This window comes from Lepisma saccharinum, chromosome 3 (genome assembly GCF_977018435.1).
Source record: "Lepisma saccharinum chromosome 3, izLepSacc3.1, whole genome shotgun sequence".
Classification (NCBI taxonomy): Eukaryota; Metazoa; Arthropoda; class Insecta; order Zygentoma; family Lepismatidae; genus Lepisma; species Lepisma saccharinum.
The window spans coordinates 132,770,484-132,914,662 of NC_139231.1; the positions used below are offsets into that span (position 1 = coordinate 132,770,484).

Sequence of the window (144,179 nt, forward strand, 5' to 3'; positions counted from 1 at the left end):
GATGAATTGTGATATGATGGAGTAGATAAGACAAACACACAAGTACCATAGAGGGTTATACTGGCTATTGGTCCAGACGCCAGAGCCTCGCTAGTCTGCAAAATGCAGTCCAGTGTGTACTACGTGAAAGTGAGGTTCAGTCATGTATAGGAAGCATGCAAAGCACACCCATAACGGCGGCTCCTGTGCTTGTGACATTCTGAAACTGACTTTTTTTGCTCCATTTTATAGGTGTAATTTTGTTCTTTTCTACTTACTCTTTCTGGCAACAATGTTTCACAAAATTAACAGCAGTGCAGAGCATGACAAGGTGGAGGGTGCTGAACAAGTAAAGAGTACTTAGAAGGGGTGGGAAACTGGAAATAAACTGTATTTTGTTGCAAATTGAAGAGTCGTATCCGAATCAGTAAACGCACTGTTGTGTTATTTTCCGTCGCTTTCCTGCGACGTGCAAGTCGTCTGAATCGAGATGCTGCCTTGCAGCGCAGTTGCTACTTTTCTTGCCAGGTGTCAGTTCCAACGTCCCCTACATAGCCCTGGCTCAGCACGTTTCTAACTTCAGAGGCGTGCTCAGAATTTTCGAAAGGAGGGGTTACATGAGCCCCCCCCCCCCCCCCCCGGACATGCCACTGTCTTATCTTTCTTTGTTCTCTCTTTCTTCCCACGATTGTTTCTTGTGCTCTCTTTCCACGTTTCTGTATTTCTTACTCTCTCCTCCTTTCCGCGTTTCTTTTTCTTCCTCTCTCTCTCCCTCACTTTCTTCTGTCTTGCTATACTTATTTTCCATCTTTCGCTGCTTTTATCTTGTAGCTCTCTGTATCCATCTCTCTCTCTCTCTCTCTCCCTCTCTCTCTCTCTCTCTCTCTCTCTCTCTCTCTCTCTCTCTCTCCTCCTATTTATGCAGCCGCGGTAGCTCAGTCGTTAGTCGGCCTCCGTGGCGGAGTGGTTAGCTCAGTGCGCTACGACGCCAGGCGTCCCGGGCCCTGGTTAGGGCATAGATGTTTGTGTTTGTCGGGGGATACTTCCGCATAGGGGTATTCCTTTTTTTTAAAAAAAAAAAGTCGTCAGGGCGTCTGACTACCATACGAGGGACCAGGGTTCGATCCCCGGCCGGAGAGAACCTGGATTTTTTTCCACCTGTTCAAGCGGTTCCGGCGCCCACCCAGCGTAGTATAAAGTGGGTTCCTGGGGGGAACTCTGTGGGGTAAAGGCGACCAGGGGCGTGGTGCTGATCACATAAACCCCCGCCTTCGGCCGTGCTCAAGAAAGTGTGGGGCCCAAACTCCACACCCCCTATATGCGGCGTGGCCAGGGGAGCACTTTACTTTCTTTTACTTTTAATTATTTCTCTCCTTGCCTCTTTATCCCTCGAAGACTTATATGTTATACTATAATTAATTGTGAAAATTATTTCCCATTCATCGTATTTGGATGAGCAAAGACTATTTCATGGTGGGTCAGAACCTCCCCCCTCCCTCTTAGCACACGTCGCTGCCTATTCGAAGTGCCTGAAACTCTCTCCTGGTGGGATGGGGCACGAAGTAACGTGGCGTTTCAGAATGTGGGTCTCCCTTATCGCCCTTTCCCCTCCAGCGACACCGCCCTGATGCTGGAAAAGTAGGGTGTTAAAAGGCTCGGGTAATGCATAACCATACAGCACTGTTTTCTCAGCTGGGTACGAGCCATGTGTGCTGGCCGTACTTGTACGTGCCAAGTGACGTCGATGTATGAGTTCCTGTCTCCACCTCGATCCCGAGAAACTGAACACTCAGCCAAAACAATGGCAAGAGGGAAACATTCCTTTGCATTAAATCGTTTTCTGTCCAGAGGAAATGAGTAAAAAAGGAGTGAGCAGGCGTCGGTATAAAAGACGGCATGTAATCAGTTTTACCTCCGAATGTAATTATAGCAACTTGTACCGTATGAATGTAGCATGGCCTTAGGCAGGAAAAAAATTCGGAGGGGGGGGGTCACTTATAATTGTTCCCATGGGCGTCGCAAGAAATTTGAATAATAGAAATAATAACAATAATGATTATTAATTAATAATAATAATTAAAATTTCATAATAAATAACTGATTCCAAAAGTATTATTATTATTATTGCTGTCATATCCTTGAGCAGATTTTTCTACTCTATCCATAAGAAATGTGAGTATGCAGCACTACTTACTTTTTTTCATGCAGTGTGTACTGAAATGCACAGCTATTATATTTTGTTATTAAATTTTAGATACCTCAAGAAAAAGCTTTAAAAGAAAGAGAGATACATTTTAGTCATAAAGTTTATGTTGTTTGACCATTCACATAAAACTTATTTTTTTGGAATTTTGAAAACTGTGGAAACCAGTTATTTTTTGGATTAAATGATAAAACATAACATGGTGCCTGTATTGTAACCTCAATTTTTCGATCTAACTCTGTTTTTCTTTGGTTACTCTGTTCGAATACTAACTAACTGGACTTTATTTCCGTTATTAACAATAAAACTAACAAACGTTCTGCTATTTTGTAACTTGCAATAAACTATGTCAATTCGGGGTGGTTTCTACAGACCAGTTCGATCGCAAGGTAACTTAATATACACTCATGCTCATAAATTAAGGATAATAGAGGTTTTGGTGCCCCACGATACAGCACTGAAACAAACTAGTTGTGGTAGCACAGACACATGTTGAACACACAAGAAAGACATCCACATACCCTCTTTAACCATGTTTATTGCAGAAAACTTGAGAAAAACTAAAGAGCGCACATATGATACAAAGCAAGGAAGATTGTAAAATGTTGTTTCACAGTTCTTTGAGCATGTGCACAGGTTTCAGTATGGAATGTGATGCCCATGCACATTGACACATGCAGTACAATGGCTTGGCATACTCTGGAGGGGGTTGTCGAGCAGCTGTTGGGGTATGGCCTCCCATTCTTGCACCAGTAACTGTCGGAGCTCCTGAAGAGTACGAGGAGGTGGAAGACGTGCGGTGACACGTCTGACTAGAGCATCCCAAGCATGTTCGATTGGGTTGAGGTCAGGGGAATAGGCAGGCCACTCCATTCGTATGATGTCTTCTGTTTGAAGGTACTCCTTTACAATAGCAGCTCGGTGTGGCCTGGCATTGTCATTCATCAGGAGGAACGTACGACCGATTGCACCTCTGAAGAGACGAACGTAGTCTTGCAGAATAACATCCCTGTACACCTGACCTGTTACAGTACCTCTGTCGAAGATATGCAAGGGTGTACGTGAACCCAGGATAATGCCACCCCACACCATGACACCACCTCCTCCATACTGGTCCCTTTCGACGATGGTACCGGGTCTGTATCTGGTTCCTGGTTCACGCCAGATGGTTACACGACGAGAATCAGTGTTGAGACTATACCTGGACTCGTCAGTGAAGAGTACCTGAGACCATTCTTCCATTGTCCATGTCCTGTGTTCTCTTCACCAGTGTTACGGGCTACTCTGTGACCATGTGACAGTGGAATGCAAATTGCAGGCCTCCGGGCGAATAAACCGTGCTTGTTGAGTCGTCAGTACACAGTGTGTCTGGAAAGAACTGTTCCAGTGGCATCTGCAAGGTCTCGAGCAAGGCCCACGACAGTACTCCGTCAGTGTCTCCGGGCACTTACGGTGAGATACCTGTCTTCTCGTGGTGTTGTACACTGTGGACGTCCACTGCTGTAGCGCCGAGACAAGTTTCCAGTCTGTTGGAATCGTTGGCATAATCGTGAGATGACACTTTGTGGCACCTGGAGCACCTGTGACACGACCTGCTGTCTTTGGCCCGCCTCTAGCCGCCCAAGTATCCTTCCCCTCATTACATCATCAACATGTGTTCGTTGAGCCATTTCACACACACACTCACCATTCGCACAACCGAACACAACCTCACACTTCCTATAGGCACTGTACTCTGGTCAGCACTTTTGCTCCTGTGAGTCATTTGTCTGCTTACAGCGCCACCACACACTGGATCAAGGTCATAGTCAACACAGGTTCTTTGATACAGTGCCCAGACATCATTTCAAGCTGCAACGTGCACATCAAATATTTCTTTGTACAAGATTCAGCATTATCCTTAATTTATGAGCATGAGTGTATATTTGATCCCACTCACCGATGCTCATATTGTTCCTATGAGTAAATGCATCACAAAACATTATTATATTGGGGTTATTCCTGAGTAAACAAAATGTGATCGATCAGACAATTCGATTATTGATGGCGATGAAAGAACATCCGGTTTGGCGAATTTTCCAATGTAAACAAGTGGAATACAGATCGTCACCTAGCTTATTTTCTTATAAAAGATCGGAAACAAAATGGATCACTTGAAATGTGTGAGTAATATAGAGAAAGGTACCTAGAAAAGATTGGCAAATTCCCGGATCCTTTGGATGCAGATATAATGGACAATACTAATATTTTCCAAGGCAATGTTAATCTTCAACCAACAGTTCCGTTTTTGAAAAGACTTATCCAGGTTGAAATGAAGCTTACATTAATTATAAACATTGACATACTTCGATCACAACAGTAAAATAAACATCTTAGATTTTTTCAGACTTCTGAAAATATTTTGTTACAGGCTCTGAGTATATTGTATGGCCCCCACCTAGGGCCAGCCAGGGGAGTGGGGGTAATATTTTCTTTGTCTGCCTTTCCAAGAATCATTTCGCTATTTTAAATTCTGAAAACAAAAATTGTTCTAAGGAGCATTAAGAATATTTTTAATGGCTTGTATGATATTTTAACTTTTTTTTTTGCTATCATTTAGTTACGATTCCGAGAATAACAACATTACAAAAACTGGCTGTTCACCTATGATAGCTTAGTGACTAATGCAGTCGTCTTATCATAAAAGGCGGCCCCCGTGGCGGAGTGGTTAGCACATCGCGCTACGACGCCAGGGTTCACGGGTTCGAATCCCGGCCTGGCCATGGATGTTTGTGATTGTCCATTCATCAATTTTCATCATATCATCCCTCATCCCCATCTTTGCAAATTAGCCAAAAGTGACACAAAAGGCGAAGTAAAATAAAGCAAATCAAATAAAAATAAATAAATTATCATTAAAGGGACAGGGTTCGATTCCTAGGGGGAGGGGACAATTTCAGTGCTTCGGACCTATGTATCGAAATAGCATATAAAGTTGATTATAATTGACAATAGTAAGTGACATTCTTGAAAATTCATGACAGTTTTGAAAAGTTATCCCTTACGTCACATCTTTATAAACGATGATTGGAAAGGAATAACTCCCCATTACGAGTGAGGAGGTGATAGGAGACGAGCGAGACTATTTTGAGGGTGGAGATTCCAATTTTACGTAGCCCATATTCAGTGGCGAAGCCTGGCATTTTTACGTAGTCATCGCAAGACTTGCGAAACGTCAGGGTCAATCTTTCAACCCGGGAAGGGGGAGGGGTAGGGGGCATTCCTACATTGATAATGATGATAACAGTGTTCGTACATGACGTGTGAAGTAGAGATGGCTAAATCTATTCTTAAAAAAAATGAAAAAAATTGTTAAACTTCTCTCCGAAATTCGGATTGCTTCCGAAATCCGGGTAGTAGAATTTTTGAATCAAGATTTTTAGGTTTTCCGGAATCCTGATATTTTTGGCCATCCCTGATGTGAAAGTAAGATATGTTAGAGGAAAGGTTCTGTTTGAGTAAGTATGTCTATCACCTCGAGAACAAAAATCTTGATCAATCTTGTCATTTGTAAGCATAGTAAACACAAAACAGCAGGAAGTACTTCGTGTTTTGTAAACCAAGAATATTTTTTTCCAGAAATCAATATTTTGAAGCGCAGTATCCAAAAAAAATTAAAAGAAGAAATACTATGAAGAAAATAGAATGGATTCAGAACTGCTTTTTTTTCTTCAGTTCTTTCAAGCAATAACCGTGGGGAAATTTATGCTTTTGCTTACTTATATTTTTTTTCTATGCATCATTACTTTCATGTATTCTGTATTCTGTGTAAGTTGCGTTACGATGCTCTTCAATATGTTTGTTTTTTTTTCTCTCAAGAAACAAGAGCGTTGTATGCTTTACAGTGCTGGACATTCTGAGAAGTTTCATCTTCATGTCACAGAAACCCTGCCGTGTTTGTAAACAAGGAGGCTGGAAAAAAAAAGTCTCCGACCTTCAAAAGCGGTCGAAGGACCTTGGATTCGCAGACCTGCTGCGATGAGCTGACCCTCCTGACACCATTGCACTCAACGGAAACGCAGTGGGAATGTTGGGCACGGGGGGAGGGGGTGTATAACTGGGCTCTCCTTTCGATGCGCTAAACTTAGCGAATCTCTTGCGTATTTCTAGCTGTTTAATGGTGTTACTTGACTAAGATTCATTTTTTCTTCTTCTCTAATTTAAAAAGCAATATTTTTATTATTTTGCTTTGTCATCACCGCATCTTCCGATGACCGGACGCCTCGCCTCTGCCCTTATTCCTACATATAATATGCAAATTTATCTTTTACAGACAAAAGTTCACTACCAGGTTATTTACTACTGGAGTTTTCACTGTTGAAAAACCGACAATAAAACGGGAGAGAAATGTTCCTGTCTATTACGGTACATACAACATCAGCACTAACCTTACAGAAATGAGAACTGTAGAAAATGTGATAGGATGGCTGGTTACTAGATTTGAATGTACGACCCCGAGATTTTTTGTTCCCCGTTTCCCCGTTGCACATATATTAGTGTTACAACATGAAATGTTTACGAGATACAATGTCCCTTACATTGTTTTAATTAATTAGTTCACGGCCACCCAAACTACTGCCCGCGTTCCACATCTGGTTTGTCTTTGTTCATAATAAAAATTAATTAGTACATTATGCAATATATTTAGGGTAAGTATGGTGCAATATCCTATAATCAATCGGTCAAATAGAGCCATAAAAAGTTTGGGAGACGGTGGATAGGCTACATATAGTGTTGCCCACGAGGCGGGACAACCGTTTCAAAAATTCGAGACGAGACGAGAGACACCACCTGTCTCGTCTCGTTTTCGAGACGAGACACGGGACGGGACGAGACGGCTCGTAAAAAGTCTCGTCTCGTCTCGAAAGTCTCGAAAAAAATACAAACAAAATAATTAATCAGTTGCGAATATTTATTTACTCGGAGTAAAGGTTATTCTTTGGAAACCCAAATCAGCGTCTATTACATAAAGAAGGCTATCTTATTTAGTTTTCATACTCTTCCGAAATCCAGTATTACTTCCATTTTTCAATGTATTCAAGCTTAGTAATTTTAAGCTGTAATAGTGCTCCAGATAGAAGTACTTTGCTAAAATACCGATTCAGATATCTATCTGTATAAAAATATTGTGTGAGAGAAGTATTCACGTTAATTTCTTTGAATGGAAAATTTATGAAAAATATTGTAAACCTTACGAAAATTGCGGGCTTTGTTTGCTTTTCCATAGTATAACGAAATTTATTACTTGTTAATCCTTAAAACAACTTAAATATATTTAACGCCTTTAAAGTAAAAACTACTGCTATAACGCGCAGGGTAGTATTTGTAGGGGGAAGGGGGAATTTCCCCCCTCTGGGTACTTGTATCCCCCCTGCTTGATAAATTTTATCCATGGGGGAAAATGTTATATGGCATAAAGTCATTATCTCATGCTGTCCCTAGACAGTCAGTAGAATGTCCCTCTACTGGAAATTTCTTAAATACCACACTGAACAGTAAAGTGAGACATACAATAGTTGTTATCTTCACAACACGATTTTTCCCGCACAAGGAATAAGGAATATTCCACATAAAATCGTGCCATCTAAGGAACGGACCTAAAGCAATTTTTGTAGTCTTCTCATGTAATTTTTGACATGTAACCTCCCTTGATAATTGTAATATTTCCCCATCCAAACCCCCTCGCGGTCAGTAATCAGTATTTTTATTAAGCATTCTGTCTGTTTAAACATGAAATTTCCCAGCGGAAGGAGAATTCCCTCTCTTCAAAATAATCGGCGAAACGGGAATTCCCCTCTCGCCGAAATTTTTACTTGGAAGGGAAATATGATATAATGCGCCTCTGGGTAATTGGGCGAAACGGGATTCGGCAAACAGGGAAGACATGAAAACTAAAATTGGAGCAAGAAAACACATGAATTCTGTGAGGAAATGTAATCAATTTGTGGCATAACTTCCCTGGGTGATCGTTATCCTCTCCTGCTTGTCGCGGCGCTTTGGCACGAAAGATTGCATTTATTACTGTTGGTTCTTTCGCAAGCAACACTTCTCGCATTTCGCCTGTCCTGTGTTGTTTGTCGCATAGGTCAGACCGATGTAAGAAGTGACCAGACCAAAGTAACAACCTATGTCAATTTCCGAACCTAAGTAGCATTACCAGCTGCACGTGACGCTGGGAAAGGTATTTTTTTTATCACTGCCCATATCAACATCTCATTTCTAATGAATTTCTTGCGTCGGTTAAGCATTCTCTTATTTCTCCATATTTCTGGATGTTCCAACATTTCTTCGATTCTTTAGCAAGCTCTTTCGAGTTATTTCTGTAAGATCCCCCCTCGCAAAACGTAACGAATTTGCCCAGACTATACCCTCATGTTGCAGGTATCTTTACTTGAAAAAATCCTGAAATTTCTTCAACAACTGCTACCCCAAAAGCTTCCTTCCATTCATCCTTGCGCCAAACGATGTGGAGGTAGCCACTGCCATTGTTTACTTTAGGCCCTCTTCCAGCCTTATTGGGGCAATCGTCATAAAATTCTCGCCAGCACAAACAGTTCATTCATTGCGACCCCCTCTTTTCAAAATCAACATCCCCATGCTCAGTACTGGTTGCAAACTCCAGAGATTTCGCACCAAAAACCTGCTAATAGGCCAATATTATTTAGTCGCTCGTCGCTTTCGTGTCGCTAAGACTTGACCGTTTTCTAATAAGTGCATCGTGTCACCTCTGTCCGTTGGTAGCGCATGCATGGGGAAAGCCTGCTTAGAGACTAAAGTAGCTTGTGTCGCTTGTTGCTTGTCACTTCGGTGCGAAACCCTTGTGTCGCTTGGGGATTCCACCGATCGAACGCAGGCTTGCACGCCGTCTCATGCCGCCACGGTGTGCAATACTGCTGTTAATGGGCTACTTTCTAAGCAGCATGTGTCGCGTGTCGCATCGGTTTGAACTCTCCCTTATATGAAACCTTGCAACCTAATCGACGCAACAAACTGTTCGGGGTCGATTGTCGCTTGCGTGTTGAACGGATTAGACCGTTTTCTGAATACCGTGCGTCATGTTGCCTCGGACTGTGAATGCTTGCTAATAAACTGAAGTTGCCTGTGTCACGTGTGAACTACCATGTCGCTTGTCACTTCGTTCTGAACGCTCCCTCAAGGGAGCTTGCAGACCAAAGCGACACGCAACAGGCGAGAAGCGACAAGCAACCGCATGGAAACGAACCCTCAGTAAATGTGACCTCCCGAACCGAAGTAACACGACAAGGTGTTCGTGTTCTTTATCGCTGAAACTTAATATCGTGCATAGTGTAGCCTCGGTCTGTTAGTTGGTAGTGCATACTAGGGATGGCCAGATCCGGATCCGGATTCTAAATTTTTTTGGATCCGGATCCGCGGATCCGGAATTTTCGGATCCGGATCCGGAATTTTTGGATCCGGATCCGGAATTTTTGGATCCGGATCCGTTTTGCCATCCCACATGCGCTTCTTTGGAAAGTAAGAATGTGTTTATAACACATTGTTACCTGCTAATATACACACACATATATATAATATACATACATACACACATATATAGTGTGTGCGCGCGCGTGCGCGATTTGTAATTAATGAATACACTTACAAGGGAGGTTATCTAAGTGTCCCCCTCCGATTTCCATGAAACTTGGCAGGTGTATGGAGGGGCCCAAAGGAAGAAATACGTGTTTTTGTGTTTCAGCTAAAAAAAAAAACTGTTTTAGGGTGCAAAACCCCCTTCAAAAGTCAAAATGAAGACAAATTGACGCGGGGGTCTGACCCCTGTGTGCCACTCCGATTCCCATGAAATTTGGCAGGTGTATGGAGGGGCCCAAAGGAAGAAGTACGTGTTTTTGTGTTTCAGCCAAAAAAAACGTTTTAGGGAGAACCCCCCCCCTCTCAAATGTCAAGATGAGGAGAAATTGAAGTGGGGATCCGACCCCGAAACCACGTAAATATGGCATAGGAAGAAACAGGGAGCATAGGACCTCTCTATACACTTGCCAAATTTCATGGAAATCGGAGGGGGACACAGGGGTCAGATGATCCCCACTTCAATTTGTCCTCATATTGACATTTGAGGCGGATTTTGCCCCCTAAAACATTTTTTTAGCCGAAACAAAAAAAAACACGTATTTCTTCCATTGGGGCCGTCTATATACCTGCGAAGTTTCATGAAAATCGGAGGGGGATCCTTACTTCAATTTGACCTCATCTTGACATTTGAGGGGAGGTTGCAAACTAGAACAGATTTTTAGCCGAAACAAAAAAACACATATTTCTCCCTTTAGGCCTTTCTGCCAAGTTTCATGGAAATCGGAGGGGAACACAGGGGTGAAATGCCCACTTAAATTTGTCCTCATCTTGACATTTGAGGGGGGTTGCCCCCTAAAACAGTTTTCTAGCCGAAGCAAAAAAAACGTATTTCTTCCTTTGGGCCCGTTTATACACACATCTGCCAAGTTTTATGGAAATCTAAGGGGAACACAGAGGTCAGATCCCCACTTCAATTTGTCCTCATCTTGACATTTGAGTGGGTTTTGCCGCGTAAAACCGTTTTTTTAGCTGAAACAAAAAAAAACACGTATTTCTTCCTTTGGGCCCCACTATACACCTGCCAAGCTTCATGGAAATCGGAGGGGGACACAGGGGTCAAGTGCCCACTTAAATTTGTCCTCATATTGACATTTGAGGGGGGTTGCCCCCTAAAACAGTTTTTTAGCTGAAACAAAAAACAGTTATTTCTTCCATTGGGCCCCACTATACACCTGCCAAGTTTCATGGAAATCGGAGGGGGACACTTAGATAACCTCCCTTGTTAGTCTTACACTTTGTAATTATATAACACTGCATATATTATAATATATTATTTTAATTTGTAAAACTGTAACTGCAGAAAAATTGTATAATTTTTGTATAACATTTCTATCTTGTTCTATGTGTTAAAGGTTTCATATTGGAATGGAATGTCTCACATTTATGTGTGTTTCCATTTCCAATGCATTCGAATGATTACATATTTGTTTCAATGGCATTTACAAAATCACCTCTGACATTTTATGTTAAACAAGTAAGACTATTTTTGTGCACGAGTGTGTTAGCCGATGCGTAGCAAGTATTTTAGGAACAACACTTGAAAAAAAATATTGTAGGACTAACTAATGAGAAATTTCTTTGTAATCGAAGATCATACCTTTTAAGGTGTGGTAATATTATAATGGGATTGAGATACGAAACTCTCGGATCCGGATTTTCGGATCCGGAACTTTCGGATCCGGATCCAGATCCGAAACTCTCGGATCCGAATCCGGAATTTTTGGATCCGGATTTTTCGGATCCGGATCCGTTTGGCCATCCCTAGTGCATACTATGGGGTGAATATTTGTCTATATACGGAAGGGGCTCACGTTGATCGTTACTTCGGTGCAAACTCCCCATGCGGCTTGTCGCCTGTCGCTTGTTGCTTCGGTCTGAGATACAAGAGTTGATTAAAGGCAGAAAAAGAACAAAGCAGATTTCATTCTCTACCTATTGGTAATTAACAAACATTATATTAAATACTAGCTGATTGCCCGTCGTTGCTCGGGTATTATTTATCCCAATCTTCTATTAAACAGGAAAACATTGAATTGTAACTATAGTGTAAAATTAACTTGGAGTTGAACGGCTTTGGGAGTGTCACTATTCATCTTAGCGACCCCGAAAACTATGGATTCCACACTAATAGCGGTCGTTTTACATGTCACCCCCTTCCCATCCCCACCCCTAGGGGTGCCAGAGGTGTCTTGGAGTTGAACGGCATAGGGAGTGTCACTATTCATCTTAGCGACCCCGAAAACTATGGATTCCACACTAATATCGGTCGTTTCACATTTCACCCCCTTCCCACCCCCACCCCTAGGGGTACCAGAGGTGTCTTGGAGTTGAACGGCATAGGGAGTGTCACTATTCATCTTAGCGACCCCGAAAACTATGGATTCCACACTAATATCGGTCGTTTTACATTTCACCCCCTTCGCACCCCCACCACTAGGGGTGCCAAAGGTGTGTTGGAGTTGAACGACATTGGGAGTGTCACTATTCATCTTAGCGACCCCGAAAACTATGAATTCCACACTAATATCGGTCGTTTTACATGTTATTTCCTTCGCACACCCACCCCTAGGGTGCCAGGGGTGTCTTGGAGTTGAACGGCATTGGGAGTGTTCCTGTTCATCTTATCGACCCCGGAAACTATGAATTCCACACTAATATCGGTCGGTTTCGATTATTTTTAAAAGTCACCCCCTTCCCATCCCCGACCCCGACACACACACACATATATATATACATCCATTTTTATATATTATAATGTCCTTATGGTTAACGAACCTTATTTAATCTCACTATACAGTGAACAAAATATGTTAAGGTTTTACCCACTTTCGGGAATAATATTTTGTGATGTCTTCCAGCTTTAACTTTTGTTGGCATAATATCCTGCATTACTTTTACGAGACAAAACGAGACGGGACGAGAGGAGATGGGACAGAACCCTTCGAGACGAGACACGGGGCGAGACGAGACGGCATTTTCACGAGATGGGACGAGACAGACAAAGTCTCGTCTCGTCTCGTCTCGTGGGCAACACTAGCTACATAGTATACATGTGGCGTGAGGGGACACTCAACCCCTAACCCCTATCCAGGTTGTGGGTCCAGGGTTCGGAACCCCCCCCCCCCCAATTTCTTAATTTTTTTTGTGGATTCTGAAAATAACATCCACTAAGTTAGTTTTTTTTTTTAGAAAAACAACTGTTTGGTACAGTAAGTGAAGTTGATGTGTTATTTTTTAATAATACGAGTATATATGCAGAGGTGAAATACTAAAAAGAAATACATTGCATTATGTACCAGACAATTAAAGAAAAACTATTGTCAATGTATAAAACTCGATTTTTAGAAAAACATGATTCACTTCATGTTATTGTTAAATTTATTCAACCTTGTCAGTTAAGCAGAGCTGTCCAAGTGAACCATCCCAAGCAAGTGATCTTCTAGCCGCAGTTGAAAAGAGGACTTTCTTAATTTGTACTCTCTATCTGAGAAATTTTTTTCAGTTTTACTGATGAGTTGTCAAAGCATGCTTCACTCTGCCTCTCCCCTCCACGCGGGAGTACGATGCAAGGACTCGCGGGTATACGTTGTCTTTGGTTCTACTGTACTTTTCCCATCAGGGCTCTGGCGCCTGGACCCGCAGCCAGTATCATCCTCTGTGGGGTTATGTGTTGTTCTTACGTGTGTGCTGAGTGTCTCCTTAGCTTCAGCTTTAAGCAATGGTATGGAGATTCTAAGAAAGTTTTATGGGTCTTAGTCTTGGTATGGAACTCACTTCCGATGAACGTTGTGAAATCAGAACAGTATATTTTATAAGGACCCCGCAAACCTGCGATGCAAAGGCTTCTCAAAAGGTTTCTTTCTATTCTCAGTCATTACGTTCTACTAAATTGGTTCTAGCCATTGGTAATTTTCTATATTTAAATGATATGATTAAAAAAAAAGGCTTGAACAATTTAGAACTTTTATATATTAAGGAGCACCTCTTCTAGATCGTGACTTGACCTCAATGAAGCTGGTATTGCCCCAATGTATACATACCATCACAGTTTAGTAAGAATAAATGGAATTGAATACGTCAACAGAGCATCGATTGGCTGGTTAATGTATTTGTCACCGTTTGTTTGTGCAATTATAGTACCTAGGTCGAAGAGAACGATGGGAGTAGCATCTATAATATAATCTAAAATGTAATATAAATTACATGAATATATAAAAATAAAATATATAATTATTAATATAATTTATATTAATTATATATATATATATATATATATATATATATATATATATATATATATATATATATATATATATATATACAGTGTGTCATTTTAATGGCGCCCACGGACCACAGATTCGTATAGAGGACATCAAAACAAACAACTTTTCTCAGTAACATTTTTCTCGTTGGTGCGTCGATTCGACGCTACAGCCGTTCGAAAAAGACCGTTTTGCCGCCTGGATGCTGGCAACCCAACACAACATTTGATCGTACCTCTGACGTCATATCCTAGGGCGAAACAGCGCATGGCAGGGTTGCAAGGAACAAACAAATTTTGGTAAAAATGACAAACTACCAACCACATTATTTGCTGTAAAACGAAGCGAGAAACGCGTCCAGCAGACCGAACATCATAGCCTACCAGCTAGAAGATCAGCAGTCATCTCAGGGGCAGGGGGAAGTGAACTAACGATATGAGAAATGGTAAAAAAGTATTCAAAATGAAATGTCAATGTCGGATTTTGTCTCAGCCTACATCTAAAATATCAACAACAATAAATTTTATTGCACTTACAGCTTACACGTGGCTGTTTACGCCCAACTACATGTCAAATATTTGCAAATCTCGTTGCAAGGTTGATATCTACAGGTTTGTGTCCAGATGCCATGCGGTACTTTTGTGCCGATAACGGAAGTATCCGAGGTTCACGTTGTTACATTACGGCTAAAACAAGTACAACCACAGTAACAATCTAATGATGAATACACTGCCCTCTTCACATTTGCAAACTATTACATGTGTATCCGGTGCATAGGTAAAAACACTTAGCCGTCTTAGAGCTTGTATTACTACTACTTATATCATTTTTGCCACTTGCCTCATAATGCTCTAAATATACATTATATTATGTGTTGCTTACCTTTGAAATTCTGAGTTCTTTCATTTCTATTTTGTCATCTCTTCAGTGTGTCACAGACAACTAGCATCAGAAGGACGAAGTGGATAGACTAAATTGTAGATGCCAACTTGGTAACTAGATTTGCAAATATTTGTCAAGTAATCTGAGACAAAATTCGATATGACCACTTCCACTTGAATTCTATTTTCTTTCTACCATTTTTTGTATCGTTTGTTTACTTCCTGTTAGGTTACAGAACGTGTTTCTCTCGTTTTGTGTTACGGTACATAATGTGGCTGATTGTAGCTATGTCATTTTTCACAGAGTATGTGTGTTCCTGGCAACCCTGGAACGCATCGCTTCACGACGGGATATGACGTCACAAATGCAATCAAATGTTGTGTTGGGTTGCCAGCATTCAGGCGGCAAAACGGGCTTTTTTGAACGGCTGTAGCGCCGAAACGATGCACCAACGAGAAAAATGTTACTGAGAAAAGTTGTTTGTTTTGATGTCCTCTATACGTTTCCGTGGTCCGTGGGCGCCATTAAAATGACACCCTGTATATATATATATATATATATATATATATGAATAGAGATTTAGAAAGAAATGTTGGTGGATTTAAGAACTTGCCCCCCCCCCACTCCGAAATAAGTTCCGACGTCCCTTTATACGGAACGGAACGGAGAACGTTCATCTTTATAGAGACTGCCGGCCGCCAGTACAGTAAATGCTGCTTCTCTTTCACTCACTTCAATACCTAACATTCGACGCTCGATAGGACGACGTCATAATATGGACTGTACGTTTTAGTGTTTTCAGTTGAACCAGTTTCTTTGAAGAAAAGGTGCTGAAGCCTGAAGGGGGTGTGGAAGAAATTAAGGGGTGCGCAGCTGGAGGGTTTTTTAGAGCAACACTATTTGTATGTTTTGCTAAAATCAAGGAAAAATAAAGCAAGCAAAGAAGTAGATAGTATTTCTCAGATTCATTGATATATTATCATACATGCCTACTAAAATTTGATTGGTACTTTATTTAGGATGCATGTTTCATGTTTCTTTATTTTCAATATAGTGCCCCCTACATTTCATTCCTGGCGCTGCCGCTGGACGTACTACAAGCATCCATGTGATTAATGCGTTATTTTTTGTTATATACAGATGAACTACTGCTAGTGTGCTACTGCTGTTGCTACTACTACTTGTGTTTTTTTATTGATTTCTTCAGATTGGGGGGAAAATGTGGTAATAAGGGAAATTTTCCCCTTGGAAAGGGAAATTTTTCAATCACATTATGGAAACACTGGTATTGTGTAGAGAAAAGTAAGCAAGTACGTAACTAAAGAATTGCCATTGCCATACGCAAAAAAGACCCCGACTCATAAGAGGAAAATGTGCCAGGCCAGTACCAGATGATTGCGTGACGTGTTCAAACATGTTGAGAAATGTGCGGGCCCCTATGGGGTATAATGTTAAAAATTAACTTATAAAGATAGTGTTGAAGTCGGCATTAAAGTGTTTTTCACAATGTTTGGAGAAAGCATCGAAGGAGAACCCTCTGAAGACCAAAGGGGAATGTTCAGTTCAATAAAGTCTGAACATCGAACGCAAGGTTTGTAAACAAAATTAGTTGAAATTCAACTGAGTGCACAGGTGGAAAGAAAGGAGAAGTTCTCGGAAATCGAATAACCATATTTGTTAACATGTACGAATTTAACTTAGGAGATTAGGAACACATCAAAGTGCTTTCCATGGGTGCTCTTACAATGTATACGGAGAATTGTAGGGACACTTCAAAGTGCCTTCCATGGGTGCTATTATACTATGTATATAACGCAATTCCCCCCCCCCCCACACACACGCCTAATATCCAAAATAAATAATACGTCCGGAATTGCACAATGACAATTGAAAATTCTAAACTGTTTCATGTAAATGTGATAAGGTAAGGTGATGTAACGAAATTTATATCTACCCGTGTGTACTGTAAAAAAAGTATAGATTAGCATTTGTGTGAAGAGAATCAGCTATTCTAGAATAGAAATGAAAAGTATTTCTTGCATTAAATTACGATTAAATCACCGCAAGGTTAGTTGTACTAGAAATAGGCTGTCGGCGTAGTAAAGATAATTGTCGAGATAGAAGTTTCATCTTGTGTACATACTGTAATTAGTATATGGATTCAGAACGAGATAGATTCTACTGCTTTTTGAACTCAGGTAACCTTTAGTACAAGACCAAGATATTTTGAAGCCTGCGGGGAAGTCAGAAGTTTCTGATGTTACAGAATTAGTGGAAATGTTTGGGTAAATGGTAGTTTGTATAGTTAGTGCTCCATTATTAATTTACAATTTGTTACATTCAAATTATTCTTTCTATTTTGTGTAAGCAAAGTATTACGTTTTTATCACACTGATAGTAAAGATTCTTTACGTATTTAACTTACGTACGTGGAGTGGTTAATAATTATGGTTCTACTTCGATCTCGTGAAAACACCTATAACATATTTATTTCGTCCTTTTTAACATTCCTACTTACGTATTCTGTTTGCGGACTAGAAAAAAACATGAATTCGAACTAAAAAAGATTACACGATGAAAGAAAATACATTGACGAACTTCGATAATGCTATAGAAACTGATTTCCGTAAGTAGTTTCTTCTGTAAAAATGAAGATATCAGTTTTCACAAGATCGAAGTGTTACCATAAGTAGAACATTCCTCTGCAAACATTTACTCGTAATACTACATATTTCAATAAATAAATCTGCTTGCAATTGTGTTTTTGGGTTTAGAAATGTTTCGTATGTGTATCTTATTTCTTGATGTAAACCCATCCAACAAATTATTATGCATTACACAGAATTATTTGTAGTTGTTTACATGAATTACATGTCAAAAAATGTAAAATTAATTTCTACAAATTTCAAACTTACTTTTTTTCTTGTATGTACGCATTGTAGAACTATTTATCTTGTAGTCTACAGTTGTTAGAAGCATAAAAACAGTTTTTTTTTTGTTGTAGTGTTTTTATGCTTGTAACAACCGTAGACTATAAGAGAAATAATTCAAACTTACCACACAAATTCAATATCTTAATCTTCCAGTTTAAAGAACATTACACACAGGCCTGTACTCAGGGGGTGAGCTCAGGGGACTGAAGTGGATTTAAAACCCAAAGAAGTAAACACATATACATACATACCTTGAAAATATTCATTTTCTGCAAGGTGAAATGTGTCAAGTGGCACATGAATGATGTACTATTTCACTAGTTTTTATTTGTAAAAAACAGTTGTATGCACACTCAAAAAGGGGAAAAAAATTAGAAAGTGGGTACTAGTTTACTATCCTTCGGAAACATTTATTTATTTTTACAGAAGAAACTACTTATCGTAATAAGTTCCTGTAGCATTGTCGAACATCGGGAAAGTGTTTTGTGTGATGTGGGAATGTTTCATAGCTGAAATTCATGTTCGTTGAAAATTAATTCTCCGACGGAGAAAAGCTAGCCCCACGAACCATTGGCACGTGGATAGGTTAGTTCTGTTAGGTTAGGAAACATAGTTAAAATTTGGTGTCATGTTAGTATCAGTATCTAGAAATTGGAAATAATTGCGAACCATTGGTGCTAGCCCCACAAAACATTGGCGCTAGCCCCACGAACCATTGGCGTGTGGTTAGGTTAGTTCTGTTAGGTTAGGAAACATAGTTCAAATTTTATCAAAACAACGTTGATACACCTTCAGGAATGTTCCGCGAAGCAGATACGTAAGTACGAATGTCAAAAATTGACGAAACGAAAAAATTAGAGGTGTCCGAAGGATAGTAAATTTTTACCGATTTGATTCCAATGGTATAAAAAAAAAAAACATACATTTCCATGAGCTGAAAATAAAGAACATTCATATACCACTTAATCTTCATAAACCATGCAACATTTTCCTCTTTCTATAGTTAAAGGGGGGGGGGGGTCCCGATCGCCATGGTGCCTGAATTTTCAAATTCAGATGTAAAGAATATAAACATATATATTATTTGAAGTTTGCTTATGGTAATTTCTATTGCTTTTTTTAATAATGAGTACAGTATGTCTGTACCATGTGCATCATTAAATCAGAATAATAAACTTGCCATTATAAATTTTAGCCGAATTTCAAAATCTGCGCCAATATGGTAGAGTCAGCCCTATATTAGAATGTGTAGTTATTCATGTTATTACCTGTAGAACCTTATCTAGCAAGACCACTCCAGTGTAAAAATTAATCACTTTTAATCCAATCATAATCATGTAATTAATTAATTAATAGTTTTAAGATCATATTTTAAAATTGGTAAGTAGGATTAAGTAATTATGTTAGTTGGATTCATGGCTTTCTTAGACCATATTTGCTAAAAAAGGAAGGCTGGCTCCTGAGAAAGAGGGGAAGGTGCAAGAATTATTATTTTTTTTCTATCCCTGGTGAAGAGTACACAGTGGCACATCCACACCAGAAAGTCTGGCACTGCCACTGGTGCACATGCATTTTTCCCATGGTTTGATTTCTCTTTGACTGTTAATGAGTACTTCAGATTGTTAGTGATTAGTTACTGTGTGTATTCTGGAGAAGATTTTTCCCCTTCCATATACTCTTATATGATTCTTTGCTCATCTTAAATACAAACTGCTGCTGCTATCTATTTCACGTGCATGTATGAAGGAGTGTTATGTCCATAAATGCTTTCGTTGTTAGGTTGGGTGGGTCAGGTTTAGAACTCTTAGGATTAAAGTAATGTCTATAAATGTCCAACATCTGATCATGTAATACGACTCACATCCAAAAATTAGTACATGTTTAGTAAAAAGATAGAACAAGTTAGTTGAACAAAAGCTTTTACTCTGAAATTACATGCCTTGAGCTATTATTCTACATAGAAGCCCAGGTATTGTACAGTCACGGACACTTCCGGATTGTAATAATACCATTGACTAAATGGAATAGTTACAACCCAGAAGTGTCTGTTACAACCCAGAAGTGTCTGTGACTAAACCAGAAGACAAGTTTCTGGCTGCCTGTGTAGAAAAATAGCTAAGGTATGTACTTTCAGAGTAAAAGGCTTTTGTTCAATTAACTACTTTCTTTTTTTAAATATAATTACCAAATGAGAACTACTTTCTGGACATGCCTCATATCTGGTCTCAAGCATGAAATCCCCTTCAAGCCTTGGATGAAAATCTGCTGGAAATCATAATTTTCCGGTTAAATAATATATAGTGAAGATTTTAACTATGCTGATTACTGTATTTCACTGCATAATCATAGTAAATTTTATGCTAAATTTTTCTGCAAATAAGTGGTGTGTGAATCATTATGTGAAGGTTTTTTTTTTCTTAACGTATTTGTATTACCGGTACTTTACTAAACTGTCTTTGGTGCATGATTAGTATGCATGGAATACTGATGAATAGGGCTCGGGACTTCGTCCTCTCATATGAAACTGTAAAATATGTATGTAATTATGTCATAAAAATGGAAAAATGTCAAAAAATATTTCAGAAATATTCCCAGTAAAGTCAAAAATATATACAACTGTACTTTCAAATTTCTCATTATATGGGAAGTCAGTATCTTCAAGGAAAGATCGACTAGGGTGGAGGTGGGATATTAAATTAAGTCAGAATCCCTTTAACCGAAGAATGTAGTGGGAAAATATTGTGAGGTTCACTGCAATCATCCTATGTTTCATTTATTATTATGTCAGATGTACACCTTTGTGGAAAGTAAAGCATAATTGGCAGCTCGCTACAGTTCTGGTAAATCTAGGCAATCTACACAAACACAACTTTTTTAGGTAGATCTTAACTATAAGAATCTGAAAAGCAGCCTTGAAATTTTTTGTCAGAACATGTTACACTCAATATTATTTCCGTTCCATAATGCACATGTCATCTTGTGGCAGCAATCAATAAACAAACAACATTTTAGGGAGATTTTAAGTATATAGACTTTGAAAAACAGCCTACAAAATTTTTGTCAGAACAAGTTACACTAAATTTTTTTGTCCGCAATTTCCTTATCATGTTGTGCTAAAAATACGAAGAATAAATTAAAAAAGAAAAACAATTATATGCAAGACAATTATGAAATTATACAGAGATATGTCTTATTATGAGAAAATTGAAGAAATATGTTGTTAAAATGCGAATTTGGTAGAATATGTAAGAGAACATGCCTTATCAAGTTAGTCTATTTTGGCTGATTTTCATCAGATACGTAAAGATTTCACCCCAGTATTCGATCCAATGCCAAATAAAAAATATGTTGTAACTTAATGTCCGGGGCCCTACTCATGAATATGTGTTAAATTTATTAAAGTCCAAATTTACGTACATAATTTATTTGTGATAGTTTAGCAAACATTTGTTTTCTGTCTGAAAGAGTTAACACATTAGTTGTTATTGATTTCTGCATTACAGACGAAATATTACACTTGAGGCAATTTATAGTGTTGTGAAGTACAGACCTAAAAAATGTAATCTTCTTTGTCCGAAGATTCTGTGTCGCTATCGTTGGTTTCATTACCTGACATGCCAATATGACTATTACGTGATGAAAGGTTATGAACCAACTTTTGAATAAAAACAGAGTGTGATGATTATGCGGTGAAATACAGTAGTTTATCCATGCTTCGAAATTCCTTCCACAATCATTCCCAGCATTCTAAAGCACGTCCTCCCCTATAAAACTTGCAAAAAATCATTCAGTCTTCATTAGCATTACCCACACTTATTTTCAGTGTGATCTGCTTGAAAGAAAACATAATGTATCCTTGTTATGAAAACTACATACAATTTTAATGGGCACTTTAAATGTATTCTCTTAACCATTGAAAAGTGACGTCAATGGTCGCGCATGGTATCAAGAGACCGGGTTCAACTAATAGTCTAAAATGCAAAACCCTCAATTATTATGATTATATCTTGAAACGATTGAGATTCTATAATAATTAAAATTCTATGAAACTAAAAAGGCACTCTTCGTTAGTTGGGCACAGAACGGCAGATCAGATTTTCAGTGAAAACTAGGTATGTCTGTAGTCATGCATGCATGGACTCATACAGCAAGGGGCTATAACAACAACCCCCCCCCCCCCCTCTAGCGGCTCGAAGATCTGACTAAAACTGAAAACAAAATGTAGTGTAAAAGAAGGAGGTTAGAAACTCAGCTAGACACTGGGAGGGTGTCTACAGAACAATCATTGATAAATTACTACGTTAAAACCACACACCAGGAACTAGAGACCATATGTGACCAACCTATGGTTAATGGGCTTTAAAAGTTTATTTAAAGAATACAATATTTTAAAGTACTTTCTCCTAACTATATCTGATATTGTCCTGTGTTCAATTACAGATTCCTACTGTGCTGAAAATAACACTGAAGGAGATTTGAAAATGTTGACTCCAGAGGATTTACTTGGTATGAATGGAGATTTCGACTGGAGAGAAGCACAAAGCACAAGTAATGGAGGCTACTCACAATTCCACAAATCTATTGCAGATTCGTTATTTATATCACTTAACGGAAGACCACTGCAATCATCGCGATCACAGATATTCGCAAACAGAAACCTTGATGATTCAGTTGATTCTTCCTCAGTAACATTAAAGAAGGAGAAAAGAAGAGATGCACCACCACTCCCACCAACAGTGTTGATTTCTTCTCCCACTTCAGGGGTTCCAGCAAGTAGTTACGCTACATCCACAAGTGGCATATGTGATGAAATTAGTGCCCAAAGGAATTATGGTGAAGAGACCAATCGAAGAAAACAGCACTGGGGAGATTTTGAACCTTTTACTAGTGTCCCATGTAACAATAGCAGCAATACTGTTGTACAAGACAGTGCTTCAATTAGTGGAATCAGGTGTTCACCTACCCGTGAGCTCCCATCACAACTCCGAGTTGAGTCATTTGAGGACTTTGATAATTATATTCCATCTCCTCCGATGGTAACAAGGGATGACCGAAGACCCACATTTATAATGAATGGAAATCATCCTCATCTACCTTTGAGTGTCAGCACACATAATTCTAGCAATCATTATGCCCCACCAACATATTCAAAACTGCAGCAGGGCGTTAACATAATTCAAAGACCATTGTTCAACGTGATTCCTCATGAACCCTCTGTGTCTGGGTCCTCGGGAAATACACCCAGTCAATCGCAAGGTACGTTTGTACCATTCCTTCTTTCGCAGAGCAATGGTACAGATGCTGCCCAAGTAATGAATTCACAAATGCCGAACCATGCCAGTGGATTTGTAATAAGACCCGCAGTTCTTAGTGGTAAATACGTGACACAAAAAACTTCCATAATCAATAATCTGGTACCAATTAGGCAGGCGGCTGTGCATAAGGAAGTTTCCTGTTCTCAAAATCCTGAACTTTACAGTCAGGCTGTTACACAAAATCCCGATTATTCATCAAATTTTGGAATGGATTTGACAGTGCATGGTGTCGATCTGACTGTTCCAAGAGGCGCAAGTCAGCAAAGTGCCGAAGCACCTATCCAGGTATGTATGTAGAATTTCTAGTTTCAACCAAATGTGTAGTTTTTTGACTGTCATTGCTGTATATGACGGACAGGCAAGCAACTCATTACGATTTCACTACAAAGAAATATGTAATGATAATAATTATAGCTCCCCCCATGCATATAGCACAATGCCATGAAGGCACCTGTGGGGGTAGGTCCATCACATTCTTGATCTCGGCCATTTTGGAGGTGTGATCAGCACCATGCTCTGGCCAGCTTTACTCCCCAGGGTTGCCTCCAGGTACCCATTGATTTGAAGCAGGGTCAACCCCGGAGCTGCTTTATGTGGGGACAAGGCTGGAAAATTTCCGACCTTAGATCATACATCCCAGGAATCGAACCTGGGTCTGCCATGTGGTAGATACATGCATCTCTTTAATGATAATTATAGCCAGGTGCAGAAAAATACAGGGTGCCTGGTCATTATGGTACATGAAAATTTTCACTGGATGCCTGAATTATTAAATTCAGTTCTTCTCTTTTATTTTTTAATATTTCCTGTTCACGTACAGACATTTGCATTACCTTTTTTATATTAATGATCACAGTATGTTTTTTATTGTTTTTGTGTTTTCTGCATCATGTGTATAATAAAATCAGAATAATACAACGTACAACAATAAAGTTTTGCACTTTTACTACCTAAATTTAAAATCTGCAGTGATAGGGGAGAGTCTGCGATATGTTAGAATGTATTGCCGTGCTGTCACCAGTTGAGCCACCTTTAGGAAGACCACTCCAGTGCAAGTATTAATTACTTTTTATCCAATCTTGTATTAAAAAATAAATTAAATCTTTTAAGATAATGTTTCAAAACTTATCTTAGTTTTAATAATGGCTTTCGTAGCCTGTATTTGAAATAAATAAAAAAATAGCTAGCTCCTGAGAATAAGGGCGGGGCATGTGAATTATTTTTAGTTTTGTCTACTGCTGATTATAGCCACTATTACAATAAATATGCTAATTTGAATTTGAACCTGCAATACTGTTTGAAAGAATCAAGAACCGTTATGATGTGCAGTGATTATTCCTGTTGGATTATGTAATAATTGGTCTCTTTAAGATTAAATATTTCCTTTTAAAAATTGTAGGTACCGGCCGATTTAAATATACACTTTGTAGTATTCAAAGTGGATGGCATCATCCCATTGGCCAGGATAAGTGACGTAATCCCGAGGCAGGAAAATTCTCCACTTACGAATTTCCACTTCAAGCATGAAAACTATTAAGAAATCCTGAAATATGTAAATGTATGTACAAATTGTTCTATTGAATCTGGAACTTTATAGTTACATTTACATGGAAAATTTCAGTCATCTGCCTGAGCTTCAATCATAGGCAACGCGAGTTCCTTTTTTTTTTTTTTATTGTATTCATTTAATCTTCTTTTTGCACTGCAAATAGTGGTGCTTCATGTGTTGTAAGGTTGAAGCATAATAGAATGAAAAATTGAAATGAAAATAATTCCAAGTTTTTTCCCTCGTGGTCTTCACTGCCCTATGACAGTGTTGCCGTGATCTTTACTTCCCTATGACAGTGTTGCATACTCTGAGCCCCTGTCACTAGAACTAAACAGCCCATATTCATCAGGCCGTATTTATGAATACCTACATAACTTTGTTTCTTTCCCAAAACGAAATAGCAAAATCTCTTAACTTCGATGTCACAATGTGAAATGTAACAGATTAAAAAAAGGTGAAATGTGGAAAATCAACATCAGTCCATGATGGATAGGCTGGGGCAAATGCGAGCAAAGTATTGCTCCTACCCCTTTTGGCATGGAACCAAGCAGGGACGAGAGAGGGCTGAGCCCCCCCTTGGAACTACCGTAAGCTCCCGTGACATTAGGAAAACTATTTTGTATAATTTGTCGCAGTGAGGAGTGAAAATGTAGACAGCACAACTTTAAGGATAAATTCTCAGAACATGAACAACAGCTATTACATTTGTTCATCTTGTTTATGAGCTGAAGTCTAAGTAGCTGCAAGTATTTAGAAGATTCTCTAGACTTTGTAAGTTCTTCCATAAGTGAGCTTCCTTATCTGTACCTTCTGTCCCTGTTACGATCTCCATTTAAACAGAAATCTGTGACTGTTATCATACAAATTTCCTTCGCATCTGCATCAAAGGTCTACTGCACTCAATTTTTGGGAAGGAAGGTGAGTTGCATTGCTTCAGCTGGGGGTGGAAGGTATTCTAGGCACTGTGATTGAATATTGTGCGTTTTTTTTGTGTGATATAAATATCTGAATCATGTAAAGTAGTATGGAGCATGTAAGGGATAATTTCAGTAGCAGTCAATTAACACTTGAAGAGATGTTTTAAAAGATGTAGAAAAATGTAGTATTTGTATATTTATATTTTTTGTTATACACATACACACACATAATTTACCTTCATTTAATACTGTTAATGTTTTAAAAATTGGACTTGGTTTACAAAGCCTCCCTGATAACCTGTGAGCCCCCCCCCCCCCCCAGATAAATTCTAGCTACGGGCCTGCATGGAACCAGCACAGGAAAAGGAAGCATGAAGAAATTCTAAAGTTATCATCATCATGATTTTTACATATATTTATTTGTCTATGATTTTAGATATAGTATTGAATGAGCATTTTGTACTGAAACAGTAAAGGTACCCATGAGCATGTACACTCATGCCATGAAGCCGTATGGGGTGATGTGAAGGTAGAAGTCCACATATTTTTGATCTTGGGATGATGTGATCAGCATCATGCCCGACCATCTTTAACCCCCCAGGTACCCATCGATATGAGGCTGGGTGGTGGCAAGACAGGGAAATGACTGAAAAAAATCCTGGTCCAGATCTCCTGCCTCGGGATTTGAACCCGAGCTTCTGGTAGCCAGATGCTCTTCCAACTGTGCTACCGCGGCCCATATACTGAAACTGTAACAGCAGGAAAACAACAATACAATATGACACAGAAAAAAATGAAAAGTTACACATACATTATTAACAATTGTTGGAAACTGTGCTGTGGCAACATTTGGAGGCAGGTTATATAAGTGAGGAACCCTGAAAAGACCGTTGTATGTAGAAGGGAGGGTCTTGAGGTTGGATCGTGAGCTTTACATTGTGGGTTCACCGTGTGGGTACTTTACTGATTAGAAATTCAGATTTAATTTTGTTTCACACATGCACAAAGGTTTAAGTTCAGAAAATGTATGTATTTACTTTTCTAGTGTATTCATTATTTGGATATATTTTCAGGAGAGACCAAGCACATCAGGGGTGATCAAGAATTTTCAGGGCAATGAGACATCTGCAAGTAGCTTTAGGCCTATAAAATGTGATGAAGATGAAGCCATAAATTGTTTGGATTGGGATGCATCAACAGATAGTGAAGACAAGATATATTCTCACTCGCCACCATATGCTGGATCGCAACCATCAGTGCTGCAGAACAACAAGAAGGGGAACCTGATTCGAGACCAACTGCTTCTCTATTTGCACACATCGTCATGCCGTAGAAGATCAGGCACGGATGCTGATAGAGAGGTACAGTTTAGGTGTAAATCATTGGATTTATCTTTGCAGTAGTCACTAATGAAAATGCATATGGCAAATTCCACAGAACGGGTTCCTACTCCATGGAAATAAGTTAATTTGAAAAATATTGTTTTCTAATACATAAAGGCATACGTGTCTGCAAATGCATTCAATTTGTGTTAACCCATTAAAGGCCAACGATGCGTTAATGAAAATTGTTTAATTTTTTTTATTTCAGGCAAACTATTTGTTGGAATTCTATCAGTTTGTTCTCATTCGTAAATTGATGTACTAATTCGTCAAATGTATTTTTTATTTTTAAATATATCAAATGTAAAGATATAATATATACACATATATCGTTAAATCTTTTCTTTTTGATCATATCAAAATCAGTCATTTGCTTTTATTATAAAAATACTTTTCATAGCCTTGAAGTGATTAAAATTTGTGATGTACTACTTCAGTTGATAACATTTAATATATTTTATTTCAAAAATGTACAATTGTATTATTCACTGCCTAAAGTAGTCACTATTATAATCAAACAAAGGCAAACTCTGAGGAAAATATATCAATACTTGAGGGGAGATCATTGTATTGAGCTGCAAGTCTATAAAAGAGAGATCTTTTTTGAATTTCTAGTCTCGGTTTTTTTGTATAAAATAACCTTGTATTGCAAGTTGTGTGCATAGGTACTCTAAAGTGGAATTCCTCAAGGAGTGTGTTGCAGCGGATTTTGCCATTCACAATTTTGTATAAGTAACTGAAATCATTCTGCAAACGTCGCTGATAAGCAGTTTGTAAGTTTAGAAAAGACAAGAGATGCAGAGATGAAACATTGCATAATGAAGGAACCCTGTGACGGACTATAGCTAGGAAGAAGTGAAAGACTGAATCGATTCTGGAGAGGTGAGTGGGACATGCCATGGACCAGACGGGAGAGCAGTATTCTATTATTGGGGAGATGAATGATTTGAAGTACAAAGTGAGGGCTGAGATGTCACTAATTTCAGTGAAACGGTAGAGTAAACCTAAGAGACGCATGGCCTTTTTTGTGGTGCATAAAATATGTTCCTCGAATGTGAGCTTTTGGTCGAAAACAATGCCTAGGTCTTTGTGAGAGGATGCTGCTTTGATGTTATTGCCAGAGATGGAGTAAGATGACTTTAACAGATTCTTCTTGAGAGAGATAGTGAGAGTAGTACACTTGTCAGGATGTAATGTAAGGTCCCATGTCAGGAACCAGGAAGTAAATGTTGCTATGTCATTCTGAAGAAGATGAGTATTGTCGGAAGTGGAGATTTCTCTGAAAATTTTACAGTCATCTGCGAAAAGAAGGTAATTGCTAGAGGGAGCTGCGAGATGGTTGGCAAGGTCATCGACGAATAATATGAACAAGAGAGGTCCTAGAACACTACCCCGTGGAACTCCAGAGAGGACAGGAAGAAAGTTAGAAACAGTTCCTGGAAGAACAACACGTTGTTGGCGATCGCTGAGGTAATCTGTGAGAAGGGTGAGAAATTTGCCATGAATGTTGAATTTATTGCATAATTTGTGAATCAGAAGACGATGACTAATTAGGTACTAACATTATTCTTAAACTTTAATCAAGAGAACCACCATTCTTAATACATCATACACATGTGTGTTCATTAGCGTTTTTCATGACCTTCGTATTAGTTTTTAAAATTTCTTAGATTTTTTGGTCTTATTTTTTGTAGTATAATTAAGCCTTGTTTCCATATTGAAAAACACTAAGTTGCTGACCAAGACAGTAAACACTTAACATGTAACGTTTCAACCCTGCATCAGGCTCTTCCTCAGACAAAGAACTAAACTAAAATGAAGAAATACAAACACATAAAGATATATACACATAGCAGGGTGACTTAGCCACACAAAAAAAATATGTATTTCTTCATTTTAGTTTAGTTTGTCTGAGGAAGACCCTGATACAGATGTGAAACTTTACATGTTAAGTGTTTTTATATCTTAATAAATTGCCTTGGTCAGCAACTTAGTGTTGTTTTTTTTTGGCAAAATTTGTCATTTTTCTCAATTTGTGTTTTTATTTTAGCACATTTTTCTGTGAAATATGCCTAAAATTTTATTTTTGTTCTTTTAAATTTATATTTCAACACATACTGATGTTATTGCTCCCATGTGACAGTATATGTGAACTCGATATCTACCACGACCATGCCGCTTCACTTGGTAATGCAAATGGCTCTCGTGCAACAAATACAGATGTTATGGCTCCCGTGTGAGGGTAGATGCAGCTCGGTAGCTCGGTAATGCAAAATGTTCTGACAGAAGCGATCCTCTATTTACACCTAGTTGTCAAAATTGTTCCATGTATGAAATACACCGTAGTTTTTTGAGGGGAATAAAAGTTTTTGAAAAGTGCACATTATACGCAAGTAAATATAATATACTTTTTTTTTTGTAAGGACGAAAAGTGTCGAAATTCACGAAAAAAGGACATAATTTGCATTTTGGGTCAAATTACTCATCAAGTCGCTATTTTAAATGCATGATAAATGTGTGTAGAACATGTCGCTGCACATACATTAACACTTTTTTTTGCAACAATTAACGTTTTTTGGTGTTATTACATTTGCGAAAAATCAAGGTCCATACTTATCAGACACCCCCCAAGAATACTTTATAATTCTATCGACATTGGTGCATTACACAGATCTGCAAAAAGAATTTTGTGAGATACCCCTCCATATTTTTGATTATACTTATTGTTCTTGAGTAACAGCCTCAACAGGCCCATAGCCAGAATTTTATTTTTTTCCCCCTTATCAACAGTCACTATATAAAGGCGATAAAGTTGGGGGGGGGGGGTGTAGATGCCCTGAAGGTGAATTTCTCAGTACATAACAATTTATTATAGCCTGCTAAGGAAGTAAAATTAATTACAACTATACACTACTTAAATTAGATATTTGTAGTATTTCCGGGGAGGCTTCATGAGCCGCCCTCCCGCTGGCTATGTGCCTGAGGCTCAATTAACGTGCATTACATCAGGATTTCAGGTCAATCAATGAAAAATGCAAGGTGAACATGTTACTGCCCCTGAGGCCTGTAACATGTGGGTAAGGAGGAATTTGCTGAAAACATTGTCCTGGATTTTGTGAGTTAAGATGTCAGCTTTAGCCAGATGAAACTGGGGAAAAGTCTGTGAAGATTGCTGGCCCAGGTATGCAACTCATCATCTTGATAGTTCTACGCATAGATCATAGTCCATAGGTTGAGTGATGATTTAATGAAAGGAGACTCACAAGTACATTCATGCCCTTGCTGGGACTTGAACTAAGGGACTTTGGTGGCATGATTGAAAGTTGACTACTTACCAACTTGAAAGCGAACCAAAGGCTTCTGGTACAGCAGTCAGCTCACGAGAAGATCCCCAAACGAATGGAGACAGGGGCAAAGGAAGGACCGGTTCATTTGCAGATTTTAGGGGTAGTAGAAAGTCTTCTGCTGTGGTCAGTGTCCCTTTAGACACTTTGGAGTTGATTTGCATCAATGAAACAGCATGTGTCTGCGGCAACAGGTTGCTGCTTTTCTTTCTGTGTCCAGAATACTTTTGTTTTTCCTGTGCATTATTTAGACTGAGTCATTCCATATGGAATCAACACAGCTCCCAACCTGACCATCTCCTATTTTTATGAAATTTGGGGATTTGAAAGTATACATGGAACTTGGTATTTATGAAAATTTTGAGTCTCGTTTGCCTTGTAATTGTAAAATTATTCAAGATCAAAGTTCGCAGAAATTGCCCTTTCGGAGCTTGTTTAGCTATACTAAATGTGCTGTAACTCTGCTTCTATTTAACATAAGAAGCTGAAATAAAGTTCATGGTGCCAGGAATGGAACAGGCTTTCCAATGATATGTAACAAGCAGTGGCTTGCGCTGACATTTTTTGTTGGGGAAGCAGATCCCGAAAAATTAAGATTGATTGATTTGCTTTATTTTACTTTGCCTTTTGTGCCAGTTTTGGCTAATTTTCGAAGATGGGGATGAGTGAGGACATGATGAAATTGATGAATAGACACTCACAAACATCCACATCCATGCACATGCCAGGATTCGAACCTGGGACTCCTGGCATCGTAGGGCGATGTGCTAACCACTTCACCATGAGTGCCGGAGAAAAGTTAAGAAAACCAAGAATCCATTGCTTCTACATGATATGTTATACTGAAATATGAGCACTCTACCTGATTGTTTCCTTATCGTCTCTGTTACTTCAAGATGGTCTTCAATCACAGAGTATTTGAAAGGGAAAGGTGAATATCCTGGTGCAGTTGTTCATTTATTCGAACCTCATTTGGCCTGTTGTCAAACATATTTAATGCAACGGACGAACGCAGATGATTGAATCAGTTTTCACATATTGCAATATTCACAAATCCATTTTGCGACCACGTAGTTCTTTCCGTAGAAAATAGTAAACAATGGCAATACTAAAGTTTTTTAAGCTTTCTTTTTCCACATAACCACTCTAACTTCCCACAAAACAGGGGTGCCCATCCCCCCAAGGCCAATGGCATAATCCCCCTGAAATGCATCCCCCCCAAATCATGTGGTAATCCACATGAAGTATTTAATTACGATAGCGTGTCTACTGAAAATAACATTTTTTAAGCTTTACTGAACACGATGCTTGATCTGCCAGTCGTCCTTAAACAGAGGTTTCATTTTATTTGAATACAATAGCCTGTTAAACTGTCCATATTTTTTAATTGTTTGAATTTTCGAAATAATGGAAAGCTGGCAATCTCAAGTGTCATAATTATATAAATATGTATTTAAACAGTGTTTGTGGTTGTACAACAAGATTTTAATAACCCACAATTTGGGTATTTAACACAAAGTCTTGCACAACTTATGATCGAGAATTACAGAACCCTAGCTAGAAATTCCTAAGGCCAGGATGAGAATATAATAAGGTGCCTCCTTCAAAGAACTCACCCCCTCTGCTTGAGGTAACTACAATTTTTTTAGTAATCCATAGTAATAATTACATGAATTTCATCTTCAGTGCAAATTTCACTTGCTAAAGCAAAATTAACTGCAACAATAACTTAGAAATGCAAATTTGGCACTATTTATTTTCCTGTTTCATCGAGTAATGTGCAAGGCATGAAGTACACAGTACAACTATTGCAGCATAGCCTACAGGGAATCAATAATGCAATAATATTGCTAATAGAACCATATCATCAAAATGACTCACCTGCTTTAAATTAAGCAGTATACTGACACTAAACATTATATTTTAAGAAATTATATTATTAATAATTATCGAGAATATTGTTTGTGTTGTAATGCAGGTACAGTATAATTCTTCACATTTGTCTCATGAAAATGCCAGACACACATTTTTGTAATGCAGTATTGCAAGCGAAGCGAGCAAGAAAATTTTTATATCAATTTCTTTGCAGGCTTGCAAGAATATTATTTTAATGGGACGTCAATACTTTCATAGGATCCCTCGATATTTACTCTTTTATCATGTTCGGGGCCGAAACGTGCACATACCATATCGCTAAATATAGTTCCCAAATATAATGTTCAAAAATCTAAAGACTTCCCTTGACAATCTTGAGATTTTACACTTTATTAAGAGCTCCATATCTCCACCCCTCAAATGAAGTATTCAGATTTCAATCTTCCAACCAAAATTTTGGACTTACTGTTTATGTTGAAGAATACCTGGATATTGTCCCCTCCAAAAGAAAAAAAATCTCCGTCCACAAACCACATTTTCCGCTGCAATATCAGACTTAATATTAATACACAAGAGTTGGATATCTCCCCCAAAAATTTAATGCTCAGCCCCCCTAACTAAAATTCCCAGGGTAATCTAAGATTTAAGACTGATATTCAATAGTCTGATATTGCCCCCCTCCCCCAACGTTTAATCCTCAATCCCCCACCAGAATCCACATGTTGATTTAACCCCTTAAGTGGGTGTTTCGATTTTATAAATTGAGTTACAAGCAGGTTACCCAAGCTGTGTTCGGGGTTGCAATGTGTAACGTTAAGCAGGTTGCCCAAGCTAGGTTCGGGCAGGAAAGTTTATTCCAACTTCAGATCGGGTAACGTGAATTGTTCTTGGATATTGTTGTGTACACTATGCAGAATCTGGTGCGCAGTTTTTTTGTAGATGGCAGCACAGTATTATTAACTGAGCAGGAATAGCTTGCGTTTCTTGAAGTTTTTCGGATTTTTTGTAAATGATGAACTGCTGTCTATAATAGAATGTGAGACAAATAGATATGCAGAAAAGTTCATTGCAGTGAATAAAGAAAAGTTGAAAAAACGCTCTCGTGTGAACATGTGAAAACCAACAAACAAAGAGGAACTTATGGTTTTGTTTGGATTGTTGTGTGCTCAGGGGTTGGTAGTGAAGCCAGATTAGAAAATGTATTTTGCAAGACATGACATAGTAGATACACCGTTTTTCTATAAGACAATGAGTGAATATAGATTTTCTTGGTTGTTAAAATTTTTACACTTTACCAACAATATTCCAATATGTAATATGAAAACTTTGAAGAATATTCAATGGAAGTTCTGTTATGTCAATTTGTCAAATAATAAGTTAAAAGAATATATATACACATATATTCGTAAATGAAAATTTATTTTCCATGGTATTATTCAAAACATTGAACAATATTTGAAGTTTTTTCTCTTTTGTGTGTGTGCTAATTTCTGTCAAGGAGGAGGGGGGAGAGAGAGAGAGAGAGAGTGAGTGAGAGTGTGAGTGAGTGAAAGAGAGTGTGAGAGTGTGTAACTTAAACCTAAATGGAAATTGAAACTACTGCACACATAATTTAAAGTAAATCGTAGGTTGAATCTTTTACCCCAGTTCAACCAGCACCCAGTCTGCCCTTGTCCCAGAGGGCACATGGCTCTGGACAACATTATAACATTACATGTCTTGTAAATGAGAGAAAGGTGAATGAACACACAAACATTCAAGCAAACTGTACAAAACGAAATGTATCTATGTATGTACTACTGTATATCCATATAAAGAAAATAATTCCTCGCTACGGGAACATTGACTGGATCTGAAATGCTCAAAAAGCTGCCAAATTTAATTCCGGAGTACAACTCGGGCTCCCCGCTTAAGAAATCGTCCCCCCCAAAAAAAATAAGTTGCTTGGACATAATGAGAGTCCACAAACCCACCTGTGGGCATCGCTACATCAAAATACTTCATTTTCTTTATCTAATGGATTAAATATGGTGTACCTAAGGTGTTTACATTTATTTTGGATAAATATATAAATGTTGAATTTTATATTTCAATAAGGAAAAAATCCCCCCCTGTGGGCACTCCTGCTGCAAAAACAAACAAAACAAATAGAAATTCGCACGCGCGAGAAACTTTTAACCTTGCAAAGTGCTTGGAAAAAAACGTGAACGCAGGCAGCGAGTGTTACGAACTCTATTTGGCGGATGTGTCTATGGACGTGATGTCTTAATAAGACTGAATGGTCTGAAATGTTTATATTCACATAGAATAGGTCATATGCATGTCAGCAATTATATTTTTGTGTTTCTTGTGTGCTGTGAAACTTTATGGTTTATTTAAAAATATTAAAATTGTAACTTGCTGGGTTGATATGCTACAATGCTGACGTGAACACTTAATCATGCAGTTCGCAACAGTGGGGACATCAGTTTACTTTACCGATGGCATCCCCGACTTGCTTCCATCCCTTGCCAATTGGAATACAAAGTTTTCCTCCACAATAGAAAGTCTTCCATTGGCTGATTCAAGGTCGCCTCGTTCTCTTGGGGAATCCTGCTAGTGTTGGCTATTAAAAGCAGGCCAGGGTGATGTGTCGCCATCACCGTGCAGTTGTTTTGTCAACAAGCCACGAGAGGGTGTGGATGGTCCCATATCGGAAAAGGATGAACATTTCAGGTCTACGGCAGCTTGGTGCTGTTGAGGTAACAGGGAAGAAATAATGTGAACAACTAAAAGTTAAAGAAGTAATTTTGCAACCGTAATGCTGTGGGCCAGCACTGCTGGCCTTGCTGTACTGGAGTGCATGCGCATGGTAACAAGCCTTCCTTCAGTTAAAAAGAAAATTTTGTCACGTAACCTTGACTTTTGACTTTGAATATCTCGAAACATGTCATCGCCAAAATTCATGAAAAACATATATTTGGTGCACCACGCTATACTCTAAAACATATGAAAAATCAAACTGGGACTGAAATGGCATCAGAAGATAAAAAATAATATGTGTAGCTATGTGACTGATAAAGGCCTCATTACAATGTACTAAGGTGAATCAAAAGTCCCTTTACACCACCTATTAAATGTAAGGGAGTTATGCTGGGTACATTTGGTCATGATAGAACCATGTTAGGCCCAAGTGGGAACCATTGAGGTACGCCATGTTGTTGGCAGTCGTATTGAATTCAACTCAAACATTTTCAATGGGAAGGGGTTGATGTGATATATAAAATCAGGCTAGAATTTCACAAGAAATGCAGTGGCGAAGCCTTTTTGCAACGTATGTTTAACCAGTATTATTGAATACTTTGCTACCTCTATTTGTGCAAGGTACATAAATCTTAATATTATACCACGGCTAATGTATCTTCAGGGTAGGGTTCTTTTTTAAAACTAAACCAGACAGGATGCCTTCTAATGGAGACGTTTAAACGATTATATTATCTCAACAAGGATACATGGATTTATCTATTTACATAATGAGATTCCTCAGATTTTGATTCAATTTGTATGCTTTTAAGAATTTATTTCTTCTTTCTAATTTGTATAATCTTCTTTAGTAGATGCTTTCTTTGGTACTTCTTTCTGGACTTGCTTCTTTGTGGGAAATGTGGATCTGGACTTCCTTCTTTGTGGGAAATCTGGATCTGGACTCTTATGTAATCCCTGGAACGTGTATCCTTTATGCCAATTCCTCTGGTATTTTCATATGTATGTTTTCCCTCTTCACTAAGTCCTTTTTTCACAAGCTGGTAACACCTCACTCTTTCTTCATTTACACCAAGTCCTAGAGGGTTACGATTTCGAGGGTGAGGGTTGATATCTACGCTGCCTATTTCTACTCTCCTCCCTTGAGGCAACGACTGGAACGCACCAACACTAAATAAGTCCAACAAAGTGTATACTTGGTGCCAGATGATTCTAATGCGCATCCAAGTAGGTGCAACGGCTGGGATGCGCAACCAAAGGTAATTGTGGTTCGTGACTGGTATAAATCAAAATTTCCACAAAGGTAATGGTAAATCAAGCTAACAGATTCGAGATCTGTTAAAAGACACAAATTTGTATCAGTGGTTTCACTTCTTTAGTTTTCTGGTATATTTACATATGAGCATCAATTTAATTTAAGTATTTACATTAATTTATTGTTTTTATATTTTTTTCCTTATCCTCTTATATAATGGATTATATTGTTGTTCATCTTTCCAAATTACTCTGCGCTTATTTACACAGCCATTCGTGTATCACGTGCTAATCTTCAATCTTGCACATCTAGTGCTGCCATCTCTATTCCACCTTGGCAAACCATTTACATGAGTTGGTCCCATTGGGTACATAACAACTTTAAACATTTTCTCCTTTTTGAGGTGTTAGAAAAAGCATTAGAATGCCTCTAATGTATTAGGAACTCTGCGAGATCACACTGACTCTTTCGAATAGTTGCATATTGTGAATGGTTATAAGGGGGGAAGTTTTTTGTACTTTACTTTAACTTTGAGTTCTTTTCTCGTTTACTTTATACTATATTAATGATGGTTCAGTTGGTTTTGCTTAGTTGAAAGAGATTCCTCTAAAACTAACCAAAAACAACACTTAGTCTGAAAGAGAAGAGAAAGAGAGAGCCATGCTGTACGCGGCCACATGCAGACCCTATTCCACGTGTGGTGTTCTGTATAATAACCGGTATCCCTTGAGAGACCTGTTAAGCAACAGACTAACTTTAGCCGAAATTTCAGAAACTATAGCTAGAGGAGTCTTTGGTAGTCTTATGATTCACTGCAATGATAACAGGTCAGGCATCTTTGAACGACACATTTATTCACAAAGAACACCGCTTGTGGCATAGCCACCACCATACATGAACGTTTCACTTTACACAAAACACACACAAGAGATATACAAAAGGAATCTGTACTTACATATCAGCCTATTGGACATTATATCTTTCATACCTGGGGCCACACACACTATTTCACACTCAATAGCCACATCCCGACACCTGGCCATTTTTGAGGTATACACCATTAAACTTCCATACTTCCTTGAAGTGATAAAGACAGTTAAGTGATGGGTGAGCTTTCCTGGCTTTTCTTGTATGGGTGGCTGAAAACAACATGGATATTGACTGATGTTCCATGGATGCTGTTATGGCGTCAGTTTTGCCAACCATGCGGTCTGGACTTTCACTTTGATGAGTGACACAGAACTTGGTACATTGCCGAAATTTGCACTGGGATCCTTAGATGCTGTCTTGGACACAATATTTCACTTGGTCACACACACTTAGGTCCATATTTACTATATCTGGACCGTAGATCCCTGTTTCCCTTGTGAATCCTTTGTTAATGGCGCACGCAGCCATTAACACACTGAATTTTGCCAGCAACTTCACCTTTGACCTGCTCTCAGATGGGTCTGGAATACAAGTGAGCTTGAACGGCAAGCTCAAATCATAATAGGCCATCTGTTTGCCTCTTGTGTGATGTCACAGCCTTGAAAGCTTCTCATTGGCTTGCTGTGGTCACTTGAGACTTTTCCTTGTCTGTGGAGGTTCCAATTCCTACCAGCAGATGGCAGAGTTATCAATTGATTGAAAGGTGTTTTTTCACCTTTTCTGGCTTAATTATGCCAGATAACTGCAAATGAGTTTACTTTTCATAAAATAGGTATTATTTTACCTATGGATAAATGTTATCTTTGGTTTTTAATAAGAGATAAGGGAATTAGCAAATATGTGATTTGGAGCACATGGTTTTTGGTATTCAAGATCGCTACTGTCAGCCTAAAAAATGTTGTTTCTTAATAAATAAGGCAATTCTATACCTCCCATGAGTGTAACAAGTGGTTTGTAAACATTACCCATGATGATAATTGGGGAGAAGTATAAGCTTTTGGGAAAATAGCTCTCACAAGCTTTTTCTGATACTAACCTAATGGCCCTTGAACTTAGGTTAGATGTGTGGTTATTTGTGTGTGGGCATGTATGCCCAATCTTGATTGGTCATATGGTGTCTCAAACAATTAGTGTAGTGTGATGCTTCCTTTGGAATGAAAAGTGCTTCACAGTGTTAAGGGGTAATTTTATGTTCACGGTGAAATTAATAAAGATAATATGCAATACCTGTGATATGCATTAGACAGATTCCAGCCGAATTGCTGGTGCTGGTAGACTATTGGTTAGGTATGGTGCATGGAGATTGGGGGTGGTTCATGGTAAATTTCCCAGTACATGGATTGGCAGCCGGGGACCTGCTGAAAGGCCGTACATTCTCCAGATCTAACACCTTAGGACTTTTAGCTTCAGGAACATTTGAGATCAATGGTATATCCACTAAAAATCCGTGATATTGACCATCTGATAGAAAGCATAGGTATTTGCTGCTTGCAATGATGTCGCACCTGTTACAGTGCAAGATGTTCTTCTATGTGCTTTTGAGAGACGTCAACGGGTGTGCATACAGGAACATGGACAACGTAATGACCAGATGTCGTAAGTTGCTAGTTAAAGATACGTTGGAAAAGCCTTCGCCACTGCATTTCTCGTGAAATTCTAGCCTGATTTGATATATCACATCAATCCCTTCCCATTGAAAATGTTTAAATTGAATTTCCTGCCATAAGCTGAGTCCTGCGCATATCACGTTCACATCGGTTAGTGTGGGAAGAATGTGGTCCACTTCATTCAGTCGAGAGAGTGAAACCATGGCGGATACAAGTGCTTTCACTGTTGAGGAGCGTTTGGTAGCTTCTGTGTGGGTTTATGAACGTCAGAACACAAAGAAGTCAGTGACAGACATTTTGAGGAACTTCGCTGTGCGGTTTGGAAAACCACCTCCATCACGACCAACGTTATTCACGTGGGAGAAGAAAACCTTTGCGATGGGAAGTGCACTCGATGCACCACATAGCGGAAGGCCTACGACTCGCACCGACACTTGTGCTGCTGTGGTGGAATCAATTGAACGATCGCCGGATGAAGTCAACCCGTAAGCGGTCTGCAGAATTAGGCATCCCGCGATTGACTATGCGAGACCACATGCGGAAAGACTTGAACATTTCATGTTTTCGGCCATCCTCAGTGAATGAGTTGAGTGCTCGTGACTTGGAGCAACGTGTGCATGAATGTGAAATGCTTCCCGCATGCAAATGATCAAAAAACGTTATGTTCTCTGACGAGTGTGCGATTTATCGTAGCTCACGAAATCGTAACGTCTCTTTTTGGGCAAAAGACAATCTGCACTTTTATGAGGAATTAGAGTGCAATCCACCGCATATTATGATTTGGGCAGGGATAATGGCAGACCATCTGCTTGAACCATATTTCTTTGATGGTCCTGTGAATCAGCACAGCTATCTTCACATGATTAACACGTGGTTGCTTCCAGAATTAACGGCAAGAGGAATAGCTGACATCGTCACACTTCAACAAGACGGCGCTCCACCACATTTTGCTGTGAGTGTCCGCAAATGGGTAAATGAACTGTTTCCAAAACGCTGGATTGGACGTGGATCACGAGACCTTTCAGCACCGTTGCCATGGCCTCTACAAAGCCCAGACCTCACCACACCGGACAATGCACTATGGGGCATAATAAAAGAAGACGTTCGTAAACGATGATCAACTGAAAGACTGAGTTCGCATGACATTTGAAAGGATCACCCCTGATATGCTGGAGGGGATGCACACAAGAACATGGCGACGCATCAACCTTTGCATCGAACGTGGAGGAGTGCACACTGACATTGTTGATCAATGAACCTTGAACCTTTGTAACAATGTTAATATGTTATTCACAATAAATGTTAATGTTACCCAGACATTGTTTATTCAAAATAAATGTTGAAATTTCAAAAAAAATATTATGTTTTGTATTCATAACAACGTTTATCTACATGTCTAACTGTACTATGCTATTAACATGTAAAGGGACTTTTCGCCCACCCTGTACATTGTAATGAGGCCTTTATCAGTCTCATTGCTACACATATTATTTTTTACCTTCTGATCCCATTGCAGTCCCAGTTTGATTTTTCACATGTTTTAGAGTATAGCATGGTGCGCCAAATATATGTTTTTCACGAATGTTGGCGATGACATGTTTTGAGATATTCAAAGTCAAGGTCACGTGACAAAATGTTCTTTTTATCCGAAGGTAGGCTTGTGACATATCATTGGAAAGCTTGTTCCATTCCTTGCACAATGGACTTTATTTCGGCTTCCTATGTCAAATACAAGCAGATTTACAGCACATTTAGTATAGCTAAATGAGCTCAGAAAGGGCAATTCCTGTGAACTTTGACCTTGAATAATTTTGCAATTACAAGACAAACGAGACTCAAAATTTCTAGAGTTACTAAGTTTCATGCATACTTTCAACTCCCAAAATTTCATGGAAATCGGAGATTGTCAGGTTGAAAATTGCACGTATCTGTGTTGATTTGGCATGGAATGACTCGCATTTCAAAGAATTTCAAAAATAATATATGGAAACAACTTTAGGGTTACCAGATAACAAAGTTTATAAAAAAGGACGTTTTAGATTGCAAAAAGTTCTTAACTTTTGACGAAAATGCATGATTTTGAACACACGTTTTGTGCTTACTGGTGTTTTGGTGGGCTTATAGATCACACACACACATACACACCCCTGTAAAAAAATTATACACCATTTCCATGTAACTAATAGAATGCCTCATTATAGGCAATTGTCTGAATATTCTATTTATTCACTACGTTCGTAATATTATATGGTTGTGAAACTTGGTCTCTTACTTTAAAAGAATATCATAAATTGACATTCTGCCTCAGAGTTCTCTCTTCCAGGCCTAAAGTCAGCCAGTTTTTGTAAGTCGTCGCTAAAAACATACATGCGTTTCGGCATGGTTCAGATCGTTGATCGACAGATCTTCACTTCTACACTGCCATATAAGAACTAAGAGTACGACGGTTAAAAATTACTGTTTATTTTTGAATTCTAATGTCATGAAACTCAAATCAAAGTAAGCTGTGACAAATTGCATATTCGCACCTATTGTTAGAAACTTGCTGCTCATCATGAGCCACGCTAGATGTCACAAATGCTTTGAAATCAAACTTGACGTGGCAGTGACAACAGAAGAGACACAAAGGTCCAACAATTTTTCTTTGTTGGAAGAAAAGTTTCTTGTATTTGCGCTTGCAACTGAGTGTGTTGTATTTCTTTACTTCGAAATTGAATATGGGAACATTTTGTAACTAATCTTGAAATTAAGCAGACCCCAAAAAAGAGGATATTTCCAAATGTTCCTAAAAACTCGTCTGGAGCATTTTTAGGATCCGAAAAACAGGATTTGTCCAGGTAAAAGAAGATGTCTGGTAACCCTAAACAACTTGCACGAGTTACAGCAAGCCCACATGTGTTTCTCACTCAGGGTGCACTCTCCCAACCATAACAGTGGAGTCGTCTGTCGCTACGTCACTTCACAAACATCGGGGATCTTCTCCCGATCAGCTGTATTGCTCTGGTATTTAAAAATCATTGACTTACACAAAACCTGCAAAATGTGTATTGTCCCCAAATTTTTGGCTCATTTGCATTATCTTATCCTGAATGCACCTTTTGTAAAGATCAATATGTAATACATTTTTGTTTTACTTCCAGTGTTCTATTTCGCAATGTAATTCGATGAGGAAACTCCTTACTCATTTGGAGACCTGTGGTGAAGGTGACTCCTGCTTGTATATGCATTGTTCATCAACGAGAACAATCAGACGTCACTGGGAGAAATGTTCGGACGCTGGGTGCTCTCTGTGTCAGTCCATGGGAAAACAAGGTATGTAGCTGCATATTTTATTTTCGTTTTGGTTTACCAAGAGTAGCCTAATATGGATATTTGCTTATCTCTGTAACAGGGTTTTTAACTGTCATATTTTTCACAGTTCATTTGTTTCAATTAAAAAATGTAAGAAGTGTTTCTTAACATGTGGAAGCTTTATTCAGAAGAAAAGCAAGTTTAGGTTTGGAGGGACATGAAATCATTGTGCAGCGTTAGCTTTCACCAGTAAATGCCAATTTGGCACAAGTTTCATTTGTTTAATTCCCATTTCATCATGTTACACTATTTTTTCCACGGTTGGATTTTTATTTATGTCTGTTAACACATACTTTGGAGTTTTAGTGATTACTTACTGCATGTTTGCTTGAGAATGTTTTTTTTAGTTCTGTATACTCCTATATGATTCTTCTCTTGCAACCAGCCGATCGTTTACTGTCATCTTGGTTACGGACTGCTGCTGCCATCTGTCATATGTATGTGGTGCGAAGGGGTTTCTTATATATGTCAGGATAGTCACATTTAGGACTCTTAGTATTCAACTAACGTCTCTAAATGCTTTTGTGGCTAGGTTGGTTGGGCCAGGTTTAGGGTTCTTAGTATTACAATAATATCCCCAAATGCTTTCGACATCTCATGTTGATGCTGGTGTCAAGCACGACACTCCTTCAAGCCTAGAAAATACCTCTTATTAAAAGTAATAATGTGTTTCCATATGTGATTTAGGTAACAGTTTGATTGAACTTCTGCTTCAGTTGTATTTACACACTGTCAAAATACTGACTAGTTGAGAGTAAGAAATTAACAAGCCAACCACATGGAAGTTTCACTAACATGTCATTTATTTGGCATATTGCCTTATGTGAAATTGAAGTATATTTTGTAAGAATATAGTTTTGCTGTTTTGATTTGTGGTCACTTTTTTTTGTAATGTGAGTAAGCTGGATTTTGTATTTAATGTTAGTGAAAGTTTGCTTCATTATTTCAGAGGTACTTGCATCAACAAAATATAGAGTAAAAAAAGAGAATGTGTCATCAAGCTCTTTGGACAAAGCAATGAGAATCGAACAAATTAAAGCATCGTTAATGGAGAGTGCTGAAGTTATTCAGTCTAATGCTTCTTCTTCAGATCCTGTAAGTATCACTACAGTGGAACCCTGATTTTTCATTTTCCCGCATTATACATCCAATCTTAGTCACCCCAACATGGCAAATGTTAGAAATTTTTCCTTCATTTTACATTTTCCCACATTGTAAGTTTTTTTTTTACCTTATTCCTGTGAAAAATGTATTATCCAGGATCCAAGGATGTATTTAGAGGGATTCAGGGAGTCTGAACCCTGTCCCCCAAGTACTAAAATTAAATAATGAAGACAATGAAATATAACAAATTAAATATTGAAAATATACTTGTTTTTTAATCTAGTGTCATTTATTTCTGCTGAACTTATTGGAAGGCAAGGATTTTATTGTGATCATAAGACTTTAATGACAATACCAAAGAAGTTTTATGCAAAATATATTACTACTTATAATAATATTCATAAAATATTACTAGGAACTTTACTTTTCGTCAACTGGATATAACATTTTTTTTCAACAACTATTCATTATTCATTTGACATTAATTTCTTTGCCATGTCAGTTTTTTCTTTTTTCTTACAAATTTTGCTGACCTTAACTATAGTTAAGCTAGAATACATGCTGTTATATCACTTATTCATATACAGTCTTTTTACATATTCATTTAATAAAATATACTAATTAATTTTAATACTTTAATACTATTTTAATTAACTTAGTATAATTATTATTATTATTATTATTGTGACACAGTTGGTTCAGACCCCCAAAATATATTTCTAGATATGTGCCTGTCAGGATCCACTGTATTTGTTACTGTACATGTTTTTCCTGCCATTCCCATTATTTGGTACTCGTATCGGTAGACACACTAACTCGTAAATAAAAGTTAAAATTTTGGTACAGAAACTGACTGCATTTTGGGTTCCCATTCAATATATATATATATAAATATCATTTCGGTGCTATCATGATGAATGAAACTGAGAATTTGATTTGGAAACTACTTTTTATATGCAAAATTGCCACCAATACATTGAGTGGTTGACCTACAATCTTGCCACTAAAATGCTCTGGTCTTGAGATGAGCAACCCTTCATCAATTTCATATTTGCAGGCAGAAAAGTGCCACAAAATAAGGAAAATACACAAAAAACTAAAATTTCCATTATAAGAAGTACATTCATAATGTTCACCTATCATATATGTGAAATACATGGATTCCATATTTTCCAAGAGGGTCTTCCTGATGGCGCATTGGTAGCGTCGTTGCCTTGTAATCAAGGGGTCCCAGGTTTGATACCCTGTGGAGGCACATGGTGGTTCGGATCCCACTTAAAACTGTAAGTCCAGTCCCAATTAGCCTTACTGTGCATAAAGTGAACTTTTAACAGCAACTCAATCAATCAATGAAACTAAAAAGGAAAATAATCAAACCATATTTTCCTAATGGTTTTTCTCATCTCCAAATGTGAGATACATAGAAAATATACACTGAAAATCCATGTTAGGTTCAGACCTTGAGGAAATATCGTGGTAATCTAACAGTGGGATGATAAATGAAAAATTGTTTGTGCTTTATTTCTTCTTTCTAATGAAGACATGACTGAGTGGCTTGGGAGTAAAACTTGATAACCCACACTCAGTTCAAAATGAAGTTAACATTTGATTTAGTTACTGCATAGTCTCCAGTTGCTGTACAATAGTGAATGAAGTTCCTCCAGTAGTCTCTGAACATTTGATTTAGTTGCTGCATAGTCTCCAGTTGCTGTACTGTGGTGAATGAAGTTCCTCCAGTAGTCTCTGAACATTAGATTTAGTTACTGCATAGTCTCCAGTTGCTGTACAATAGTGAATGAAGTTCCTCCAGTAGTCTCTGAACATTTGATTTAGTTGCTGCATAGTCTCCAGTTGCTGTACTGTGGTGAATGAAGTTCCTCCAGTAGTCTCTGAACATTTGATTTAGTTGCTGCATAGTCTCCAGTTGCTGTACAATAGTGAATGAAGTTCCTCCAGTAGTCTCTGAACATGAGATTTAGTTGCTGCATAGTCTCCAGTTGCTGTACAATAGTGAATGAAGTTCCTCCAGTAGTCTCTGAACATTTGATTTAGTTGCTTTATAGTCTCCAGTTGCTGTACTGTGGTGAATGAAGTTCCTCCAGTAGTCTCTGAACATTTGATTTAGTTGCTGCATAGTCTCCAGTTGCTGTACAATAGTGAATGAAGTTCCTCCAGTAGTCTCTGAACATTTGATTTAGTTGCTGCATAGTCTCCAGTTGCTGTACAATAGTGAATGAAGTTCCTCCAGTAGTCTCTATTAACCAGAAACACATGGGAACATGTGGGTAACCCATAAGCCACAATGCAATGTATGAATTTTCACTTGCATGTTCTCGGTTTCATACTTTTGTGGGTTATGAAGTTCTACTACCGAGCCACTCAATTTATTCCTGGAAAGTTAATAAAACACTGCTACTTTGAAACTTCTTGGCAGATTTAATGTAAGCCATATATGCTAGTGTGTGGCGACTTGTCCATCCAAGACATGAATTCTGTTCTGAAATATTTTGAATTCATGCTTGTAATAATTGCAATACAGTAATGCGAATTTTATTCTTTTTTAAGAATTAAGTTTTTCGTTTCACATTTTGCCTCATAATCTGTGCGCTGTAATTTTGTGTCAAAGGCATGATTAGGATTAAGACGATACCACTTTGGTTGATTTGATGTTTCAAGTCTACTTTGTGCACAGTAGGACTGGACCTACAGTTTAAAGTGGGATCTGAACCACTATTTGCCTCCACTGGTTATTGAACCAGGGACTCCTTGATTGCAAGGCAACAACATTACCACTATGCCATCGGAGAGGCCCTCATGTCATGTACAGATATTATTACAGTAATTTAATCAAGAAGACTAAGATGGTATAGGAAAGAAGAGCTTTCAGGATTCTTGTTGTGAAACCCGATGGTAAGAGGCCTGTATGAAGGGCAAGATGAAGATGGAGGGATAATCTTGAGATGGACCTAAAGGAAATTGGTAAGGATGGAAAAGATTGGATTGATGTTGCCCAGGATAGGGACAGATGGAGGGCTTGTGCTGCTACAGCCATAAACCTTCGAGTTGAAGAAGGCTAGAGAGTTAGTTAGTTTGATGTTTCAATTATGGGCATAACACAATTAAAACTATACTGTTTGTGAGGACTAAAATATCCTTACCTTTTAAGAGGTGAGGCTGTAAAGGTGCACCCAGTACACACAGGATAACACATCTCCACAAATGATTACTTTGGCCGTGCATCCAGATACCAGAGCCTTATTGGGATGCAAAATTTCAGTTATCAGGGTGCACTGCAGGAAGTGAGATTGACCTTTTGGTGCCTTTCTAGAAGGTCAGGCCAAAAATTTTATGAATTCAGAATAGTTCAGAATATTTATTTAAACTTTTTTTAACATATAAGTCTAGCTACCAGAGTTTTCCTTTAAAATATTAATATTCCCCATGAGATAATAATTCATTTACAAAATCCTTTCCTCACCACACTTTTGTTGCAAAAATAATGAAAAATGTGAGTAATGTTTTAACTCCATGAAAATTTATCACCCGGTCTCTAGACATGATACAAGAATATGTTGCTGGTTGATAGCAAATGTAATTCAGTAAATTATTCACTTGTCCTTATTTATTCTTTATAGCGTGTGCAGGCAGAGAGGAACTTTATTAAGCAAATGCCATTAATGTTCGATAAAACAAAGAGACTTGAGCAAATTGAGAGAATGAATGAACTGAAGGAAAGACTCGCTAAAAGCCAAGCACTTCACAGGAGTCAAGTTGGGAATGGCTATTATCTGGCTGCTTCAACTTCTTCGAAAGGGCGAGATTCTCCTGTTGAGGTTGTTCAGTTAGATGTGACAGTTGATGTTCAGCTTCCCAAAGACAGGAGGATGGTGCTTACATCTGAAGAAATGATACTGCCCAAGTACCAGTTACTGTGTTATGACTATTTTCATGCCAAAAGATGTAAAAGGAGGGAGGAAGTCGCTTTGAAAGTCCAAGAGGTATGTATGTGTACACCTGTTTCATAATAATCTACTAGCCAGTAGCAATATACCAGTATGGTAACATTTTCATGCTGAATGCAATAAAAATCTGTAGAATATGAACTAAATCAGTCACTTTCAATTGTGTGTGTCGGTGTGTGCATATACATGCTTGTAGAGCATGCCCCAAAATGATTATCGTGTTGTCATAGTCATTTAATTTCCCTTATACAGGGTTTGTCCGGAAAGTAACGAGCCTCATTTTTTTTAACACAATTTATTGATTGTACACATACAAAAACTTAATATTCCTCAAAGTACATTCCTTGTGCATCAAAGGCCTCCCCCCTGGTGCAGTGGTAGCGTCATTGCCTTGTAATCCAGGGGTCCCGGGTTCGATACCTGGTGGAGGCACAAGTGGTTCAGATCCCACTTTAAACTGTAGGTCCAGTCCCGATTAGCCTTACTGTGCAAAAAGTGGACTTAAAACACCAACTCAAACCAAACCTTGTGCATCAATACACTTTTGCCAGCGCGATGTCCATTATCTATAGGCCTTTTGAAACTCCTCGAGGGGGATGTCCTTGAGAAGAGCCATTGTGGTTGTTTGGACGTTCTCCACAGTGTCGAGATGATGTCCTTTAAGCACCCGTTTCAATGGAGGGAAGAAAAAGAAGTCAGCCGGGCCTAGGTCGGGACTGTAGCGTGGGTGGGGAACCATTGGTACACTGATCCGGGTCAGGTAGGATGTCACAACAAAGGTGGTGTGAGAGGGTGCTTTGTCATGATGCAGTTTCCATGACCCTTGGAACTCCTTTTGGACTCTGGTGACCCTGGCGTTCAGTCTTTGAAGCACTCGCTTGTAATACTGAGCATTGACAGTCTGGCCAGTGGGGACGAACTCGTGGTGAACGATTCCTTTTGCATCAAAGAAAACAATGACCATGGATTTGACTCGGGATTTGCACATGCGAGCTTTCTTCTGGCGCGGCGATGATGTTGTGTGCCACTTGGAGCCCAGATCGTATTCAAAAATCCATGATTCATCACTAGTGATAACGTTGTCTAGGAAACTGGGATCATCCTCACAAAGTTGTTTCAGTTCCTGACACGTTTCCCCGCGATTCACTTTTTGCACGTCGGTCAACACTTTCGGCACAAGTTTAGCACAAATTTTCTGCATGCCCAATTGTTCCGATACAATCTCATGGACAACGGTTTTCGGCAGGTTTAACTGTTCAGCCATCATACAAACACTCATTCGACGATCTGTGTTGAGCAATTCGCGCATGCGGGTGATACTTTTCTCCGTTAGCGATGTTGAGGGGCATCCGGAACGGCCCTCGTCGTTGACGTCTTCCCGACCTTCTCGGAATGCTTTGTGCCACTTCTTTGCCTGCGAATAGGACATGCAGTCATCCCCAAAGGCTTCCTTCAGCATGTCGTATGATTCCTTTGGCGTCTTGTTCAGCCTGACACAAAATTTCAACGTGTAACGTTGCCGTAACGTTTTCTCCATCGTAAGTACGACGAGGTCACTGCACAGAGGTTCACGCCGCAGCACGTCCTGACTCGCCGAGAGCACTGAGGCGACTAACCTCGGTACCGCTGGAAAGCTTCAGGTCCCTCCCACTCGTTTTCACCGGTACACCGCTCGGCGCTGTACAGTCGCTTCACAGACAAATGGTGCTAGTTTCTTTCCGGACAAACCCTGTATATGGGAGTAAACAACAAGTTTACACAGTGTACCTTATAAATGTTCAATGTGAGCACCTTTTGTGACACCATATACATCCATCCGGTAGTCCTGTGCTTCTCGACGCTTTTGTTCGACAAGCTTGGATGTCCAGATCTCTTCCCTTTGCAGACACATCCAGTTGTTTGAAACTTATTAAACCATCAATGAATGTTGTTATTAGTCAGAGGATCACTTCCAAATCACCGTCAAAAAGATCGCTGAACTGGAACAACAGAACAACACCTTGCAAATTCAACGGCACAAAAGGACTTCTGCACGAGGGTTGCAATCTTGTAAAACACCTACGCCGCTGTGACTGATGGGTAGCAAATGATGTTCGCTCACAGCCGTTCTTCTCTTACATGCACGATATAAACATTCACCTTCGTCTGTTGCAATATACCAACTGCTTGAAACCCTGATAATCATTTTGGAACATGTATTAAGTAAATGGGTACCTCGGGGCAGTCAGGGGGGTGATGCTGATCACATCACCCCCACTCACGACCGGATCAAGAAAGTGTGGGGCATTACCCCCACACCCCCTATACGTCTTCATGGCGTGGTGCTAAGCACAGGGGAGCACTTTACTTTTTTTTTTTATTAAGTAAATCAAAAAATGTGCACAAATGATTTTTACCTCTTTGTTTGAAGTCAGTTGTCTTCATTGTTGAAACACTTTGTTTCAAATAGAACAGCAAATTTTCAGTGTTATGTCTGGGCTACTATACCTGCCAGCATTTTGTAGAAACAATCCATTGTCTTTTTAGTATTCATATACATAATTAAGTTGATTTGTAAATTTCAAAGTGTATTTCCATTAAAAGATGCCTGTAGGCAAATCAGCTGAATATAGGTCCACTAAACCTCAAGTGGGAGGTTAAGGTGTGAGTGGGCAGCATGGTGGAAACTTGATTTTATGGTTTTCAAGGAACAAAAGTGAAAAGCTTAAGATGTGGAAAGAAATGAATGAGAAAATTCCACTGAATTTTCTTCAGAGTTGGAAATATTTATTTTTCCTGTGTAATTACAGAGCTAATTATTGTATTCTTTAGGTAGGATTCTCACTGGCCTAGAAATCCATGCAAATCTGGAAAAATTTAGGAAATCAACCAATCGCTAAAAAACGTCATGGAATTGTGAAAATGCATCGAAAACATCTGGTAAAATGAAGTGGTTCTGAACAGGGGTGTACTTGCCAGAATATGGGAATGGAAATTTATTTTTAATGATAATGAACAGTGTTGAATGAAGTTGATTGTCGTAATACTTATTTATTAACCTGAACCGCAGAATTACTGGAAATTTATTTTTAAATTGCCTGGAAAACTAGTCATAGAATTTGTTTTTGTTATTACAGTGTGTCATATGCAAACAACGTCAAAGTAGGAAGCTAGTGGAACATGCAAGGCAGTGTTCATCTGATTCTTGTGTAGTTAACAATTGTTTCAATATGAGGAAGATAATTTCACACATAGAACAGTGCAAGCAGACAGATTGTACATTTTGTGGGTTGTCTCATAGGAGAGAGAAGAACAGGAATACGGTCCCAGGTTGGTATAGGTTTTTCTCTTGACCACAAACTAAGAATAAATGTTTGATGAAGAAAAAGCATGTGTTCTCCTGAAAAGCTACATAAAAAATTGTGTGTATGTGATTGTAAGAACCGTAAACTATAACAGAAATATTTATTATTTTCCTGTAGTTTACGATTATTACAAGCATAAGAAAACAGTTTTTCGTAGTGACATTTCAGGAGAACACACGCTCCCTTCATCAGACATTTATTTTCATTTTGACTAAAGATACAGTTACAACAATGGTTAGCAATTTTTTAAACAAAAAGAATCCATTATATAATGGATGTTGTCAATGTTACATTGTTGCAATATAGCAACTTAACTGTGAAAAGAAGCAGTCTGTTTTATTTTTATTTCAGATAAACATCAAGAGACTTTGTGAAAACAATGATGACTTTGAATTACCTGATGATATTTGGAATTCATAATTTTAAATAAAAAATAATGTGATCAATTTTTTTTTATCTGAAATAAAAATAAAACAGACAACGCAAGCAATGCGTACATACAAGAAAAACTATAAAAGAAATAATATTACAAACTATTTTTGGCACTATTTTCTAAACAGGGGCAGACAGAAGTTTAAATATTTTTTTTAAATGTAGGTTTTTGTAAAAAAATTTGTGGAAACTATACAACTTGTTTTTCTGCAGGCTACTGAAGTCACCTGGTTACTTACACGACGTGAGAAAACTTCAGGTTCTCCATGGATGCTCATGTGTAATTTTATATCTTTTTGGCCTATTTAGCTGCCTTGTTGGCCATACATGTTGAGTGCTTGACTCTCGATGGACATTTATGTCATCAATTTAATCGCACCTTGAAGAGTCAAGAAAGGCTACACAAAATAAGAAAGATACATATATAACAGTACTTGATCGACATCAACAAAAATTTCATTGGTTGGTGAATCCCCAATATATATAGATTTTTTTTTAAATAAAATGTTTAGCGTAGTCATTATCTATTTCATATTGCAGTTCGAGAAGTGTTCCGTTTCGATGACAAGTCACGCTTAATGTCAAGGTTACATGGAACTAAGCGGGACTCTGCAGGACAAACAATTTTGTCTTTTGGAGGATCCAATAGAAGTTCTGTCTGGCATTTACCCGAACCTAAAGAATCAGTTTCATCGGCTGCTGAGGGGACAAGCACCTGCGTTGTTGCCAGTCTTGATTGTCAGCCTTCAACTTCAAATGCAGATGTGCAAAGCAGTGGAACCTGGATGATGAATAAGGAAACCCTATCTGCGAAGGTAATTTTGTCACAGTTTGTATTTTCACCTTGGTAATTTTGCTTGTCGCTGTGTCATCAAATCAAGTTTGCCATATATTACAATTTCTGAAATAATTCTGAATGTGAAGTTCCTCAGATGGAAAATATCCAAAGCTAAATATATTCAGGTTACTTAGCAGTGGTGGCTTGGGTCAAAATATTTTGAGCGATTCTGCAGAGCATGATGCATGATGTACCAGAGTGTACTATAGGGAAGTGAGGCTGACTTTTGGATGCCTTACTAGGTCACCCCTAAAATTGCTAATAAACATTTCTGTACATAGCTTGAACCGTAGTACAAACTTCTGCTGTTTTATTTTTATGAAAAGACATTTAATTTTGTAATTCATATGCATTTTTTGTTTTGTTTGTTTGTTTTGTTTTTTATATGGTTAAATACACAGTTTCCCTTTTGTAGACAAAATTCTATTGCTGTCACCTGGTTATGTACAGAAGGGGGCCACTCCTATATGTAAGCTTTTTGAAATGGGAGGTTTTCATGCTCTCATGTCAAGGGAAAATTATGGTATCCCATTCCCAAATAACAATTAGGACGAGAGGAAAAAAAATAGAATTTACAGAAAAATTCCTCTTTGAAGAGGCCTTGTAGCAATACACTGTTGTGAGTTTTAAAAATGTTATTGTGCAATATACATATTATTCTTTATGATACATAAAGTCTTTCCCTTTCCTGATTTCAAACATTCATTACTCAGTTTTCAGTGGTGCATAGCATGGAAACATTTTTAAATTTTTCTATTTCAGATTAATATGGGGGCTTACTGAAAACAGATTTTTGAGTAAATTACCCTCTTTTCTATTTCTAAGTGTGCCTGTATTGATATGGAATATCACGTATAGTCCACGCGTTTACTTCGTTAACGTCGAAGACTAAAGAAACCTGTCGCTACAAACGTGGGTGGGGATAAATAGTGGGTGAATTGTTTTCCAATCACACTCAACCTTCAGCCAATGGGCGCAGCTGTCATTCTGCTCGTCTACTCCACGTGGAGTCTTGGTCACATGACTGCAGATACGCTGTTGCCGTACTTTTGCAACTTCAATGTGGAGACCGTGGGAAGGTGCTTGTGTGCGGAGGGACAAGGTGGCGTAGAATAGATGTGGAGAGTAAATTTGTGGCAACACTTTGCGTTAAGTGTGATTCTTGGAACTGGTGGACACGCTCCGTGGACTTCAAAGACAGTCAGTCGTTAACGTAGCTAGCGCGTCGATTATACCTCCTGTGAAAGTCCTAGGCATTCCATCCAAAATAAGAGAAACTTCAAATATAACAAATAGTTCTCATTCTGTGAAATTTTAAAAACATTTCCATGCATTTCGAAAGCTCACATATTAAAATTCTTAACCAGTGAAAACCAAAACCCACTTTTAACAGATTTCCAAGACTTGTTATATGTTGAAATTTGAGTATCTCATACCTTCATACGTATGTGAATGAATAGGAAAAAATTAATGAAGTAATCTCTGGTTTTCGAGGCATGGCACTTTTAATGCACCACATGGAGCTGTCCTCAAGAAATTACAGCTCTTGTTGTCACTGTTGTCCCAGCCATCTGAAAAGGGTTAACCCTCCATCTGTCGCACATGGAAAAGTAACGAGGTCGGTCACACTGTATCTGTGAGATGGTAGTGCAGTTTTAATAACATATTCATCATTGCTTTTTAATTTTCACTTTATTTTATTTTGTTCGGGGAGACTGTTTGACCATGAAACACTTTTTACATTTAATTTTTTTTTTTAAATTTATTTTTTTATTTTTTATTACATGAAAAAATACTCGCAATATATATTGAAGAGTTCTTTACAACTTCCTGTTTGTATTTTGCTATTTTAAAGTCCTATTAAGGATAAAATAAATAAAATGTAATGATATGTAAAGTGTTCCATAGAAAACATACCTTCTTGTACCTTGGAACACAGAATGTAGGTTGGAAATTGGCTGTAATATAACTTAAGCTCAACTTTATTTGTCATTATAAACCAGTATCACAAATACGAGAGGCGTTTGAAAAGTTCTAAGAATGGCTGACAGATGCCTGCAGTGTTGTGTCGGGAGGCAGGAAGAGCAGAGCAGGTGTTAGTGTAGTGCACAATTGAGAAGATTGAGCACTGTGAAACACTGTGCAATGATAAAGCACTTCATGTAAAATAGATTGAAGGCGACAGAAATTAATGCTGATATGAACATATTCCATGGTACATGAGGATGTGCATTTCATCAAATATGTCTGCCTAAGCTACAGGTTACAATAAATTACTGGTTAGCATACATATTTACTCACGAGGTGATAAGGAACATGCTGTACATGATGATTGTCGCAAACACTATTTTGTTTATTAGTTAGAACACAAATTATAATTAGGCACATATTTTTGGTAAATAAAAAAGCAAAATTTCGGTACAAAATCAATGAATTTCAGGTTCAAAAGCGGTACATAAAATAAAATTTCGGTGTTGTGAAAAATCAGATCAAAAGTGGTATGTATATAAAATAAGATTTTGTTTTAAAATTGTGAATAATCCTAAATTTGATTTCAAAACTGCACTTATTACACAAAATAAACATATTCCTTCTAATAGCACATTTATGTAGTTACAAGAGTATTACGTTTATTCCTGTATAAAGGGGTCCATTTTTGCTTCTCAAATATTTACAGCAGAATTAATCAATTTTCCACGAATTGATTTATCTCACAGGATAAATCGAACTTCAGAAAGTGTCATGTTGGTAAATAAACTCTAATTTTCGTGTTTGAGTCGTGTATTTTGCAGTTAATTTCCCATCATTTCGTGGGAAATGAACTGCAAATGTCAGACAGTCAAATGTCAGACAGGCACTGTAAAATGTCTGAAATTGGCCTGCTGTTTAACCTACTATGTTAGAAAGTATGAACAGTATCCATTGTCTGAAGCAAAAATTATAGTGTATGTATGTATATGCGGATGAACTTGTAAAACACTTGTCAAAAGTACTTTTATGTATAAAAAACATGTGTTGAACAGATATGTTACTGGTGCTCCCCTGTACTGCTGTTTTTTGCATTACATGCATTTACAAATATTTGAGACACAGTTGCTTGTAGTGCCTGTACATTACCAGTTATTCAAAATTTCCATTAGTGGAGGAAAAAGTGGGAGAGATTCTATGTTTTCTAATAGTTATCAAAATTAACCAGAATTGTGAGAGGTGTAATTTTTATCCTTACACTATTTTGGATATATACCGAGAATATTTTATTTCTATATAATTTTTTAGGAGAAATCTTTGAAGTTGGCTGAGTTGCCGGATGGAATTTTAGACAACTTGTGGAAGGTGATGGAGTGCAACGTTTGCCTGGATATACCGGTGCCACCAGTTTTCATGTGTAGTGAAGGTCACCACGTGTGCCAGTCTTGCAAGGCTAAAATCACGAAATGTCCTGTCTGCGGAAATCCTGTTGCAGAATCAAGAATTCGCCTGCTGGAATCTGTTTTTGAAAGCATGCCGCTGCCGTGCCCAAACAGGGAGTATGGATGCAGAGATATTTTCTACCTGGCCGAGAGGAGTAATCATGTTTTGTTTTGCAGATACAAACCGTAAAATGATCGTGCCTTAAGACATGTATGATGAGTTTTTTCTTTTGTATGTCTTTGTATTTCTGCATTGCGAGATTGCTAGAATTGAGGTATTTGTTACATCTGAAAATTACTTTTGTGCAGTATGCAACTGAAATTATCAAGTAATAGCCAACAGCATTAAAAAGTTTAGCTGGGAGGCGGGATGATGATGTCTCAATGATGACAGTTAAGAATTTTCTGCGTGTGTTAGGATGTAGATGAAATAGCAAAATTACAGTGTTGTTACAGATTCCTGGGTTTGTATGGAACATCCTTGTGTCCATTTTACATCTGGTGCCATCAGACCCTATCATTTCTCAGTGATGAACTGTTTTTCCATGTGAGGTGTTAGTATGTGTGTGATATCTTGATTTGATGTTGCCAGGAGGAGCATTACTTGAATTGTTTTTATGAATTTTTTCTAGTTTTGGATTGCAGCATCTAGATAATGAATACAGAAGAAGTCAATTATTATGAGTAATCACTGATCATTAATGTGGAATTATCTTCCAAATGCACAGAAATGTTTTTTATTCTTCCAACTTCAATTGTGGTACTAAATTATTTTTTTTCCTAGTTACGTTTTTGTTTTCTTGTCCTAAGTTGTACTTTATACGTTATCATTATCATTTCTATCTAACAAACATGGAAACTGATAACATGGAAATTGGATTGTGTAAATTGCTTTATTAAATCAGTTAAAATGTATATGTGGGTCACATAACATCAGTTGTAGCCTTTAAGGTAGCAAAACAGTTCTAAGCAAAATGTGATGCACATCATCTTCTCACTTCAAATTGTGATTTAGACTATGAATGAACTAATCAATGTCAGTCAAATTAGTCCCCCCTCCCCAATATTAATTTGGTGGCCAAGTACATTGAGTGGTCAAATTAAGATTTTAGTACGAAAGGTTCCAAATTTTGAGTCCCGACTCGGACATGCATATTTATTTGTGAGGTTTCCTTTAATTTATTATATACACTCATCACATCCTTATAGTTGCAAATAACCAAAAGTGTATAATGAATTATTTCTCTTGTACTTTACGGCTGTTACACACATAAAAACAAAGTTTTTGTTATGACTTTCAGGAAGAAAACACACTCCCTTCATCAGACATTTATTTTTAGTTTAATTAAGGATACAGTTATAACAATGGGATAAATTTAACAAAAAAAACCGTTTCACAGTTATGTTACAACAATGTAACTGCTTCTTTTTGTTAAATTTATCCCATTGTTTCAACTGTATCCTTAATCAAACTAAAAATAAATGTCTGATGAAGGGACCTTGTGTTCTTCTGAAACATCACACCAAAATGTGTTTTTGTGCTTCTAACAGCCGTAAACTACAAGAGAAATAACCGAAAGTAGGGATGGCCAAATGCGGATAAAATTTTATTCAGATATCAGATAATTTTTCATCTGAATTATCGGGGTATTTGGATTATCTGGATATTTGGATTATGCAAAATGTCTGGATATCCAATGTGTGATAATCCGGGCAGTTTTATCGTTTATCCATTTTACGGGCTTAACAGATTTTCTACAAATCCTTCATCAAATCGATTCTATCTAGATATTTGGATTATACGGATATCCGTTATCCAGATATTGTGGCCATCCCTAACTTAAAGTGGCAGAAAAGCATCTTAAAACAGTCAAAATACAAATAGAGCAGTTTTCCTAATATTTAGTTTAAGAATTGCTGATGTAAAACTATAGCTTGGCTCACATTTCTACTGTTTCAGTATTGAAATGTATTGTGAGTGGTACACACATTTAATCTGATTAAGTGAATCAGTTTTATCGACACTTTTATGTAGCGTACAGTAAGAAATGATGAGTTTCTGTGTGCTAAAATTTTGATATTTCTTTTTGTACAGGGGTTCAGTTTCCCTGCTGTTGGTAGTGGCAGCAAAGGTTTATTTTTTAGTTCAAGTCATTTTGAATGTTCATTTGTGTGTAATCCGATTCACTTTAATTTAGATTATTTCTTAGTTTACTACAGTAACATACATTCATTGATGACTAGTCTAAGATTATGGTATGACACTTGTATGTTGTTATAATAGTGCCAATGAAGTAATGTTAAATGTAAAGATACAAAGAACAATTACGTTACTGGTAAATCCTTCATATTGAAGAAATGTTTATTATTTGTTTTGTAACAATGTTCGAGAACGCATCATGCAAGGGCATGCTTTTATATTGTTAATATTGACAAAATGGTAACAAATATGCTATCAATGTAAATAGTCACTGCATGTATAATGTGTATATTTTTGGCATAGGCTTGTTCAGAAACTCTTAGACACATGAGTCAACTTGCGTAGTCTGCATATTTCCTCATCCATATGTGTGACTTCAAGTCAGTACATACTCTTTCAGAATGCAGGTTGATCAAACATTTAACAACCTAGATTTATGGAAACGTTTGTGAATTAGAACCAGGAAAATATAGGGTGGTGCATATTGTATCAGTGTAAGTTGGCAACCCTGTCGGAACGCAGGTGCAAAAGTTCCCCATGCTTAGGCAGCTGCAAGTCTCGCAATTAGTCTGCCATGGAACGTTGGCCGTTTCAGACACGAATCGTGGCAGTAAAGGCGTTCATCCAACCCTGCGTTTCGACAGGGTTGCCAATTTCTATTGGTAGATACAATATGCGCCACCCTGTATGTAGCATTTAAATTGGGTGCGATGGCAGGTTGCTTGTGCAGCCCTCAATTTTCTTCCGCACCCCTTTTTCAAAACCTATTTTGAACCTAAAATGCTATTAATTCTTGCAGTGTCATGTTATGGTTTTTATAAAACTGTGTTGTCATGTTGAGCATAGTCACGATTAGCCAAAAGTGACAGAAAGGTGACGTAAAATAAATTAAATCAATCACCATGGCATAGAATGTTCGTATTGAAGTGAGGCCACTATTAATGTATACAACAGGCAAGCCATTGATCCTAATCTGAAAGAGAAGCATACTTTCCTACTGGCAACAGTGTTTACAAAGAACATTGGCTGTTGTCTTTCTTTTATCAGCATTGAAGTTAAGAATTGTTTCTTTATTTGTAACGTACAATATATGTTATTGGTCTGCATTGGAAAAGTTTGTTCATTTCAAATTACAAGACGTGGTTGTTGTGGTCAGTAGTGGTTTTCAGTTTCATTGGGGCATTTTGATTGAAGCCTGTTGATGATTGGTATTTTATGTAGTGACTAACTCATGCATGTTTCATTTTTTTTTTTTTTCAACTTTGCACCCTCTAAATTTAATTCTGCACCTCCTTGACATCCCTAGACTATTAATTTTGGCACCACCACTGATTTGAACTGAAACGTAAAATTAGAGTGAATGGCTACAGTCCATCTGAGTTAACAGAGACATGCTGTGCATGCGCTAACTGGATTCGTCAAGTAAGTGGCGAAACAAAGGTGATGGCTGAGAGGGGAACAGAGATGGAAAACTGGTTCCGTGAAGATTGCCTGCTGTTTAAACAACATTGAAGTTTCACATATCGTCGCCAGCAAAATACGTTAAGAAGGGTTGTACAAGTTGTAACAGCTATCGCAAACACAACAAAACAAGCAATAATAAATAAATACTGATCTGAAACCTACAGCATTGCTTTATGCATGTTCCTACTTGTACCCCAATTGTGTAGATTTGTGAGCTATTCTCCTCTTCCGTGATCGGACAGTTGGACATGGTGTTGACAAACACACAGAAATTTTCAATTTCCATGGGTGGACATTACCAGAAATATTTGTGAGATGGAGAGTCAGGCCATTGGCATAAAATTGAATAAGAGAAATAATAATCAAATAATAAACTGCTATTATTATTATCTTGAGGACACACTTGGACATGATCCACCAGATCGGTAATTGCCCAATACCACAGTTTTTTACATTTTATGCAGCTGATTTACTAAATACATTTTTATTTGGTTTAGTTATTAGCTTTTACATCCCTCGTTGAACAAGAATATATGAAAATGAGGGTGAAATTTTTGTCAAAGTTTACATTGTTTCACTTCCTGCATAAAAAATCTCAATTGTGAATTTTGGTAACTCATGGAACCATTCATTCTTTGAATTGAGTGATATAGTATTAAATAAAATCTCTTCATATGGTTCCTGCATTTCAGTGATGTTATCTGTATTCTGAAAATTTGACCTGGTGTGCCACAACAGTTATTATTTATTGTATATGTTTATTATACACCCCATCTAGATTAATTAGATGTAATAGAAATAAAACACCAATTCATGCATGCAAGTTGACCAAAAACAAAAGTCCGACACCTTCAAATTTTTCTGCCATTTCTATATTTTTCATAAAATTGCCTTTTGAGATAAATTAGACCTAGATTTTCCTCCACCAAGGGAAATTTCCCTTCATGTAACAAAAGCATGGCACATCCCTTATCAGCAGCCACTATCTAAATGCGAGAAAGTGGGAGTGGGGGTACAAGCCCTGAACATGAATTTCTCAGTACATTACAACTTATTGTACAAGATGATTAATCCTGCTAAGTAAAATTAATTACCACTATACATTATTTAAATTAGATACTTGTAGGATTTTGGAGGGAAGGCTTCAGCCCTTCCCCTGGCTACATGCCTGTTCTGGCATGCATCACACTTTTTTCTTCTTTCAGGGCACCATGTTGTTGGCTTGCTCTGAGACTGCACACCTGAATATATTTCATAGTCTTACAGAACACCAAAGAACAAAGTTTTCCAAATAAATTCCCTTGAATTGTTCATACCATCTACATAGCAAGTTCTTGGCCAAATTGTGTATGAAAGTATTGGCCGAGCTCTTGATATTGACATATTCATGTAAAGATCTAGGTTGCAAAAACGTGTTCTCTTAATTAGCTGCCACTTTGCAACAGTGCCACCTGGTGGTAAAATAATAAACTAATATGAACAAGCAGGAGAAAATTTTCGTATCTTCCTACATGATTCATTCTCTGTTTAAAAGTCTTCACAGAACATGTTCAAATCATTCAATAATTTTTGGCTGTCCTTCATATATCAATCCAATATTTTTATTTCCTATAAAAGAAATTCGAGCTGACTCAACTCTATAGCACTGAGTTCCACTTTATTACTATTCTTGCAGTCTTTATTATTTTGAAACCATACTATTAATTTTCTGCCTATCGGTACAGGTAGCACCGCATGTGCAAGTCGGTCACACACACACTCACTGTGATTATGATTTTCCTTACCACCTTGTAAATAAATAAATAAAACTTCAGTTTTTGACTTGTGTATATATGTATATAGGGTTGAAGCATAAGTTTGTAGTGTTTTTTTTTTTTCACTTTGGCCAAGGATTTTATTTGTTCCTCATTTGAGATGTACATAATGCAGAAGCTAATCAGTAATAAATGGGTTGGAAATTTAATAGTGGCAACTATTTATTCTCAAATGTTACAAAAGAGATGCCTCTGTGAAATTTTCGCAGATCTTTAATGTAGTCACCAGCATTTTGTACAACCATTGCCAATGATGTGGAAGTCGTAGTATACCTGTAGCATCGCCTGTTCTGTCGATGATTTGAATGTAGCGGTCTATTGCGTAAAGAATCTCTGGAACAGTTCGGAAGCTTCATCTTAGGGATCAAATCAAAGTAACAGGAGCTGGTAGAGCATCTGGCAACCCCATCGAGCTAACAAATCAGCCACTGATTGCGTTATAAGCATCCGAGCATTATCCTGCAAAATGATGGGAGGATTCAGCAGAAAGTGCAAGTTGCAGATATGTTCCAAAAGTGAATAGTAATACTGTGCATTCGCGGTCTGTCCTGGAGGTATAGCGAGAATCACCAAAACTTTCACTTTATTGGGATTCTGACTACATAACTTTAGACGGCCAACTCCAACGATACTCTATTCCTCTCGTCACTGCGCATGCACCTACTGTTGGAATGAAGAGTTAATATACTGGAAGGTATGTTAGGTATCAAACTAACATGTGGTAAAGTGAGAAGCACTGGTTCCGTTTCATGGTGTATATACAGCAGTGTTGTCACTATTAATTTTCCAACCCACGTATATTATCCTTCATTCCCTATGACTGTCTGCCAATTCTGGGGCAGTTTTTCGATTCCAGGCGTGAAGAAATCAGCTGAGTTTAGAGTTAAAGAAGTCAAGCCAAGTTTGAAGTGATTTCGTTATGAAAGGAGTTTCCTTGAAGATTGGTGGATTAGAGAGCAGTAACGGTGGAAATCCAAGGCTGCAAGATTGAGGAGTAAGGGGGCTGCAGAATAACCTCCCAACCAAGCTCCTGGACAGCCGATTTTATCATGTTAGCAGAGTGTGGGTGTGCATTATCATGTTGCAGCTGCACTTGATGTATTTTACGTGGTTATTTTACCTGAATCATGACTGCAAGGCACCTGAGTTGTTGTTGATAAATGTCAGCAGTGATGGTAACATCCCTGCGCACCAATTCCTGGGTTGGCTGACATACATCATCATGAATTAAAATGTTTAAACAGTCTTCATCAAAGCCAGAGAAACAATCAAGTCAAAGTTGCCCTCTTTTAAATGACAAAACCATTTTCTTGCCATGCTTTTCCTAATGACGTTCTTCCTGTACATGGCACAAATGTTTCGAGTTGCCTCCCCCTGTTAAACTCAAACAAAAGAATATATTGGAATTGTTATTTTTTTTCTACGTGACACTTAAATGTTATGTTGTCCGCAAATAGAACTAACGCCTTTAAATGTGCAAAATTCAAGTTGTATTCATAAGCACAACAATGCCCATCCAAATGACTAACGCTAAATGATAATCAAGCTCCTAACAACAAAGTGTTGCCATACCAGAAACAAATGCTACGAACTTATGCATCAACCCAATATATTAAGAAAGAGCATTATTATATTCGTGCTAGTTTGTAAATATATGTATTTTATTATTAGCGAAATGAAATATGCAGATATATTGTTCATAGCTCTTTCTGACCAGCTGATTTAACTTTGTTACTTAAATGTTACGTAGTACCCCATGAATTGTATTCTATAATGCATTATTATTATTATCATTGTTATAATCTAAATCAGGGATAGAATCTGTTTTGAGCAAAATAGTTAACTGCAGCTATTCAGTTCAGATAATATGAAGAATCATCTTTGCAATGTTCTCTCTTTATATGAGCAACAAGATTTAATTTTTGAGACTGATTACCAGTTAGTAATTTGTTCTTTGTATTAATAGATTTAACTGCCTATGTTCATGTTTGTGTGTCCATGTAATCTAAATTGAGTGAGCTTTGGTAATGATAGCAAGTTTTCCATGCTATACATTTGTGGAATCTTGCAGTTAGCAAAACTATGTCCAGATAGTGAGGTGCCTGACTATGCAGTTGAGCAAGGTTTGAATCCCAGAATTCGTCGGGTAGTTTCTACCATTGGTTGCCTAGTCCCATGTCCCTCTGGGGTTACCACAGCCCCATATGAGTTGAAGCAAAGTAGCCGATCATAGCCCCACACCCCATGGCATGGTGCTATGCACATGGGGATGAATTTGTCTTTTTTCTTTTCTCTCGTTGCATGTTTTTAAATTTTATTGCATATTTTCTGTTAGCAATAAGGTAATTGTGAAATGAACAAGATTGTAAGAAATATAGTCAAATTATCATTCATGTTTAAATATTGTTTGATTATCAGCAAATGAAATGAGTAGTCACATCTTTTCTCAGCAAATATATATGTTTGTGTGATTTTTCTCCATAATGAATTATTGTTTGCCAAATTATTGTACGAATTCACACCCCACTTAAACAGAAACTGTACAGGAAGACGTCATGGGGCTAAATATAGCTTCTTTCCGTTAACCCTACATCACTAACACCTCATAATTTTTCAAAATGTTGAAAATATGACCACTTCTGCAAATCACAAATCTGCAGGATGTTAGTCTGAACAGGTTTGTGCGGTGGGAGAGATCACTTCAGGATTACAACTGATAAGTATTCATAGTTAATTTGATTTGTATATGTACTTTTTTCAGTGTTTCTTTAAATTATGAAGACAGTCACAAAAAGAAGGTTAACTGAAATATATATTTATACGATGCATTAGTACTTTCCAAGTTTTGAAAAATATGGTATTTTTTTAACTTCGTAGATAATTAACCCACAAGCTATACGTTGTGATTTTTTTTTAAAAAAAACTTAGGTTGATGTTAATGTAAAAGAAAAATATAAATAGAGATATGCATTTGGTGGTTATGCTCTAATAAATAAATAAATAAATACTTGGAATAAATTTACGGTTCATTTTTCCATGTTGTTTTTCTTCGCAATCGATTTCACCACTTGTCTGTTGGGTCGTTAGGTGGCTGCGGGTGGCATGGTTCCACCCCCTAGCACATGCATGACGAAGCCAACAGACAGGTGGTGAAATCAGTTTCAAAGAAAAACAGCACGGAAAATGAACTCCAGGGTTTTATTAGAGTGAATACTTGTACACTTCATTTCTAACCCTACATTTTATTTTGCTTTGAAGTAATATAAATTAAAATGCTTGCTTAATAAAAACAATTACAACACCATTGATACCTTTAAAGCACATCTGGATTTGAAAGTTAATAATGGTACACAAATAAAAAGGTAATGCATCAATTGATGTCAGATTTACAAAGGGTTACTGATCTAGGGTTGACTTCTCTGCTCAGTTTTGAGTTTTAAAACATGGCAATGCCTGCATGTTTCATGATAAATGCGTGCCTTGACTTCCATTGTAATAAAATTGCAATGGATATGTAATAGGACACACACTTTAATTGTCGATGTTGTGTTTTAGGTAGCCTTTTTGAACTATTGAAGTATGAGTGTACTTTGTCCCAGGTGTGTGTGGAGCAAGCGAAAGAAAACGAGTCATCTGTGCAAGTGGCGACTCAAGAGGGCTCAACAAATGAATATGCAAAAGATAATGCTTTGAGGGGGCAATGCGACTGCATCTACCAGACTTCGCTATGCCCACTCGTTTTCTCCCCTTCTATGCTGTTACATGCAGCATTGCTCCATAGACTCCTTGGATAGACTGTAAATATTAATCAGTGACTTTCTGAAATTTAGACATTATTTTGTGCAATTGACAATGTAATCTGTGTCATTCCATTAGTTGTAAACATAAGGAATTGATATTTTTTTGTTTTTCCTCTTGGAAGTGTTTTAGTGCCTTTGCCATGATGTGTATTGAGTGATGATGTAGATCTTGTGCTTGAGAAATGTATGAATTGTTTGTCCCTATGGTATTTGACAGGAAACAATGTAAGATATCTCGTAATGGCATTGGAGGTTTTTCATGAGATGGGAACAAGTTTGATTGTGCATGAATTACTAATAAATTTTGCTGTATAATTACAAAGTAATAAATAAAGCAGAAAATGTTATATTTTGTGTATATATATATTATTTGAGCACTTGTTTATTAAAGCCAATTCATTTTTCAAAGATACTGCAGTAAAAATTCTTACATAGTGGGACCACAAACCAGGGTTGTTAAGGTCCAGGAACCCATAAATTGTAATAAGTTCTATTGGGTTCCGCAACAGGACCAGAACCTTTTTTTCTCGCACAATTTAAATTCGGTCCAAGTTGTTACGTATTTCTTCATTTGAATATAGAACTTGGGCCAGATTTAAATTGATCCAGAAAGAAAGGTTCATGGACTGTATTTAAATTCACCCAGAAAAAAAGTCCCTGGACCATATTTAAATTCATCCGGAAAAAAGTCCCTGGACCATATTTAAATTCATCCAGAAAAAAGGTTTGTGGTAAATTGATATAGAAAAAAAGAGGTTCCTGGACCATGTTTAAATTGATCTGGAAAAAAGGTTTGTGGGCCGAATTGAAATACTTTAAATACATATAAAAAAAGGTTGATCCGGAAAAAAATGATCCTAGATTATATTTAAATTAATCTGGAAAACGTTTCCTGGAACGAATTAAGATACTTTACAGATGAAAAGGTTCTTTATGGTCCAGAACCCATTTACGCTTGCTGATTTTCTCCCCTGGACCGGAATTTAATTTATTTAAAATTCCTGGACCTTTAGCAACCCTGCCAGGAACAAAAGAAGCTTTGTCCAGAAGCCTTCACACATCATCTCCTCCATCAATTCAGCTCAGGTTACAGGTAAATATTCTCCACTCTATCCCTCCCCTCCAGGTGCGAGTATGATGCACAAGACATGCTGTTCAGCATAAGTTATTTTGCTTGTGGTCCCACTATAACATGTTATGCTTCATTATGATAAACACAACCAACATGCATATGACATAAATATCAAGTTTTATATCATTTAAAAATATTAAATAACTATTTCGTGGGTAAATACATATTTCTGCTGATCTGGTGTTTTGAATCATCTTTGTCTTCAGTGTTCCACTTCTGATGACAAAATAAGAATGACCAGAGCCACTATGTGTGCTGCGATGTTATGTTATTTGATAGAATTGATCAAAACGAAAATACACCATAGAAACAATATGCCAGCAGACACACTGCCAGGGTGAAGTAACTTAGCCGTTCCCTTCAGATAATTTATTTACAAGGTTCGCACTAACTCCAAAGTCCTTGACAACTGGAGGAGTCAGGAAAACAAGGCTAGGACTGAGGTCACTGGAAACAAATTATTTTTTTAAAAAAGCTATTATTAATTGATTAAATGATTTTTGCATGGCAGAATTTGTAACCGGAAACACGTTTTGTTTTATCTTCCCAACAATCTTCCTTTATGAGTAATATTGCTTATAAAAAGGTTCTTTCATTTATTTTCAAAAATGTTCAACAAACGTGATTCATTTGATTATCTTATAAAGTTGAAGTGCAACTCTTTATCTTTTAGCATGTTAAATCATTACACAGTTTGTAAAATACCTGGAAAAGTCGGGGACTTTGTAAAATGGGTGTGAACACTCATCTATCAACCCCACACACACACACACATGTTGCTTTTCGTAGGCTATTTGAATTTTGTATTATGCATACATGTAGTCTTCCCGTATCATACAATTTTTCTTTTCGCTGTTCTTCAACATTTCGTAGCAAAATGAGCAAACTTCTCTAACCACCCTCTACCATACACCCCAACCCCCACGATACACACACACACACACACACAAACTATATATATATATATATATATATATATATATATAGAGAGAGAGAGAGAGTATAATAGAGAAAATTTGTCTATGGGTCTCGCCCTCCCTCAAAAAAATTGTAGGTACGGGCCTGTTAAGTCAGCAGTGTAAATTTGAGTGCTGAAACATTACTTCGTGAAGACGTGAATGCCAAAAAGGACCAAACTGACACGAGAGTGAGCAAGACCGCACAGATCAGAAGTTTGCACTTGGGACTGTGCAGGCAGCAGAGACGATTTGGTGCCAAAACTGAGAATGGCGGGGAGGGGCAAGGACTGTTTCCTTTATCTTAGTAGGCAAGGCTTAGCGTTAAGAGTCCATAGTGCAGGGGGTAAAAAGTAAGGGGGAACTGTACCCTTTCGCTGCCATTGTCTGCAGGTAACAATGATGTCAGAGAAATTTTTTGTTTTCTTTAAAACTTTGATAAACATATATTTGGAGGGAGGGAAATCGACAGAAAACATGTTTCAAACACGCCAGTCATTGAATTATTTTGCCACCGAACCCATGAAATACCTCTGTGATATATAAAAATCGTGTGAAACCTAAAAAAAGGTTTAATTTAGGCACATAAACCTAAAATAGGTTATAATACTTAAGTGATGCTTCTGTATTTCGTTGATTATTTGGTGTAGAAATTAATGGAATAAAAGATATTAAATTAATTTCTAAGCCTATTCAGGCTCCCTATCATGAGGTGGAAGAAATAGAAAGGAGGGTTCCTATTGTGAGGGTCAATAGGAATATTATTTTTTTGGGGGTTGTGAGCATTAAAAAGGGAAGGGTTAATTATAGACCTTCATATGTGGGGTATGAGCCCTCTAGCTTAATTAGCTTACCTTTTTATTATATTTTGGTGTATGATGCACTATGGGGTTTGATACCATTGGAGAAAGTTTAATTCTTTCAATTATAAAAAATGAATTTTTTATTACAAATAAAATAATAAGAACATGTTAAATTTCATGTATACTTTACCCTATCATGGTAATCCTCAGTGGTCAGAAGTAGCGAGCTACTTGTAGCGTCGCTACTGTAGCTAGCTACAAAATTTGTAGCTGTAGCTGTAGCGACGCTACATTTTGAAAATTGTAGTTGTAGCGGTAGCGAAGCTACAAAATTCCTGTAGTTGTAGCGAAAATTTCGCTACAGCTACATTTTTTCTCAGCATTTTGAGGTGAATTTTGAATGTGGCAACAGCCTCAGAAAAAATCGACAATAACCCTTAATTTTGCAGGAGGTTCTTAAAGACAGTTTATTACATGGAGGTACAGATTATCTAGATTGTAGATTATAGATATCTGTGTAATTTAATTAATTAGTAGCTGAATAATTCAGATATCCAGATAACTAACTGACATATATGAATATATTCCTGTTAACAGCTACGTCTTTTTAGCTGCATCGCTATATTGGGGAGAAACATGCCTCGTTTGCTGCACCACTGGAAAAAAGTGCCTCGTTTGTGTCACCCCCGGAACAAATCCTGTTGATATACATGGTGTAAGAGACACCAAAATGTCATTAATTGCTGTGTAAGACACAACTTGCAGTGCAAAAATGAGTGATGGATTTTCCACTGCACTGACAAGGAAATAGTGCCAGCAATAAATGGCTCAGTATGGTAACAGCATTGATCATCGTCAGTATATAGGATCTCACCAGCAGGAAATTATTGTTACAAGAATCATAGAATTTCTGGAATTACAATTATTTTCGCGATAGTATTTGTTCTCAAATTTTAAGAATACAATACGTTTAGAACAGTCAGGTTTACGACAGTTTCCTCAATAATTTTATCATATTCCAAATAGTATGTACGAGTTATTGACTTTCCTACAGAAACTACAATTTTTCTTAGTTAATACGTATACATAGTTTTCAAATGTATGTATTTCTCCTACTTTGCGTCACTTTTCTGTAACGTTTGCTAATCATGACATCATCATCATCATCATCCCTTGCCGTTTCCTGCCTCTGGCTGGGTCAACATACGTATAAGTCAAGCCTCTCCATTTTTTCAGGTCTTCCACCACTCCTCTCTTTGCACGGTATTGCAATCTTGTCCTCTTCTCCTAACACTCAACTATCTGCTCTTTCCATTGGCATCTTGGTCTCCTCCTTGGCCTTATTCCCACTCCTTGTGCATTGTAAGCTCTTACTGGTAGTCCTTCTGCATCCATCCTCTTCATGTGTCCGAACCATCTCATCTGTGCCTGATCTATCCTGTCCTGACGCTTCACTACACTCACTGTGTGTCGGATCTCCTCATTCCTTATTCTATCCCTTCTAGTCTTCCTCAAAATACTCCTTAAAAATTTAATCTCCACTGCCTGCATCTTTTTTTGTCTCTCTCTGTCATTGTCCAAGCCTCTGCTCCATACGCAATTATTGGCACATAGTATGTGTTATATATTACCTTCTTGCATTTCATAGGTACATCCCTGTTCCATATTAATCTTTGAACGCTTTGATATAGTCCACCACCCATTTGTCCTCTTCTGTTTACCTCCTCATCTATTCTTCCACTTCTGTCAATCATGACAATGAGGATGAATGGTTTATTTAATTATTATCTTATCTATAGTCACTTTCTACCTCTTTCGGCTAATTGTGAGAACGAGGAAGAATGATGAGCAGTGAGGGGAATGGAGGAGCAGGACGATCCCATCCTCCCAACTTGGCGTCTTTCCTAGTTTCTGTTTTGAGTCCATTTTATGCATAGATAAGCTGATCGAGACTGGACCCTAACCACTATGTGCCTCCGCTGGGAATCGAACCTGAGGCCCTTTGTAGTCAAAGGGCTTCAGGTACTTTTCATTCAAAATGTTGTCTTCATATCAGTCTATAAAAAATGAAATATTTATTCTCAAGAAAAATATGTTGATGTGAACATACGTAAATACGTAATCCTACCAAATTTGATTTGTGTATAGTTGTAATCATTAATTTGGGTAACACTCTAATTGCAATATTCATATATCAAATATGAATTGATATGCCACTTGCATAGGTATGGTATTCTCAAAACTATAGTAAAAATAAGTAACTGAAGTAACACTGCTATCAAAATTATTGAATGACTGGAATCATGATAAAAAAAATAACATAATCTATTTACCAGTAGTAGGAGATTTTTAATACCCATATGGTTGTTTTTATTTTTTATGCAGAAGTAGCGCAAAAAGTAGCGAAGTAGCGAGTAGCGACCAGGAGTAGCGTAGCGAGCTACTTTTTGGAAAATGTAGCTGTAGCTGTAGCGAAGCTACATTTTGGAAGAGTAGCTGTAGCTGTAGCGAAGCTACTTTTAAAATGTAGCGTTCTGATCACTGGTAATCCTTTTTCAGACATCTTATTTATAAATAAATTATAATAGTGGGCTAATAATATTATTTATTGGACTTTTATTTTTATGATTAATAAGTAGAACCTATTTATTAAATAATATAAAATACTTCAGAATTGTTTTTAATTTTATTTAATTTCTTTTAAGTGTTTGTAGTCTAACTTAAAGTAATTGACTTACTTAATATGTCATTTTAATACTTATTGAGTTTAGAGAAAAAATACGTTAATATATCTATATAGAACACAATTTTGAGGGGGGAAAAAATTGTGTTCTATATAGTATGGGAAAAGTGAGTAAAAATTAAAAAGGGGGAAATTTTCGTGAGATAATTTCTAATTATAATTTAATTTAATATAGTACATATTATATAATAATAAAGAACCTCTCTTTATATTTTAAGGTTAAAGTTTTATTCTAGCTTAAATATCCTTAGTTAAATTTTACATATGTATTTGTTAAAGAGAGGTAGAATTTCCGCCAATTTTTTATGGGTTGATACGGTATGTCTGAGTTTAGTTCGCAGTGTGTGGGTTTGTTTAATTTTAATGTAAATTAGATTACAGGTTTTTAAATTTTAATATTTATTTTGTCCGGCTAAATTCGTGCCAGCTGCCGCGGTTAGACGTGGGGACATAAGTGGAGAGTTATTGGCTTAATTGTAGTAATCATTGATTTTTTGGTTGTTTATATTTTATTTAGGTGAAATTTTTAATATAATTTGTTCTTTATTTTTATTAATTCTATAAAGGTGGTGTATTAAACTAGGATTAGATACCCTATTATTATCATTGTAAATTTGGTCTGAGTAGTATTAGTTATGATCTTGAAACTCAAAAGAATTTGGCAGTGCTTTATTCTATTTAGAGGAACCTGTCTCGTAATCGATATTCCGCATTTTATTTGGCCTATTATTGTAAAATATCAGTTTGTAATACCGCCGTAATTTGAATATTTAAATATATATATTCTTTTTTTCTATTGAAATATATTTCAGGTCAAGGTGCAGCTTATTAGTGGGGGGAGATGGGTTACATTATGTTGATTTGGATAATATGTTGAAAATATATTTGAGATTGGATTTAATTGTAATTTTGTTTTAGAATAACATTTTGGTTTATTAGCTCTAGGGTATGCACACATCGCCCGTCGCTCTCATTTATATAGGTGAGATAAGTCGTAACATAGTAGGTGTGCCTGGTTTGATTGGTATCAAAATATTTCTGTTAGTTAGAATATTCATTTACATTGAGTAGTTAGTCGTGCGATTCGACATATTTTGATAGAAATTTTATTACTATTTAAATTTTGTTTATAAATTGATTATATATGAAAAGGAATTTTATTGGGGTTGGTTATATATTTAGTATATATAAATTAGTTTGTTATAGGTTATTAGTACAGTGTTGGGATTTATTAAATATATGAAATATTAATTTTTATTATAGGAGATGTTAATAATCGTACCTTTTGTATCAGGGAGGATTAAATTTTAATTGAATATTCTGTTTTCTCGAAAGGTGAGGAGCTAGTAGGTTAATTTTAAGGTAAAAGTGTTATATTTTTCTGTTAAAATTGCTATTTGTAATAAAATGTTATTCGACTTATCTTATATCTAGTTATTGGGGAATTATATTTAATGTTGTTTTACATTTTAATATTTTTTATATTAATATATATTATAATATTAATGTTTAGTTATGACTAGGGGGATGTGCTTCTGGTTAATATATTGGTTATAACTTTATAATAAACTATTATATTTGTTGGTTTGGAGATTGCTACTTTTTGTAATTTTGTTATAATTTATTTGGAATTTTATTAAAAATTTAGTTTGGTTTTACTTGTTTACCTAATTATATGTTTTAATTAGTTTTATTTGGGAATTATGATTCTATTAGAATATTTATTTAATTAATTAGAGGAATTAGGCAAAATTTATTCTCGCCTGTTTATCAAAAACATCTTTTCATGATTTTATATGAAGTATAACCTGCCCAATGACGCTTGTTTAATGGCCGCGGTATTTTGACCGTGCGAAGGTAGCATAATCATTAGTCTTTTAATTGGGGGCTAGAATGAATGGTTGGACGAGGAATAGACTGTCTTTAATTAATTAGTGTATAATTTTACTTTAAAGTGAAAAGGCTTTATTTTTTTAAGGGGACGATAAGACCCTATAGATCTTCATATTATTTTAATGATGTTTTGATTAGTAATATAATTATATATATTATTAAATAATATTTTGTTGGGGGTGATGGGAAGATAATAATTAACTCTTTTTTATCTGATGTTCAATAATTTTTGTTATTTGGATCCATTTTTAGTGATTTAAAGAATAAGTTACCTTAGGGATAACAGCATAATCTTTCTTGAGAGATCATATCAACAGGAGGGGTTGCGACCTCGATGTTGGATTAAGATATCATTTGGGTGTAGCATTTCAAATTTGATCGTCTGTTCGACCTTTAATTTCTTACATGATCTGAGTTCAAACCGGCGTGAGCCAGGTTGGTTTCTATCTCTTAATATTTAAAGTGTTTCAGTACGAAAGGACCAAATAATTATATATAATAATATTGATTAATAATAATTACTATTATGGCAGAGAAGTGCATTGAATTTAGAATTCAAAAATGAAGATAAATTTCTTTTTATAGTAGATGATATTAGACTTATTTATTGGAGTTATTTTAGTGGTGTGTGTTTTAATTAGAGTTGCTTTTTTTACTTTATTTGAGCGTAGGGTTTTAGGCTATATTCAGATTCGTAGGGGGCCTAACCAGGTTGGGATTTGTGGTATTTTTCAGCCTTTTGCTGATGCAGTTAAATTATTTACTAAGGAGCAAACACTACCTACTTTGAGAAATTATTATCCATATTATATATCTCCAGTTTTTAGTTTATTTTTATCTTTGTTTGTTTGGGTTGTTTTTCCATATCACACCTTATTATTTAATTTTTATTTGGGGGTATTTTTCTTTTTATGTTGTATGAGAATAGGGGTGTATAGAGTAATATCTGCTGGGTGGTCGTCTAATTCTAATTATGCGTTGCTTGGTGGCCTTCAAGCAGTTGCTCAAACTATTTCCTATGATGTTAGATTGGTGCTAATTTTATTATCTTTTATTTTTTTAATTGGTGGTTATAATTTACTTTTATTTAATATTTTTCAGGATTATTTATGATTTATTTTTATTGCCTTACCGTTGGCTTTAGCCTGATTGAGTTCTTGCTTAGCTGAAACTAACCGAACTCCTTTTGATTTTGCTGAGGGGGAGTCTGAACTTGTTTCTGGGTTTAATGTTGAGTATAGTGCTGGGGGGGTTGCTTTAATTTTTATGTCTGAATATGCTAGCATTTTTATTTATAAGTGTTTTATTTAGAATTTTATTGTTGGGGGGATACCATTTTTCTTATTTTTTTTACTTAAGGGTTATTTTTTTAGGATTTATTTATATTTGGATTCGAGGTACACTACCACGATTTCGCTATGATAAACTTATATATTTAGCTTGAAGGAGTTTTCTTCCGGTTTCTTTAAATTTTTTTTTTTTGTTGGCTTTAGGAGCTTAATTGTATCAATTTATATTTAGTTGCATAATAATTAGAATGTGAAGACTTCTAGAATATTTACATTCTATTTTATGTTTTCAAGACATACACTTAAAATGTCAGTCAAGAAGTCATTTTTTTTAAATTTTATCTCATAATAGTAGTGTTGCGGGGGATATAATGAAATATATAAAATATATAATTGTTAATACTTGTCCAGTAGTAATGTATGAAGTTTCCACGGGCCGGGCCCCAATTCAAGTTAATAAAATAAAGGTTGCAAATATTAATCAAAATAATACTTGATTTAAAGGGTAAAATTGTAGTCCACGAAAATTTCTTTTATGATGTATTGGTATAATAAATAAAATTATAATAGATAATACTAGTGCTACTACTCCTCCAAGCTTATTTGGAATTGATCGTAGAATGGCATATGCAAATAGAAAGTATCATTCTGGTTGAATGTGTACGGGAGTTACTAGTGGATTTGCTGGGGTAAAATTTTCCGGATCTCCTAGGGTCGTTGGAAATATTAATGAGAGTTGTATTAATCTTAAAATTGTAAGTATAAATCCTAGTGTGTCTTTTATGGAGAAGTATGGATGGAACGGGATTTTATCCATGTTGCTGTTAATAGATAGTGGATTGTTAGATCCGGTTTGATGTAAAAAGAGTAGATGGATTATGGATATTACTATTAAAATAAACGGTAATAAAAAATGAAAAGCGAAGAATCGGGTTAGTGAAGCACTATCTACTGCGAACCCACCCCAAATTCATTGAACTAGTATAGTTCCTAAATATGGAATTGCCGAGAGCAAATTAGTAATTACTGTGGCTCCTCAGAATGACATTTGACCTCATGGTAGTACATATCCAACAAATGCTGTTGCTATTGTTGTTAATATAATTATAACTCCAATAGATCATGTGTGAAGATACAAATAGGACCCATAATATATTCCTCGTCCAACATGTATATATATACAAATAAAGAATATGGAGGCCCCATTAGCATGAATAGTTCGTAGTATTCATCCATAGTTTACATCTCGGCAGATGTGTATTACTCTAGAAAAAGCTAAGTCTGTTCTTGAAATATAATGTATTGCTAAAAAAAAGACCTGTTAAGATTTGGATTGAAAGACATATTCCTATAAGTGAACCAACATTTCATCAGTATGAAATATTTAGTGGGGCTGGCAAGTCTACTAATGCATTATTTGCTAGTTTAAGTAGGGGGTGATAAATTCGTGCTGGTTTTGTCATTTGCAATTATTTAATTATTTTTAGAGGTCCGTGTGAAAGTCTAGTAATTTTTACAATTGCAACTAATGTAATAAATAGATATAGTACTGTTATAGTAGTTATTATTATAATGGATTCATTATATAGTTTTATTCCTGGTAGGGGGGGTGTACTTCTTCAAGTTGTATATGTATCTATATTTTGTAGTGTTGAGGGGGTTAATAATGGGTCTATTATTATTAACATAAATAAACATAATAGTATTAGGGTTACACCTATAATTATTATTTTTGTTCTTATTTTGAATATTTCATTTGGTGTAAGTCTTGTTGTATAAATAAATAGAACCAGTATTCCCCCTAAAAATACTAGGAATAATACATAGGAAAGTCATGTGGATTTTAGGAATGTTGATATTGTTAGGCATGCGGTAATAGTCTGTATAATTAGTATGATCCCTATAGATAGTGGATGTTTTATTTGTAGTATTATTAGTGCTAATAATAGTAATTAATATTAATTGTATTTTGATATCAGGTAGTAGTTTAATAAAAATATTGGCTTTGGGAGCTACTGATGATATAATTATATCCTCCTTGATATTTTTAGAATTATTAATTCATTTATGATTTACAAGACCATTGTTTTTATTAGGTTATTTTAGGCAATATAAAACTTTCAGTCGTTTCGTTTTTTAATGAAACTGATATAACTTGTTATTTCTTATTTACCTGCAAAGAAAAAAATAGCTTAAAATCCTAAAATCCGAGGTCTAGTTGTTATATTCAATGACTGCTTCCGGGTAGCGACAAGCTATCATGTGTGTTTTTTTTATTATTTGATTATTATTGCCTCCACTATTCAATTTAACGCCCATGGCCTGACCTAATGTAAAGAAATAAGTTTCACTATGTCATGGACCTAAGCTATGACGTTACTGAAACAATATGCATTCTACTCATACTTCATGGCTTGGTAACACTGTAAGTTGGAGACAAGAATTCACGTTCGCGGGTTGAATTCTAATGCGAGGAGCTAGGGTCAAGCGAGCAGGAAGAAAAGAACTGACGGACCAGAGGAATTTGTTATTGTGCTCGCGAGTCAGTTGATTCATAGCAATCCATCAATAACAAAACGTCATGTGAGGCAACAACGAGGCAGCGTCATACACAAATGTTGTTTTTTCGATCAGATGCTTCGAAACAGCAGGAACTCATTACAGTGGGAACAATGATAATACCGCTGCTTGGTCAGGAATCGAAAGACAATGGGAACGTTTGAATGCAAAACGAAGATAATGGGAAACACACAGTGTACGGGATGCGGTAAGAGTAATGACTTCTTGCTTGGCTCATTTCTTTCTGAATGCCTTTTGCTCCCGTTAGGGGATCAATTGAAGTAGAACCAGTGGTGCAGGAACGTTTTTGATTTGAAGGGGTATAATGATGAACTTGTATACGAACATGAACTATTCCATTTTGGAACAAGCCATACAGCTCCAAATTTTTTAAATAAAATTTGCATAAGTACTGTCAATATAAAAACAATCTTCATCCAAAAATTCTGAATGTTTTTAAACAACAAAAGATGTGGCTAAATGAAGATAGTTTTTAATTTAACAGGTTTGAAAAACATATAATTCAGGTACAGATAAGCTCTAGACCACGTTCCATCGTTTTGCACTAGTTTGAAACAGTTTTTATTCTCTTTCAAGTTTTCCAAGAGCACAGATCAAGTGGGGTAACTAGTACACCCAACGGCAAAGGAAACAGTAGGCGAATTGTCCATCACCATTTTCATTAGGTCTGCATTGCACAATATGATGATGATGAATTGAAATACAGAGGGCGATGCCTGTTTCGCACCAACATAATTTCATTCCTTAAAAGAACACAGGATGTAGAATAAAAAGTAATGAAATTAACGATGGACAATTTGCCTACCATTATCTTTGCCGTTGACTGTACCACAATATACTGTAATAGGTTTACAGTGGTTTGAATTATTTTCGAAAGGGAGATAATGTGAGCAAAATAACGTTTTTGCGTTTAAACACGAAGTAGAGATTTTTTTAACTGCATGATTTAGCGTCTGTCAAATTACGACATATGGTGCGTCGGATGAAACCATTATCTCCTCCCAAAAATTTAAGGGATGGTCGTTCCTGTACAACTGAGTAGAACAGTTTGTGTATTTAGGTTCATTATATTCGCATGTGAACAACGGATCTTCTAAGAATAAGAGGATCCGAATTTTTGAAAACTCGGATATCCGATCCCAGGATCTGAGATTTGAGAATCGAATCCAGGTTCCAGGGTCGAATATCAGAATTGGGATTCGATTACCTGTTACAGGCATGGGCGTTGGGAGAGAGGGGCAGGGAACAAGTCCGTCGACTTTCAAGTTACATAAAAACAAAATACTTGTTATTTTTATTGTTAGTTACAGAAATAACGTTCAGGTACTTAGAAAAACCTGCGTTACATCGAAATAATTAAGTATAAAATACAAGAACAAGTTATATTTTCATATTCCACCATTTAATCCAAAGAATAAATGGTTTCACCGTTTCCAAAATCCCAAAATTAGTTTTTCATGAGAGTCACACAACATAAACTTTGACTAAAATTTCCCCTAACATTTAAAGCTTAATTTAACGAGGTGTGTAAAAATTAATGACAAAATAGAATGACTATGCATTTCAGTAAAATAACTGTTGGACTATCTGTTGGAGAGTCTCCCCAAGAATATAATAATACATAATAATAATAATCTGAAATATTTTTTCTATTGGTTTATAAGTTATTATTCTATAGTAACAACCATACTCATTATTATTATTATTATTATTATTACTGCTACTATTCAAGTTTTTTCAATAGCCTGACATCCCCTACAAAAATTTTTGGCGATGCCCATAGTTCCAGGGTTCGAATTCCCCTGCCTGGACCTACAGTTTAAAGGAAGATCCGCTGTTGAAACCGGCAACACCCTGTATATTATCCTTACAGCTCAATAATTATGAGCTTAAATAGTCGCAGCATTGTATTTGTTCAGCGAACTGGAAAATAAGTTGGATGAAAAATCGAATTTGGTGTTGAAGAGGTGCAAGGGTATAAGGTGTCCAAAGGCCACGCCCTGCGAACAAATAAGGCAAGGTAATTGAGTGTCCGTCGCAGTTTGCTTTGTGGAGAGCGCGTTGGATGCGTTGCTTCGCTGGAAATTGAGCTGGAGAAACCCTTGGGGGACGTGTTTTCAATTATGTTGAAAGCCTTTCGTGCGTGGAAACAGATTAGCCCTCCTCACATCCTGCGTTGACAGGTCCACGTTTTAAGGCGTTTCCCACCCTCTACGTTTTTTTCCCTTTTGCAAAGTTTATTACTTTTTTTCCATCCTTGCATGAATGCTCTTAATTTTCTTTGTTAGGTAAATAAATATATTTCCTGTCATTGGGCTATGGAATTCGTGTTACATTCTGCACTTTTAACAATATAATTAGAACATGAGCATCAAATTTAATTTCTATGTTTGCCGCCTTGGTGGCTGATTGTATTGAACAGACGGCTTAGGATCTCGCCACCGAGTCCTGGGTTTGACATGTGTTCCTTTGTGAATGTCCGTTCATCAATTCCATGTACACTCATTGACACAAAAGTTAAGTACCCAGAAGGAAAGATCCAATTTGAACGTCATTTCGTACACGTGTGTACCTTCGATATGTATGTGAATGATTAGAGTTGCAGTGATTTGTAACGTCTAGAACGGCCACCAGAGTGCATTAGTTGTGCCACAGCGTGATAGCGTTCATAAGGCGCGTGTGGAGCGTCAGAAAGTCAGTCAACACCGTGAGAGAGGTGATCAATACGAGTTCGAAAGATGACGTATTGGGAGTCTGCATGAGGCCGATTGGTCGAATCGTGCAATTGCCCTGCATCTCGGGCATTCAGATGTCACAGTGGTCAGATTTTGGCACCAATGGATACGTGAGGACACCTACAGACGTAGTGAAGGTTCCGGTCGACCAAGACTGGCCACACCAAGGGAGGATCGCAGTATTGTGCGCCAAGCATTTTGCAACCCCATCACATCTGCATCTGCTATCCGGACACACGTACAGGACTCTACAACACCCTGTGTCATCCCGCACCATTGGTCGTAGACTGGCAGCAGCCGGACTACGAATTCACAAACGGCTGCGTTTAGAGTGTTGCCGTAACCGGGAGGCATGCACTGCTGACGACAGTGACGAGTGGCGTTCCGTCATGTTCAGCGATTAATCTCAGTTCTAAATTACCACTGATGACCACCGTGTTCGACTATGGGGGAGTGTGTCCTCGCCGAGGGGAGAGGACACATTCTGCCAATGTTGTGGAGAGACACACCAGCATTACCCCTGCCATCATGGTATGGGGATCCATTGGGTATGACTTCAGATCACTCCTGGTAGTGGTGCTGGGGATTCCGACGGCACAGCGCTACGTCACTGACATCCTGCGACCTCATGTGTTACCCCTCTCGAGACAGCATTCTGGTTAATGTCTATCAACACACGGTTGTGCCGATTTGCATGATATCGAGGACCAGTTAAAAGGGTGTGGGGCAACTTGCCTCGGGAGAGGATACAAGGGCACTACGACTCCATTCCAAATCGAATCGACGCATGTATCAAGACCCGAGGGGTGCCACACCCTACTGACATGGGGTCAGCAGTACGCCCGTAGTGCACACACTGTTGTCCGTTTGATCTGATTTTGTAATCATTGCAATACAGTCACATAACCTGTCAACAGGTGCACTTTCATTTAATTTCCACCACTCCTTCTAGGTGCTTAAATTTTTTTGTCATATTTCATCCTCATCGTCGCGATTATAGTCGAAAGTGGCAGAAAAGCTTCTGGAAATAAGAAAATTAGAAAGCCGACCACGCCTCTTCTTCTGTCGTTGTTACTTGTAGCCTGTCCACTTTCATTTGTTTGAACTCAAATTATAATTTCTTTAGTCATCTCGGAGCTCCAAGGACTTTAGTAACAGTAATTATCAACTACAAAGATTATCCTAAAACAGCAACCGTGTCATGTCATCCAGCAAACACACTCCTTTCACGGACTGCTCTTGTGCGGTGATCGCCACTCAGTGACATTGATTTTATCCACAAGTTAATAGAGAAGACTCGTATTTTGATTCTTCACAAAGTATACCATTTGCAAAACTTATGATAAAGATGTAACGATCCTGTCAAATTATGAAAAATATGCATTTCATATGCAAAATAATATATGCATATGTGACAGTGGTGTGCCCAGGATTTTCGAAACGAAAGGAGGGAGGAGGCGTGATTAGCCCTCATTTTGCCATGTTTTCCTGTTATTGACTTTTTTTAGGAATATTGGGCCATAGGGGGGTTATGAACCCCACCAACTCCCCCCTTGGGCACGCCACTGATTTGTGGACAAAATTGTCAAAATGTGATTTTATTTAGTAATTACTTTCATTTTTGTCACAACGCACATGAAAACATATTTTAAATATGTCTTGTCTTTCCAATAAAAAAAAATGCATTGTACATATAACTTCAGTCTAGTTATGACTATACTGAGGTTTTATGTACCCACGGAATGAGCGGAGTACATGACCAGGGGCGGCGACTTGTTAAAATTATTGGGGGGGGGGGGGGCTCTGATCACTGAAATAAATTAATGAATGACTCACTCCCTCCCTTTTTTAAGTTTTGGCCTCAGTGTTCGGAATCTCGTAAAAGCCCACGAATTCCTCAAAAATATTAAAATTGTCATTGACAGTTCGAATGCAAAATGTCAATTAGGCTATTATATGTCACAAGTTTCGTCAACCATAATAGCAAAATATTCCCGACTTGTAATATCTGCTACCACGGAGCGCAAAACAGATCTCCCTAATATATCAATGATCTCGTTCTGAATGTCATGTGAGAGCCATTTGTAGCCCGAACGTCCCATCCACTCCCCTAGTTCATGCACATCGTCTTTTGAAACTCTTTTTAGTAAAAATGTTAACAATACTCATAATTATATACTTAGTATATAGTAATAAGTCATGTGTTTTGCTGTCTCTGGTCATAGCCCTCGCAAAGTTGATGGTCTAGAACATTTCAAATGTGTATTTAAAGATAAGTTCATGTGGCGCAATTCAGAGTAAACTTTACAAGAGAAATAAAATAATACATTAGATTCTCTTAAGCAAAATTATTTGAGGGCTCTGCCCCCACATCGATAACATTGAGGGTGCTCGAGCCCCCCAAGCCCCATGGATTCGGCGCCTATGAGTACACCTACCATTTCTCTCTCTCTCTCTCTCTCTCTCTCTCTCTCTCTCTCTCTCTCTCATGTTTAGCGCACGTGTGTGCCTGATTAGCGACATTAATATGTCCAACATCCTTCTCGAAAAGGGGATTAAGGTTGTACAGAAAGGTATGCATTTAATCAGCCGAAATTTCTTAGCCACTTGTTGGACAAGGTCAATCAAAGGATCCAGCGATGTGTGGAAAACAGATCCGAAACCCTTTCAGAACGATATCTTACAGTGACTTCCCACCGCGACTCGAAATTCGGGGCAGATCCAAGGAGAACGATAAAAAGAGATTAGTGGAGAGAGGGAAAAAATCATGAATCGTAAAAGGAGCTTTGAAATGGATGCCTTATTCTTCCTGCGGGGTCTCGACAGAATCTAACTCTTCATTTTTAATGCAGGGATTTAACGGATGGCCCGTCACTGAGATATAAAAATGCACTACACGACTTCTCTCTCACTCTCCCCTATTTTCAAGAAACGTCCTTGAGTTTTTTAAAGAGATCTTTTTTATCAAACCGCCAACTGCTTCTGACAGGTATAGTGTGTTAAAGAAAATTCCAGACCTGTCTGAAACCCTCATTTGCCCTTTGCAATATTCTATCTACTCCTGTCACTTCGGCTTCAACCCTTTCACTTTAAATGGCGCTTAGATGTGTTGACCCCGCCTCCAATTTGCAGTTAGGTTCGTAGTGAAACTGATATATTATTATTCATGTGCATATCTATGCGTGGAGTATACAGGCTAGGGATGGTGTCGAGACGAGACGAGACGACATTTGACAAGATGTCCATCTCATCTCTAATTGAGAGGTCGTTCCAAGTGGAAAATGTTTCTACAGCACCTCAAAGAAATTTCAACAGGACCATCAAATGAGCTATATGTCCTAGTATTACGAATATGATGAAAAGGCATAAATATGAACGTTTAACTTACGTATTTTCTGCTACTTCCAAGTGTTAAATCACTTCTGGAATCACGGCCCCCGTGGCGGAGTGGTTAGCACATCGCTCTACGACGCCAGGGGTCCCAGGTTCAAATCCCGGCCTAGGCATGGATGTTTGTGAGTGTCCATTCATCAATTTCATCATATTATTACTCATTCCCATCTTCGCAAATTAGCCGAAAGTGGCAGAAAAAGCGAAGTAAAATAAAGCAAATCAAACAATCTTCTGGAATCATGAATACATGAATATTAACACTCATAGGCGTAACTTTTTTTTGGGGGGGGGGTCACTTTCCCTAAAAAATGTTCAGGTTTATTAAACATTTCATGTTATGCATATTTTCGTTAACCTCCTGGGATCTGTGGAGCAAAACAATAAAGTTTATTTTTTTATGATTTCGTAAATGTAGCGGTTAGTCCTGATAGGCAACTACTAGATTCTGCTCTCCCCCGAAAGTTAAACCCCAAGTTCCCTCCCCTCCCAAAGTTAGGTCCTAGCACGTCAGAGTTGAATGAAGATGATTTTAATGTTGATTTTGTCATAAACCAATGGGTTTACGTTCAAACAAAAGCAATTTACATTAATTCCTAATTTCTAGGACAACGAAGCTATATTTTAGGATAGGTTTTGTTAGACTAAGGTCTAAGAAACATACATTTTAATAGTATAGAAGAACATGGTTGCAAAGCATTCATATTAAACTACAATAACTTAAATACTGCATGAAAAAGAGAGACGAATTTGTGAAGCATGAAGACCTATTTACATTAACACGCGAATGTTTACATTACTACATGGATCGCACTTTATTAAAATCACAATCGTAAATTTCACAATAGGAAAGTGTAATGTGATCAATATATATATATAAACAAGCTTTCGTATTGAAAAAGCTTTTCGACACTTAAACATAAAAGGTCTGATTGAAGAAAATTTCCGTGTTAAACTAATTGCCTGCATTCAATCAGTTACCTAAATTTAAAACGGTGCAGAATAGTAGAAAGAGTAAATGTCATAGAGAAGATAAGAACAATAGTTTAAACATTATACTTATTTTGTAACTCATAATAGCTTCAATATGATTTTAATGTAGTAGCGAATGCCTGCATAGGTACCTACCTACCTGCACCTGAGATATGCAGTTCTTAATAAGAATTTTAAAGCATGCTTTCAATTTAGATTGTCAATAACCACTACGTTAATTGATGTAGTTTAAGATGTCTTGGAGAGTTAACGCTGGATTTTGGCCTGCGACGTCAAAGTTATTTTGGAAGTTCCTAGAAACCGCTATGATATTCCAAATTCTCAAAAATTGCATCTGTTCGGTATTCCTTTTATGTGGTTTGATTTCGCTGTTGTCTAGATTCTTCTTCTTCTTTCTCCACCCCTTATGCCTTTACAGCATCGAAAAGTTGTCTAATGTTAAATTAAGAACAGGAGACGAAATGACAGAAGGCTGTGAAATTGGAAGAGGAGTACGACAAGGATGCTGCCTATCGCCTACTTTGTTTAATATCTATTTAGAAGATATAGTGAAAAATTGTTTCTAGGGCACAGGAGGTGTCAAATTGGGAGGAATAAGAATAAACTGCATAAGATTTGCTGATGACATGGCATTATTCGCTGAGGATGAAATAACCATAAATAGTATGTTAGAAGAGTTAAACAGCAGCTGTGAGCAGTATGGGATGAAGATAAATGTAAAGAAGACAAAGGCAATGGTTATAGGACGGAAACCAAGGAATATTAATGTGAGAGCAAACAGTGAAAGAATCCAGCAAGTGGATAGCTTCAAGTACTTCGGATGCACTATAAGCAGTGACATGAGCTGCAACCAAGAAGTGAAAATGAGAATCGCAATAGCAAAAGAAGTTAAATGTTTTGTGTGGAGTGTAGCACTATATGGTGCAGAAACCTGGACGTTGAGAAGAAATGAAGAGAAACGACTCGAAGCTTTCGAAATGTGGACATGGCGAAAAATGGACGGACAAGGTAAGAAACGAAGCCGTACTGAAAAGAGTTGGTGAAAAAAGATCTATACTGGAGACCATCAAGAAGAGGAAAAGAAACTGGTTAGGACACTGTCTAAGAAGGAACTGCCTGCTAAGGGATGCCTTGGAGGGAATGGTTGAAGGAGGAATAGTCCGTGGAAGAAAGAGATATCAGCTTATGGATGATTAACTGGGTCGTACTGTCACGGTATCTAGTGACATGTGAAACGCAGTTCGATATAAATTATTTTTGTTTATTGATTCATTTATGTTCAAATATAAAAGTGTGAGGTTCTTTATTTTGTGGATAAATTTGTATCCGAGCCAGACGTCGGGAGTTGGGGACGGGTTTTTCTTGAGTGACAGGGGAACTGTCTTTTCGGCTTAGAACATGACATATTTGCACTAACACGGAGAAATAGAAAGGAATATTTTCGTCGGGACCGGGCTTCAAACCACAGCGGGGAGCGATCCCAGGTTTCACGGATGACCAGGAAAATCAGCTGGAGCCCAAGCCTGAAAGGATCGAAGACGCGCTGCCGACCGCGCGTTTCAAGACAATGGACAGAGGTCATTTCCACCCCCTCAGAAAGAGAAGCGAAGCCACCTTAGCGTCCTTCCCAACGGACAAATTCGAAAGTGACATATAAACAAGAGTACCACGATTCCAGACACAGTTTTGACCCGGATTTCATAGAGAGAGCAGCTCCGCGCTACACTCTCGCGTGATTATTGTTTTGTGTCCGTGAACTTTGTTTCCTTACGTACCGTGAGCGAATTGCAGATAGAGAGTTACCAGTGTGCGCCTTATTTTGGTGAAGATTACGCGGTGATTTGTTTTTGCCAAGCGTGGACTACATAATAATGGAGGGCTAAAGAAGATAGAGAAGGGAGTCCGTCGACTCCCCTGACGCCTGCAACGACGCCGAAGCCAGTCAGACGACGCCAAAACCAAACACTGCCCAAAGCCCGAAGGAAGCTTCCAGATCGACGTTCCAACCAAAGCCCGAAGGACGTTTCCAGATCGACGTTTATGGCAATTCTATGTTGCTGCAAGTTGAGAATACTTTCCTTCGGAAAGTTGGGTACTATGTTTCTTCCTGTGTGGGCTACGTTCCTTCCTTCCCCAGCCAAGAAGGGACCAGGACGAAGGAATGGGAGAAGTGACAAATGAGCCAGCCCTGTATCCCTTCGACTGGACACGGTCCATCGTCGCCGAACTAATTTATGTAACATGTGGCAGAAACTGTAGGATCCAGAGAATGACCAGGAGATGCTGTTCTCACGGTTTGGTGAAAACGACGCCGGACAATCTGATTGGGCCAGGGGGACACGTGATCCACCAAAACCTACAGTTTTGGAATACAGTGTGTGACGAGATTTGAAATAGAGAGTGCGCCAGTAGAGTGTGTGCATAAGAGTTCGAACCCGGGACAGTATTGTGCTATAAGTATACAGTCGTGTGTGGCGATAAGCGCCAATCATGTGTAACAAGTGTATCCTTTTGCTTGTGTAAGTATGTTAGGTTTATGTTGTTTATTAATTAAATATGTTAAAAATCTATAGTTGTTTCCCTCATGTACAAGAGGTAGAAATTAAGCATCTGATCATTGGTAAATGCAACGGGTAAACAAGACCAGGTAACGTTAGGTCGAGCTCTTGGCTCATAAATTCCCCTAGCTTCCCTGGCCGAATCCTGGAAGGACCGTTACCAAACCACCAAATTTGTTGTATATGGCCATGCCCTTGAACAGGGACCTAAATTAATCAAAATTCGACCGTTGCAATTAACATGATCAGGTCTTAATTTGCCGTCTGTTCGGGAGTGTTGCATGCGCGTCATCATCGCAGCATGTAGAGGAATAAAACAGGTGATAGATAAATAATAAATGAGAGTAGGGAGTGACCCAACATCTATTGGAATTTATAAATATCAATAATTCGCAATGTGGTAATTTTTTAAAAATTACTGAAGGGGATTTTTTTACGGTTGCTGTTAAAGACGACTTAATTTTGTAATGATTTTTTAGTTATGCCCAGAACTCGCGCCATGGACGCCGAACTTGCTACTTTTATTAGGGAACAAATCGAAGCAGCCGTCTCCCCACTTAAGGAAATTATTCGGCAACAAAACGAAAAAATTCAGCAACAAAGGGAAGAAAATAAGCAACAAAATGAAAAAATTGCGGAATTAGAAAATAGGCTACAAAAGCAAATTGACAATGAAAAAGAAAACATCAAAGGAATTGAAAGTGACATAAATGATGTGCATGGTAATTTCACAGGAAAAGAGGAGAGTCCAGGTTTGAATGAGAAGCTTGATGATAGTGATAATTCTGTGAGGGAAGTAAGGATGGAACTAACGAAGACTAATAATGAAATTCGAAAGAACCAAAGAAAAGCAAAACAAAGCCAAACGTGGTCATACAGACCTGAGATGCGAGAGCTTGCTCTGGCTTTCTCGCAGACTCATTACTCGAGTAGCTTGCTAGATCAAAGAACCAAGATATATTGTGATACCTACGAAGACCCTTACTATTGCTTGCAGGAAGAAACTCCAAATACGTTTGCATTACCCGACTGCGAGATAGGTAGAGTTGGTGTCAAACAACATGTCAGTCACATGAAGATTCGGAATTGTTCAATTGGGCAAAGGAGGTATTATTTGAGGAATATCAAAGGAACCGATGGACATAACAGGTGGACTAGGATAAGGAGATGGGACGATTTGCACTGGTATGAGAGTCCCCCGAGAGAGCGGCGACCCAACCCTCCACAAAGAAATCACGAGGCTGATCGCGGTGGTGGCTATAACCATAGGCAAGCAACAGTGAGTGCACCTACGAAACCGCCCATATCTGAAAACGCATCAGGTGGGCCACTCCATCATCAGGATTCTACCGGAAATGGCCCTATAAACTACCAAGGGAACCGTCCATCTTAGTCATAATCGAGGAGCCAACAATTGAAATGTAAATATGTTATAAAAAAATTAAAGTTAAGCTTAGTGTAAATTTTCTTTCTGTGCCAATTGCGTTATTTCATCAGTGAAATTAATTAAATGCTTAATGTGTTTCGTGAAAAGTGATATTCAGTGAGTGATTAAGGTGTTTTGTTCAATTGATAGTGAGTGTACGTGAGAGTGTCGTAATGTGTTTAATGAGTAAAAATTATCTAAAATATGTCAGTTTACACGGTGAATGAAGATTTAACCTATTAAGTGGTGACCCGTAATCCAACAGTTTGATAATTAAGCGCTGTGAAAAAATGAAATATTCAGTACATGAATAAGTGAACTTCGATTAAAAGTTAAGAAATGTGTGCATAATTTTATTTTTTAAAGCTGAAGTAATGTGAAAAATTTTATGATGTGACATTCAAGTGAAATTTCATTTTAAGGGGAGACGACGTGATGTGACATAGTTAAGAAGGCGATGAGTTTATTTTATTGAGTCCGCCACAGAGCGATGAGATTTATTTAATTGTATCCGCCAATGAGCGATGAAGTTTTTATATTGTGTCCGCCAATGAGCGATGAAGTTATTTTATTGTGTCCGCCAATGAGCGTAGAGATTATATTTTATTAGTTTCGCCAAGAGAGCGATTACTTTTTGCGTCCGCCAGAGAGCGATGATTTTTTTAAATGGTTCCGCCAGGAAGGCGATGAGTATTACTTTATTGTGTCCGCCAATGAGCGATGAAGTTGGTTTTATTAGTACCGCCAGAGTGCGAGTAATTATTATTCTTGTGTCCGCCAGAGAGCGAAGAATTTTATTATTGTGTCCGCCAGAGAGCGAAGGGTTATTTTATTGTGCCGCCAGGAAGGCGATGGGTTTATTTTGTGTGCGAGTTCCGCTGGTAGGAACGATGCTAAGTAGAAGGGAGATTTTACTGGAATAGGGGGGATATACGACGATTTTTATTTCAAGATGAATGAGTTACATGCTGAAATGTGCTTCAATTATAATGTCACAAATGGAAAATTATATTATTAGTCAATTTGAACAGTGCACAATGTCATAAGATAAATGTAATTTGTTTTATTTTGCTTGAGATATGCTCGGCAGTGAAATTTAAAAGTTGGAATTATTTTATAGTTACTTATATGCAGCGTCAATTAATGCAAATTTACTTTTTAAAATTAGATTAAGAAGGTCTAGGGTCCACCAATAAATTTGTCAGTCGTTACAAAGGTTATATCAATTTAAAGATTCGGAAGAAGAAAGGTGTTGGATAAATTGGTAAGAAAAGGAAAGGAATTAGAGAGGGTCTTTTAGCAACCATCCCTCGCAGGTCAATGTTTTCTTTCTCTCACAACGCACTCGTACTCACAGCACATGACAAGGAAATGATTATTAGTTGTTAAAAATATATATAACGCAGTTGGTACGTACTATATCGCTAGTAAATATTTGAGATTAGTATATAATTAGTTACTTTCTTTTATTTTTGTGATTTTTATTATTATTGTGGGTAAAGAAATAGCACGGTCCTAGAAGGCCAGGTTTATGGCTTTTGAGGCAACAAGAAGAGAAGTTTGTGTTTCGTAACTACCCCTCCCCCCGAAGGGTAGGAATGGTCAGTCAGCTGGGGTGGCCGGAGTGAAGGTCACAGCGACGAAAAAAAAGGGATGTCTACCCTAGTGACACAGTTTCCTTGAAGAGCACATCTGGCTCGAAGGATAGCATTCTGGTTCAAAGTGTCATAGTTAAATATAATCAAAGTTATATTTTAAGTGTTATATTATTTAATTTTTCAATATAAGGATATTCATATTTAGCTTTTTAATTTTAAGGAAATTATGTCAGAACAGTTCTTCTGATCTAGTTAACTATACTTAGTGTTGCAACAAGTGTCATTTGTTTTTTTGTTTGAAATTCAGATTGATTTTCTAGCACTGGCGAACAGGCTATTTTATTCTATACATTTGAAAATTAGGAAAGAAGGTAATCAGTAAGTCGGTCAGTAAAAGAGAGAGAGGAGATTCCAGATAGAAGGTAATTTAATTTTGTAGGTAATCATATTAATTTAGTATTTTGATTTGGAAATAAATAATAAGGATTATTCTAGAAAATAGTTAGTAGTAGCTAGAAAAAATGTATTTCAGTAGTGCTATAGTTATTACTTTATAAACAAGTATCGATTGGGATTGCTTAGCGTATTATTATTGCTTGTGTATTAGTTCATATCTTTATAGGAATGTCTATTGTATTCATTGCATTTGCTACAAGTTATTAAGTATAAGTAGTTATAAGTAGTTATAGGAATTGATCATAAGATTATGCTAGACATTTGTATTAAAACTAACATTGCCTATGCTGCATTATGCCAAATGAGCATGCATTTCCTGACACGTTTCTCAAAGCATGAGCTGCACGTGATTAATTACTAATTGGTGAGAGAGAGGGTGAAGTAAGAAAGATAAATTTAGTCTTAGGTCGAAAAGGATCAAGAGAATTTTATAGAGTTTTATGACAATGAAGTTAGCACATTAGTTTCCATATTCATTTCAAAATAGCATTTCTTATATATAAGAAAATGAGTTGCTGTGTGTTTACACTTGATATTTATAACACTTAATTTGTGTGAGGATGTTATGAAATTTAAGATGATTTACGTAACTTTTATTGATTAATAAATGCACATATACGTTATTATTTGCAAACTAGTTAAGAACGGATTCTAAGGATGTGTACACATATTTTTCTAACAGATACTATTGTACTCGTATCTATGAAAATTTTGTTGTGTGTCAATTTATCAATAAAATAGGTATTTTCTTGAAGTAATAGATGGTAGAAAGAGGTTTTTAGTTATAAGTTATGTATACTTTTTTCCAGTACTCTTAATAAACTTGTGAAAAACATAATATTAAGGTGTGAGTTTGGGTTATTGCTTCAGAAAGTTTCAATTGTTTCAGTACGAATAACAAGTAACAATTATGATATTTGAGATTTTATCTGAGTGGTAATATGTACTTATTCTGATATTAGCACATTTTATGTTTTTCAGTAGTAGTGTAATAACTTTGAAATGACAGTGAAGGTAAAGTGTTAAGTAGGTACTGAAATAAATTTATTTAGCAGGAAACATTATTAATGATGGTCACGGTAAATTTGCAAAGACCAAACTTATCTTTTTACGTATTTTGTTTCCTTATTTTAAAGGAAAAACTATGCATATAAAAATGACGATCGCAAACTTACTGAATAAAAATGAATCACTATTAACATGTTGATAGGCCAATACGAGGTCATACCATTGACGTATTTATTCTTTGTCAATTTATTTTATATTGATGGTATTCTAGGGCATAAAATAATTACTCATTGTCATGTTTTGATATTCCATTATAAGTTTTCATGAATTATCATATGAAAAATCTTATTAACAAAAAAAAAATATTGATATGTTATATTTTAAAAATATGAGTATTAGGTTAACTTTTAACTCATGAAAAAATGACATCTTGAACTCTTGTCTGTTTATTATGTTCAATATCATAATTCTAATCAATTTCAAAATAAATATGTTATCTGGTAGTTTCAAAAGTGAAACCTAAGTAGAAGTTTATTTTCAATTATAGGTGGATGTATATGAGAACCAACACCTGTGTTCTTATGTTCATGAGGTAATTGAGTTCAAAATGTTTTAATTTCATTTTAGTATATTCAAATGTCCCATATGTTATGCTTAGAATTTACTGATATTAGATAAAGGTTGAAATTTCATTTGCTTGGTAGTGTATTTTATTGACCATTTTTTATGTTTACTTGTATGAGGTATTATAAAAATGGGTTAGGAAAATCTGTCTAATTTATCATCATGATGGTCAGATAATTGCTTCTTTTATTCAGCATTTATTCATGTGCTTTTCAGGTTCCAAAATGACCATTTATAAAGTAAGAAAATTTAATATAAGGTTATTAGAGTTCACCATTATCATATTATTAATATAACTGATATGGTCACATTATTCATTTTCTGATTTTCAATAAATATATTCGAGTTGAGAATTATCTACTAAGTGTAATCATGATACGTGTAATAGCATTATCTCTCTATGTGTGAACGGTAGAAGCAAAATGTATGTGTATAATCTATCCTGCAATTTTTGGAAAAATGAAGTGAATGAAAACGAGTATATTCGTAATGCATGGTGATGAAGTATTTTGGATAGACGATTATTGACATTAAATAACAATGTGATTAAGCGCTAAACAAACACTATGTGAAGTGACGGTGATAGAACATTTCATCGGAGACAATCTGAACATTTCGCCAAGGAGATGAACTCTCATCAGTGAAGAGGAAAAATCACGTGTCCCTTACCCACACATCCAGTTAATCGACATGCCGTGGTGTAATTTGTGAAAAAGCTTCCAGAAGTTCCCCATAGACTCAAAGTGACAAAAGAGTTGTTTCCTCTGTAGACACCTGAGAACACCAAAACTTTATGAAGTCCAAACCCAGTGACGTTTGGCATTCCAGATAGAAAGAAGAGAGAATAACCCATCCTTCTTTCCTTCCCATCCCAACGACTTGCGAAGACATCGGCAGTTATTAATCCTTGTTAACCGAGAAGACAAATATACCCTTCAACCTTATTAAGTTAAATTTACCCAACCTTATGAAAAAAGAAGATGTCATGGTGTTACAGAACTTAATGGACAAAAGTTCAGCTGAACTTTATACAGGGTGTCCACCAAGTGAATGAACAAAGTTTAATGTGATTATATACAGGGTGTTCCACGAGTGAAAGACAGTTTCAACTCATCATATACAGGGTGTTCCACTAGTGAAGGACAAATGATGAAAAATTTCTTCACAAGTTCAGAAATTTTTCCCCGGGGGAACGGGAATATATGGCAATTCTATGTTGCTGCAAGTTGAGAATACTTTCCTTCGGAAAGTTGGGTACTATGTTTCTTCCTGTGTGGGCTACGTTCCTTCCTTCCCCAGCCAAGAAGGGACCAGGACGAAGGAATGGGAGAAGTGACAAATGAGCCAGCCCTGTATCCCTTCGACTGGACACGGTCCATCGTCGCCGAACTAATTTATGTAACATGTGGCAGAAACTGTAGGATCCAGAGAATGACCAGGAGATGCTGTTCTCACGGTTTGGTGAAAACGACGCCGGACAATCTGATTGGGCCAGGGGGACACGTGATCCACCAAAACCTACAGTTTTGGAATACAGTGTGTGACGAGATTTGAAATAGAGAGTGCGCCAGTAGAGTGTGTGCATAAGAGTTCGAACCCGGGACAGTATTGTGCTATAAGTATACAGTCGTGTGTGGCGATAAGCGCCAATCATGTGTAACAAGTGTATCCTTTTGCTTGTGTAAGTATGTTAGGTTTATGTTGTTTATTAATTAAATATGTTAAAAATCTATAGTTGTTTCCCTCATGTACAAGAGGTAGAAATTAAGCATCTGATCATTGGTAAATGCAACGGGTAAACAAGACCAGGTAACGTTAGGTCGAGCTCTTGGCTCATAAATTCCCCTAGCTTCCCTGGCCGAATCCTGGAAGGACCGTTACCAAACCACCAAATCTGTTGTACGTTCCAACCGAAGCTCGTTACCAGAGAGAGAGAGAGAAGGACGATTCCAGAACGACGCCCAAACGAAGCCCGTTACCAGAGAGAGATGATTGCAGATCGACGTCCAATTGATGCCCGACACTGGAGAGATTCCTGACCGGCGCGTGACCACGTACACCCGACGCTAGTGACAAGAGGAACGCCCGAAGTACTAAGGAGGTGCAAGTACACCGTATCGTCGCAATTATTCTTCGTCGCGATCGACCTCGGAGAACAATTTCGCCACAAAGGAACCGTGTGCAAGTCCCGCGTCCCGGAGAGATGAATGACCACGCCATGTAGCAGAGTCCGGTAGAGTATACTTCAGAGGGTCAATGTCCATGTAAACGTGTATTGTTAGTATCAACACCGTACTGTTAACGCCGAAGTCTCATTTATTTGCAAAGTTACTCAGGAAACCCCGAACCTAATTTCCGTGTCTGATAATCTTTGGTATTGTTGTAAAAAAGCGTCATTTCATGTTCAGATGTTCTAATTTAATTGTCTGCATTCAGCGTTAGAAGCTCCATTTCATTTCTTTAATATTTAGTGTAAATTGTCAAAGTGTGCTCCATTTTTTGTGTAACCGACCGCCCCGTCGCGCCATTTAACTTGTCAATAGTTGACTGATGAGTCCTTTTTAATTGCGGAAAGCGTAATTTTTATTGCAAGGTCGTGCGCATGAAGTAGTATTATTTGTTGCATAGTGGTTTTTGATCTAATTTTTGCTCGCGCCGACGGTTGATTTGTGTATTTCCGGCCGCTGGAGCCAATTAAGTTTTTGCATCACTATGTAATTGTGTAGTTGTTCTCATTGGACGAGAGAGGCTTATGTGTATTACCCCCGTCCGAGAAACTTGTTAAATGTCGTGCTTACGACTGGATGCATACGTTCATTCGAACGAAAGATTTAACCACGCCGACCCAATTGTCTTAGTTAACCGCTTTCCGAGGGCTGGCACTTAAGCTAATTTAAAAGAGCACAGGAGCTGGCAGACAAATGCCCTAAATTCACATTACGGTTTAAAACAAAAAAGGAATGATATGTTAATGAGATCCATGATTTGTATCTATACTTCACATGTAAAAATACCTCATGTGTGTGAAAGAGAGATAGAGTGAATGTTGTGAGAGTTCGAGGAGGCTTTGTAAACAGTTGTTGATTGCAATATTTTTTTGTTGTTACAATATATATTCACTTTTTACCGTTCGTCAGTGTTGTTATTTGACGTTTTTCAGGTACCGGATATTATGCTATTAGTGTTTTATGATTGTTCGAATCTACACATCCAAGGTAAACAAAATGTGTAACATTTCAAGGTATTAATCTCCGCCTCGCAATAGTATGACAATAAACGACCGTCTCAGTACCGAACTTGAAAACTGGACCGTGAGTCACGACCGGTTTCCCGTACACATAACGACGTTTGGCCCCGTGCCGGGGTATGATTGACACGTCATTTCGGAGACCGGGAGTGCACTCGTTACAGTACGCTATTACGAAGCGTAAGGCAGAGAATAGGGAAAGCTGGAGATTGCAGTGAAAAACCTGCCAATTAGGCAGAAAACAATGAATGAATGAATGAGATAGCTGTCATAAAAATAACCTGTACCAATCAAAGACCCAGTAGCGTTGACCTCCGTTGCGGAGTGATCAGCATAGCACGCTATGACTCTAGGAGTCCCTGGTACGAATCCAGACTTGGACATGGATGTTCTTTTTGAGTGTCCCTTCATCAGTTTCATCATATCATCACTCATTCTTATCGTCGCGAAAACTGCCAGAAAAGCGACGCTAAATAGAAATCATATCAAATCAGAATGACAAGGCACATTCGGTTGGCAACACTACGCCATGTCTCTCGCATTGCCACCGTGGAAGACAATACGGCACAAGAAAAGAAAGAATCCATTGAAACCCCCAGAAGGGGTCGTTGTGAAACAGGGACAAGGTTTCCACAGCTACTGTCAAGACATGTGGGAGCCATTCACAAGTGACGGAGGGTGGATATTCTCGAGAAGGGGTTGCAGCGACGTCTGGGAGCATCGTTTGTGTGGATCGGCCAAACAAAGATGTTTCATAATGACATGTCTCCGGAGAGGCCGTCAGAACATTATATGTGGGACACAAAGGAACACTCCCGCATAATTCAAGTTTGAGACGACCTTCCGTGGTTGTCCGTGGACCTTTTTTCCACCCCCTCTCAAGCGACGCTATCAAAGATACATGATCAAAGACGGAAAATGTCTACTGAAGAGTCTCCCAGACAGGAGGAACAAGCACTGTCTATGTCTTCTGCAGAGCCGTAGTTCCTTTCACACCGGAGAAGGTGAGAATATCGGCGCCAAGGGGAAGGGGCTAAGTGGGCCCGCCCTGTCAAAATGTAATGTGATAAATTTCGTGATGAAAATAAAATTGTGCAAGAGTATGTAGTTTTCGACAGGGCTATGCCCACCACGCCCCCTTTTAAAGAGCAGGTCTCTGAATCATTGGAGCTAATAGCATCGGGAGGTGTTGAACCGATCCGTTGAACCCAGACCGGAAATTGGCATCGTCCATTTGACGTTACAAAGGAAGCAGGAAGCTTGTTATTTTTGTTGATCATTATGGAAATAAAGTTCAATTACCATTCGAACGTAATAACTAGGGAAGGGATTTTAAGGTGCAGCACATTTCCAAAAATATACAGTAGCTGTTTCCATACCGATCGTTTGTTTGATTTGGTGTTTTAAGTCCACTTTATGCACAGTAAGGCTAATCGGGACTGGACCTACAGTTTAAAGTGGGATCCGAACCACTATGTGCCTCCACCGGGTATCGTACCCGGGACCCCTTGATTACAAGGCGAGGATGCTACCACTGCGCCATCGGAGAGGCCTACATAACGATCGTGTGAGATATGTAGTTTAGGACATGAAATCAAGTAAAATGAACACACTTTGTTGCACCCTTTTGCACTTTTCTGTGATATTAGCACATTTATCCCTTTTTACCCCCTCTTTGATGCTTCTGCACCTTCTTCCTTCCTTTTCTTTCATGTTTTGTTAAAAAAATTGGACAGAAAAATAAATTATTTTCACTCTTCTTGAGCAGCTACATAAAATCCTATAGTCTCATTTTGTAGAGCAGAACGAGAGCTGTAAAATGGTGTAATATAATTATTGCAGTTCCAATAGTTCCCATGATAATGTAGCAAAACCCGCGAGAGAAAACACAAACTTGAACATGACCCATTCGGCAGAACCACAGTTCTCTATGCTATCCACGCGCATTATATACAGAAGGCGCAGAAACTGTAGGTCCAGTCCCGATTAGCCTTACTGTGCATAAAGTGGACTTAAAACAGCAACTCAAACCAAACCAAACATGAACTTTATGATTAAAATTTCCCTCAAACTTTCGAATCTTTTTCTTGAACAAGGTGTGAAAAAGTTAAGAACAAAATACCCATGCATTTCAATACAGTAACCGCATGAAAAGTTTTGCTGGATACACTCATTGATGGATCGAGGAGACCACTCTCACCAATATTACAACAATAATCAAAATGATAGCAATAAAATGTATTTCTTGTTACTAGCTTAATTTATTTTATTTTTATAAATCCACTTTATGCACGGAAAGACTAATCGTGACTGGACCTACAGTTTAAAGTGGGACCCGAACTATTATGTTTCTCCACCGGGTATGCATGCCCTGCCGATCTCTGTAGTGGGGCTATTAGCACACCGCGCTACGACCCCAGGGGTCCCGGATTCGAATCACGTTGTGGACATTGGTGTTCTTTGTGATTGCCCCTTCATCATTTTCATCATATCAGCATTTATTCTCATTTTCGTAATTAGCTAAAAGTGGCAATAAAGAGAAGCAAAATAAGCCAAATCAATTAATCATCAATTGGCTGGTCCCCTTCAATAACTTCTGGCGACGCACATAATTGGGGGATAAATATCACAAGCTTCATGGACGTCCAGAGGATTTTTTCCAGGGAGGGGCAAGCAAGGTATTTTTTTCCAGGGAGGGGGCAATAGAGCCATATTTTCCCCCATAATAGTGATGCCACCTCAAGAAACACTGCTGCAGTCTGAAATTATCATGTTCCTTCAACACCCTTATAATAAACATACATTACTGTGACTGAAATATTTGTGAAATATATAATTTTTAGGTGGACCTTAATTCTCCAGGGGGGGACGTGCCCCCTCCTCCTTCCGGACGTCCATGACAAGCTTCCCGCTCCTTTAATAGCAGCAGAAACACTCCTGATATCCCTCGACTGTTGGTCAAGAGCAAACCGGAACAGTGCGTACCATCTCTTTTTTTTGTTTTCTTGCCTTACGTAATGTCTTAGCAACCTGTTGGAAATGAAAAGCACGTGGGAATCCTCTAAGAGTTGATTGGACTCCTAGTAGTTCCCAGCTTTGTCGGTAGGAGCGCTGGAGTCGCTGTAGCTGTAGTTCGGCGGGCAGCAGACGACCGAGCGGTATTGCCATTGCAGACGACGTTCCGTTCTGCACTCGGAAAAGTTTTGTGTGAGTTACGATGTGGTGTACAGTGTCAAAAGTCTGTGTTGTGTGTTCAGTGTGATCGAGAACATAACAGAACCATTTGACATCCTGTCAGTGTTTTTCGAGTGTGATTGTGCTGTACTAGTGAAGCACGTTGCGATCATACGTGGATACTTGGGACCCATATGCTGTTCGCCTGTTGAACAAGGTAAGTGAAGTTTTTTTCCTCTTTTTGTTCCATGTGTTGTTGTACAAGTGCGATCAAGGACGATTGCAGCGAGTGGTTAAGAGGGGGGCGGACCAACGGCCTTCGCGTTCGAACAAAAAAGGAAAAGAAGAACGATGAATAACGCAGAGCAGGCCTATCATTTGAGAGTGCGTATGATGTAGCTACGCATATGGTAGTTTGTTTTTATGCATATCGGCGGCGTGAGAAACCACAGGATGGGAAGCAAAGTTGTGCGCCTTTTTACCTCGACCGGCGTTAATACTAGCGTCATTAAGACTAGGGGGACACATTTTTTAGCAACAAAAACATCAACCAAAGGATCCATTTTTGGTGACCAATTCAATTGTTCCTTCTGTTACGTTGCATTGGTGGGTTTAGCATGAATTGTATGCAAGGACAAGAGTTGTTTTAAGTCTACTTGTGCAGAGATGGGCTAATCAAGACGGGACCTACAGCTTAAAGTGGGATCCGAACCAATGTGAATGTTCCTATACACCGGGGATCGAATCAGGGAGGCCATCGAGGAAGCTTTGAGTTTAAGGACAAAATTACAGTTTTTCTTCATGAGGAACATGTGTGAAACGAATATTGAAGCTTGCCACTTATTCACTAAGACAACTGAACCAGTGCAATTCTCTAGTGTCTTGTCGTGAATAGAAACAATTGTACAAAGAAAATAGTTTCAGAATGTTACTTGTTGTACCAGGCACGCAGCCAGGGGAAGGGCTAAGGGGGCTGAAGCCCCTCCGAATTCCTACAAATATATAATTTAAATAGTGTATAGTGGTAATTAATTTTACTTCCTTAGTAGGATTAAACGTTAGATCGAAAAAAGTTCAGTGTATAATAGAGGAATCAGGTTGTATTTTTATATTCTACCATTTAATACAAGCAATAGCTAAATGGATCCATTTCCTTAGTAGGATTAAACATTACATCGAAAAAAGTTCAGTGTATAATGGAGGAATCAGGTATATTTTTATATTCTACCATTTAATACAAGGAATAGCTAATGGATCCACAGCACCCAAAATGCATAGTTTTCTTTGCGAGAGGTCACACAATATAAACTTTGAGTAAAATTTGTCCCTAACTTTTAAAGCCTTTTTTGAACGGAATGTGTAAAAGTTAATAACAACAACAATAAATTTGAATTATTTTTTTATATTTTTAATAACTTATAATAGTTATTATTCTAAAATGACAAAGGTGATTTTTATTATTGTTATTATTTCTACTAATAAAGTTTTGTCAGTGGCCTGCCCCCTCAAATATTTCTAGCGACGCCTGTGCTGATTAGGGATGAGGCCCCCCGAAATAAAATCCTGGCTACGGGTCTGTGTTGTATTGTAAACCCATGCGTGATTCTTGTCTTTACAGGCAGTTAATTGGGGGTATGAACTCAAGTTTAACATATACCGCACGTCATTTACCTAGTTTTAGGAAGAAGCAGAATATATTTTGGACCCTTATTAAACATGAATTTTTTAATGTTTGCCTCAATACTGTGCGAAACGTATAATGTATTTTCCAATAGCCCTTGCTGACCACTGATGATGATCACGACTTTTTTTTCCCCCGCATTTTTCGTTCATTTGCAATGTTGCCGTATTTGGGTTAGGCAGTGAGCTTGGGTCAAAGACGACGCCTGTTGTCACTCCGTCAACCAATCTGTCCCCCTTCCCAAGAAAACTAGATAAATAAATGCTTATTTTATTTGACCCAAATACTTATTTTATATGGTACTTTAGGGTGTATTAAATGAGATCCCCCCGCCCGAAAATGACCCCACTCCGACTCCCCACAAATTTTTCCTGGCACTGTTACTATGTTAGGTCTTGTTTCAAACTGTTAGGTGTGTATTTCAGTTATGTTGCTTCGAGAAGGTTTATCTAATTCACAAGTTATTACAACAAAAAATGCAAACTCAATAGAGGGTACTCTAATACCAACCCCATTTCGTCAAACTGGGGCCTTCCCGATGGCGCAGTGGTAGCGTCGTCGTCTTGTAATCAAGGGGTTCCGGGTTCGATACCCGGTGGAGGCACAAGTGGTTCGGATCCCACTTTACACTGTAGGTCCAGTCCCGATTAGCCTTACTGTGCATAAAGTGGACTTAAAACACTAAATCAATCAATTTCGTAAAACTATTTAATTAATGCAGCATTATAGATTTATTAAATAATGGTTTCCTTGGACACACGTATGTGTGACAAAGGAGGGAAAGTAAGTAAGGGGGGAGTGGCATTTATTGCAACCCTTAATATCACCTGTAAATTCTATTTCGGGTAAAAGTCTCTTTCCACTCCCTTTCTCGGCAGGAACAGGTAGACTGGTGGCTGACAACATGCTTGTTGTTAAGGTTAACTGTCAAATTTTAGATGGTAGACATGTTAGAATCTTGGAATAAAAAAATAATTTTGTAAACTGGAGATAATACATGTTTCGACTTGTCACTTTTAGCTGGGTGTGTTTTCATTTATAGTACAGTATTAATTTATCACTTGCCTGGAACTGCAAAATTTGAAGGGTAACAAAGCTCTGCCGACAGAGGGAAGTAGTTTTGTCTCTCCTTTGTTGCCAAAGCTTGTTATCCTTACTCATGAACAAGTCTGCATCCCTCACAACTACCCCTCCCCTCTCCCGGGCCTCCTCGATGGCGTAATGGTAACGTCGTCGTCTTGTAATCAAGGGGTCGCGGGTGCGATACCCGATGAAAGCGCATTGCGCAGTGGTTCAGATCCCACTTGAAACTGTAGGCCCGTCGACCTCCCAGATGGCGCAGTGGTAGCGTTGTCGGCTTGTAATCAAGGGGTCCCGGGTTCGATACCCGGTGGAGGCACATAGTGGTTCGGATCCCACTTTAAACTGTAGGTCTAGTCCCAACACCAAGTCAATCAATCAATCAAACTGTAGGTCCAGTTCCGATTATCCAATCAATCAAACTACCCCCTCCTTTCTACCTCACTTAAAAGAAAGAAACTTTCAATTTGTAATTTTTGTTATTTGGCGTCGCTTTCTGCCAGTTTTGCTAAATAGCGACAATCTCAGGCTGGGAGTCTAATTCGGAACCTTCCGTGATGGGATCGCGAGTACACCTTTCATGCCTTGCGCCCGGCCGCCGAGACTACTAAGTTTTGATTTGTTCGAATGTATTTGACCATCAAGGTATAGAGAGAAAATGTATTTTCCGAGGTTCCAACCCGGACCCTTGAGTTCGCTGCAAACAACAGTACCGCGAAGATCGGCTTCTTTTTAAAGTCTGACAACATTAATATCACTTGCTATAAAAACCCATTTCAACCCATGCAAAGCGAAAGTTCCTATAACAATGAAGTTGGCTTTCAATGGTCTTAAGCCGTATTTCCATTACTTTTACTCTGAAGTAGGCGGTGAAAGACTGCCTGTAATTCGATCGAATCTGGAAACAGGTCAATTTTCATTCTTCGATGAGCAACTGCATCTTGTATTCTAGGAGGGCCTGTGTAGTCTGAAAGGGAAATCGCTGCTTTCTGAATTTTGAGAGTAATTGAAGGTGAATGTCGTGGAGAACAGGGAACTGCTATGGTTTTTTGCAAACTCTGTGCGAAAGTAATCCCATGAAGTGTCTCGTCGTGCCGGTCTCATTTTTACGAAGCACGTCTGTGATCAGAGTCAAAGGATTTTGATCACTGAGGTAGAAGTTCTAAAGCATAGCGGAAGGTTTTTCTTTTTTTTCTTTAGATTAAGCAAATTCAATTGGAAATTATGATTCAACCGGCTATTGGCTAGGAAAGAGAGGCAGGTGGGAAATGGCCTCTCTCATTGAACTACACCGGCCACTAGAAGAAATAGTTGAGCAAAACAATTGATTCCATTCTAGTCTCTCTTTATTTGACCAACAACTGTGTTTTTAGTTGAAAAATTCAGAACGAAAGTTCCCAACCATGGGGAAAATCCTCCTCCCCTTTTTTATATTTATCATTTATGTTATCAATAAAAAATTGGAAGGAATTTCTTTTCGTTTCAAATTAATTTTACACCAGTAAGTCAATCTGAATCGTGTTTCTATACCAAATTTTAAATTTAATTGATGGTTTACAAAGAAAATTTCTTTCTCGTTCCGCTCTCAAAACAAATGTTTCTGCAAGAGCCACATAAGTTTTACTTGAAAGTATTCGTGCCCTGTTAGATTAATAGTATTACTAGTTTGCAATGCTTAGAAAATATTTTACTGTCTAATGTATCTTCCTCCAAAAATATAATTCTGGTCGAAGTTTGATGATATAAGTACAAGGGGCACTGAATTCAATTCTTGGGTGGAAAGCAACCTTCAATAAAGTGTTTTGAGAAGTGTTCTTGGAATGTTATTGGCGATAGGAGCTATTTTGGGGGATGTGACACCACCATCGATTTTGTTTGCTAGCCTGTTTAATAGAAAAGAACTGAAAACATTGTTAATTTTTCCTGTGTATGCAAGAGAAATTTCCCTTTCCAGACAGAAAGAAAGCACTAAACTATGATTAATTTACCGTCGGTTTTCCACCTTTTCTGATTAATCGAGACAGTGAGGATGGATGATGAATTAATTGACCTTGATTTTGTCTTCGCTACGCTAACCACTCCGTCAAACACCTTAAAAATATATATTTCTTCTTTGGCACAATTGTAAATGCACTTATCTCTCTTATAAAACCTTATGACTCAAATATTTGACACGTCCTTTCCCATTGCACAAATATTTATTGTTAATATCTATTGTTATTAATTATCTTTTCTTGTACAAATGTTTATTGTTTTTGTAATATCAATTACTGTAATTTACCTATCACTGATAATGTCAGGATAGTAACTAACCTGTATATAGTTATCTTGTTAAGAGCTGTTGCCATGGGAATTACGAGTGTCTTTTGTCTTGACTTAGGAGTTCGGGCTTCGAGTTTTAAAAGAGTGTTTATGTTGAATTGTAAGAAGCTGTTATTTCTTTGACTGAAGTGGATTTTATGCACATAAGTATTTATTTTGCTAAGACGTAAAATATAATTATTTTCTCTTAGCGAAAACTTGACTTTGATTTGTTTTGACCAACGAACGAAGAGAGATATGACCCCATACCCTGAGAGGCATCACGTGTATGCTTTCGAGTCTTTCATGTGAACTTATTATTTGTTCTTTTAGTTAAATCATGTTCTTTTGACTAAAGAACGTTTCAATATTTTGGCGCAACAACGCGGGGCTCGAAATCTGTTGTTTCGTTAGTGGTGTTCATTTTTGTGTGTTCGTGAAGAGTAATTGATTTGTGATTGTGATGGAAATTCTGTGCTAGAAGAATATGGATAAGAAGATGTTGAGAAGTGCAAGTAAATCGTCGGCTGAGGAAAATGAATCTCCAGTGCAGTCAGTTCCAGTTACAGCAGACCTGCTTTCTTCAATACGGATTATGTTGGAGGAAAGTACAAGGGCTATGGAAACTAAAATTCAGGGAAACATTAGAGAAAGTTCCAGCAATCTGGAAGCAAAGATCCAAGAAAACGCCATTGCTTTGGAATCTCTGGAATCTAAAATTCAGGGAAACATTAGAGAAAGTTCCAGCAATCTGGAAGCAAAGATCCAAGAAAACGCCATTGCTTTGGATTCTCTGGAATCAAAAATTAAGGAAAAGATTAGAGAAAGTTCCAGCAATTTGGAAGCTAAGTTTCAGGAGAATGTAGCCATGTTGGAATGCAGTTTGAACTTAAAGTTAGAGGAAAGTGGTAGAAATCTGGTGGAATCAGAAAGGCGCTTAGAAGAGAAGTTTTCACAGGGTTATTCAAAACTCACAGAATCAGCTTTGGAAATGGGACAGAGACTGGACAATTTGACTGTAAAAATGGAAGAAAATCATCAGAAGATAAAAGAAAGCATTCAAATAGAGATCGTTAATTTACGTCAGACATGTGAAGCAAACTCTCTACAAGTGGAATCAAATGTGCAAAAAGAAATTGCCCTGTTGAGAGAAGAGGTTGAACAATCTCAGGGTAACTTTCGTAAGGAAATCGCTGAAGAACAGAGCAGTTTCAGAAAGGAAGTGTTTGAAAATGTGAATCACCAGGTAACTGTTATCACAGACAAGTTAGAAGATACCATTAATCACAATGTGGCAGAGAAACTTGCTGAGAATATAAATGAAACCGAGGGATACCGGAAAGCTGACGAAGAATGGAGGAAAACAGTTGAAACTAAACAAGACAAATTTTCCTCAGATGTTGGTCATATCTGTAGTGAAATTGTTCATATTTCTGATCAGCTGAATAGGTTACAGATCCAGATGAACTCTGATCATCCTAAAATCCACCGTGTTGATGAAGGTTCTGGAAGATCGACATTTTATCCCATCTGTTCAGATGAAGCTTCAAACCTACAAGGAAAGACGTCACGGAAAAAGAGGTACAAGAAGATGAACGAATCCAGCTCCTCAGACAGTGAATCAACTGCTCGCAGCAGAAGAAACAGAAGAGAGCCTGCTTCACGCATGTTACGCACTGGGGTAACTCCTAGAATGGCAGACATAAATTCTATGAGAAAGTTCGACGGCAATATTATCGCTACTTCAGCTGAAATATATTTAAAGGAATTGAATACAAACCTGGAAATTCTACAGATTCCTCAACATTATAGGCTTGAAATCATTCCACGTTTGTTAACTGGAAAGGCCTATCACTGGTTTTATTCGCATAAGAATGATTTCCGCACTTACTCCGATTTCTGCAGAGAGTTCAAGAAGCGTTTTGCTTCAACAGAAGCGAAAGAGAGAGAATTGGCATCTGTGAGGACTAGGCGGTACAATAAGCAGAATGATAACAATGTGGAGGAATATATTTGGTCTGTGTACTCTGCCTATAGGAATCTGAGTAATCATTACACCGAGCAGGAAGTAGTTAACCTAATCATCGGACAGCTACCTTTTAGAGTAAAGCAATTGTGCTTGGCTCATGCTCCGAACACCGTGGATCTCTTAGCGGATTTTGTTAAGAGATATGAGCAAGCAGAGGAACAAGATGCTTGGCGGTCTACATGGAGACGAGAAACTAGCTCTCGACAAAACAGCAGAGATGTTCAAAGAACGTCTAGAATTCGCTTAGTTCAGCAACAAAATAGGAGTAACCCAGCTGAGAGTCCATACCCTAGAAATGGAAATAATTACCATCAACAGCGTCAGTTTAGATCACGACGAGAATATCCAGCTTCCAGAGGTAATCCTTACGATAGACCGTATCCTAACAGCGGGTTTTCTTCGCCAAGTCAACAACGTTTATCTCCACCGAGAGATAGCAATAATGCTCCCGGAACTCAAATGACGAGCAGTCGCATGCAGACAGATATTGTTGAACCATATCCCAGCGTTGAGCAACAGCGAAGTGTGGCAGTAACGAGGAACTTCTGTTGGGACACCGGATCTAATCTGGACCAGGTGCAGGATTTCACCCCTCGCTTGACATAGAAACTTTCCTTATGTTAGGCAGTCTTGGAGGGAACTGGTGGCAAGAAGAGAGATTTTACAGTCTGGTGACAAATATATTATGCTGATATTCGTAACAAATCAGAATTTATGTGTAAATTAAGGCAGATCGTTAAGTATAAAAGTTCAGTGAGCTAGAACTAGAATTCAGAATTTGTAGGCAAGCGTAACTCAGTGCTCGAAACTACTGAAAGCACCATTCTAATGGAAATCTTAATTCTTAAAGATTTACCATAAAATCTGCTGTTGGTTAATCGTTTCTGCGAAAGTATAAAACTGAGTTCAGTCTTAAACTATGAAAAGTATATTTAATGGTGGATGGAGTGTCGATTTAAAAAGGAGCTAGAAGAGAATAATTCCGTAGACAAGTAAATGAGGGTCCGGAAATTTAAAGCTAGCCATTAGAAATGGATTCCTTCACCAGATGATATGAAAAAGAAGATTGATTCCAGTAAAATTACTGACATTGGAACGAAGAACCGATTTAAGTTGAAATCTTCACGATCAATAGGAAGGTGTCTTTGGAAAGACCTGGCACTGGAAACGTTTTCTATGAGTTTGTGGTTACGACATGTTGTAGAACGAGAGCATATTTGAATAGGCTGCTGAATGTTTACATGATCTGGTTTTCTTATTTGTATGGAGTGTCATCGTCTATATAAAATGTATCAGAAGTCCCATGCTGTACAAAAAAAATGAATCTTTATTCAAACGACCAGTTTTAACTCAGAAATTGTGAACTAAATACATGAAGAATTGTAAACTGTTTTCCAGAGATTGAAACCAAAATCTCCTAGACTGTTGAAAGTTTTCCAGTTCGTCGTCGATTTTGATTTTTCTTCGGAGGGGGCAATTGACACGTCCTTTCCCATTGCACAAATATTTATTGTTAATATCTATTGTTATTAATTATCTTTTCTTGTACAAATGTTTATTGTTTTTGTAATATCAATTACTGTAATTTACCTATCACTGATAATGTCAGGATAGTAACTAACCTGTATATAGTTATCTTGTTAAGAGCTGTTGCCATGGGAATTACGAGTGTCTTTTGTCTTGACTTAGGAGTTCGGGCTTCGAGTTTTAAAAGAGTGTTTATGTTGAATTGTAAGAAGCTGTTATTTCTTTGACTGAAGTGGATTTTATGCACATAAGTATTTATTTTGCTAAGACGTAAAATATAATTATTTTCTCTTAGCGAAAACTTGACTTTGATTTGTTTTGACCAACGAACGAAGAGAGATATGACCCCATACCCTGAGAGGCATCACGTGTATGCTTTCGAGTCTTTCATGTGAACTTATTATTTGTTCTTTTAGTTAAATCATGTTCTTTTGACTAAAGAACGTTTCATATTTCTCTATAACCAATGCCCTTTCACAACCAATAATTCACCTCACCTGCATGTAATGTTACTCACCTCGTTCCCCGTGCAAGTTGGGGGGGACGCCTCGCGCGTGGGTGGGAACGGAAGTAACTTATTAGTTGAGAAATGGATATGACGTACGTTTGTTGGCATGTTTCCGCCACGAAATGGTGCAAATTATTGCGTATAAACAATTTTATTTTTAAACTCTGGTTTATGTTTCGAGAAAATATCGTGAGAAGGGTTTAATTCAAACCAGTACAACGGTTAGTTGGCCATTGAACTGTTCATGAAGTGCAAGCTGGCAAATATTCGTAAGGTATAAGAGCAACTCTTTAATTGCAGTCTTCGCAATAAACAGCTAACAAAGGTGCTGTTTTACAACAAACTTACAGCAGGAAAGAATGAAATTCTCTTGTTTATAGAACAGACAGGCAATCCTGATAAGAAAAAACTTACTGACATGCTCCAACATAATGCGTATGAACAAAGCGGGCAAGCGTGGAGGTATACAAGTGAATTTAGTTTGTAATTAAGAAAGCTTCAAGACTACATCGTCCTTCAGGGGTGTAATTGGAAAGTTATTGGCGATGCGAGCTATTTGGGTGGGGGGTATGTAACAGCTAGATGATTGTCGCATCAATTACAGAATTTAAATTGAAACGTTTGTTCGAAATAGACGTACCTGGTGTAAATAGAAGCAGTGATGACACTCCCCTATTTTTTTTTTTTTACAAGCATTGGGGTGTCTTTAGCACTCGAGAAAGCAGTGCCGTATTGACTTCGCTGAAAAAAAAGGACATTGAAGAAATAAGTGTGAGCTTTCGCTTTCTACAAGTGGCAGCGAAGCGCGCACACAAGTTCACCTTACCTTGCCTGACCTAGTAACATAGTTAAACAAGTCAGAACAAGTGACAAACAGCCCTCCCTACTCCTTCTTGCCTTTGTTGATCTACACTCGGCTTCAATCTGCGCTGCATTCTGGCCAAACTGGTTGACGCCTTTTCACAAGTTATGGTGTAGATAATGAAAGTAATTTTTAGTATTTTCCTGCAAGATTGGTGTGATCTGGTTTTGCTTCCCCCTTTTCCCCCTTCTGTTGCGGTTTGCTTGCTGTCTGGCCATTGTCTGCGTGCTAGACGCAGTGGCGACCAAGCAACAGCAGTCAGTCTGTGGAAACGGCTGTGGGTTGGAACAGGTTGCTTGCTTGTAAATGACAAGCAGTTTTTTTTTCCCATGACGTCATGTTCAAGTAGTATGTCATTCAACGAGCACTAGTTCAGACAACTTTAAAAAGCAGTTGATTTGCAGAACTAATGAATGATCCTGATTTAAACCTCATCCATGCATTAAGATTACCGTTGGATATGTAAAATTTTCTATCCATATTCAGAATATACGAAACCACTTCGAGCTACAAACTTGGTAAGCTGAAAAGCCTGAGAAATGCTGGAAATTTCAAAACTTTCAAGCATAGTTTTCCGGGTGATTGGCATTCCATTGTATTTGACCGAAATAGGTCAAAGAATTTCAAGATGGTTGGCAAGAAAACTATCTTAGGAGAGCTTAAGCTTATATTGTTCTGTGCTTCACTTTCGTAGATTAAGAAACTAAAATCTCGGCAGGTTTAAGTTCAGCTGAAATTCTATAACATGTTCCTGTGTAGCCGAGCGACAAGAGACCCGGTGGAGGCACACAGTGGTTCGGTTCCCACTTTAAACTGTAGGTCCAGTCCAGATTAGCCTTACTGTGCATAAAGTGGACTTAAAACCTCAACTCAATCAATCGAAGGGCAAGCGCTGTCGCCTTTGGTGCGATCGGTCCTGGGTGCGATCCCTGGTGGAGCTGTTAAATATCAACGTTGGCCCAGCGCCGAGAGAACAATTTGGAAACTACTTGAAAGGATCATTAGAGGATTCCGGTTGAAAGTCACAAAACCGCACCGATGGGACTCGATGCGCTGACCTCGCATCACCCAATGAAAAGCCACTTAGCAGGCCCTGACCCTCACACAACGGAGTTAATTAGTTCCTTACTTCTAGTTTCTAATGTAGTGTAGATAGTTTAATTCATTCATCCGGACATAAATTCACATGACACTGCATGACCAGGTGGAATTACAAACTCATCTTTCTTGTATTGTATTTATTTGCATTTTCCTTGTGCGAGCTGTACGCCGTACGCACTACATAAATTTTACTTTACACACACTTTCTCTTCCCCTAAAGTTATCTTCGAGTTTGGTGTATCGTCGTGGGCATCGAGAGAAATTTTCAAATTCGAATTGTTATCCAAAAATGCCCAAGATTCGTTCGAAGTTAGTGCCGCAAGCCAATAGTTCTGATACCCTGAATTTGACCCTATGCTCTACCCCCAATTGGAAGAAAAATTTACAGCCGCTTTGACTATCTACGCCAGGAAAGGGGTGGGCAAGGGCTAGACCACGCCACTCCCCTGGAAAATTAATACCAACCTAAAATTATATATTAGTACACACACATACTTTTATTTCAGCCGCAGCAATCTGTGTTAATTATTAGACGGGCATTGAATGAACTTGATAACTTTAAGCTGAAGGAGTGTATTTTGATTGGGTAACGCTATGATGGGGAAAATATGCCTCGCTTGTTCCCCATCCTGGAAAACTATCTTGCCTACATGTCCTTGGAAAAATCCTGCGGACGTCTGTATGATTGAATGAAACACCCTCCCTTGCCCGGGAAAACAAATGCTACCACTACCTAAATAGAGGCGGCAAAATCTCCCTCGGACAAGCGAAATAGCGTTACGGTCCAGGTTAAGTTCGTGTGTAGGAACCGGTGACCAACAGTGCATAGTGATACGCCATATCGAATAAAAACAAAGACATATGTACTTTCAAATTACCACCTCTTTACCTGTAGCCGGGAAGCGGCTAGCTGCATACCTGAAAATCACGGGTAGCGACATGCATACGAAAATGATATAGCCCAAAATTAACATGAAAATAAAAAGTATATTCTATTCATAACCAACAAAAATGGAATCATTACAGGTCCCCTCACTTGCACTCTCACATTCTCTCTCAGATTCAATCCTCATGGGGTCATCGACACAAGAAATTATACATGACATGTACAGGTTTTATGACGACAAGCCCTAATTATTGCATTCTCAATTAATTATATCTTACTTTTTGTCTAATCAGGTCATTTGTGATTTTGCTCCAGTGCTACTTAAATCCTAGCCAGCCCTTACTTAAGTTCACCTCTTGTTTTTAAAAAAGAAACTAGTCGGCGCGGTGACCATACATTACTTGACCAGTATAAACAAAGGCGTCTCAACGGCAATTACATTCACGTGGGCGGACGTTTTCCTTTTAAAAGACCTCACGTGGTTCCAAACATAACAAATAACCTCCGTTGAGTGGCGCAAACATATACTCTCTAGCAGGCGGGACTTAAACACTTCGCCGCGACGAGCAATTCACATTACCAGGCAAATACTTTAACAAATAATCACATATGCGACCGGACATAGCTAGCAGCGACACAGCGCTGACACATAAAAATGAACAAACCTCAAGTAGAATATGCAATTAAGCGGGCGGCGCTTTACTCTAATAGTACGCACTTTAAACAAATACAAAGGAGCACAAACAACAATGAATTTAAGATCATAAAAAAAAATATCACAAGGAATACGAAAAATTGACCTGAGACGAATAGATTACAAATGACAAGCGCGACGGGAGTTCGATATAAAATTTCGAGTTGAGTGGGCGTTTTCAAAATGTCGACGAATTTCAAGGGCGTTCTCTAAATCAATCGGGCCGTCACGTGTTAAGGTTCACACAGATGAATACTTTACCATCTCTCAGCTTCCGGGGTGCATCCTGGCGTCTTTATGGGCGATTGAAAACACATAGTATCCACGCGAAAGGTTCCTTTGGTCGCGACGATGAAGATGCGAAAAGGATTCAAACACCTAGTTCCCCGGCTCCTCTTCCTCTCGGGATCGGTGGATCTCCGTGGTACGGCGCGGTTCGGACGTCGCATCTGAGCGGTCGTTGTAGGCGTCGTCGGCGTCGTCGGGGCTTCAACATCTCTCTCTACGTCTCTCTGTCGCGGCTGGTGGGCGTCGTCGAGGCGTCAACGTGGCGGATGGTAGGCGTCGTCGGCGTCGTCGGGGCGTCAACATCTCTCTCTACGTCTCTCCGTCGCGGCTGGTAGGCGTCGTCGGGGCGTCAACGTGGCGGATGGTAGGCGTCGTCGGCGTATCAATAGGGCGGCGTTCGACGTTCTCTCTCTCTCCATGGCGGCGGATAGGCATCGTCGGCGTAGCTTCTTCTGACATCAGGCGAATCGACGTAACGCCCTCATCTCTCTTCTCTCTCTAGCCCGCCATAGTTTCCGGTGTTCCTCGTTTCTCAAAAATTATAAATGGCGTAAGGTAATCACGGAAACGGTTTCGCTTCAACTTCCCCCAGCGGTTGAGGTAGGCGCACTCGTGTAGACGTACTGCCTATCACACACACTGGTGTTCGCACAACACAACAAAGTCCACTGTACACGAAAGGTAGCACGAAGGTGCTCTCGTTCCAAGAATCGCGGCAAAACTGTATATGGAGAGGTAGCACGGAGCTGCTCTCCCTACAAGGATCGCGGTAAGACTGTGTATGGAGAGGTAGCACGGAGCTGCTCTCCCTACAAGGATCGCGGTAAGACTGTGTGTCGAAAAACCATGTCCTTCGTTTTATTTAGATTTTGAAAAACGACGCTATGCGCACGTTGGAGTGACGCTTCCGAAGGGGTCAGTCCACTTTGCTCTATTGTCTCCAAACTAGGACGTACCGTGTCCGAAGTTGACTTGCGCGGATTAAGCTTCCGCCTGGCTGTCGCCCATAGCTCAATTGCAATCGCTGTCCACAAACTGATCAATTAGAACCGATTTGATCTGGCGTCCGTAATTGTCGCTTGATCGTGACGAAACTCCACACATCTGTCCTTGCACATATGCCGCTGCGCTGGTATAAGTTTCACATGAATCGGACCGTTGGAAACCGAGATATTTAAATGTTTGTCATTACGGTCGAATTTCCTAAGCTTTAGACGCATAGCGTGACCCTTCAGGTGCTCACCCTTAACACAAGCGAATGTCTCGTTCCTCCCGTCGGCTTGGCAAAAATCAAATATGTAATCTTACAAATTAAAACACTTAACACTTTGAATCAACACGTCTTTTTACCGCTACATACATGAATAATAATGATAATAATAATGACGGTAAATCTGACTGTCACAACTTCGCCCCTCTCCTTCTTACAAGGATTTCGTAAGCGTGAAAAAAAATTCGCTCTACACAGGGACAGAATTTTTTTTTTTGTTTACAAATCCTCGAACACTCTGTATATAATATTGATCAACAAATACATTAACACCCTGTATATAAAAATTTACTCTCTGAACGGCACGGACACTGTGACCTTCCAGATATAGATAACATATATGATAATATCCTGAATATAAACATAATATGGAGAGTATATATATAAAACAAGAACAAGATGTGAGCATTTACGTGTCAGCTCGCATTCTTACGTCGCTCTCTCTTTCGTATCTGGGCGAACCGTGTCTCGAATTTGGCCTGTTCGTGTCTCTCGCTGGGCTCCATGGGGTTCTTGCTCCACGGCGTCCTGCATCTGTTCGATCTGACTCCGGGCTGACTGATCTGCTATGCGCGTTGCGCCGATCAAATCCATCCCGGACTTGGCCGTTCTGAAAAAAGCCGTCGTTTCTTCTCGGCGACGCACGAGTCGGACCTCCACGCCGTCTCCTGCCTCTGAACGGGCGTCTTCGTTGCGGTGAAGGTGGATCTTGCAGCTGGCGGTTCCTTTCAGCCCCTGGAGCGTGGTGCTGTCCTCTCCATCCCTGCTGGACTAGATGAACGCGCGGGTGTTTATTCCGGTGCGACGAATCATCTTCCGGCCGGCGCCGCTTGCTAAACTTCTCACCCCTGGTTCTCTGCCTCTCCTCCTCGCACTGAAACAGATTTTCCAGTGTGAGGGACATCGCGTCGGCGTGAAACACGCATGCTCCATTGAGGTGACGACGAATTTCGTGTGGAAAATGGTACACCAGAGCGGCTATTATCTCCGCCGTGGTCATTTGGGGTTGCAGAGACTTGAACTCATTGTACCGTTTCCAAAAGTACTGGGCATACGTGAGTCCTCCGCCCCTGTCGTATCGTTCGTTTCGCACCTGCATCAGCATCCTCTCGACCTGCAGGGGACGTTGAAAATAAGTGAGAAACGCTTCCTTGAACTCCTCATATGAATTGAAGTTCCCCTCGTTCCTGTCCATCCAGTTCTTGGCCCGGTCCTGCATTAAACCTTTCAGAATCAGAAGCCTATCCTCGTCTGTCAGACCTAACTCACGGGCGGTAGAATTAAATTCGTCGAGGTACGTGGAAGGAAGGATTCTGTCAGCACCCGAAAATTTTTTGAAGTGCTTCCGGTATTCGGGCGGAAACAGAGCTCTCCTGGCGGACGGTTGTAGTAACTGTAAATCCTCGTCCCTCTGCTCGCGGCGCGGACTCAATCCTGGTGACGCTGTGTCTTCTCTTCGAAGGGGGCGGGGCGTTCCTGGAGCTCGCTGGTCGCTTTCTCCGTTCGAACAAGTGGCGACGTCGGCTGCCGGTGGTGACGTCAATCTGGGCTCCCGCGACGATTGTGAAGTGCCGCTGCTAGTCATGCTCAGTTGACGCACTTTCATCTCGAGGTCCTCAATTCGTTCGGAGTTTCCTTCGGCCCGAACTGAAATTTCTCTGACTTGTCGCCCCAGGGTGTCTATGCCACGGTCACATGTCGCTTCCAGCTGCATGCATTGTCGGGCCATCTGCTGCATACCTTCCTCCTGGTCGCGCACGCTCTGAGACAGTGTTGCCATCTGGTTCTCTTGTCGCTCGATCCGCACGTTCATTCCGGCGATCTTGGCTTCGACCCTGGATTCGCATTCCTGTACCCGCGCGACGAGTTCCTGTGTAATCGACTCACCGGAAGTACGGATGGTCTCCTGGAGGCGGTCTTCCGTCACTCGCATCTGGGTGCTGATGGCCTCTATCTTGCTTTGAGTCGCCTCCATCTTGGCTTCGAGCGAGGCTTCAATTCCGCTTCGCGTAGCCTCCATCTTGGCTTCGAGCGAGGCTTCAATTCCGCTTCGCGTAGCCTCCATCTTGGCTTCCATCCGCAGTAGCATCTCGATGATCTGTTGGGAGTTGGTACCACTGAGGCTAGCTGCTTCGTTGACCCGTTCTGCACCTCCCGGAGAAACCTGTTGCGCGCTGGTCTCATTGGCTTGCCCCCCGCTGTTCGGTAGACTGGTTTCTTCTCGCGGACTTAACGGGACATCGCACCGGGGGCAAACGAGGCTAGCTGTGCCGACATTTTCACTTTCTGGGAACTCCTCGCTGCAGACATCGCAAATCACCCTTACGTCACTCATGTTTAAGTTCTCGATGCGGCGGTTGCGCAATTTCATGAAATCAAATATTCAACCCTCGGTCGATTCTCAATGCTCGCTGACAAGCGTAAACGTGAGCGCTCACAATATATACCAATATTTATATTTAAACAATTCACAAACGAAAAAAGATAAGGGCGGTCGATTCCCCTTTTGCCAGAACTCAACTTAACGCCTAATGCCATATGCCAAACAAAAATTTTAAAATGCCTAACGCCTTAAGTAGCTGCCCTATTGCCTTAACAAAATAAACGCCTAATATCTCAATTACCACCTCACGTCAAAAATAAAACAATAAAATCTCCCAATGAAACACAGTTACATGACACCAAAATACGCCTGACGTAGCCCTTACAAAAACGACATATGCACCTGCACTGAGGGTGCTTTCGATTTAAAATAAACCGGTCCCTGTTCGGGCGCCAAATGTATGATTGAATGAAACACCCTCCCTTGCCCGGGAAAACAAATGCTACCACTACCTAAATAGAGGCGGCAAAATCTCCCTCGGACAAGCGAAATAGCGTTACGGTCCAGGTTAAGTTCGTGTGTAGGAACCGGTGACCAACAGTGCATAGTGATACGCCATATCGAATAAAAACAAAGACATATGTACTTTCAAATTACCACCTCTTTACCTGTAGCCGGGAAGCGGCTAGCTGCATACCTGAAAATCACGGGTAGCGACATGCATACGAAAATGATATAGCCCAAAATTAACATGAAAATAAAAAGTATATTCTATTCATAACCAACAAAAATGGAATCATTACAGGTCCCCTCACTTGCACTCTCACATTCTCTCTCAGATTCAATCCTCATGGGGTCATCGACACAAGAAATTATACATGACATGTACAGGTTTTATGACGACAAGCCCTAATTATTGCATTCTCAATTAATTATATCTTACTTTTTGTCTAATCAGGTCATTTGTGATTTTGCTCCAGTGCTACTTAAATCCTAGCCAGCCCTTACTTAAGTTCACCTCTTGTTTTTAAAAAAGAAACTAGTCGGCGCGGTGACCATACATTACTTGACCAGTATAAACAAAGGCGTCTCAACGGCAATTACATTCACGTGGGCGGACGTTTTCCTTTTAAAAGACCTCACGTGGTTCCAAACATAACAAATAACCTCCGTTGAGTGGCGCAAACATATACTCTCTAGCAGGCGGGACTTAAACACTTCGCCGCGACGAGCAATTCACATTACCAGGCAAATACTTTAACAAATAATCACATATGCGACCGGACATAGCTAGCAGCGACACAGCGCTGACACATAAAAATGAACAAACCTCAAGTAGAATATGCAATTAAGCGGGCGGCGCTTTACTCTAATAGTACGCACTTTAAACAAATACAAAGGAGCACAAACAACAATGAATTTAAGATCATAAAAAAAATATCACAAGGAATACGAAAAATTGACCTGAGAGGAATAGATTACAGATGACAAGCGCGACGGGAGTTCGATATAAAATTTCGAGTTGAGTGGGCGTTTTCAAAATGTCGACGAATTTCAAGGGCGTTCTCTAAATCAATCGGGCCGTCACGTGTTAAGGTTCACACAGATGAATACTTTACCATCTCTCAGCTTCCGGGGTGCATCCTGGCGTCTTTATGGGCGATTGAAAACACATAGTATCCACGCGAAAGGTTCCTTTGGTCGCGACGATGAAGATGCGAAAAGGATTCAAACACCTAGTTCCCCGGCTCCTCTTCCTCTCGGGATCGGTGGATCTCCGTGGTACGGCGCGGTTCGGACGTCGCATCTGAGAGGTCGTTGTAGACGTCGTCGGCGTCGTCGGGGCTTCAACATCTCTCTCTACGTCTCTCTGTCGCGGCTGGTGGGCGTCGTCGAGGCGTCAACGTGGCGGATGGTAGGCGTCGTCGGCGTCGTCGGGGCGTCAACATCTCTCTCTACGTCTCTCCGTCGCGGCTGGTAGGCGTCGTCGGGGCGTCAACGTGGCGGATGGTAGGCGTCGTCGGCGTATCAATAGGGCGGCGTTCGACGTTCTCTCTCTCTCCATGGCGGCGGATAGGCATCGTCGGCGTAGCTTCTTCTGACATCAGGCGAATCGACGTAACGCCCTCATCTCTCTTCTCTCTCTAGCCCGCCATAGTTTCCGGTGTTCCTCGTTTCTCAAAAATTATAAATGGCGTAAGGTAATCACGGAAACGGTTTCGCTTCAACTTCCCCCAGCGGTTGAGGTAGGCGCACTCGTGTAGACTTACTGCCTATCACACACACTGGTGTTCGCACAACACAACAAAGTCCACTGTACACGAAAGGTAGCACGAAGGTGCTCTCGTTCCAAGAATCGCGGCAAAACTGTATATGGAGAGGTAGCACGGAGCTGCTCTCCCTACAAGGATCGCGGTAAGACTGTGTATGGAGAGGTAGCACGGAGCTGCTCTCCCTACAAGGATCGCGGTAAGACTGTGTGTCGAAAAACCATGTCCTTCGTTTTATTTAGATTTTGAAAAACGACGCTATGCGCACGTTGGAGTGACGCTTCCGAAGGGGTCAGTCCACTTTGCTCTATTGTCTCCAAACTAGGACGTACCGTGTCCGAAGTTGACTTGCGCGGATTAAGCTTCCGCCTGGCTGTCGCCCATAGCTCAATTGCAATCGCTGTCCACAAACTGATCAATTAGAACCGATTTGATCTGGCGTCCGTAATTGTCGCTTGATCGTGACGAAACTCCACACATCTGTCCTTGCACATATGCCGCTGCGCTGGTATAAGTTTCACATGAATCGGACCGTTGGAAACCGAGATATTTAAATGTTTGTCATTACGGTCGAATTTCCTAAGCTTTAGACGCATAGCGTGACCCTTCAGGTGCTCACCCTTAACACAAGCGAATGTCTCGTTCCTCCCGTCGGCTTGGCAAAAATCAAATATGTAATCTTACAAATTAAAACACTTAACACTTTGAATCAACACGTCTTTTTACCGCTACATACATGAATAATAATGATAATAATAATGACGGTAAATCTGACTGTCACACGTCCATGTTTATAGGAGGAACATGACAACATTTTAAAATTCAACGCATGAAAACATTCGCACGCTGGCCTTAAATTTCGGCTTAACAAAGTGACGAAATTCCGCTATTCAGAACGAGTCGATTTGTGCCAGCATCAGACGTTTGTAACCAAATGCTGTTTAGCATGGCGGATGCCGACACGTGCTTTCGCAGCAGGCGGTATACAGGGGACCTGGCATAATGGACTGCCTGCCTTTTCGCTTAATCTGCTTTTCCATTCAAGATATCACGAACTTCTACATTCCAATATGACTAGAATATTGTATTAACTGTTCGTGATTCTGAGCGCCGAGGCTGGCCAGTTGGTCAGAAGACATCTTGTTTACGGTCCACTCGCGAGTCGCGACACTGTCCAGTCAGTGGTGGCGATTGGGATCCAAAACGGGGGGGCAGTTTACTTTCTCTTGATACATATGGTTTAGCATAGCACAGGGGCAAAAGTGGCAAAAAGTGGTGGGGGGCATCTGCCCTCACCCTAATCGCAGACACTGTGTCCAGTGGTGACGCAAGAAGGGTTTCAGCCTCTTTGGGGATGGGGACACAATCGGAAAATTATCCAGCAGTTTTGTTACATTTGGAAATTCCTAAAAAATACTATTTGTGGCCGCGGTGGCTCAGTCGGTAACGCGTCTGACTACCATGCTCAAGGTCCTGGGTTCGATCCCCGGCCGGTTCAAATCCGGGAACTTTTCTAACGGTGGAAGCGGCTCCGGCGCCTACCCAGCGTCGAATAACATGGGTACCTGGGGGAAACCCTGGGGGGTAAAGGCGGTCAGGGGCGTGATGTTGATCACATCACACCCACTCACGACCGGATGAAGAAAGTGTGGAGCGTTACCCCCACACCCCCTATACGCCTTCATGGCGTGGTGCTATGCACAGGGGAACACTTTACCTTTACCTTTTTTACTATTTTATTTTTTTGTTCCTCAGGTCCCAGAAGGGTGACAAAAATACCCTTAACTTGTAAATTTTGATAAGCCTGAAAATTTAGGTGGGGTGGAGATGGCCCCTCTTGCCCCCGCCTATGTCATTATTACCCCCCTCCCACCGGGCCTCTTTATTAAAGTTGCCTGACGTCTCTGTTGGTTTTACCTCCGAAGAACTTAGATTCGAGTCGCGGACGCAAGTTTACAAAATGTATGTGGGCACGGCAATTGTGGACATTTGGATAGAGAGCAAGGGTGAAAGTCCTAATTTTTCGAGCCTCTTGGTACTTGTTAGAGAACAGAATAACCCAAATTTAATCACACTCTCATTTTTGGCTCCTAATATCGTTAATTTGCCATGCACAAAATTCTAACATCATTCTTAAGTTCGAGTTCATACGAGATTTTTTTTTGAGCGTTGGAATCTTAGTTCGAATCCAAGGTTTTGGCAGAGTCTGAGACTACTACTTGCTCGTTAGATAGAACTACTTGACACGTTCCTTTTACCTTGAACTAATATTTATTGTTGTAATTTTTCTTTCTCATTGTATAAATGTTTATTGTTCGCCCCAGCTGTACAAATATCTATTTTTTAATCTCTGTAACATGTATTCGTTTTGTGTTCATTCAATATTTACAACTGACGATTGATTTCACTGTATGTGTAGTATATCTTGTAAAACTTGTTGCCATATAAATTAAGGACTGTGTTTTGTTTTTGGCTTTGGCTTGAAGTTTTTGTTGTGGTAAGGGGTGGTCAAGCTGAATTGCAAGATGCTGTTATTTCTTTGAAATTAATGAAATTACACATACAAGTATTTTTCTTGGTAAGAAGTAAATTATACTTCTTCTTTTTTCTTTTTAGTAAAAACTTGAATTTAACTTGAATAACGCCATACCCTGAGAGGCATCAAGTGAATGCTGCGAGTTCTCATGTGAACATTTTCTTATGTTTTATTTAAATGTTCTTTGGATAAGAAAAAGAGCGTTTCGTATACTGCTCGAAGTGGGGTCCGAACTATTGCGTACAGATGCTAAACCACTGTTAATAGATAATTCCCACGACGTTATACATTGCATTGTCACAGAAGTTCTAGGGATCGAACTCGAGAAAGTTCGGACTAAAATGGTGAACTTTAACCGAAAGGCCACTAGAGCATCCTCCCCACTGCATATGGAAATTAGAAGAGGAAAGAAGTAGGTCCGTGTCGGTTCGGAGTGCCACTAAAAGTAAACACGGTTGCGCAAAGACGTTTGTGCAACCTTTCATTACTCGATAACGGCGTGACAAGTGATTTAGCCATTACCTTATGTCACCAACGCATAAATTTTTGAAGCACTTTCTCCCATTAGGCAAGTTTCTTCTCGGGTGCTCGCGTGACGTCATCTTGCGCACATGCCAAACGCGATAACTCGCTCGAACTACTCTGCGCATTAGTTGCAGCGGCAGGCTGTTTCGCGGCCGGCTTAATGCTTTTTGTGTGTTAACTTAATGGCTTCCGATTAAAGAACGATGGCACGATCTGAGATGTATTAATTAGTTCGCGATTTGCTTGTGTTAAGTTCCTGCCCCTTCCTCCTCTCTATTACGTGCTCTTTTATTTTTTTGCTCTTGCCTAGGCTGAATGTAGAAGCTGTGGTGTTGGGTAAAGGGTTTAAACTAATTAAATTCGCAGTGCTTTCATATTCTAAGTTCACAGATATATATTAACTGTGCCCTGTGTTCAGATATATTATAATTGTATTCAGATTTCGAGGACAAGTGTTTTCCGTTGTGCCCTGCTTTCGAGGACAAGTGTTTTCCGTTGTGCCCTGCTTTCGAGGACAAGTGTTTTCCGTTGTGCCCTGCTTTCGAGGACAAGTGTTTTCCGTTGTGCCCTGCTTTCGAGGACAAGTGTTTTCCGTTGTGCCCTGCTTTCGAGGACAAGTGTTTTCCGTTGTGCCCTGCTTTCGAGGACAAGTGTTTTCCGTTGTGCCCTGCTTTCGAGGACAAGTGTTTTCCGTTGTGCCCTGCTTTCGATGACAACTGTTTTCCGTTGTGCCCTGCTTTCGGAGCGTTTTACATTTCCCCCTGCTTTCTTAGTGTACTCCGTTGTGCCCCGCTTTCTTAGACAAGTGTTTTCCGTCGTGCCCCACTATCGGAGACAAGTCTTTTCCGTTGTGCCCCGCTTTACATGTTTATGGCCAGCCTCTTCGCTACCACGTCAGATCTTCGAGGTTCAATCTCACATGAATTTGTTTCATCACCCAGTTTCGTAAGTTCACCATTCATACTCGTCGTCGGTATTAACCGAACATGTTCAAAGGCGACCTGTAATAAACAAAATACAAATATAAGTAGACATTTATACTGAAAAGGAGTGGAAATAAGAAGTTACAACAAAAAAATATGGATATGAATCGAGAATCTTAATATTATCTGTACTAACGTTGAGTATGATTTTGAAATGCTGATATTTTGAATTGAATTGAATTTCATTTCCCCCTTTCGCTTAAAATTCGGTCCGAATTTCCCAACAAAGAGGGAAATTTTCCTTCACGTGAGAACACTGGACTGGTCGAAAGTTACCAGGTACTTATCGCTGAAGGAGGGTTGCCATACCTCACCACTTTCAACTGAAATTGTGCGATTCTAGGTACTTTTTAGACGTACCCTGTAGAACTCAAAACAACAAGATTTTTATTTTTAGAAGAACTTTCCATGGTCTGGCAACGCCTTACGAACCTTCCCTTCGACAATAAACAGAACCGACAAACAGCTCCATCTTGAGTATTACCGTGGTACTGGTCCTCGGGAGCGACTTCCGAGTTCTCGTGTTAATAAGCGACGTTGTTTGTGGAAGACAAACATGGGAAGGAGGGAACGTCAAGTGGACCGAGGTGTGAAATCAGGCGCTACCTCGTCAACACACTTCTACTAAATTTGTTCGGCTCTTCCCCCAAATAATTTCCGAACTTCGTTGAGGATGTGATAAGGTGAAGCATAGATGGCGCACAATTAGGAAAAACGCTGAGACTCAAAAGTTGTGCTTACTGTGAGAAATAAAAAATGCTTTCTCTGGCACTTACCAATTACTTTACCGTGTTTCAAAATATGTATATCTGAAAGTTTACCAACATTCCATTTTTCTATATGGGTTCTAACGAACTGAAATGTCGCACGCAGCCGTTTATGAAAATTTTAAAAATGAACCAAAACTGTGCAAAACAGGAATGGTTTAATTTGTTCAAAAAAAATATACACTTAATGTAGCTTAGAGAAATTGTTATATCACGAGCAAAGTGAGCATGAAAATGAGTAGCTCTCCATTGTTCTCACGGTGCTGGGTCAACCCCGCAATTGTGGCGGTCACGCCGGGAACGAACCATGTGTGTGTGTTGGAGTCCCCATATTCCATAATATTTCAGAAAACAAGCACTGGTTTATCATATATCAAAGCTCAGGCCAATCGAAAAAAAATTCATCTTAATCTCACCAATAACCCGATACCGCTACAGGATACATGTAAGTCGGTAGTTCTCAACCTTCCTGAGCCTGCGACCCGCCAATTCCTTTTCGGAATTCAGATGTCTCCTTCCCAACAATTTTACGCGAAAATAGCTTTCTAATTTGTTAAACTTTCTACGTTAATTAATATGTACCCTTGAAATTTAATATTAATAAATAAATTAGCACATAATCATGGAGAGTATTAGTTCGATTATGTCTAGGCTTGTTGCAGGCACGTATCTAGAAATATATTTCGGGGGGGGGGGTCTGAAGAAAGTGTCTCAATAATAATTATAATAATAATAATATAAATGTTTAAATTAAAATATTTAGGTTATAATTATATTAAATATTAATTAAAATATGTAAGTTTATTAATACTGAATTTTATCATCACATGAATATGTAAAAATATGGTATAAGGATATAACAGTTGGGCTGAAAAGTTCGTAGGCTGACTCATAGATGGCGTTACTAGAATTAAATCCATGTGATTTTTACTTAGTACTAACCTTCAAAAGATACGTGTATAAATTTCACAGCTGCCGGATAATTAGTTCGTGAGATATAGCATTGTGAGTGAAGTAGCTTTTGTTATTGTGAAAAAATTGATAAAAAAGAATTTCGTGTGTTAATAAAGCATTGCTTTTTGGCGAAAAAAATACTGTTGAAGCCAAGGCTTGGCTTGATAAACATTATTCGGACTCTGCACCAGGTAAATCAACCGTTGAGAAGTGGTTTGCTAAATTTAAACGAGGCGAAATGAGCATCGAAGACGATGCACGCAGTGGACGCCCCAAAGAGGCTGTTACCGACGAAAACATCAAAAAAGTCCACAAAATAATTTTAAATGATCGTAAAGTGAAGTTGATCGAGATAGCTGAGACTTTAAAAATATCAAAGGAACGTGTTGGACATATTGTGCATGAATATTTGAACATGCGAAAGCTGTGTGCAAAATGGGTGCCGCGCGTGCTCACAATCGATGAAAAGCAACAACGTTTTGATGATTCGGAGCAATGTTTAGCAATATTCAACCGTAATAAACACGAATTTTTCCGTCGATATATTACAATGGATGAAACATGGCTCCATAACTACACTCCAGAGTCCAATCGACAGTCAGCCGAGCGGACTGCACGTGATGAACCGAATCCAAAGCGTGGAAAGATGCAACAGTCGGCTGGCAAGGTTATGGCATCAGTATTCTGGGATGCGCATGGTATTATATTCATCGATTACCTCAAAAAGGGCCAGACCATCAACAGCGATTATTACATAGCGTTGTTGGAGCGTTTAAAGGATGAAATCACGAAAAAACGGCCCCATTTGAAGAAGACAAAAGTGCTGTTTCATCAAGACAATGTACCGTGTCACAAATCAATTAAAACGATGGCAAAATTATATGAATTAGACTACGAATTGCTTCCCCATCCACCATATCCTCCAGATCTGGCCCCCAGTGACTTTTTCCTGTTTGCAGACCTTAAAAGAATGCTCGCTGGAAAGAAATTTAGCACTGATGAAGAGGTAATCGCCGAAACTGAGGCCTATTTTGAGGCTAAAGAGAAATCGTACTATAAAAATGGCACCGAAAAATTGTATGACCGCTATAATCGTTGTATCGCCCTCGAAGGCAACTATATTGAATAATAAAATCGAATTTTGTCAAAAAATATTTTTTACTATGTTAGCCTACGAACTTTTCAGCCCAACTGTTAGATATAACATCATATATTTATTATCTAGCTTTCGTGTACTTAAGATCGCCAAATTTTGTATAAAAAACTAGGTAAATTAAGGTCAAATAGATAAAGAATTTAATATTTATCGAATAATAAAAAAGTGTTAGATCAAAAAAGGTAAAGTGCTCCCCTGTGCTTAGCACCACGCCATGAAGGCGTATAGGGGGTGGGGGGTAACGCCCCACACTTTCTTGATCCGGTCATGAGTGGGGGTGATGTGATCAGGCTTAGCCTCCAGGGTTTCCCCCAGGTACTCATGTTATTCGATGCTGGGTGGGCGCCGGGGCCGCTTCCAGCGTTAGAAAAGTTCACGGATTTGAACCGGCCGGAGATCGAACCCGGGACCTTGAGCATGGTAGTCAGACGCGTTACCGACTGAGCCACCGCGGCCAGTTGACGAAAAGTAAAATCCCTGATTAATATTTTATGCATGTTATCATAAGTAGTAGGGTACATAACTCTTTTTTGGTGTTGCCCTTCAAAGCAGTGTGGTCCAAATAATAATAATCAATAAATATAATAATAACCCTTGCCTTCCAAGCTCATACGAAATAAATAATCATCGAAGTCCTATCGAGTACTGTATTATGCTGAAAAGTACATTTCCTTGATTTTATTTTAATACTTGGTAAGTCTTTCAGGGAGGTCCGGACCCCTAGCCCCCCTCCTAAATACGTCCTTGGCTTGTTGTTAAATATAAAATCTGGTCTAAAATAGTTGACAACGACTGGATTTCTAATAAAATCTCTAATTTTCCTCTGGCAAATATCATTAAGTTAATTTGGTAAGTGCTGATTTTCATTGACATATTCCATTTCGGACACAAAAAAAATCCAATTAATAATAATATTTCCACTCCAATATATTTGTTAATGAAGATTGCTGCGCAAACTAAATTGACCGTGGTGTCAGTCCCTCAACCTCCAAATTTCGAGGCGGGAAGCATGGGCGGAGTTTGAGCTTTTGCTCTGGGAGAAGCACATGATGTACTTGAGGGTTATTGAATATCCCCTAGTTTATAAGGGGTTCGGAGGCCTTCCCCCGGAAATTAAGAAAACAACAACTTCAAAACACTTAGTTTTAGGCCTTTAAGATTTTGAAAATGTTAAATTTCCTCGCTTAAGTAAACAAATATTCATTAGTATATTGGTTGTCAGCTTTAAAATAAGCAAAACAGTACGATTATTGCATTTTGCATTTCGTTAAATTTTTATTGATACAATACTCGTATTACTTTGAAAATGTTACGGTACAATAGTAGGCTTCAGAAATTTTAGAAAAAATAAATTGAAAAGTTCTTTTGATGCCCCAGCAGTAACTGTTGACTCAACACAATGTCATTTTATGTTTTTCTTTCTTCAAACTGCACACATCAATCAAATCGTCTAAGACCCCTATTGCGGCGCAATTACAGTACCGCACATGCCAACATGCCAAACGTCAACAAAAATGTAGTAACTGAAGTTAATCATGTGGTTTTTTTAGTTTTTTTTAAGTTGGGGGGGCAGGCTCCCCCTGGCCCCTCCAGAACTCCGCCTTTGGCGGGAAGGGAAGCAACGCACTCCCCACCCCTGTTAGATCGTTTGATCGCTCACCACCACTCTCACCGAAGCATTTTCTGTTATCGCAGTGGAATCCCGAACGAAAGGCTATCTTCCCAGGTGATTGCCAGCTCGGGCTGCAATTCGCTTCACCCTTTCGGCCCTAACTTGGGAACGGTCTCACGGTTGTAATTCAAATTTGGAGGCTGCACGAGTCACGGTCCCCTCTCAGCGGCTTTGAATTCTCACCACCACTGGCGAGAAACTGTTTCCTCTTATCGCTGGCGAACCCCAAACGAAAGCCCATCTTTCCAGGTGCTTGCCAGCCCTGGCAGTTGAGTACACTGCAATGATGCAAATAGCATTTGTAAAATTTGGAATATTCTTAACTTGAGAATGAAGCCTTTGTCGTGCTGCAGCTCTTTCCACAGCCAATAAGCTCTTCCCCTTTCGGTAGGAACCGTCAGAGTACAGGGACTGGGAAACAGGAAATTGCCTGTCCTACCGCAGATATTTATTTCTTTTCTTTCGTCGGTTGGTAAATTGCGAAAAGCGTCTCTCTCCTTCTCTCCCTCATTTTCTCCACTCCTCATCTCTTCCTTCACCATCTTATTTACCGCCTATTTTGCCTTCCCGTCGGCACATCCCTCTTGTTTACACATCCTGGAAGTGTGTGGCGTCAGACTGGGAAATGATCTGCAACACGTTCGACAAGTTGAACTCCAGTCTGCGATCTTCGAAGAGTAATCCACTATAAATAGCGATGGAGGCAGTGTACGGTCACCGGCAATAAAAATGTCACCTAGATCCTGACATAGCTTCCTTGTAAGGTGTTATGCGTGTTGCCTAACTCTACGGCGGTGTTAGAAGTTGCCATTGAAAATATGCTATTAAAAACCACTTATCGCAGCAGAGTTAGGCAGGGAAGCGAATATTTCAGGATCTAGGTATCCCATTATTATTGCCGGTGACTGTACCTGTAAGACAAGGACGTATTTAGGCGGGTCAAGGGGGTCAGAACCCCCAGAAAGACTTAACGAATTCTAAAATTAAATAATAGAAATATACTTGTTTAGCTTTTATTCTAAATCGAGTGTTATTTATTCCAGGGTTCGCCAAGGTGGGCCCAACTCGAGAAACCCAGCGGGTTTTTTCGGGTTTGGCCCACTTGAAAAACCCATTTTAAAACCCAGTGGTTTTTTTATTAACTTTGGTATTTCAATGATTTCTGAAATGAAGAAACTTCATAGAAGTGTATACTAATGAAGATTGCATTTTAGATTCTTAGAATGCGATCACGACTGCCATTATAACTCGAGATTAATTTTGCTATCCTAAAATGCACAACACTTGTAATATTGAAATGAAGTAGAACGCAATAGCAGAGCTCAGTACACCAATGCAAACGTTTAATCTTTATTAAGAAATTACACAGGCCTATATTAAGCTGTATATTCTGCAGGTACTTTAGACAAATATCAAGTCAAACATACAAACTTGCTATCCACAGGGGTACAGAGGTAACCAGGAAATCGTAAGAGAATAAAGGATGAAAAATAAACATTACTATGATTTAGAAGTTTGTTGTGGTCTGCCAGTTGGTGTGCCGGGCGGCGAAGTGCACTGGCTAGGTTATGCGGCAATTACAAATGTGAATTATATTACATGTATTCACATGTTATTTACAAAAGCCGGACAAAACCCAATTAAACCCACCTGTGCACAGGTGTTTTTTTTTTCAAACCCTGATTTATTTCCTCCGAACTTACTGGAAAGCAAGGATTACATTGGGATCACCCGGCTGTGAATGACAGTACCAATGAGGATATATGCATACCACTACTTACGATAATATGCATAAAGTATTATACCTGCCGCAAAATTAGTTTGGTATTGACATTTGGGAAGCACGTGGAGAAAGCGGGTCTACTTTACTGCGGCAGGGTGGGTTGCTGGCATGCGAGCCAATCAAAATCGTCCCAGTGCTTCACCCAAGCTCTGGTTACCTAGCAACAGAAAACGTTTATCACGGTGTTGCCGCTTATCGGGCGATTGTTCTTGCGATCAGGACGTGTTCTTTGTTGCGTTGCTGTGATATTTTAACCGGTCCGTTTGTTTAGTGTTTACTGAATTTAGAGTATTCTTTGTTGTATATAGCGTGTTGTTTTAGTATGTTATTTTTTTGTACATAATTTTCTGCTTGAGTATGTCGTGTGCTTGTGTGAAGAATGTCAAGCAGAGGAGGCAATACTCGAGGAATTCCTCTCAAAGGCCAAACGCGGGAAAACGTTTGTTCTGTGCGCAAATATTTTGAGTAAGAGAGAAACAATGGTGGTCCAATCATTTCTGTAAATAAAGTTCTGGACAGGACTGCTGCTGCTGTCGGCGTGTCTAAGAACACTATTGTTACCATAGGGAAAGAAGAATATAATGTGGTAGAAATAAATCAATGCGAGGCTTCAAAACTGGAAACCCCAGGAAAGAAGAGGAATATCAGTAAACGCGTAACAAATTTAGATACCTTTCAGCAAGACTCTATTCGTCGCCATATTTACTCTTATTATAGGAGGAAAGTTCATCCCACTGTAGGGAAACTGCGCGTTTCGTTGAAAGATTCGGGAAAGATTCAAGGTTGGAAAACATCTTTAAGGACAGTCATAAAATCTCTGGGATTCTCATACAAAAACAAATAATGGACGCAAAATAAAGTAAAGTATGGAGGCATATGGGGATGTGGAGGTAGGGCTGCACACATTCTCGACCTCGACCATATTATGGAGGTGATGCGGTGATGGGGTTCACCAACCGCCTTTACCCCAGGTTTGCCCCAGGTACTCATTTGGGCTGAGGAGCCGCTAGGGATATTTGATTGATTGATTTCTTGTTTTAAGTCCACTTTATGCACGGGAAGGCTAATCGGGACTAGACCTACAGTTTAAAGTGAGATCCGAATCACTGTGCCATGTGCCTCCACCGGGTATCGAACCCCTTGATTACAAGGCGACGACGTTACCACTACGCCATCGGGGAGGCCTGCTAAGGATATTTGAAAGAGTTCCCCAAAACACCGCGGGTCTCCCGCGTAAAAGTCAGACGCCTCACCAACTGGACTTTGTGCAATTCAGTTGCGGTATAATTGAAAGATTGGCAGACTTTAACGGCGACTTCGGAAAGAAATGGTTATTGCAAGTGTATATATTCAATATTTTCAGAATTGATTGAAAAGGTAACCTGTAAACAATGCTCGTTTCGTTAATTCGTTCATGTTGTAACGGAGATGGAAATGAAGAGAGAAAACAATAATACATTCATCATTGTTGTCGTAATTGTTATTCTGATTTCCTCGCAAAACAATAACACATTTCGTCATTGTTGTTCCTTTTCATAACACGTTTTCCTCGACACAGCGTCAGAAGGCTGCACTGCGTACCGTACCGCATGATATGGCAACAGCGTGACGCGTGTTCCTTCAGCTCTCAATACCAAACTAATTTTGCGGCAGGCAGGAACTTTACCTTTCGTCAACTGAATCTAACATCCTTTTTTGTTATTCAATAAATTTTCAGTTATTTATCTTTGTGTTAATTTCAAGGAAAATTGTTTTTATGCAAATGTTGGCGATCTTAATTACAAGTAAACTAGACAATGAATGCGTTCTGTTGTATCTCTACTCTTAGATCGTATTTTTACCTACTCGTGTAATAATAATATTAATTAATTTACATAGGATTATGAATAGACCTATAAATTATATTGACGTATAAATTAAACAATATATATATTATTATTTCTCAGACAGTTAGTCCCCCCCCCCCTTCCTGCGAAATATGTGGTCAAACTGAAGGGAGGAGTCAGGTAATCCAACCCCCCGTTTCCGTTTCCATGGCCGTAGGTAAAGGGGGGAGTTTTGGGGTTCAACCCCTCGTAACTTCGGCATATTGGTTTGATGAAAGTTCAAATATCAAAATCAGCAACTCGTTTTCAATAGCTTATTCATAGCTTCACGAAACTACAACAGGGAGACACGCTGAGATAATCCTCCCTTGGAACAATCGAGCCAGATTTTTCAAAAGTTTGGAAATCTCGAAACCGATTTTTTAGTCTTAAAATCCCAGTCCACTTTCCGTCCTGGCCGTACACTTTCCAGTGTTGTTCCTGGTTCAGACAGAAAATTCCCCTTTTATTGCTCCCAGATTCCCTTCACAACTATTAAATTACATGTGTTGTTGAATAAGGTGTTTTAAACCCCACTTGACAAGTTCGAACTTGGAACATTACCTTCATAGCACGTTACGCTGCTCCTCCCCCTAATTCTTGCATACAGTGTCATTGCTTTACCAAAATTTAAGCATAATTTTCTGCTCTTTTAGTTTAATATAGGCCTATTCGGTTTCAGCAAAAGGGGGTACTGAGATATATTGCAGACTCTTATTTCAAATACTTGGCCCCACTCGAAAATAAATCTTGACTACGCCCCTGAGCTCTGAATACTATAAAGAAAAATCTTAGCCCTTACGCAACCCTCAAGCACGCCACCGTCATGTCAGTTCGAAGAGGAAATATCTCGGCGTCCTGTTCCTTCGTACATATTCCAAGCGTTCCTTCTAGCTGCTTTGACTTTCATACCTGTGGCTGTGGGTGTTGTCGTGCATGGAGAAGGGCTTAATTAACGCTTTCGTCACCCCAAAAGCAGCCCACAACATGTTCGCATCTTACAATGGGCCTTGTTCGTGCATGAACGTGATTCGGAATCTAAGAATTAAGATAAATAAACTCTTCCCTCGGATCCTTTGTGTTAACCTTCCAACGGGATGACAAGTCGTTGATTGGAGGCAGCACACATTGGGTGTTACCTTTATCTTGTCCTCTTTTGACCAGCATCTCAAATATCAGTTCTTTATCGGACATACAGGATGGGTCATAAGTCACGAAGAGGTTTCGAAAGAGCATACCTTTGGCATATGACAGTGGCAGTAGCGTAACTAACACGCTCTGCGCCCCCCTCCAATTCCAGTTGTGCGCCCTTACTTTAAAAAAAGAGAAGCTTTTCTGAAATATTAATTCACGCCTACATATACTTGTATATTAGGTATATACAAATATAAAAATACATACATGTGATATACATAAATGCAAAAACTGGTACGAAAGGTTGACAACAGACACACTGTAAAAAATTACATAGTGTATTTTCATATGTAATTACAGTAAAACCTCGTTAATCCGGACTAATGGGGGGGATAAGTTGACCGGTTTAACGAAAGTCCGGATTAACTGAAATAATCTAAAAGAACAGTAGTAAGTGCATTAAAACTCAGTTTATAGCAACAAAACACGTTTATTATGGTGTACTTAAAGGGCATAGGCCTAAATACATTATAGCTACAGTACAGTACAAAGTCTGCGGGAAACAGAATTTCATCAGTGGTTGACTGCCTTTTCTTTGGGAAGTTCTCTTGTTGACTTCTAGCCACATTTAAAACCTTGCATTCTGCTTTTTTTTTCCTTTTGCCTGTCCGATTAAGCGAAGTCCGGCTTAACTAGGTTTTACTGTATAATGTTCCTACAAAAATTACGATATTGTTAAATGCCCATCGCCAGTCCTCTGTGTTTTTCGATGGAAGCAAATTATTGTGCTAGTTTGGTCAAGTCCAGTTTTCGAGCCCGAACGCTTTCGATTCTTAACAGCGCCAGTTCACTCAATCTTACTGTTGTCATTGTGCTTCTCAAATAATTTTTGATCAATTTTAACTTGGAAAACGATACGTCGGGAATGCTGCTAGCCAGAACTTTGTTTCCTATAAAGAGGAATTCTGTAACTTCACTCATGTTCGACACGATTCTTCTTTTGATTTCAGTTTGCACTACATTCCGAAAACAAATGAAGGGCTCGGGTGTAAAACATGGAAAGTGACATTTTGGTCATTTCCGAGTTCATTGAGAAAAATGGTTATTAGAAGCTATACTGTAGATAAATCATTTTCGTGTTGTGTTTACCAATTCCACAAGGCTTCACTGAGTCCAATGCAAATTGTATGACATGGCAATTTCACTCGAAAATTGAAAGATGGCACATTTTACTTTGTAACTCAAAAATGATGAAAATGTCACTTACCGTGTTTTACACCCGAGAACTTCAAATAATTTCTGTAGATATAGTACAAGATACATCTTCATATTCCAAGAAAATAGTAGCGGATCTCATTGTCTTGTCGGCGTGTTCCATTAGGGCGGTGGGGCTTTGAAAGGTGAAGCTTTCTTTGATTTGTTTCATACTCGGAAATCTATTGTTTACTTGATTTACTAGAATATCTAAAGCACGGTAGAAAATCTTCAAAACAATCCAATGGGTCGAGAAAGCCAACATCCGTCAGTTCAGGAAAACTTTTGTGAACTATCGGTCATTCTTAATTTAGGATTCATACTGCGCCCCCGAAGCTCGTGCACCACCCCCGCACCATGATGAACTAAGGAGACACTAAGTACTGGTAATTTTTTTATTCACAAGACTAGTATTTTTAAACCGGAATGTTTATTGTTGAAATAACAATAATATTCCATGTGTTCGTTTCTGTGCAAGATTATTGTTGGTGCGTCAGCATTTGGGTTATTTGCACCCATCAAATTATACGGAGATCAGCCCCTTATCATAACCAAAATCAACACATGTCTCTGACTAAAATCTCCTTACCTATACTCTATCTCTAGAATATCTGGAGCAAGGCAGCGCATAACGGTAGATAAGAGGAGGAAGCGAATGGGCGAAGCGAAGCGCGCTGCCCAAAAGGTTTCGAGAGGGGAAATTGATATATTTCAGTTGTCGTGCAGTACAGAACCCTAACATCAATCATAATAAGAATACGTGTCAACTGGTATGAGAAAATAATTGAGTCTCATAAGATTCCTGCTTGATCATGCGATTCGACAGAAGATAAGATTAATTCTGACCAGTAGCCGATTGTTTCACTTCGAGGGCAGTCTCTTACCGTTTCGGTTTGTAACTTAGTTGCATCTTTTTGTGTGTGCGCGAGCTCGTATGGGAATTCCGTGCCTCCACTCCAGGTGCCCGACGTGTGTTTCCAGTGGTGTGATACGTGCCTCAGGCTGTGTACTTTTGATTTATGGCACGTCTGCTCTCGGGTGTGTTTTGTGTTCCGTTATGGCTAATTGGAGGAAAGTAACACTTTCGTGTGATCCGGTCCGCGACGCACTTGTCCTTTCACTTACTCTGCTTAGAAGTGTGAGATTTTCGCATTATGAGTTTAAAAATCCAGTTTTTTATAGTCCACTTTATGCACAGAATGGCTAATCGGAACTGGGTGCACAGTTTAAACTGAGATCCAGACCACTATATCCCTCCACCGGGTGTCGCACCCGGACCTCTTAATTGCAAGGCGACTAGCTGTTAAAGATGTATGTATGTTTGTCTGTGTGTGGGTATATACGGGGTGCCATTCAAATTGCGTCCGCGGACCACAGAAACGTACAGAGGATATTAAAAGAAACAACTTTTCTCTGTAACATTTTTGTCGTTGGTGCGTTGTTTAGACACATCGAATTTTCAGAAAAGCTTGTTGTGCCGTCTGTATGCTGGTAACCCAAGATAACATTTGATCACATCTGTGACGTTGCTTCCTGTCGTGAAACGGCGTATTCCAGCGTTACAAGGAACACACATATCCTGCGAAAAATTACATACTACCAGTCACATGTTTGGTTCTTTATTTTTGTTTTAGAGATTCGCTTTTCTGCCAGTTTAGGCTAATCGCGTTGATCAGGTTAAGTGATATGGTGAAATTGATGAACATACCGAGGCAAGGATTCGAACCCGGTACCCCTGGTATGTTAGCGCGCTGTTATAACCACTCCGTCATGGAGGTCGGTTTATATTGTGAGATGTACATCTGTGATGAGCAACCAGGGGTCCCGAGTTCGAATTCCAGACTGGGCATTCTTTGTCAAGTGTTCATCCAGAATTATCAATCTAGAAAATGCAAGTTCGTATCTTGGGAGGGGGGGGGGTGGTAAGCGTAAATAGAGTAAGAACATGTACTTGGGCCTTTGTGCAAACTTTTGGGTGTTGTTGAGGAAATTTTGGGGGAGGGCGTTAGTGGGTGTGTACGGATAAATTACTGTTCTTTCTTAGTGTCCCTTCTAAGTTTCATATCATTCGATCTCATCGTCACGATTAACCAAAAGTGACAGAAAATGGAAGTAAAATATGTGAAGTCGATCAATCAATCAACATTCATGAGCCAAAATGACACCAGAACTAACACACAGGAAAGGAAGCCATGTGGTTTTGTTTATAATAACTTCGTTCTTGTTGTAGATGAAGAATAGTTCCCATCTCGGCTAAAAAAGTTGGACCATGTACCGTCCTAATCTGTCTAACCTTGACTAGTTCCTGTTGAAAATTAACTCCCAACCCAATTTATCAGCTCTCGTTCAATTTCTGCACCTGCATTCGCGAGAATAATAGACCGTTTGACAAAAGCACACACATCTTGTTAACAGGTGGCCACGATTGCCTTAGGGCGTGATCGCAGATACACCCTGCTTTGCATTTAGAAGCGTACAACACGGAGGCACAAAATGTCACAACACCTCACTCGGTGCGAAGGTTTTTCGAAGCAACAAGCAAACGAACAAGAGGCGTTATGCTACGTTGGGGGAGCAAATTGTGACAAGCAGTTCTACTTATTGCTTGTGGCTCGACTGACGGAGTTCCAGATAGCTAGAGCTCCGTCGTTGGAGCATCACGTGGAATCCATTACATTAGAAAATGCAGTTCGATCATCCAACCGGTTTCCCTAGCTTGTCTCAATATGCAGTGTACGCAGGCGTTCTTGTGTAACATTCCTTTGGACAATGATACCTTTCCTTTCTGTCGAGCAGTGGTCGAATCACAGATGGGAGTCCGGAACATTTCAGTTTGTTTTCTCGGATCTGAAATTCAGCTGTAACTTTGACCTGCTGCAGAAAAACAGTTTCGGAAAATTCCTCTAATAAAAAAAATCTGTTTATGATTCCTTCCAGAGAAGTGGTTCTCAAACTGTGGTACGCGTACCCCAGGGGTACATGAACTACTTGAAGGGGTTACGCAATCAGTTCGGAGAGTAGTTTTTCGTCCATGGTGTACCTAAATACAAGTACCGAAATAAACTAATTTTGGAGCCGAATCTCCCGCTTGAAAGTTTAAAAGTGCACAACGACACAAGAAACTGTATCAGGCTATGCAGGCACATCCTTCTCACTAGAAACTTTGAAGATTTACAATAAAAACTCGACAGTTGTGCTCGTCACATTTTTATTTTTGTAAATAAACAATTGTAAATATTGTATACGTTGGAATACCCAATAAAATAATAAAGGTAGGATTCTAATGTTATTTGTTTCTTTCCACATGCAGCCCTGCTCTATTGCAGATAGAAGCCTCCAACATATCATATATATATATATATATATATATATATATATATATATATATACACACACACAGAGAGAGAGAGAGAGAGAGAGCATTCCCTCACATTCGCTACGAGAGACTGCGGCAAGCGGCCCGGCATCAGCGCTTGTCTTTCCCGGTGAACGGGTCCGCGACAGTCGCTAGAATCGGCTATTAAAATTACAGTTTTCATATTGTGTACTAACCTTGACTTCAGAAGGTGTTGAAAATGATATCCCTCTCCTGCAACACATTCCTGGCATCTCCGAAGGTAATTGGTATTTACACGTGCAAGTTCGTCTACTGTAATTCTCCCGATTTCTCGTACAATACTCTCTTTTAACTCACGGATGGTGTGCGGATTGTCATTGTATACTTTGTTTTAGATTTCCCCATTTTTCTTTTCACTGTTATTCAGAACTGACCGGGTTAATCTAAACCTTTTTACGAGGTTTAATATAGTGGTCCTACGTGGAACGGGAACACCAGGAAATTTCGTTGCCAAAACGTCGTCGCACTCCTCCACAATTTCTCCGTCCGAAGTAACACTCGACAAGATAAATCCTTTGTTGTAATGTAAACTTTTGTGGTGCCATATTAAGCCACAATCTTCAACACACGGACACGACACAACACAACTTCCGAGGGAGGATTATACTGGCGTCAGTCTGCAACGTCAACAGAAAGGGAAAGAGAGCGAAGGCAGGGAGAGCGAAAAAAACAGACTGTAGCGTGCGACTGTCGCGGACCCCGTTCGCCGGGAAAGACAAGCCCTGACGCCGGGCCGCTTGCTGCCGAGTCTCGTAGCGAATGTGAGGGAATGCTCTGTATTATATATATATATATATATATATATATATATATATATATATATATATATATATATATATATATATAATCTTCCTGTTTTGTACCTTATTTCATTTGTATTTGGTACAGATTCTGAAGAAGACCTTGCTAGAAGGTTGAAACGTAACGTTTAGTTTATGTTTTAAAATAAAATAAATTCAGCCTTGGTCAGCATTTTGAGTTTTTGGTTATCATGGAAACCAGGCTTAGTGGTGTTATCAATGAGAAAAACGTTTGAGAACCGCTGTTCTGGAGCGTTCCAAGTGAATTTTTGTGGTAGGAGTGTGCGGGATCCCGAAAAGTTTGTACCGGGATCGGGGAAAAAGAAATTCGCCTCCGGATCCAGACTTCGGGAAGGTCATTTTTAAAAGTGGTTAATTCTTGATGTTTTTTTGGTCTGACACATCTCGGAAATTGTTAGTTTTTGTTCCAGAAATTAAAATCACTTAAGGGAAAATGACGTACAATTCGAGAATTTCACAGTGTCGGGAAATTTTTAATATTTCTCGTCCCGAAAATTTCCCAATTTGGTAGAGAAATTGTGAATTTTTCCCGTCCCGAATGTCTGGATTTTAGAAACTTATCGTCCCGACAAAAAAAAAAGTTCTGTCCCGCACTCCTCTACTTCGTGGTTTGGTTTCACTGTTGTCCAGATAATTGTCTGTGATGGGAAATAGATTAACTGTGATACGTGTCACAGGTATCTAGACAATAGCTAAAGCAAACCACACGAACACTTTCTGTATTTCAAACCTCGACACTCACTTTGTTGCACAAAACCCTCAAAGATCACGCTCCAAAATACAACATCGATTGTGTGTGTACTCAGTCTGCAAACTCGACAATTACTTTACAATTGTACTTTTAGGACATTAATGCGCTACACCTGTCACGGGCTGCTAATTTAATAAATAAACTAATTAACTCAACTGACTCAACTGAGCTGAGCTTAGCAACGCAACAACGAAGAATCTCTCGCCTCACCTGCTGGGCGAATTAAACATTACATTAAATATAATACGGTCAGGATAAGTGCCTAACAGTCGGAGTTACCGAGAATAAACCTAGGAGGATTTGATTTTAAATACCTGAAATGACGTTACATATACTACGGTGTTTCTGAATATACACCTATATTAAAGCACAGATAAAAACACAGTACATCTTGCCCTCTTTCACTCGATCTCACATTCATTCTCTCATTCTATGGCATATCGCGACAATATGACAAATACAAAGGTTAGATTATTTACTACTTTGACCATACTCTTGCTATGTCTTGGCTACATTGCCTTTTACAATTTATCGTTTAGGATTTTAAGTATAAAATGAATAATTGTTCCTTGTGCGAACCCCTTCTATCTTTTCTGAAGGTATAAATATATTTCATGAACTATCGTTTGCTGTTAACATAAACTCTCATCTTTAACATTTGATTACTCCGCCGGAAAACAGATGTCTAGGTTTGCCATAGCACTGATTTAAGTTAAGCAATGATTTGATTCACGCAGATTCGCGGTAGATAGTCGTCATCTTTCTCACACACGCACATGGTTGGATCTTACCTTAGCTGCATTCCCTCTGACCTGGGTTGGGTGAAAGTGGTCCTATAGTTTTGGAAGGCCTCCACACTCCATTGTTGCACCTCGCGGTTATCCTGGTTGGCGAAAGTGGATCAGTCGTCAGCTCCATCTGGCATCATCGGATCCTGGCTTGACTCGTTCACTGTCGACTCCATACGACAACTTGCGCAATAATAGGTCAGTTCTTCGCGGTCACTCGTAAGTACAGATACGTGACTTGGGCGATGAGACGAATATACGCGATTAGCCATTCGCGGTTTCACATGGATATCAAATGTTATTAATTTTCACTACTTTGGACGATGTTTCGGACGATTGACACGGGTGGATGTGTCTGGCGTTGTTCTCACATAACCACACGTATGTGCACGGATGCGTTGACGGTGAAGGGGGAAGGACCCCCTGGTTCTATTCTGCTCTACTCCATGGCTCTGAAACACTCACTCGAGGAAAAACAAATCCAGACCTCGAGTCTGCTTGCAACTCGCAGCTCGGTCGCGCGTAGCTCACACTCCGGTGGCGATTGTAGGCAAAACTGTGTAAAACTGTTCCAAATCATCCCTTTTATTCCAGATTTGAACGTAGTGACGCGCTACCCTCTATGATCAGGTGCTTGTTTATTGTTTCTGGTGCTTTGACCGTTGTCCTCCTATCCTGGTCAATGCTCACTCCGGTCCTTAACCTTTGGTAGCAGCCCCTCGCGCAGAGATTAGGCTAACTCTTCCTCCATTGTAGTCAGTCACGAAAAGCAAAGGCATCTCAGTAGGGTAGCTTCTCCCTTTCAATTCAGCGATGAATCTTTAATAATTCATAACTCCCGTAGTTCTGTTCTGATTAGGCTCAAATCTTGGAATCAGTACTTTCATGATGTGTTCTTCCGCTGGTTGAAATCTCATCAAATTCGGTCCATTGGTTTAGAAGTTGCATTTTTCTTGTTATTCCCATAAGAATGCATGTAAATCCGAATTCGGGCGAAAAACGGTGGTTGAGCAAGCTAGTGTTGGCTAAGGCAGTTCGCTAGACACCTGTATTCGCGACGGATATTAATAATACCAATTGCAATTAATTCCTACTAACGGGCAATTAGATTAATTACTTGTCACTCAATATTTGACCGTTATAACATTCCCCTCCTTTTAATTATGAATTTTTTTCAGAGCGAACTTGCGAGTGACAGGAAAAAATTCATACCACATATCAATGATATTTGTTAGTGATCGCACACTTAGGCGTCTGAATAGGGACTCGAACCCTGGACTGTATAACTTTTAACGCAACATTAGAATGAAGTTATACTTTTTGCAATTGTACTATAATTATGAGAATATAAACGAATATGATAACGTATACAAGAATACAAAATAAAGTACATTTTAACATCAAAATCTCAACGCATATTACCACATATATACTAACTTTGGATACACCCTGTAGTTTTATACATAATAAGTGGATACTGAATAATAAGCTAAATAAGATATAAGTAAATATTTGATTTGCAATTTGTTCCCTCTCACACATATGTTTGCATACTTCTTGCATTAATTATAAGAAATGTTTACATTTTTTGCCTTTTAATATAAAAAATTGTAACCTCTATCTCCCTATTGTTTACTTTCTGGGCCTTTTAGTGGTTGTTTTCCCTTTCTGGCAGATTCCCGTTTTGCTCCAGATGTGCCAGCCATATTTCCCTCTTCTTTTCTGAACATCTCCATTTTTTCAAATTGTCCACGTGTTGTGGCGTCGCCGACTTCCCATTTCTACAATCGATTAACTGGAATATCCTGTTCCCCAGTTTCTCTTCACACAGGAATGGACCTTCGTACAAGTTAAAAAATTTGCTTATCCTTTTATCAATCTGTGAGCTTAAATAATGGCTCTTCCTGAATACAAGGTCTCCTTCTTTGATCTCTTCTCCAGATTTGCTCTGCTTTTCATTATTTTCTTTCTTCTTTCTTGTGACTTTCGCCTCTGCCATTATTAGCTTCTCTTCCCAGCGAACTTCCTCTTCCTGAGCTTTTATGCCGAAGTGTTCTAGAAGTGTTTTGTTTCCTGTGTGTCCTATAAAGAGCTCTGCCGGGGTGTATCCCGCGGAGGCAGATACAGTGTAATTTAGCAATAACACTATGGATGTCACGTGTTCGCTCCATGCTGGGTGGTTATCCTTGCAGAACACGCGCATTAGTCTATTTATCTCAGCATGTAGCCTCTCAACCGGGTTGGATGCTGGGTGATAAGGGGCGGTTAGCATTACTTTCACTCCGTAGTCCTGCAACGTGCTTTTCCACTCGTTGCTCAAAAACTGTGGTCCCCGGTCACTAAGAATACACTCTGGCGTCCCTAAGTGGACAAAATAGAATCTCGTCAAATATTTCAGCAATAATCTCGTGTTAGATGATCTAACTGGGTATGCCACCAGGAAACGGGTAGCCAGATCCATCACGGTGAAAAGGTACTTCTCCCCGTTTTTTGACCGGGGCAAGGGACCTACCAGGTCAACCGCGACGATGGCACGAGCGTGCGGAGCGCTCAGCGACGAAAGGATGCGGTTCTTCTTTTGTTTTCCAGGCTTTGTTTCCGCGCACGTTTCACAATCTCTCAGCCAGTTTCTTAGGTCTTTGCGCATTGCCTTCCAATAGTAGTTGTTTGTCAACAACCTCCAGGTTTTCTCAAAACCGAAATGCCCCGTTTTCTCGTGACTTTCATTCAACACCTTCTCGGTGAGGTGTTTTGGTATACAGATCTTTATCTGGCTGTTATCGTGGAAATCTTCCCTGACCAGGATTCCGTTTTGTAGGTGGAAATATTCTTTCACTCTCCTGTCCTTCCTTTCGTCTCGATCAGGGTTGCCATCTAGTTGTTGTACAATTTTCAGCAAGTTTTCATCTTTCCGTTGCTCTTCTGCAAACTGCTCCGCGGTGTAACCTGTCAGCATCCGTTCTCCTAGAAAGATGTAATACACATGGCTTGTTGTCACGCCTGCTCCTTCATTATACCGTGAAAGGCTATCTGGGACTACATTTTCCTTCCCCTTGCAGTGTACAATTTTATAGTTGTAATTCTGAAGCTGCAAACTCCAGCGGGTCAGTCTGCTGTTCCAGTCTCTGGCTCTTTGTAACCACTGTAGGTTTTTGTGGTCTGTGACAACGAGAAACTCTCTGCCCGCCAGGTACACATGGAACTTCTTGATTGACCATATAATGGCTAGACATTCGAGCTCGTTGATGCTGTATGACGTCTCGGCGCCTTTGAGTGATCTGCTCGCATATTGGATAATGCGCTTCTCACCATCTTTTATTTGGTACAGGCAGCTTCCTAATCCGCGTAGGCTCGCATCACTCTGAACATAGAACTTGTCCTCAAAGTCAGGGTGGTATAACTGTAGTTCTTCACAAACGGCGTCCTTTAAATCGTCAAGACTTTTTTGTTGCTCGTCTGTCCACTTCCACTTTTTTTTCTGTTTCAGGAGCTCGTACAGTGGCGCTGCTAGCTGGGCAAAGTTCCTAATAAATTTTGCATGCCACTGAAAGATCCCTAATAAGCGTTGTATTCCCTTAATGGAGGTTGGTCGTTTCAATTGCCTAATCGTTTCAAATCTCTTAGGGTGCTGTTTTATTCCTTCGGTGTTGATTACATGTCCCAGATACTCGATCTCTCTCTGAAAGAATGCTGATTTTTCCAGCTGAATCGTCATGCCGGCGTCTTTTATCTTCTTTAGTACAATCTGGATGTGTTGCAAGTGTGATTGTACATCATCCGAAAAAATTATTAGATCGTCAACGTAAGCTAGACAGAAACTGTTCACTTCTGGCCCCAGTACTGCGTTCATGGCGTTGGTGAAGCCTTGTACTCCGTTTGAAAGTCCAAACGGCATGACTTGAAATTCATATAAATTACCCTCAAATAGGAAAGCCGTGAATGACTTACTGTCCTCGGACAAGTTTAGCTGCCAAAATCCACTGTTCATATCCAGTTTTGAGAAGACTTTCTTCCCGTGGAAAAGCTGTAAAATTTCATTCAGATTTAATGTTTTCACTGTTTGGAGTTGGCAACGCTGGTTGAGCGCCCGGAAGTCGATGCAGATGCGTAGCCCTTTTCCCCCTGGCTTTTTCACTGCCAGTAAAGGGTTGAGATGACATGAACTTGACGGACGGATGATGTCCCATTCCAGCATTTCTCTTATCTGCCTGCGAATCTCGGGCCGATAGGCATAGGCTATGGGATAGACATGCGACACTACGGGATCTTCTCCTTTCACTTTTATCTCGTGGGTGTAAACTTTACACGTACCGGGTTTCTTTGCGAAAACTTCTGCCAGATCGAGCAAAACTCTTCTAAAGCCAACTTTGTCTTCCAAGCTGCACGTATCCAACTCGCAAACCAGTTTTTCTATTCGTTTTTTCACATCTTCGCCAAGGCAATCCGGGGTTTCTTCAAACACATAAAAACAGTCTCTAATTTCTGCGGCATTATTTTCATGTGAAAACTCGGCAGTCTCACTAACACCATCGTGCTGCAATCGCAATTTGCCATTTTTTATGTTAATATGTGCCTCATACTGGGCCAAAAAATCCATCCCCAATATCATGTCTATGCTGAGACTTTTAACTACATATACCTCGATCAGGGTATCCATCTGCCCCACTTTACCTCCAATAGTAACATATCCAACTGGTTTTTCTTTCACTTTTCCTGAGAAATCTACTAAACGTATATCTTGGCAGCGCTTCAATTGCGGGCTTGATATCTCTTGCGAAATGCGCTTCCACACCTCGGTACTGCACAGGTTCAGCTCGCAGCCGGTATCCAGTATGGCTTTAACAATCTGCTCTCCTACTTGAATTTCGACTTGTGGAGTCCGGGTTGGCCAAAGTTTTTTACTTTTGACTGTGTCATTTTCGATTTGTTCCTCATCTTCTGACAGGTCATTTATGAACCAACAGTCTCTAATTTCTATATCGGTCATTTTTTGTTTTTGTTTACTTAATAATCGGGGTGGCTCTAGTGCGGTATTTTCTTCAGTGTCTCCTTTGACATGAGCCGGACTGACAAAGGAGTCCGCTAGTTTCCCGTCGGGCCTTGAGTATCGGTTGTCTGCTCCAGAGATCGCCGTTCTTGACTCAGTCTACTTCGTCCGGGTTGGTAATCCGGGGAGAGTGGGTTCACGCTACGGCTAGTAGACGGTCTATTCCAGTCGGGTAAATTAGCACCAGTCTGCGGGGCCACCATTGTTCTAACTGCATTCATAGCACGATTCCTCTCATCTTGTCTTGTGTTGTTTTGATCCCGGCAGTGTTGCCATCTCGCGTTTTCTCCATCTCTATCCTCTCTGAAGTGTTGTTGTTGTGGGCGGTGATTGCTGTACTGGCCTCGCTGGGGATAAGCTTCTCTATGGTTCCTCCCAGAGTTCTGTCTCCGACTATAGTTTGTTGCCAAGTTTACTTTCGGGAATCCCCCTTGCCTTCCTTCATACTTTCTTCTGTGATTCTTGTTTTCCCAGGATGCTCGTTTTTCTTGCTCCAGCGCGTCCAAATCACAAAGAATCATCGACATCGTGTCCAGGTTGGAAAGTGCATCTCCGGTTAGCTGACGTTGCACATAATGCGGAAACATCGCACGTATTGCGGCTAACATTTCAACTGGCTCAATTCCGGGCTTCAGGGCGTGGAAATCACTCACTCGCTGCCAAAAGAATTGTTTATAGGTGATTTTCTGGCTCTCATCAAACCTGCGATTTCTAAGCAAAGTGATTTTGCGTTCTACTAGCTGGCGACCTTGAAATTGTTGCAGAAATGCTTGTTCAAACTCTTCAAAGCTATTAAATAGTGGATTCCGCTGCTCTAGCCAGATCCTTGCACTCCCTTTGAGTAATTTTCGCATTAGCCTCAAGTAGTCTGGGCTATCGACTCCGTACAACAAACAATCTTCCTTGAAGTCCCGTATGAACATTGACGGTAAAGCCTCGTCGTGATCGGGGTCGTACGTTTGAAAATTATCCATTCCGACTTTTGAGAAGATTCCGCGAGTATTCGACTCCGGGTTGGACACACTGCGTGTCTCCTGCTGGGCGAAAGCGTTCAAGCTCGGCGAGCTCCCGCTCCGGCCGATGACATCACGCGCTGCTTGGCGATCCAAGGAAGTTGGTGCTGATTGACAGGTCAGCTGGTTGGTCACGTCTGCTGCGACGAGCAAAGGAGTTGGGTTCGCATCCCTGGACGTTGCCTCCAATCGGCGAATCTCTTCGTCCTCGTTTCTTCTCCGTTGCGTGATTTGGAAATCCTTCATTTGGTCAATTTTGGATAGCAGCACTTGGAAACGGCGGTCCAATCTTTCTTCTCTTTCTCTCCTTTCGGCAGCCTCTGTCTTCCGCCTTTCTTCTTCTTCTCTCTTCCTCTTCTGTTCTCTTTCTTCATCTCTGGCTTGGATATAGCTGATTAGCTGAGAGAACATGGCCTGCACGTCCATCTTCTCTGGAACTGGCAACCCTGTTGCCGACTGATCTTTCCCTAGATCCTTATCAACGTTTCCGGCTGACGAAGCGCCTGCATCTGTAGAATTCTCAGCCCCTGGGCGGTCCATGGTATTGTTCGTTAATCTCTGGCGGAGACGAGTAGTTCTTTGCATGCCAATCTTCTTCTTCTTCTTCTCGTGGCTGGCTATCGCCGAAGGAAAAAGATATCAAAATTCTTTTCCTGGTTTCTGGTTTCAGATCCCGGGGATCGCACCCCTCACCTGCTTCCGTGTCATAACGCGTGTCCTTTTGTCCTTTATCGTCCGAAGTTAATAACGCCCATTGTTAATAAAATAATAAAATCCTCTAATAATTCTGCTATGGATAAATGCTATAGTCGCGACAAAGTATTTCACTATTACACCATAAAAAACACACAAATGGTTCTAGCTACACATCGATTGCATATTCAGTTAATTAAAATCACCGTACAAATTACACATTCTTACTTTAAATGAAAACGTCTTGATAGATTCTTATCAGGATTTTCAGTTACAGGTTGCAATTATTTAACTTTCAACAAAAAAATCTTAGTTCCCCCTTAGCGTTAAATTCTGGTACCCTGTCGTAGACATTCGTAGGCTGAAAACTCTCTTTAACAACAAGTATTAAATCCCTTTGGGTAATAGACATAACTGATTGTTAACCATTACAATCAAACTTAATAAAAATTCACCTTGAGTAGATAAGCAACTAATTAGAATACTCGTGACCTCCAGGTTCCTTACTAGCCTGCCTGTAACATCGTTCTACGAGCCTAATTCCTATTTGCTTCCTATTTGCCTACTCTTCTATTTGCCTATTCGTCGATTATTTGGGCCTACTCTTTACACCCTTACTTGTCTATTCACATACTCGTCGATTATTCGGCGTACTTTTTTACTTGCCTACTTATTTTATTTGCCTACTCGTCGAATGTTCGGGCGCCATATTTTGTCACGGGCTGCTAATTTAATAAATAAACTAATTAACTCAACTGACTCAACTGAGCTGAGCTTAGCAACGCAACAACGAAGAATCTCTCGCCTCACCTGCTGGGCGAATTAAACATTACATTAAATATAATACGGTCAGGATAAGTGCCTAACAGTCGGAGTTACCGAGAATAAACCTAGGAGGATTTGATTTTAAATACCTGAAATGACGTTACATATACTACGGTGTTTCTGAATATACACCTATATTAAAGCACAGATAAAAACACAGTACATCTTGCCCTCTTTCACTCGATCTCACATTCATTCTCTCATTCTATGGCATATCGCGACAATATGACAAATACAAAGGTTAGA

General features: G+C 39.0%; 2 protein-coding genes across 4 annotated transcripts in view; both read left to right on the forward strand.

Annotated features, from left to right (window-relative positions):
- The first annotated feature begins 16,282 nt into the window (after nucleotides 1-16,282).
- On the forward strand, nucleotides 16,283-64,891 carry LOC145985426 (uncharacterized). The gene is made up of 9 exons (XM_083119444.1): nucleotides 16,283-16,567; nucleotides 22,350-23,509; nucleotides 26,764-27,051; nucleotides 41,966-42,137; nucleotides 43,126-43,271; nucleotides 46,916-47,278; nucleotides 50,359-50,551; nucleotides 51,559-51,833; nucleotides 55,133-64,891. The coding sequence occupies exons 1-9, from the start codon at nucleotides 16,483-16,485 to the stop codon at nucleotides 55,454-55,456; spliced, it is 3,006 nt and encodes a 1,001-aa protein (XP_082975570.1). The 5' UTR covers nucleotides 16,283-16,482; the 3' UTR covers nucleotides 55,457-64,891.
- Nucleotides 64,892-97,348: 32,457 nt separating this feature from the next.
- The window catches only part of cv-c (RhoGTPase activating protein), a 698,249-nt gene continuing 651,418 nt past the window's right edge, over nucleotides 97,349-144,179 (forward strand). For all 3 annotated transcript variants that reach the window (XM_083119445.1, XM_083119448.1, XM_083119450.1), the window contains exon 1: nucleotides 97,349-97,366. The gene's annotated coding sequence lies outside the window, so the exon portion shown is untranslated. The remainder of the gene's footprint in view (nucleotides 97,367-144,179) is intronic.

Coding starts and splice junctions, on each gene's coding strand:
- LOC145985426 (XM_083119444.1), top strand. CDS start 16,483: ATGTTTGGAGAAAGCATCGAAGGAGAACCCTCTGAAGACCAAAGGGGA. Junction 43,272..46,915: donor ATGCTTCTTCTTCAGATCCT/GTAAGTATCACT, acceptor TATTCTTTATAG/CGTGTGCAGGCAGAGAGGAA. Junction 47,279..50,358: donor TCGCTTTGAAAGTCCAAGAG/GTATGTATGTGT, acceptor TTGTTATTACAG/TGTGTCATATGCAAACAACG.